The sequence below is a fragment of the Corvus cornix genome, chromosome 13 (assembly GCF_000738735.6).
Source record: "Corvus cornix cornix isolate S_Up_H32 chromosome 13, ASM73873v5, whole genome shotgun sequence".
In the NCBI taxonomy this organism is placed as follows: domain Eukaryota; kingdom Metazoa; phylum Chordata; class Aves; order Passeriformes; family Corvidae; genus Corvus; species Corvus cornix.
The window spans coordinates 1087111-1195793 of NC_046343.1; the positions used below are offsets into that span (position 1 = coordinate 1087111).

Here is a 108683-nt window from a genome sequence, read left to right on the forward strand (position 1 = left end):
CATGGGCACCCCACCCAGGCAAACACACAGAAAAGCCCTGGGCCAGGGCTCTGTGACAGCCTGTGTCCAGGACAGCCGGGCGGGCACAGATCACAGGGGTGATGGCCTGGGCTCTCTCACCAGCAGAGCTGTGCTAGCAGGAGCAGGACTTTTTGGAAATATGGAAGGAGAAATTCACTTTTATTTTCATTGGAATCCTCTAAGTGTCTTTGACAACCATGGCCATAATGTTGTTTGCACAAGCAGAGGTACCAATATACGAGGTATGGAAACATTGCCACAGAATAAACACAGAGCTGGGCTGAGCTGGGATCCTCTCGAGTATCGATGGGATGTTGCCATTCTCCTGACATATGGTAATGTTTTCTCCCAATAATCTCCTGCAGAAGGAGTTCTGGGCCAACCACTCATACATTCAAATTCCATAAAATATATAGCAGAGTTTATAAAGTTATTAGAACAGAAATGGGTTTGGAGCTCTCATTTCATTGTACAATATGCGGCTTCAGCAAAAGAAATCTGTAAACAGATATTTTAGCTGAATACAAAACTCTCTTTAATATTTACTCTGACAATCTTAATGGTGGACCTCAGCCAACGTGTTTATGCAGCTTCATGCCTGAAGGTTTCTCCTTCAGCTTTACAGCTGAATGTTTTCCTGTGTGATGGACGATTATTTCAAACTGTTGCTCGCCCCAGTCCTCAAATCCAAGACAGTTTTTGTTGCAAGCTGTAATTTCGGTAGAGGCAGATTCCACATGGATTTCATGTCAGTGTTTGTACATGAGGAGCAGAGCTCGGAGGTTCCCTCTGCAAAAGTAACAGAAGAACAGAATCAGGTCCTTCAGGGTTCAGTTACAGAGTAATAAATAACATGGATGTGCATCCTCTAAATAATTATGTTTGCTAAAATAACCAAACTGAAACACTATACCAGAAACTTTATGGCAGTTAAAATTCAACATTAAATTGCTTTTTACAGTTGTTGCCTGGACACCCAGCACTGGGATCAAGCCTGGGTAAAAGTCAAATGAAAACAGCTTTGTTTGGCTCTGAGTACTTGTTACTGTCTCCCAAATCCAAGGGATGCTTCAGGAGAGAGACACAAACAATTCACCAGTAACTGGCTCGTCAATGCAGAGCTAATCAATGCAATTAGCTGAGCTTGGTTGAGTGATTAGTCTCGGCTTTGAGCAGACCACTGTCACACGCTGTGTTTGCAACCCTCTGCCATCAGCAAAGTCATAACACCCACAGCTCTTGCCCATCCTTTGATGCCAGTATTGAATTACCTCCTCTTCCATCTGCACAAGCCAGGTGGATATAAAAAGATGTGATAAGTGCGCAAAGAAATAAGTTTTTAAAGGTAATTTAAACAGAGTACCCTGTGAAAGGCCTAAGGAAATGCTACTGAGCAGTGGGGAGCAGTGGTGTGATAATGGAATAGAGGCAAAATTATGGAAATTGCTGTTCATTGAGCATTTATTCTGAATATAACCCAGCACTCTCCCCATCTGCAGGAGGTGTAAAGCAGAGTTCAGAGTGGCTGGGGCACCTGCACTGCTCCAGTTGCTTTAGTGACTGATGGTGAATTTATACTGAGGCTGGAATTTCAGAAGGGGCTCTCTTCCATTTGCTTGTTTACATTTAGTGTAAGTCTAAATAGAGAAGCAATCAAATGATGAGACTAACACAAATTTTGGTGCACTTTTACTCATTGCCACTGTATGACCTTTTAATTTTTCTGTGCCTCCAGCACCTGAAAAATCCGGTGATTGTATTAATGGGGTTTCTTCTCCTTTCAGAACATCATTCTCTGAACTCCTTCTTCTCAGCTTCCTCCCAGTTCTCCAGCCTTTGGTGCTTGGGAGCCTTTGACTGCCTGTGCTCAGTGATAAGAAAGGTGACATGAGTGCCAGGAAGGGCATGGCCTGTGAAGGATGACCCTCAGGGAAGTCACACATCCCTCTGTGCAGAGCCTGCAGAAATCAGAAGGAAATAAAGAACCCCAATTATATCACATATTCTCAGCTCAGCAGCTAAAATGTCAGTAGCTGCAATTTGACTGTAAACATCAAACTGCTCTACATGGAGGTTTTGCCTCCGTCCCATTGTAGATCAGCTGTAATTCTGAGCATTTGGACTTGACAAATGAGCGGCTCAGTTGAGCCGAGGCATGGGGCAGAGGTGGTCCTGGTGCCTGGGCTGGGTGAGGGTGGAGGCACAGAGCTGAGGACTTGGGAAAAGTGTCAGGAAAATGGGACTCCAGGGGTTTCTTCCCTGGCAGGACTGAATACAGTTTATGTTCAGTAAATATCTTCATGTGTTTTATTCCAACCTCTCTAACCAAACCTAAACTAAATCAATATGACCTTGCCCAAGAACATGTATTTTGGTTTGGTTCCTAATTTTAACTTCTAGATAAAACTGAAGAGATTTGGCTTTTACCATCACTCCTCATTCTGAGCTGGCATCTGACCTCCATGAATGAGAGCAGCCTGGCTGCTCTCCAGGAGCTCACGGATCTGGGCCAAGCTGAAACATCTGATTATTATTATGTGGCCTTATTGACATACTGGTTAGAGAGTCCATGAACTGAATTGGAAGAGACAGTTTTAATATCCTCTGCAAGAGAATTTTCCAGGAACAGAGGTGTGTGTTTAGGTACAGTGTGGGCTCTGTACATCATCCTACAGGAGGATCCCAGAGCCCTCCTGCCAGGCGAAGCTGAGGGCGGCAGGGTGGGAAGCCCTTGCTGAGGAGAGGTGCTCCATTACACAGGGCATAACCTTGGAGGAGATGTGGGCTCCTCCCAGGGCTGACAAGGGCAGAACAGCTCCCCTGACCACCACCCCACAGCTCCTACCTGCTTGCCCGCCTGTGTCCCACCTCTGTTCCTCGGGACGGGGCTGGAGGCACCAGCAGCCTGTGTGCAATATGAAACACAGCTCATGGTTCCAGACATCTGAGCTGGAAATGTATTAACTTACGATATTCTGGCTTTCATAAGTCCAAGGGTTTCTGATGTTTTGGGACTGTTGTCATCGTGATTTATTTTCTGGGCTTGAAAGGCTTGAACTTGGATATCCATCTTTAGGTTTGTGCCTGTCTGCTCAGTACTTCCCTGAGTTGCTCTGGTATTTTATCTTCCTAGAAGATTACTCTGCTGGAGTAAATGTAAGGATGGCAAAAGCCTCTGGAGACAGTTTGGGCTGGTTTATTTAGAAAGAAAAATGTGGTAGATTTTCAAAAATGCTGCCGTGGGACATAAGGGAACAGTCTCTCTTTTGGAAATCTCTTGCTCAAGTGATCTGAAGGATGTGATCAATACCCTGTTCCCATGGCGTCCTGCTCCCACTGGAATCTGCACTGCTGACAGTCTGGGATGTGGGAAATCTGGCACTCAAACTGAACTGGTTTTTAAGAGTGTGAAGAGATCCATGCACTCCCATCTGATTTAATCTGGAAACAAGGCCAGCACTGCCGGGAGCGGTGATGCAGCGAGGTGGGCACGGCCCCGCTGTCCCTGCGTGGTTCTGCTCCCCTCGCCCCCTGCCCCACACTGGGGGACAGTCTGCAGCTGGACAGGTCCCTCTCCAGCCTCACTGAGCCCCAGCTCAGCCTGCTTGTGGCAGAGAGAAGGTTCTGGAAGCGCTGGGCCATGGGGGCTGACCCAGCACGGATGGGCTGCGGCTGCCGTCACTTGCAGGGCAAGTTTTAAATACCGAGCTTAGGGCCTGGTTTGAATTTTCTGCAACTGTCAGATTTGTTTTAATCCCCATCTTCTTTGACCAATGAAGACTGCAGAAAAAAATTTATTTCCTTGTCTTTTTTTCTCCCATCTGTTTGATGCTGCTCCAGTACCAAGTGATTCAGACAGCTCAGGCTGAGAAAGGGAAAGAGCCAGATCTCCCTTGTCTTTGCAAAAGCATTTCGGGGTCAGTTCTTCAGCTTTGCAAAAATGCAGCTCAGGAACATTCCTGGGTTTCTCGTGCCAGGAGAGCTTTGTGGCAGTCACTTCAGAGAGCTGAGGGAACTTTGCTCTGAGATAAATCACCACCACCACTTTGACAGCAAATATCCATCTTCAGCCCAGAGCACTTAATGGCCATGAGCTAATCTTCATCATAAATACCCGTTCCAATTTTGCTTCAAACAGGTGGAATGTCAAATGGTGAGTGTTGGCCAGCTGAAATTAGTTTGATCTTGATCAGAACTACAGTGGGAGCTCTGGCTCTGAGGGCAAACACAAAGATTAAGTGTCACTTGCAGAAAAATGATGGATTTGCTGTGGGGGAAGAAAGAAACTGAACTCCTCATTTCCAAGACCCCTCATTGGAATTACTCCAAGTAGACTTTGCCTGCTCTGTGCTCAAAGCACACAGGTTTCCTGAGCATTTGAGGCAGAGATGTGAATTCTAGACAGATGATTCTTCTCCTGACAGAGAGGGACTTGCAGCTCCAGGGAGGGAGATTGGGTGCCCCAGCTCCTCATCCCCAGCCCTTGGTGTCGGCGTTGGCTCTGTGGGCACAGGCCTGGCAGGGACTGTCCGGCACTGCCAGGGTGGTCAGTCCCCACCAACACCCACCTCTGCTCACCACCCCAACAGAAGGGAGACAGAATTCCTGCCCGCCTGCCCCTCAGCCAGTCCCTTGGCTCCTGCCTCCGTTTCCCAGCAGCAGGAGGAGGTTGGGGCAGTTTCGTACAGGTCCGATTCCAGCGCTGCAGGGAGCAGAGGATTCCCCTGCCCACGGTGCTCACGGTGGATCACTGGAGTCTCCAGGGCTCTGCTGGGCACAGGCAGCTCTGCCATGGGCTGTGGGAGCCAGGACGTGGGGACAGCGCTGCTGCTGCTCCGGGGACACAAATTCCCAGTGCCCAGCCCTCCACTTCCCTGCCTGCCTGAGTCACGAGTGTGTCACGCAGCTGGTGAGGTGCTGCGACTCCTCCAGCTCAGCCTCAGCTTTTTGCCATTAGATTTTTTTTATATCCTTTCCCCCAGTTTCCCTGTGAACTCCTCCAGAATTAACCGTCTCTGTGTTTCCTAGCCTTTTACCAACTATTAGAATGGCTTTTTTTGATTACTAAAAAAGACTTCCGAGCTTCCCAAACAGCATCATGCACCAAAAGCATAAAGGAAGGCGCAGGCTGTGCTAGGCGGACTTCACAGGCTGATTTTTTTGTACCAATGAATGGCTTTGAATCGAGCTGTAATTGAGCAGTGACTAATACTGAGTGCAAAGATTTCTTCTCTTATTTAGATCTTGTGCATCACTTTTATAATAATGCTGAATAATATCACCAGTACTGTATTGTGGCTTCTCCAAGGATTTCAATTTGTTTATTAAAATTGCTGCACCAATCCGTACGGGCTCTTAGGAAGGCAGAATGGTTTGGGAGATACAGGATTCAAATCAGGATTAAGTAATGTACGGGAGAGCCGGCGGGACAGAGGGACAGCGAGACAGCGGGACAGCGGGATGCTGCCCGAACAGGCAGCTGTGCCCGTCCCGTGCCTGCTGTGCCCAGGTGTGCACCCCCAGCACCCCGGGCGAGTCCCCCGGGCCCCCGAGAAGGGAAGGGGAGCAGGGAAGGGGACAAAGCCATTCCCCAGGCACGGGCCACTGGCACCCGCTCCGTGCATCACAGCGAGGGTGGGAGGGCAGGGAGGGCAGTGGGCGCTGCTGCTCAGGCTCAGACCTCCCCCAGCAGAGCGAGGGGGCTCTCGGTTCTTGCAGATGTGTTGTTTATAAATACGTGCTGTACTTAGGAGAGTGCCGTTCAATTTACCAATAACGCTGGATTTATTTTTCCCAGTTGTCTCCAGTCGCTAAGTCAGAACTCTGCAGCCGATTGGCTGCCTGCGATGGTTTCTCAGGAAACTGGCAATTAAGGAGCAGGAAAAACGTCTGTGAGTCACAGATACTTACAAACAAGCTGAGGGGATTGATTGGGCTGCAGCAGGAGCCACCGACAGTGCCAGGTCCCCGTCCCCAGCGCTGGCAGCGCCAGGGCAGGGCTCAGGGAATGGCAGCACCGCTGGCTCCACGGCGTGGCTGCTCCACCGGTGCCATTTTGGGGTTAATCAGCTGCATTTGGGTCCGTCCGCAGCCCCGGGGCAGTGACTGTCACCAGCAGCAGCGCTGCCTGTGCCCTGCGGGGCCCGCCTGTGTCCTGCCCCGGCGGCTGCAGGCTGGGAGCAGCTGGCTCCTGCTGCTCCGCACTCGAGCGAGGGAAGAGACGGCCCTGTGCGGTGGCCTTGGCCGCTGTGCTGTGTTTCTGTGAGCAGACAGGGCTCCCTTCGCCCCAGCCCCTGCCGTGGGCTCGGGCAGCCTGCGGGACGAGCGGCGCTGGCCGGAGCTGGGCCGGGCCCTCGGTGCTCCCCGGCCACTGGCACACCGGGTGCAGGAACCCTGGGGAAGGGAGGTGTCCTGAGGAAACCTCGTCTCAACCTCGTCTCCCTCCTCTCCCCCAAGCCCTTGGAGCCCTCGTGGCTCAGCAGTCAGAACTTTGTTTCTCGGGGATGGTCTGAGATCGCTCGGTGCTCGCGCAGCCCCAGCTCTGAAAGCCGTGCCCGTGGTGCCACCGCAGCACAGGGAGCCCTCCCACGAGAGCCCTCCTCTCACCCATCGCAGAGACCAGCCCTTGCTCCAGCCACGCTTTCTCCTCCTCCCACCCGTGCTCCTGCTCTAGTGAGCCCAAGCAAAGCCAGGGGCCTTGCAGAGTCACCCAAACTCACAAGCAAACCAGAAAGGAGAGAGAAAAGATAAATGCAAGACCTGTGCAGAGCCTGCAAGGGGCAGGGGTCCATCCTGGGCAGCCCCACCCACGGGGGTGGCCATCAGCACCTGTCGGAGGTGGCCATTGGCACCCACTGGCTGGGTAGGACCTTTGGCACACATTGGGGGTGGCCACCAGGCCCATCAGGGTGGCCACTGGGACCTCCTGGTGCTGTGCTGGGCCGGTGGGACCCTGCGTGCAGTGAGGCACTGGAGAGGGTGAGACAGGAAACAGCAACGGCTTCTCAACAGCTCTTCTTCTATTTATTCCGTATCCATTGGAAAAGCAATTCTGTCCTGAAATAATTCCCCTGCTGTCATATGGGGAGTTGATGATAGAACCAGAAATAGCTTCCCCCACTGGTAATGCCTCGTGGTGTGCTGCTCTGAGCGGTGCTACAGACACGGACCTGCTCTCTTTTCTCGTCTTTTATCCCCCAGTTCAACAGAAATATTAATAAATTTCAGAAAATTTCTTCTTTTTATTCTGAACTTGTCTCTCGGTGCCGCACAAAACTTAACTCCTGTCAGCGCTCCCATTATCGGGTTCGTACATTCTGCCATACATTAGTCTGGAATATAAAAATCTTATTTCATATTAAAGCTAATCTAGAATTTTGATTTAATAAATTGGATCATGCTCAAGGAAATCAGAGTGAAATATCAGCTTGTTAAGTTTCATATCACCAGCTCTCTGATAGGTATAATACGGTAATTTCTGGTGAATAAATTATAAAAAGTTTTATGTGCTGTGTCTAATCTCAATTTCCATCAGATAGAAATTACCACCTACCTCCCAAAGGATGGATTTTTTCTTATTATTCTTCTGTACAACAGCAAAATTAATTATGCTGTTTGGGGTGGGAGTTTATGAAAAAGACACAGAGGGTGGTTCTTAGGGAATTATCTTATTAATGTTACTTCAGCCGTCCAAATAAACACGGGGGACTCACTTGAGGGGGAGGCAGAGTCATCAAATGCTTTGATTCAGTGGATCAGCTCTGTCCCACTTCAAAGTCTCATCTTCGTTATTGGCACCAGCTCTCAGCTTGATCAGTTTTTTAAATGCCCTCCTCTGCTCAGCACTTTGGCGATATTTTCCTGAGTGGGTTGTTTTTTCCACTGGCCCTTGTTGATCTGCATCATTATTCCACATCTTAATGGCACTCTAATCTTCCTCCTAATTACATGTAATGAGTATTTTGGAGTTGACAGAACTACATCAAGACATAATAATAAAGAAAATTACTAAATTGAGTCTTCCAATTACATTCTATTAGCTCAGATGGTTGGCATCTAGAAGAAATAAAAATAGGCATTATTAAAATCCTTCAATTTTCCCTTGGTATTTTATCCCAACCCCACATGGTGCTTCCACAGTCACATCAACAACAAGTTCTCTGTCCGAGCCAAAGCTTTGCAGAGTCGGAGCAGAGCAGTGCAAGGTCTTGGCTGTGCTGGAGAGGCCAGAACACAACTGGCTGCCCTGGGAGCAGCTTCATCCCTCAGCTGGGAAGCCCCGGATCCATTAAATACCCCATAATGTGTGAAGGTGCTGTAAATGGTGACCCTCGGCACAGGAGGAGTGAGGGCACTCAGTCCTTCTTAGGATAAGCACCAATTTTTTTCCTGTTGGTTATTGAAGGAAGCAAATTTTGTTCATTCTCTGAAGGGTGGAGGCTTTGCTCTTGTTTTGTTACCACATATTGTATTATTTATGGCCTCTTTCCATAGTGCTGATTTTAGTATAAATATAGGAAAGGTCTTAATTATCACAGCTCTTCCATCCACTAAGTCCTTCCAAGTTTTCCCACCTGGAGAAGCAGCCATGAGTCAGTGCAGGGTGAGCACTCCAGTATTGACCACTGGAAACTAGACAAACTCTGCAGGATCTTCATCCCATATCCTTGATCTGATGTCAAGCCCAAGCCACACCATTTGCACCCAGACTCTCTCAGGGCCAGCAGTGTGTGTTGAAGCTCCTCTGGCTTTGGAATCTAAAGGCAAACATGGTTCCTAGGGTTCGTATCACCCACAGGGTTACCTTGTCCTCACCTCTTTCACAGCCTTTTGCTTCTCTTCATGTGCATCCCACTACAGAGGGGTTGAAATGTTGGAAAAGCCCCTCCCAACAGAGAGAGAACAGCTAGAGAAGAAGATTTAAATATTTGATCATGTCCATAGGTCTCTTTGTGTCTTCAAGACAGTCTGAGAGGCTCGTTCCTTCCTTGCCAGGGGAAAGTCCTGCAGCACTGCTTCTCCTGCTCCCCCCCTCAGACTGGCCTCAGCTACGGTTTGGAATGGATTTGTTAAACTCAGAATTAAACACAAGCCAGGATGCAGCTCTCTCCTGTACAGAAAACCACACAGACATGATGAGCTCTGACCCCCTCAGCTGCCTCCACTGCTCCCACCAGGAGCTGGCAGATGAGCAGCTGAGCCCACATTGTTTTCCAGCTGTTTGCTTGCTCTTCCCCACAAAGAGCCATATACTGTGCCTCCATCACTCAGGAGTACCATCCGTGACATTAAGACTCATCCCAGCAACCTTCAGATGTCTGGAAAGTCATTTCCCACACACAAGGCTGAAGGAACACGTTGGATTGGAGGTGCTCCCTCGTGGAGTGCCATTTGGAAGCAGGAGTGTGATCAGACTGAGGGATTGCCCATTAACTGCTTGAGTGGTGGAAATGAAACCTGTGAATAGCTCGGCTGTTCCTCCTGGAGAAACGGCCCCACTGCACCTCAACCCAGCTGATCTTTCCTAAAGACAATTATAAGATGCAAATATTTATAAATCACCCTTTTGTTTTATGCCCGTTAATGTGTTAAACACAACCTCTGTGTTTCCAGTAAGGCCTGAACAAACTCTGCCCCTTCTCCATCGTTCCTGAGCAGAACACAGAGAAAGGATGGTGCTGCCAGGGCCTTGGCTGTGTCCTGGGCTGGCTGGGGCAGCACATCCCCACATCCCCACATCCCCACGTCCCCATCCTGCTCAGGCCCTGGGATAGGGGCTGCAGTCCCCTGCCTTTCAGAGGAGAAGAATGACATCCTCCTAAAAGTTTCTGTGATGCACACTGGGAATATGGAACTGACAAAAAAAGAAAAAAGGCCCCTTCAAAGCTGCAGGTGTTTAAATGCAATGAAATCAAAGTATATTGACAGTTTCCAGTGTCACCAGTGCCATCCTCCCCCTCCCTCTGCCCACCCAGCACTAACACAGCCCCCCAGCCCCGTTTTGCTGCAGTTTCAGGCACCTCTCACCCTGGACTGTGGTGCAGCCTTACGGGATGAGGTGGCTTTGCCTCTCCCACCTCTGCAGGGCAGAAACAGTGAAATGCCACCATTTGTAGTGATTGTCAGGGAAATGGGAGTTGGGTGTGGAACCCAGACCTGCACTGGGTGTGTGTGAATCTTCTGCTGCTGCAGAAACCCACGGCCCCAGCTGAGAGACCCCAAACCCATCTCGTGGCCTTTGGTAATGACTGTCCCCTTCCTTTTCCTCCCCCAGCCCAGGGAATCGCCAGCTCCCAGTGCCTTGGGGCAGGCAGCCAGGCCAGGGCTGGGGCTCAGCACTGCCTCAGACTTGGAGCTGGCCACATCAGACATGCTGTGATTTACACATCCTGTCCGAAGTAATGGTTCCAGCAGAAGAAAAGCACCGATTGAAATTGCTGCTGTCACTTCTGCTTCCTGTTTATGAGGCAGGATTGGGTTACACAGATGTCAGCGGTGGCACCGCGAACGCCGCATCTGCACTGGCTCCAGGTACGGAGAAAATAAGGGAACATGAGCTCTCAAATCACATTTTGGTGCCAATATCTTCCTTAGCAATAAGGGAAAGAAGAAAAACAATTTCAGGAAAAGGCAGTATATAAGGCACGGTCGCTCCTGAAGCAGAACAATTATTGCTGCTATAAAGGAACCTGTGATGCATCATCTGCTCCTTAACAACTCCTGTGAGAGAGGAGGGTTATCGAGGGACTCGGGGGGCGAATCTCTAACCCCAATCTTTAATAAAGAGCTGGAAAGAAATCAGGAAATTATACACTTGTAGGGCTGATCTCAATGGTAAATGCAAGTCTACAGAAATTAATAAAGGATGAGGTCACCCAACAGCTGGAGGAGTTTGCATTGGTTTGAAAAAAATACTCCAGATGGCTTTTCTAATTTATTTTTTAAAGGAATAAGGGCTTACCTGACAAATCTGTAAGAATGTTCTCAGCAGCGGAGAGCGGAAGCAAGGTGAGATGGGCGCTGACAGCACCTGGATGCAAACACAACTCAATATTCCTGCAGGCAAAGGGCAAAGGGCTGAGGGGCATCCCCACGGGACGGGGCACAGCTCAGAGCCACAGCGTGGGGGTGCCCTCCTCGAGCCCTGCCATGGAGACTTAACCACCCAGGGGCCAGTTACACAGCCCTGCTATGGTGATCATAAGAAAAAACCTTCAACTGTACTTTTGGGGAGAAAACCCTGATTCCTCTCCTCATCCCTGCCCTGCTCCTTGTGGCAGCCAGCCCAGGCCGTGGTGGGCATGGAAGAGGGGACCCCACATCCCTCTGCAGAGCTGGCTGGTGTGCCAGAGGCTCATTCTGTTGGACACTTGGGGGAGGTTCATGCAAGGCCAGGGAACATGAGAGTGCTGCATATACATTGGTGAGGAATTCCTGGCTGGCTGTCAGCGAGGGCTGCAGTGGAACCCAGCTGCGCTGGGGGTTTCACAGCCTGTCCTGCATCGCTGGATCCCGACCCAGCACGAGCTCGCCTTTGAGGCTGGAGCCAACTGGTCTGTGCTGCTTTCCACCGGGGCTCGGCCTGGAGCGAGCAGCCAGCCCGGATTACAGAGCATGGCCTGGCTCCAGGAGGCACAAACGGAGAGAAAACATTGCTGGAGCTGAGCTCAACGCTCTGGCCGGGTTTGAGTAGCAGTGAGACCCCGAGTGGGTGTGGGCTGCTCCAGGGGCTCCTGGTCAGCCCTGAGGTGGTGTTTGGGGCACATTAGAGGGGCACAGGGCTGGGCTGGTGTTTGGGATCAGGAATGGAGGGCTTGGGAGAGACAGGAGGCTGCCTGGGACCTGCCTGGAACCCTCAAAGTCACTGCTTGATTCTGAAAACGGAGAGGAGAGAAATTGCTTAAATAGAAGGTGCCTGACCACATGGCTCCATTCCCTGTGATATCCAACGGGATGTTCAACAAGGAAGGAGAACTCTCAGCATGTGCAGGAACTGATCTGCCCCATGGGAGAAGCCACACTGAGAGGAGAACTTTGCCCTGGGGACGTGGGTCTGAATAGGGACATTTCCAGCTGGGAAATGGTTTGTCAGCAAGGTGCACCTCTGTTCTCCAACCTGACACTGACCATGTTGAGCCTGGGGATGGCCAACTTGTGAGATTCTATCAGGAATTTCATGGCAGTGTTTTCCTTAGCCGACAAGACTTTCCTCAGCTCTAGTGCCAAGACTCATACAATACAGGAATTTATTTTGGTTTTACTACAATGTTTCATTTTAACCTATTACTTCAGCCCTTAAATTGCAGTAAAACCCCTGTGACTGGGAAATGCAGCAGAGAAGAACCTGCGGAAAGTTTTCCCAGCTGGGTGGTCTGTCCGTCAGCCCCCGTCAGCCCTGCAGCTCTGGCCTGTAGCTCCCACATTTTCCACAGAGAACTTCTGGTGAACTTTTAGCACTGAGCTAATCCTGAGATGGTGTGGGCAAGCTCTGGGGATGAGAATGAGGTTTTACAAACCAGGGATTCTCTCACAGCACTCTGCTGACCTTTCCCTGCTGGAGGACTATATGACTGTTCAGGGGACAAAAAGTGGGTCAACCTCAGCCTCCTTCTTGCTCAGCTATTGAACAAGATGTGGTAAATAAATAAACATTTCAGCATTCAGTGAACAAGATGTTTCTGTGCTATCGTACCAGCCCTGTGGTAACTGCAGAGGCTGTAATTAGTCAGCAGGAACCACTGGAAACCAGCACCTGACCCTCGGTGTGCAGGCCCTGACACGCTTCTGCCCACCCAACTCTGCTGCTTTCTGAAAAAATGTGTTGTTTTTCAGCTGGTTTCTAATGCTTTATTAACTTCTTCATCACTCTGATGTTTGGGGAATGGACTTTATCTTCTGGTTTTGCTCAGCTGTTTGTCTGACTCTCTGGGTTCGTTCTGAGCCACCAGCCCCATGCACTGACAGATTTCCCAGGCCCTGTACACTAACACATTTACTAATCTATTTACTAATTTATTCCTTAACACATTTACTAATCTATTTACTAATTTATTAACTACATATTACTAAATATTCAGACTGATTAGCTGGGAACTCCTTCTGTTGGGCTCTTTCTCAGTTCCAGAGTGCTCAAGCTGCACATGGGGAACAACCCAAGCTGGGAACCACCAGCCCAGGACCCACCCAGGCCTGGGACACCTTCGGATCTCCTTGTCACCCTTCCTGGACAAGATTTCAGACTGTGTCCCTGTTATGTTTTGTAGTCAAAACCATAATTTTGGTCTTTCTTTTGGTCTTTTGCTCCTAATGCCTGATAATCAGGATACATGGGGGGGAAAAAGGAGAAAACCTCAACATTTGACCAGTCCCAGAGATTTCAAATCAGGACAACTTTGAAGCTTGTACAAAGAAACTTATTTAAGATTTTTATCATTTTCCTTTCCGTTAAAAAGCTGACACACAGGTGCATATCGAAGTCCACCCTCTGTCATCTTTCATGACTTGGCCCATTTTTGATTTGCCTTTTATTTTTACCCTTGCTGTTATTCTTCCTCTCCTTTATAAAACAGTGACAATTCAAACCACCTTTTTTCTTTAACTCGTTGCCAGGTCACTAAATCACAATACACACTTTTTAAAGTTAGGCTGCAATGTGCACGGCCATAAACAGCCAATAAATAAATTTGTTGGCATCTAAAGGTGTCCTCTCCCAACAGACTTTCTTACAGTCATTTCCTAATTTTACTGCTGACTGACTTAACAAAGTCGTTCTTTCTGTCCTTAAGAGAAAAAGAAGAAATACCGAAGAATCATTTATTTCCAGTGGCTTCATCTATTTCTGCTAAATCAGTAGCAGGTCACGTTAGCTCAGGAAGAGCTCTCTTCATCCTTCCAGTCAAAATGAACCTGTGCTATGAAAAGCAGCATCGTTACCGTGTGATTTGGGAATGCTGTTAAAAATAAGTAGGGATGGGGAGAGGCTGGGCCGGAGATGTGGCTCATCCCCCTTCGTGTGGCTGCAAATGCCTTTTTATCCACCATTCTCGAGGAGATGGAACAAGTCAGGAATTATTGCAGTAATGTCCCTGTCACTCTGAATAAAACATGAACAAAATTAGTTACTCTTCCCTCAGATTGAAGCAATTATTTCATGTCTCCTTGCACGAGGCCATGTGTAACCGATTGCCAGGCGCTGCAGACAGGGCCGTAAAGGATGGAGAAATAACAGCTGGGACTAATTGGAATTATGGTCGACTTGATTCGTTCCATTTATTTATTTATTTGTGTGTGTGCAGGGAGGGGAGGGAAGTTTCCCCCAGTATGCAGAATACTTAAAGGGAAAAGATCCGTGGCAAGTCTGCCGGTGAGCTTGGCTGGTTTAATTAAGCTTTCCACACGAAGCCGTTCCATTCCCCAGCTTATCACCTCATTAACACCTCCTCAGTGCCGTATCTGTCCTCCCCACCCTGTAACACCTCGCTGGCACCGCCACGCTTGTCCCCACACCCGCTGAGGTGGGGCACACGGGTCAGCACTGATGCTTCCAGCCTGGCACCCGCTGGGCTGTTCACAGGGAAAACCTGTTCCTGGGGAAATTGAAGCTCCTGCACTCTTTATCCATCTGCATCTAATTATTCCTAGGCATAAGGAGGCAGCTCTGAGAATATTTAGGTAGCTCAGGCTGAAAATCCTGGGTGCCTTGGTGCAGACCAATGCCCAAACAGGGTTTGGCAGAGTCTGGTGGGATCCAGTTCCCAGGGGAGCTCAGGAGAGAGGGCAAATGGCTGAGGAGCTTGTGGGAAACGTCTCTAACCCAGCAGGTTCCTCCAGCCTGTTTGGGTTCTGACCAAGTGGTGTTTTCAGCCCAAACTCTGGTTTTTGTCTGCAGCCCCCAGCCCGTGGCATGTGGGATCCACGAGGGCCACTCTGGGCTCTGCCCGTGCTTTTGCCTTGGGGCCCATCACGGTGGGATCTGGGATGTCTGGGAATCAATCCCCATAGTCTGAAAACACAAAACTGGTACTTGGCAGCACTGGGGGTGTGCAGAGGTTGAATGTTTGCAGGGTGTTTTGGAAATGCTGTAGCCTTCTCACTATAGATAGGTACCAAACCCACCAAGGCCGTTGGGAGTGGAGCACAGGCTCATTTCAGGACACTGTGGGTTAATGTTGTGGTTTTTCTGCCCTACTTTTTTTTTTTCTTAAGATGTGTGCTGAAAATGTGTAACTCAGGGCGCTGGAAAGAATCCTGTGAGTTGCAGTGAATAAATGCAGAGCAGGGAGTATAAAATATATGTGTTTTTTAATATTTATTCGTAGATTAAAAAGTCAATATGGTGGCTGAGATGAATGCTAAAAACTTTAATTAAAACCAAAACAACAATGCTCTCTTTCAGTTGCCGTAGCAGCAGAGAAAATGTAGGTAAACATCCTTCTTCTGAAAAATGATCTTGTTCCTAGCAAAGCCCACCACCTCCCTTTCCCAACAGGAATGTATCATCCTGCTGAAGTGAACCATGAAATGACACCGTGCAAAGTCCTCGGAAGTCAACGTGAGTCTTTTTGCTGATCTTGCTGGATGCTGGAGCAGGAGGTGGAAAATTATCTCATTTCTTTAATTAGTTGGGAGAAAATTAATCATCTTCTGATGCATGAAATGTTTAATGCTGATTTCCCCTCTCCTGGGCAGTCTGTGCCAGGGTCTGGGGAGCCGTGGCTCCTGTAAGGCCACGCTGGGCTCAGCCTTTGCTGGGGGCCGAGGGTTGGGACCCGACCTCGGCCTGCAAAGACCAGAATTTTAATCCTCACCATGTTCCACGAGCCAGGGGAACCAGAGAACACTGAATCCTTCTTACAAAAAACACATTTCACCAAATCCTAACACCATTAATATTAATAACATTGCAAAATGAGAAGCACTGAGCATCGTCTGCTCCTCTGAGTTCCATTGCTGGGGGCTTCTCCCACCCTGGCACTGCCCATGCCCATCTCACACCACAGCACAGGGATCAGGTGCTGGAGTGAGGGGAGGGAGGGAGGGAGGGATGGAGGGGTGGAGAGAGGGATGGATGGATGGATGGAGGATGGAGGGATGGGTGGATGGATGGAGGGAGGGAGGGATGGATGGAGGGACGGAGGGATGGAGGGATGGATGGAGGGATGGATGGACGGATGGATGGACAGACGGACGGATGAATGGATGGATGGAGGGATGGAGGGATGGATGGATGGAGGGATGGATGGATGGATGGATGGAGGGATGGATGGACGGATGGATGGACAGACGGACGGATGAATGGAGGGATGGATGGATGGATGGATGGATGGAGGGATGGATGGATGGATGGATGGATGGATGGATGGATGGATGGAGGGATGGAGAGATGGGTGGGTGGACGGATGGACGGACGGATGGACGGATGGATGGGTGGGTGGATGGATGGATGGATGGACAGATGGATGGATGGGTGGACGGACGGATGGACGGACGGATGGACGGACGGATGGACGGACGGATGGATGGATGGATGGGTGGGTGGATGGATGGGTGGATGGATGGATGGGTGGATGGATGGATGGAGGGATGGATGGAGGGATGGATGGAGGGATGGATGGATGGGTGGATGGACGGATGGATGGATGGGTGGATGGATGGATGGACGGACGGATGCATGGATGGATGGATGGATGGGTGGGTGGATGGATGGATGGAGGGATGGATGCAGGGATGGATGGATGCAGGGATGGATGGATGGTGGATGGATGCATGGATGCAGGGATGGATGGATGGAGGGATGGATGCATGGATGCATGGATGCAGAGATGAAGAGATGGAGCTCTCTGCAGAGCTGACACCCAGCCCAGCAGTTGCTTCTGGCTGCCCCTCTCCCAAATGTCCCCACCCTGGACACTTCCAGGGATGGGGATCCACAGCTTCTCTGGGCAGCCTGTGCCAGTATCCAAAACAGGAACTCCACTAAAACTTTTACCAGCCTGTCTGGTGTCTTCAGGCACAGTGAGCCCTCCCCAGCCGTGAGGGTGCAGAGTGTAACTCACACCTGGATTTAAAGATGCTTTATTAGCTGTGGGGGAGACCTGAGCTCCTGGATGTCAGAATTAGAAACCATTACTGCAGAGTTTGACAAAAATCAACTCAACCTTGACTGTTCATAAACATGGCCTGACATTTCCCTCGCTGCCTGTACACAGTGGGCAGGTTTTTAAAGAGTCCAACCCTATATAAAGGCTCACTGTTATGAAAAATAATTTACATTGGTTCCTTTCCCAAATACATCAATTACAACCTCAATAAGAGCACACGGTGTTTGCATTTCCACTTCCCACCACGTGTTCCTGTGAGAGTGCACTGGAATAGCTGGAGCACTTTATTCCATCCATAGCCCTTGGTATTCCCAGGTCCACTGGGCCATCCGTATGGAAAAATCAGAGTTTCAAAATCAGTTTTCCTTTCCAAGAGGAGAAAATACAAATAAAATAGTCACTCTAATGCCAATGTCACCCAGGATGTTGGAAACCAGAATAAAATAACAGAGTCACAGAATGATTTGGGTGGGGAAGGACCTTAAAGCCCATCCAGTGCCACCCCTCCCATGGCAGGGACACCTCCCACTGTCCCAGGCTGCTCCAGCCCCAATGTCCAGCCTGACCTTGGGCACTGCCAGGGATCCAGGGGCAGCCACAGCTGCTCTGGGTAACATAATGTAATGTCATATCATATCATATCATATATCATATCAATAAAATAAAATAATTAGGCTGTGTTACATATAAGCAGGTGAAATATCTATTTGCTCATTTTACTTTCAAGTCATGAAGAAACAAGCACTTCATTTACTTTCTTCATTTACTTGTCAGTTCTATTCATTATAGATGCACATTTTCTAAGTTAAGTATCCAGATTTCATGTCTATATTATAATTAGGACTGGAAAAACGTAATGGGTACAGGTATCATTTAGCATTCCTATTCAAATTATTCCTATTTTCAGACAGTTGTTCAGGAGGGGCATTTCCAGGAGGATCCAAGTTGCTGCATTTTCCTGCATCCCTTTTAATAATGATAGAAGATCTTTGGCCTTCTGCCTTCCGTGGGCAACAGAAACCTGGCTGGCTAAAGCAAAAACCCCCTTAGGGCTCAGGTTTGTGTCCTGCTCTGTGAGAAACCCAGAATGGTTTGGGTGGGAAGGGACAGTAAAGGTCATTTAGTCCATCCTCTCCCATGGGCAGGGACACCTTCCACTATCCCAGGCTGCTCCAAGCCCCGTCCAACCTGGCCTCGAGCTCTTCCAGGGATGGGGCAGCCACAGCTGCTCTGGGCACAGTACAGGGCACAGCCCAGCCCAGGCATGGGCAGCTGGGTGGATCCAGCCCCAGATTTCAGGACCTCAGGACTCACAGGGAGCAAGGAGCAGCTTCTCCCTGGGTGGTTCCTTCCTTTAGAAATCACGAGCCGGTGAGGTGATGTTCAGGTGAGTGAGGTGGTGTTCAGTTGAGTGAGGTGATGTTCAGAGGAGTGAGGTGGTGTTCAGAGGAGTGAGGTGATGTTCAGAGGAGCGAGGTGGTGTTCAGGTGAGTGAGGTGATGTTCAGAGGAGTGAGGTGGTGTTCAGAGGAGTGAGGTGATGTTCAGAGGAGTGAGGTGGTGTTCAGGTGAGTGAGGTGGTGTTCAGAGGAGTGAGGTGATGTTCAGAGGAGTGAGGTGATGTTCAGAGGAGTGAGGTGGTGTTCAGAGGAGTGAGGTGGCGTTCAGAGGAGTGAGGTGGCGTTCAGAGGAGCGAGGTGGTGTTCAGAGGAGTGAGGTGGTGTTCAGGTGAGTGAGGTGGTGTTCAGAGGAGTGAGGTGGTGTTCAGGTGAGTGAGGTGATGTTCAGAGGAGCGAGGTGGTGTTCAGGTGAGTGAGGTGATGTTCAGAGGAGTGAGGTGGTGTTCAGGTGAGTGAGGTGATGTTCAGAGGAGTGAGGTGATGTTCAGAGGAGTGAGGTGGCGTTCAGGTGAGTGAGGTGATGTTCAGAGGAGTGAGGTGGTGTTCAGGTGAGTGAGGTGATGTTCAGGTGAGTGAGGTGATGTTCAGAGGAGTGAGGTGGTGTTCAGGTGAGTGAGGTGATGTTCAGAGGAGTGAGGTGGTGTTCAGGTGAGTGAGGTGGCGTTCAGGTGAGTGAGGTGATGTTCAGAGGAGCGAGGTGGTGTTCAGAGGAGCGAGGTGGTGTTCAGGTGAGTGAGGTGATGTTCAGAGGAGTGAGGTGGTGTTCAGAGGAGTGAGGTGGTGTTCAGGTGAGTGTTTGGGTGAAGCAGCTTTGCTGATGTTGTTCCGTGGGCTGTCTGAGGAATTGGTTGTACAGCCAGATGTAATGGTTGTATTTGAAGGGAAATGAAAACATTCCTGATCCAGCTCCTGGCTGAAGGATAACTGTGGGGGAGCTGTGTGTGGCACAATGGCCGGGTTTGCTGTCCCTCCTTGCCGAGCAAGCAGCAGCTTTGCTTTGTACTAAGGTCTTGCATACAGCTCAATTACCACAAATGGTGCTGATAAGGAAGAAGGAATATCAAAGGAAAAACAGGATAACAGCCCTAAAATTATGTAAATAACTGATTGAGGACTGTGGTAAAGACAAACTCTTTCCATTTGGATATATTGAGTATTTTATTGTATTTGCGGAATCGCAGCCTCTCCTGGGGCTTTTCTAACGCTGTGGTTTGTATGTGCTACTCTCAAGCCTAACCAGCTGTCTGCATGCCAGGGACATTTTTTTTCCCTTTATAAATGACAAGATTTTGATTTCACACCACAGTTATATCAATATTCCAGTCTCCTGAGAGCCTCTCAATGCGATGACAATCGCAATATTAGTTCAGGCTGTTAATCCCAGGGCTCCTGTATTTCAGCATCTCCCCAATCTCATCAGAATGACATTCTTTCAAGAATATATTGTTGTGTTTATCTTCATATGTATCCCATAAATAATGCTGATGAGCATCCAAGCAATAGTCAGGAGAAGCTTCCAGGGGAGTGTGGGGAGCTGTACCTGGTACATTTGGCATCCTGCATCCATTCAGGACAGGCTGTTTCAGGCCACCCCTGCTCTGTTTCTTCATGTAGATTTCTTTTACTTTTTTTTTTTTTCCCCCCAATTGACATTAGAAGTAAATTCTGATTATAAAAACTTCTTTGCCTAGAAGAAAAAAGTCCCCAGTGCAAGTACAGGTAGCTGCTCCACCGCCAGAGCACATGGGAATTTAATTCCTCTCTGTGAGTAATGCAAGGTAACTGTCCTAGGAAGGGAAAGCAGCTGTAAGGCAGATGTGAAGGTAATCATGGAGTGACCACAGGCCTGGACAGGTCAGCTGATGGAAATTAAGCCTTAAACTTGGGTGGGAAAGGTCTGCAGATGTGGTGGGATGCAGAGGGTGGTGGTGTGCCTCTGTGGAGTGCAGGGTAGGACAGTGGAGAAAAAAGGCTCTGGGATGAATTCAAATACAGGAATGACTTATGGGCAGGGAACTGGAGAGCTGGAGGAAACAGCTGGTTAGGAAAACAAGGTAAAATCTGTGTGTACTTAGCAGGAGAAAGCTCAGCCCCTTGAGTAATTCACGTTTGCTGTAAGAGGGCGTGAGGAGGGGCCCCAGCCCTGCAGGGTCAAACAGCTGTGCAGGGTGGGCACCCAGGCTCTGGGGGAAATCCCCACCCAAAGCCTCCCCGCTCTGCACCCGGGGCTGGGTTAAATGAGAGGAGCAGAGGGAGTGTGGGTGCTCATGGGGACAGGACCCCCCTGCTCTCTCCTCCTGCTGCTAAAACTGGCAAAACCAGGGGCTGAACATGCTGAAACGACAGCAAGAACGTGCTAGGAGGCTGAGAGAAGCCTCTTGTTTAAAATTCTTTGGTTTTGTACACCTGAGACCACTCTGGCACAACCTCCATCGGCTGCACACCTCGGAGAGGGTGGAGAACAAACCTGGGCTTTCACTGACAAATGCCCAAACCCCATTTCCCAGGAGCAAATGCCTTTCTAATGTGTTTTCCCAATGTTTCTCTTTCAGATTTGCAAGATGGGAAGGAAATAAACCTACAGCGAGCACCAGCCCAAGTGTTGTGCTGAGAGCTGCTCCTCTCCAGGTGGAAACCGAGGAGCTGGAACAGGACCCCGCGCAGGTAAGAGACCTTGAAAGGAAAAGTGTTTGTGCGTGAGGGAATCGCTTTGGGGTAATTCCTGTGTAATGCCACTGCTTTGGGCAAGTCTAACACAACACAAAGCTGAGCTGTTGTTGGAGCTCCTGTGGGCTGGAGCAGGCTGCAGGTGCCTGAACATCCCGAGGGAGCCCCAGGCTCGGCTGCAAACAAGAGTCCAGAGGTGATTTTGCCTCCCTTAAGGGCCTCATAGAGAAGAATTGCCTGGTGCTCTTTGCAGTCTCCAAAGGCAGCTTGAGGGGAAAATCCTCACTGTGCTGCAGCCCCTCAGGTGGGAATGGTTTGGATACCTCCCTGAGAATTCCTGGGCAAAGCAAAACCATGCCTCTGGTGTTAGAAAACGTGGGAGTTACTTTGGTGCTGTGCTTGCTGTGGTTTGGGGTTTCTTCCAAAAGAAGTGGTTTCTGTGAATACGTTGTATAAATTTGAGTCTGCTCGAGGTGAATCTGTGCTGGGTGAGGCTGAGCCAGGGAGAGGCTGAGCCCAAGGCTTTCCAGCCTGGAGAAGTGTTTGTGTGTTTCTTTCTCACACAAATGGCTGTGATTTTATCATTAGCCAGATAAAGAGGTGTTGCCTGAAGCTCTATGAATAATCTCACCTACCTTGCAGTGTCTCCTCTTCTGTTATTTAATGAGCCTGATTTTTTTTATGCTTCAGGCAGAGTATAGATCTGGCTGTAACTTTTGGAATCCTGTGTGTAACTCCAGGAATAACACTGCTGACTGTTACGAGATGGTGCTGTGCTACGATTCCTCTGTGCTTCTGGGAATTTCACCTCAACCTCATGAATTAGGCAATAATTGAGGGAGAGCAGAGTAGGTATTGCAGCATGCTGGCAAATCAGAACTGACACAATTGTCAGTTCATGCTGTCTTCATTTTCTGGCTTCAAATAACTTACTTGTTGTTATTTAGCAGAAGTGAGGGAATGTCCCCAGGAGGAGCGGGGTGGGCAGGAGCTGCTACGTGCCCTCTGTGCAGCTTGGGGTCCTCCCAACCCCGGTGGTGGTTCTTGGCTGAGTCACTCCAGGTGTGCTCCTTTCTCTTTCCCACTGGTCATTCAGCGGGCTCTGTCCCCTCCCCACCCCTGCAGCCATGGCTGAAGTCACGCTCTGGCTGCTCCTTTCTCACCCACAGCTCTCTCACACCTTTGCTCATCTCCTCCTGCTCCCCTGCAGTGACCCAGGGAAGCACAAAGCCACTCTCCCGGACAGAACATGCCTCCAAGGACTTCATTATGTCTTTTCCAGAGCAGGAGTGTTCCCTGAAGTGTCTGCTCTTAGTGCTGGTAATGGTCTTGCAGAGCTGAAAACTACTTTATTTTATGTATATATATATATATATATATTTATGCTTAAAGAAGACAGAATAACTTCTCCCGTGCTACTGCCTGGGTCTGGTAACTCAAAATATTAACCATGCTTGGGGCAAGTGGACATGGGGGCCCTGGCAGGCAGGCATTCCCTCTCCTGGGCAGGAATTGCACTGTATTTGGTAAACAGGCTCTGGATGCATGGGCCTGAGCCCATGCGTAGGAAGTGACTCCCATTCCTTGTCTTTGCACAGAATAAAAATTGCAGCCTCCTGCTCAGACTGGAGTCTCCAACACAGAACTTCATCTCCTTCGTTTAGAAAAAGGGATTGTTGTCTCACCAGAATGGTGGTGCCTTTTGTCTGTAGAAAACCCCACAGAAATACTTGCAAAGCTCTTCAGAAATTCTGCAAGTGGTCCAGAGCTTGCTTTGTCAAAGAATTTAAACATGTAGTCTTGACATGTAAATATTTCCAGAAATATTTCCTGAATAAATAAGATTCCCTCCAAGATGACCTCACCCCTTGGCAGCAGGGAGGGTTGTACTGTACATCTTCCAGAAGGATTCATCTGCCGTGCTGCGCCGTGGAGCCCCTGGAGCTCCTGCCAGGAGCTTGGCATCTCTGCTGGGATGGGGCACGGGAGTCTGGAGTGTGTCACCCCTGTCGAGCTCACAGCTCTCGGCTCTAGAGTCTCTTTTTCTCTCCTAATCCCATCCTCCTTGCAGGTCTGCAGCACCTCTGATCCCCACCATGTATAGTCAAATGTGGGGAGGCAGAACCGAGCATCGCTGGGCTTTATGTGCCATAAATCATTGGGGGTTTATGGTTTCTATAACTCCTCTTGCATTCCAGATAACCAAGGCTGGAAGTTGGTTTGCCTCCAGTTTCTGGGGGCTCTGCAGAGTTGCTCCCACTGATCTGACCTTCCAAACCTCATGTGGGCTTTTCTCCATGGTATTTTTGGAGTTTTCCTTCAGGGTGAGCATCTGTCCCTGCAGCCTCTGCCAGCTCCCACCTTGTGTGCTCACAGATCCCTGAGGGACAGGGAAAGCGTTTCCCCCTCCGAACCTGAGGGGGACGGGCCCTCAGGGGGGATGTGGGGACACAGCAGATGCTAAATAAATAAATGTTCCCCACAGGCCTCTCTTGCTGCTTAGAGCTATTTCCCACTTCTGTGTCTGGGAATTTCCCCTGCCCCTTCCTTCTGGCCAGTCCATTTCCTCCCCATACTTTCATTTCCTCACACCCTGGTGCATCATTACCTGTGTGGCTCCACCTCACCTCGCTCCCCTATCACGATATCTGGGACCTGCAGCCAATTTCTTGCTGTGCTGAGCAAAGCACAAACTACTCCTGCCAATTAAATTTTTATCCAATGATCTTCACTTACCCTTCAATTGCCCAGAGAGCTGCAAAGTCTCAGTTCCCCCTCCTGTGAGAAGGTTGGTGAGGGAGCTTTGAGGGGAGTGGCTCTGCCTCCATAAAACACTGGTTTTTCTCTCTGCTTGTCTAAAGTAACAAAAGTGATAAAAAACTCAACTCCTTTCTTCAAGTTCATGGAGAACATAAAGAGTTTCCCAAAGGGTATCTCTTCAGAAAGGGGGATTTTAAAAACAGTTTCATTTCTTAGCCAATTTGTTGCTCAGCCCTCACTGTGTTATCAAAATACTGTATTTTCAGAAGTGAGTAGGGCTGGCTGGAGCACAAGAATGTCATTTTCTGGAAAACTCTAAGACTGAAATTTGTTTGCGATGTACTTTCAATACAACCAAGTGCTTTTTTTTGGGGGGGGGGAAGGAAAATATGAAAACCGTGACTCCTGGCCGGGTACAGTGATCCCAAATAACAGCAGTTTGTGCTGATCTGCCTCGGCCTCCGAGCTGCTGCTGGTGCTGTGTGAGAGCTGCTCGTTCCTTGCCATGGGAAGCCCCAGCCCATGGCCAGGGTGCCTCTGTCGTGTCACAGGGACTGGGTGCAGTTCCACACAGACCCCCTTGGGCAGCTGCTGGTGGAGCCCCTGCAGGGGGGGTGGCACCGTCCGGGCTGGGAGGGGACCCTACCAAGCTCTGAGCACAGTCTGTTCATCCTCAGTGACTACACACATGGACTTAATCATATTTCAGTCCATCCACACGTGAATATTTACTGGAATATATCTTGCTGATCCCTGAAACACTGCCTGGTGCTCCTGCAGAACACGAGCCCTGCTGTCTCCAGCCCCTCCAAGGACAGGGCTGTGACGTTTGTTTTCCACCTATGGCTCTGTAGTTCTTTCCCCTCTTGGCTAATTATTGCAGTTCTTTTTAAATGATGCATTTGGTAGTGTACCAATTGGTATTGGATTTTAAAAAGTTTTTATGCTTGTCTTAGCTGGAAATATGTTCTGGCCTGGCTTGTAATTCCCTCTGCAGCCTTGTTGGAGTCAGGTAATATACCTCAAATATGAAGTCAATAAAATTGTACTGTAAGTCACTGCAGATTTAAAGATTTTTTTTTTTTTAATGAAAAAGAATCCCAGGCAGCCAGAAATAAATTCAAAAAATTCCAAGCCCTAATTAAGGAAATCATTTAACAATATCTTGGGATTTAAAAATACGCCAAGGGCTTTGCCTGCACAGGGCTGTGATGGGCAGGGACCTGAGCACAGCCCCATGAGGGCTCTGGCCCCTCGTCCCCCTGGAGTGTGAGCGGCAGCTCTGGGCAGTGCTGGAGCAGCTCTGGGCAGTGCTGGAGCAGCTCTGGGCAGTGCCCATCGGTGCAGCGGATTTTGCTGCCAGCGGCAGCGCAGCCGGGGAATGTCCAGCGCTGTGCCCGGGGGCTGTCGCGGCTGGAGCCGCGCTCCGGGCTCCCCGCGGCCTCGGGGACCCTGTGCAGGTGTCACAAAATTTGTAGCTAAACCGCAGAAGTGCTGGAGGCAGAACCACGAGTGTGCTCGGATTGCAGCCGGGCTTCCTGCGATGATGAAAGTTCCCGTTTGAGCGCTCCTGTTCTCCCCCCGAGCTGCCAGCAAAGGGCTGCAGCGGACCCGAGCCCCGCGGTGACCTCGGGGAGCTCCTCAGCCCGGACAGGGCAGCGGCTGCGGATGGGCCAGGGCTGGGCTTTAGGGCTGGGATCCTTCCTGCTCCGTGGAAGGATGTTGGGAGAGAAACACAACGGAGCTTTCTGTGCCCCGGGGCGGGAGAGGGCCCAGGGAGCGCCGGGAGCGAGCTCAGAGCTCACCCTCGCATCCAAGGGGATTTCTTCATTTCTTTCCCCAAAATACAGCATGATCCTCAGAGGCTCGGGGAGCAGCTGGGACAGGTTCCCGGTGGGGATCCCACCTGAGCACGTCCTGGGTGGGATGTGGGATAACCCCTCGGGCACAAAGTGAGGATTCCAGCCCATCCAGCCAAGGGCAGCTCCCGCTCGTGGCTGGGCTCAGGTGACCGTGGCTCAGTGACATCTCTAGGGCTCCGCTGCTCTCAGGTTTTACCTCCATCCTTGGCTTGTGCCAGTTTTTCCTGTGTCTCCTGGCTGCAGAATCCTCTTGGATGCAGGTACAGAGAGCAAATTCCCCGGCCCAGAGGGTGCAGCTCCTCCGGGAATACCTCAGCCATTGGCCTCTCGGGTTTAGGGGACTGGAAACAAACCCAGCTCGGGGTGTCCGGGCTTCAGCCACCACCTTTGTGCTGGGGAGGAAACCAGGAGTGTTTCGGGGCTCTGACCCTTCCAAGGGCTTTCCCTCTGGGAATGTACAGCAGGTAACGCCACGGGAGGGTTGTTTGCACTCACATCCAAGTGTGGTTATTCACACAGCCAAAAAACAAATACAGATCTAGACCAGTGTGCACAGATTTGTTTTGTTTTGGGGTTTTTTTCCGTGGCCTTTTTTTGGCTGCTTCTCCCAGCTCAGGGGAAGTGTGAGCTGTGCTGGCACCTGGAAACAGCATTCCTCTAGGGATGCACCTTCCTGAAAAGCCATGGTGGGACACTTTAGAAATGATATTTTTGTTTAATGATTAATTCCACCTAATCCAGAGTTCCACTCACCTCAGGCACAGGTAAAGCCTTCGTAAGGAATGTAAGACATGGCTGTGGTTGGAAACATCTGTTGTGTTATGTTTAACCTGAAAGTATTTCTTTTTGGATATAATTTGAAATAATGTATTTTGCTTTAGAGATAACTTGGAAAGAATAATTCCAATAAAAGGATCTGTGGTAACCAGTTCATCCTAGCATCAGACTTGTTTCTTCAGAGCTCATAACACTGATGGAGTCAAAGCTTATTCAGTCTCATAAAGCAAATGAGTGATTCACAGGCTCCATCTCTGCACAGCGACTCTATTTATATGATACCAGAAATTATATAAATACTGTGTTAATCATACATCTGCATTCGCTTTGATGGCAAGGCAATTATTTCTCCCTAGCACAGTCCCATTCAGCGACTTCCTAATGCTCCAGAGATTAATTATTCCAGAAACAAACGTTAAAATACACTTTAAATGGTCAACACCACATTGCCTGTGCTGTCCCTGTCACCCCCACCCAGGGACAGGGGTGTCCCTGCAGCCGGCACTGCCAGGGGGTGGCAGCTCCATGTTCTGGCGCTGCAGCGGGGTCAGGCCATGGGGGATCTCATGAAATAATCTTTATTTAGAGCAGGAAGGACCCGGGGTGGATTTATGTCATGGAAGGACGCTGTCACCCTCTGCAGAGCGTTGCTGGGAGCGGTACCGGCGGGGAGACCTGAGGGCAGGATGGGCTGTGGGGTCCTGGGGCTCTGCTGTCACCCCCTGAGCTGCCCTGGGCACAGCTCAGCAGAGGGACAGAGCTGGTGAGTGCTCTTGGCACAGGGAGGGAGCCAGGGCTCCCCAGCTGGGCTCGGGGCCATCCCCACTAGAGCCTCTCAGTGCTGTGGAGCCACTGCTCCTGTGTACACGAACATCCAGGGCTGGCACAGAGCAGCCCAGGCTTGGCTCGGGGCCTGGCTGAGCCTGGGGCTGAGCCCCAGAGGTGCTGGGGACATGCACAGACCCGGGGATGGGGGTTGTACCATTCCTTCCAGACCTGTGCCAACTGCTGAGGCACCAGAAGCTGACCCGGGGAGTTCTGCCGGCCTGGGGGAGAGCAGGGTCCAACACTGAGCTCACACAGCCCAGGGCTGGAGCCTGGGCAGGGCAAGGGGCAGCCAGGGCCACACCTGGCTGTATCTGCCCTGGAGGCACCAACCTCTGCGACAGGGGAGGGATGGCATCGGGACAGGGATGGCATCGGGACAGGGATGGCATCCCACAGACGCTCCCCCTCAGGATGCCCAGTGTTGGGAGGACCAGCACAAGGAGCCACCAGCCTGTCTGCAGTCAGTTGTTCTCGGCAACTTCAGAGAGAAGAAAAAAAAAAATCATACCCTTTCGTTTGTATTTTTCTGTTCCAAGGCTGATGCACAAAATGTTCTCCAGGTTATTTGTGAGGTATTTTTGTCACCATCATGTGTGAGAGGCAGCAGGAAATGCGGAGAGCATCGTTCCTGTGGTGCCCCCACCCCGGGCAGAGGCAGGACCTGGTCCCTGGGCAGTGACAGCTCCTGTGTGTGGCTCTGGCTGGGGCTGAGGGGACCCCAGGATGTCCTTCCCCCCCAGTTCTCCCTGTCTCAGCCCTTTGGTTTCTGTTCTCTGCTCTCTAGGGGTTTTGGGGGTTTATTTTTTGGTTGTTTTTTTTTCTAAAGTAGGATTGCAAAAAGGAAAATGAAACCACGTATTTGTGCAGGCTCAGGCAACAAAGTGAGGATTGGTGAGTGGCCTCCAGCACTGATTTTGTTAAAACATCAAAATTACTCTGAACCGAGCACTAAGTTTGCAACATGGAGTCAGGTTTCATTTTAAAATATCTTTTTCAATATCCAAGAATTGCTGTTAGTCTAGGGCCAGTGGCAGATGTTATTTAAAAACACTTGGGTTTGTTTTCTAAAGACAAATTATAGATGCTCAAGGTTTAAAAGCTGTTTTCTCTGAGACAATGCACAGAAATACTAAAGACACGTTCTGGACCAGTATCCTGATTCCTGTAAGTGCAATTTCATAATTACAAGCTAATCTGTAAGTGCAAAAGAAACAAAACACGAAACAGATTCAGCTGTAGCAGCTGAAGGAGACCACGGGGATGGAAGGAAGCACAGAATGCTGTGAATATTAAAAAGTGGAGCGAGGTCTCCAAGAGCTCATGAGGAACCCTGGGGTGGTGCTGCTGCTCTGAGCCCACGGAGGCTCCTCTTGCCCAGGGCTACACGGGGGCAGGTGGTGTCTCTTTGCAGACGCTGCTCTCCTGCAGCTCCCAGCCCACCCTCGGGGTGGGAATCCCTGGCAGACCCTGGGGAACGCTGGGCACTGAGGGCTGGGCAGCAGCTGGACACAACTGCCCCCGTGGGAATTGAGGAGTGCTGAGGCTCCTCCCCGGGGGCTCCAGCTTACCTCAGGTGGTGCTGCAAGCAAAGCCACCTGGCAGCTGTGGACAACTTCCTTGGCTTAACCCCTATGGATGGACTTCCGAGTTTTTGACTTTTTTCAGTGGTTTCTAGACGTGCCCAAGGGAATATTTATGGAGTGGGGTTCACAGCCTCCCCCAAAAGAGCAGTGATCTTCTGCTGGGAGAGCATCCCTCAGAGCCAGGGCACTGCCTCTCCCATGGATGCCCAGGGCTGTGCAGTCGAGCCCCTCTCCCAACAGCAACTTTCTCCCAGGGGTGGACATATACATGGGCAAAGAGTTAATTCTCCTCTGTTCCGGTTTACATGTCATCTGGAACCCCAAACACTGATTTAATGCCCCATTTTCCATCCAGGCAAGGTTCTCATTGCAGTTTGGTCTGGCAAAGCCCTGTACCCCAAGCACCTGAGCACTGAAGCTCTCACTGTGATGCCACTGCTGTGCTGATGTCCCAGCTGCTGTCACTTCCATCCTGAAGCTGCCTCCTGAGCACTGACACCTGTCCCCACCACGTTTAGTCTTCTCACTGCCCAGCAAGGCTGTTTCCAGCCCAGAGCATCCCAGGGTGTGCTCCTGCCTCCCCTCGTGCTGCAGGCAGGTCCCGGTGCTGAGCTGCCTGCACGGCTCCATCACCCCGACACGCAGGCTCTTTTTTCCCTAAAGATGAAAAGAGCAGCTTCTTCAGAAGTTTCTTACTAAATGCATAATCTTGTTGAGCAAAACCATCTTGCTTTTAACTCGTTAGGCCTTTCATCACGCTCTTGTTCATGCTTTATCTACAAAGTGCTTTAACTTCTGCAGAATTCCGTGGGTGTCGAGGGCTGTTTTCTCAGGCTTTTGTCTTGGGGAGATTAGAATGGGAATTATTGCAAAGACAAAGCAAATGTCCCAGTGCCAGGCAGGTTCCTCAGGCGTTTGTGGCCTCAGACTTTGCTGTGTTACCTTCTCACAGTAAATGGGTCGGGGCAGTCCCCAAAACCCAGGGTACAGATGGGGCCCCTCCTGTGCTGGACACTGGGCACAGAGGAGGATTGAGAGTTTCAGGCCTGTGTTTTATTGTAAACTGAAATCTAGGACCTGGAAAATTGCGGATACCAAGCTGTTAGGATTGCTCCTAGCACCCCAATGCCCCATCAGGGAGCACCCCTTCCTCAGGTGAGGGGAAGCTTCATTGTGCTGCTGTCCCTCGGGCTGTCTGCTTTCCAGAACTAATTGCACAGCAATTAAACGTGCCCCGTGGATGAGATGTTTCAGTTGCAGTTCTGTCTCTTCTCGTTCACCGTGCTGGGCTCTCGCCCATTGCCAGACCATCACTGGGATTCATCCCAACTCCATTTCTTGGAAAAGATCTCTGCAGGAGTGGGAGCCGTGCACCAGGCCAGGCTCAGGCTCCCCATCACGGGTGATTTACTGACAACATCCTGGTTTTGCAAAGAGGAATTTCAATTATTGTAGCTCCTTAAAGGAAAAACAGAGCTGACACCTAGATCAAATATCCAGATTCTATCAAATATTAAGGTTGTGCAGGTACTAGTTTAAATTACCTAATCTTTATTTCTTTTTTAGATTTTACCCAGCACTAATTAATATCTCCCTAAACCCTTGGAAATTCATATAATTTCATATCTATTTGACCCAAGCAAGAGCCTTTAAAAATATTCTCCTACTCTTAGAGTTCTTAGAGGAAAAAAGAAAAAAAAAAAAAGAAGAAAAACAATCTACCAAAGGAAGACTGCCAGTAGATTACTTCTGCAGCCAGAGACCATCTTGCTCTTAAAATACATCAAAAGCCCCTCTCAGTGAATTGTGTGCATTCTGTCCCCAAAGATCACAGAGCAGCAGTGACCTCAGAGGGTCTCTGGAAGAGAAGCCCTTTATGTTTGAATGGGTGTCCTGACATGTGATGAAGAGATTGCCATGGCAAATCTGCATTTTTTGCTGTAATCAGAGAAAATAAGTGAATAAACCACATAAGTCTGAGTCACAGTTACTGCTGCTCAAGGCTGTAGTAACCCCTCGCTCCCAATGTGTGGCCAGAGCTTTTCTGATTTAGAAAAATAATAGATTGTTAAATTCAAATAAAGCCATTTAAATCCAGTTGTGCTCCCTTTGCCTTGCAGGTTTAGAAATGTTCAATTACTGCACAAAAGAGCCCAGGAAGCCCAGGAAGCTGCTCCTGCAGCTCGCCAGCACACACGGAGCGGCAGCCCCGACAGGCGCTCGGCGCTGAGCGCTGCTGTCCCAGGGAGGAGCGGTCCCCGCTCCGGGTGCGAGCAGCCGCGCTTTGCGCTTGGCCCTGCTCTCTGATTATCTACACAGAAACCTGCTCAGAGAACTCCACCTCCGCAGCACAGCGCTGGTTTGCAGCAATTTGCCCTCCCTGGGCTGAGCCCCTGCAGAGCTGCTGAAAATTGGTTAACCCTTGGAACCCTGGGGCACCTGGTGGAGAGAATCCTCATCGTTTTATCTAAAATGTTGGGGTTTGTTTCGTTCAAATGGTCCAGTCACAGGAAATGTTACATTTTCAATGCGCTCTGTAAATGGAAGTGAATTTCTGATTCTGCCACCAGGCTGTGACTGTTGCTGTGTGACTCTGGGTTAGCAAAGTCCCAAGTCACTGAGGGGAGGAAAATGATTCCATGATTGTCTTACCAGCAGAGGAACCTGAGACCTGCCTCCACAAGGAGATAAAACAGGATCAGGCCTTAAATCAGTAGATTTTTCAGTCTATAACTGGAAAGTGAGGAGAGCTTTGATGAATAAAACACGCCAAGAAAATACTTTTTTTTTTTTTTTTAATTTTTTTTTTTTAATTTATTTTGTGGAAATTTTTTACTTCTTCTAAACCCCAACATTTCGGGTGGGGATGCATACCCTTGTGACCAGCCCCTTTCAGGGACATTTTTTGTACCTAACTGGGGGGAAATAGGAACTGCCTGAAGGAGAGGCAGGATGCCTGCGGGGTGGGGAGGCCCCGGTGGGGTCTGGCCCCTCCAGGAAGGTGCTGGGTACCTGCGGCCACCCGAGGGTGCAAAGGTCTGAGTGTGCCGCGGCCTTCCCCGTCCTCCTTCCCTAAGCAGTTTACACATTTTCCCAAAGGTCACTCAGGCAATTAAGTTAATAGCCCTCAGAGCCCTCGGCAGCTGTTTAAACGCCGCGCATGCAGAGCGCAGCCCTGCTCCTCCCATCCCCTTCCCCTGCCCTCCCCTGTTAACTCTTTGCTCTGCTCCGTGAGTTCTCCGCCTGCCAAGAAGGCACGCGGTGGGATTTTGGGGTGTTCCTGTGCAGGGCAAGGAGCTGGACTTCGAGGGTCGTTTGGGGCCCTTCCAGCTCAGGATATTCCACGACTCCGTGATTGCAGGTGCTGCACAGCGGGAGAAGGCGCCGCTGTTCACCCCTGAGCTCAGAGCTCTGCAGCCTTGAATTCTGGCTGTCCCGTCCATCCTGGGGCTGCTGGGTGTCCCTGGTTTCCCTTTGCACCGGGATCCTGCAGGATCCAGCTGCGGGATTCCCAGCTTTACCCATCCCCTGTGTGGAAGTGCAGAGTGCTGCCCACAGCCGGGACAGGGACCAAGGGATGGGGGGTGTGGGCAGGGGCCGGGCGAGGTCTGCCTGGTCAGAGGAGGAGTCTGACCCCATTCAGGAGCTCGTCAGGTGGGAACTGGGAATGCCTCAGCTGGTACAAACATTCCCCAGTTAACAGGCAAAATGTCAACCCAGCAGAATTATTGGAAAGACTCTTGGTAGTGGCAGATTGTTTCTGGAAGCGGAGAAGTGGCTGTGTAATGGGAACGGCAGGTTTTCCTGGAATTCTGGATGTTGTACAAAAACAGCTCTTTTCAGACCCAGCAGACAGAAGCAGAATAAAATAGGGGTTTTGAGTGGAAAACTGCCAATTATTCCAGATTGTTGTGATAGTTTAGTGATTCACACAAGACTTTAGTAGACTGTTAGTGAGAACTCCTTCTCCAAATGCTCTTCAGGCTACAGAGCCTGTTTGGGAATAATACACATTTGGAAATAAGTCTTCCAAGAAGGTTTTCTGCTTCCTGAGGACTTCCAGTGTATCAGCAGGCTGGGCAGGGGGTTCCAGCCACCAGGGCCACCAGCTCCTGGGTAAACCCAGGGGACAGGACAACGTCCCTGACAGATGGGTTTGTGGACAACCCAGGTGTGCTACTCACACCCAAGGCAGGGTGGGAGGAGTTTTACCTGCAGCTCTGTGGTTAAATGAAGGTAGTAGGAAAAAAAGAAGCACTACATTGACTCATTTTTACCTTACCTAAACTTCTCACTGAAGTATGTGAGTGATAGAATGTGCATGTGGCATCAATTCTGTTATAAATGCCAAAAAAATTTCTGTGCAGTTTATAGAAACCACGACAGATCTTTAAAACAAATGATTTTGGGGTTTTTTTCTTTACAATTTTGCAGTGTTGGCAGTTTAAGTAGTCTGAAAATTGAATCCATCCATCTGGCACTGGGAAAACAAACAACATATTTGTCTCTGTTCTCTCTTCACTCAAAGCTTGAAGATGCTAAACACAACCAAGTCAATGTGACATGGGAGGGGAAGGGAGGGCTGAAATCACTTACCCCTCAGGCTATTAGCTTGAACAGGTTCTAAGGAGAAGATTTGACTCATTTACCAAAATCCCTCCTTGAAACCGAGAAATTTCAAAAATCACAGAACACCTGAGAAGTGCAGTGTGTGTAAAATCCCAGGAACTGATCCAACGGTGCAGGGGTCGGACCTGTCCCCTCAAATGCAGGGCTGTGTTCCTTGGCACGGAGCCACGGGGACACACGGACCCACCCTCTGGTTTCATGGAGGCTTTTCCAAGCAAGGCTGAGCAGCAGCAGTGCTGCTCCCAGGTGATTATTTGGGACACAATAACCTGGAACTGCTGGCTGGGGTGTCCGTGGATGCTTCACAGTGATGCTCTCACCCTCAGCACTCACCACTCTCCTCCACCACGGCTCCTCAGCCATTTCAGGGGCTGATGGAGAGGTTTTACCATCACTTTTTTCTCCTTTTGGATGTGGGAGGAATGACAGGAGGAGTGATGGTGTCTCACCAGTGAGTCCAACTGGTCCCTCCATGAGTCGTGCTTATCAGGAAAATGCAACAAGCCACAGATTCTCCTCTTCCATTGCAGAATGAAACAGTTCCAGAAGTTCAGTTCCCCCTGAAGTGACAGCTCCCAGATTCCCTCAGGGCTTTGAGCACTTGGCTGTCCCTGCTCCTACAGGTGATTTCTTTAATTTTTCTGTTCTGGGCCCAACAGTTTAAGTCCATCAGGAAAGCTTTGGCTGTGGAGAGCAGGTCCTGGGGCCGTGTGTGCCCTGAGCGTGTGAGCTGGAAACCTCATGGACTGGGCTGGAGATGTAGCATCCTCTCAGAGTGAAGGATAACCCTGATTCTGCTTCCCTCTAGTACGGTATTCTGGCCTTCCACAGAAAGGATCACATCATCCAGACACTGATTACAATCTGAGGAAAGCAGGCGGAAACTGAGGTTGTCAATTTTTATACCTGGGTTCAGGTCAGTCAGGAATGGATCACTGGGCACTTGCTAAATGAGAGACTGCAAAGAGTTAATCTTTATCAGAAAAGCATAAGCACACTTAAGCACACATAATAGCCACATTATTTCCATTAAACTCCCTCCTCCCATCTATAACCTTGGTCACATAATCAGGAATGAAAATCATTATCTATTTCATTCACATCTGTTAGTAATTTTTTTGAAACCTCCTTTTAATCTGATTAGAACTTCTCCTCTAAACCAAACAAATTCTAAACTCAAGGCTAAAATATCAGGTTAGCTTAGCAATACACATAATATTTTCATTTTCTCTTCCTAATTGAATTTGTACATTGATCCATGTTACTGTTCTCCTGACCATTGTTATGAGCTGTTTCCCAAATGCCAAGAGTGTGTGGTGCACTGGGGAGACACAGACAGCACTTTGCTCTTCCAGTTAATGTGTCCCTGTCCCTGCCCAGGCCTGTGTCTGCTCCAGCCCTTCCTCCCCGCTCAGCTCTAATGAGGATTTTTCTCTATAACTTACTGGGAATGTTGTGTCAAATGTGAACTCTTGAGGACTGGCCTGGGTGAGTGCCACGAATGGATACCCCTGGATCCCTGGCAGTGCCCAAGGCTGGGTTGGACAGGGCTTGGAGCAGCCCGGGACAGTGGAAGGTGTCCCTGCCCATGGCAGGGGTGGCACTGGGTGGGCTTTAAGGTCCCTTCCAACCCAAACCATCCTGGGATTCTGGGATTCTAATTTTGAGGGAACATCCTGCCTGGCAGTGGCAATACAGGCAGGAAGATAAGGCAATTTAAAGCATTTCCTTCACCTCCTCCTGAGTGTCCCCATCATTTTCCACGGCCTCCGGCTCAGCAGAGCAGCAGGACACGGTCCAGAAGGAGCAGGCACGGGGGCCGCGCATCCCCTCTGCAGAGCGGAGGTTTCCTGTTTTCTCTGTCAGTTATTTAGAGAGCTCTCTCAATAAAAACAGCCACCAGTCCCTCGGGGAGAGGCTTGGGCGAGCCCGGCAGCCCCGGGAGGGCCGGGCCGGAGCCGGGCCGGAGCCGGGTCAGAGCCGGGCCGGGCGCTCCCCGTGCCCGGGGCTCAGCGGACGGACAAAAATAACCTGTGGAGTTTCACTTTCGCTCTGCTGAGGAGAGCGGATGCTGTCAGGCAGTTTCGATTTGCAGAAATCCCTCAATAAAGCAGCTCCAAAGCCCCGTGTGAGCTGATGCAGCACTTTAGGAGGGGCTGGCCCGGAGGAGCCCGCAGCCCCCGAGCCCCCCCAGCTCCGGGAGCAGCGATGGAATTGGCTCTCATCCGGCCTCCCGTTCTCCTGCCTCTATCTCAGCCCTTCGGGGGCTATAGGAATAGCAGAGTTTTGGCAAGGAGACCACGCTGTAAAGCTTTTATTTGCCTTTTGCAGTTGTTTCAGGTCCTGTTCCTTGTTAAGAAGTAATGGAAGAAGTCAAACACTGACCTTTCGTGTAAGCACAAAAGAGCCTTTTGGGGCACTATAACAACCTCCGAGGACTCCTGTAGTCTGTATAAAAGTTACTGTTCATAATCCGTTTTTTCCTTCCTCTCCGATGATGAGTTATTCTAAATTAGTATTTATTGTTCTATTAGTAAATGTTTCTCAGTCCCATCCGTTCATTGGGAGCATCCTCTTACACTGCTCATTTAAGGTGCAGAGTTGGATCAAAATCATCTATACTGGCCCTCCCAGCCCAAACCTGGGAATCCCAGTCTGGGATTCTCTAATTCTCCAAACATTTCCTTCAGCCTTCCCAAAAAGAAATGCACACTGTGAGCACTCGGAACACCCTGAGGAGGCTGTGCCCGAGGTTGCAGGTCCATGGCAGGGATGCTAACCCACCACAAACCCCCAGGTGATGTCAGACCCTCTCTTGCAGACAAATGATGCAGCAAGGCTCAACATTTGACTGCTCACAGCAGCCAGGGAGCTGCAGCTCCTGAGAGACGTGAGAAACTTTTGTAGTAATTCCTAGTGAGTGCTGAGCCTCGAGTTCTCTTCATCTCTGCTAAGTCCTATAAATCATCACACCTGCAGGACTTCTGCCATCACGTAGCCCCTTCAGCTGTGGCAGCAGAGGTGTGGTTGGCTCCTACCTGCAAATTAACGAGGAGTTCCACACCATACCTGAAAAACCAGAGAAGACTTGTTTCACAGGAGAAACATTTTGTTTTTTAGGAAGTTTTGCATTGATACAGGAGAGTCCAAACCTGCAGCTTCATTAGTGGCTCTAAGCCAATTAACCTCGCTCATGTTCTCCTGGGGAGAAGTTTGTAAACTGAGGAGTTTGAATCCTGCAAGTGAGTTTGTGCTTGGGGAAAAGCCCCGATTCCTCCTCACTGCTGCAGCTGAGGGTTCTGCCACTGTCTGCAGGGTGAGTCAGGCTCCTGTTCTTCTCTGCAGGAGTCTGTGATTTTCTTGTACTGACACCCGCAGCAGAACTGGGTCCGTCATCTGTCTTTGCTGGGGTTTTAATGAAAGGTCAGGCTTGTTCTCTGCTTTCTTGTCCCTTCAAGACAGCTTTCATGTCAGACAAATTGAGCTGCCAGAGAAAGTGAGAGGATCCTTTAAAGGGTCAAAAAGTGGTTAAAATGTGGAAGCAAAAGGTAGCAAGAAATAGATCATTTCACAGCTAAGTGGAGTCCCACAGAGATCTCTGCCATTCCAAATACTCATAAATGACTTGGAAAAGGAGAGGAGGTGGCAGGAAGTGACAAAGTCGGCTGCTGAAAATAAATTATTCAAAGCAATAAACCCAAAATCTGACTGTAAAGAGCTGCAGAAGTACCTGACCAGTGTCTGACCTGGGAGTGAGCAGGTGACCGAATGCGAGGCTGGATTTACTGCCAGAAGATAATAATGCACACAAGGAAAAGCAAGAAAAACGTATGAATGTGTGCCACGACAAGCTGTAAATTAGGTATTACCACTGGACATATGGAGTTCTACTGAAACAAACTCCCTGCTGGCTGTCAGAAAAATCAACTGGAATGTTCAGAATGATGAGGGAAGGGAGAGGGAAGAGCTTTGTGTGACCATGTCTCATGTATTGTGTGTGCTTCTGGTCAACCCTCTCAGCAAGTATATCCTAAATTAAAAGGTGTAGAAAGATCAAGAAATAGGATTAAGGCAAAACAACAGCTTTGGAGAGCACACATTCCTACTTGATGCCTTGGTGCTGGGACAGGGACGAGGTTCCTGTCGCTGTGCACCTGCCTCTGGGGGCTCTGTGACACGTGCTGTGACATGGGACACGTCCGTGCCACTGCTCCCACACCCTGCGGGGACCCTGGAGCCAGCCCCAGCAGGGCCATCCCGCCTGGGCACAGGCTGCAGGGGAAAACAGGAGCTGCAGGGGAAAACAGGAGCTACAGGGGGCTGGGTCCAGGCTATTTCTGAACAAAAAGTGGGAGAGGCCCTGCTCTTTGAAATATTTAAGTGAGGCTGTTTCTGACAGAGCTGCTGCTTATTTACACTGAAGTGTTTCAGAACCACTCACAAGTCTGGGTTTCAATGCTCGTGGCAATGCAGAAACTCTCAGGTGGCACAATAACCACCTGTTCTGGAGAGCTTTGTGTTACCAGATTGTTTAGGCTGTCTCTAAACTCATCTTTAAATAAGATGAGACAATATGATTTTCTTTTTATTTGTTTTCTCTTTTCAGCACCAATTTCTGTGATGTCAGTCTGATGCCAAGCACAATCCCACAGAGGAAATACCTTGGTAAGTCTTCTGGTTTTTTATTAGATCTCCCAACTAAATCACAGAAGAAGCCTGTTTAAAACTGCGATCCTTTAAAAGTTACATCCATGTAAATACTGGTACAACAAAACACAGGGAGTAAATAGGATGGAGCCCAAAGCATAAGGACAATTAAGCACTTTTTCCTTAAGAAATTAAAAGATCAAGACCTTGCATCAAATTAATTCCTACTGTATTCTCTTCTTGTCTCCAGAAAAAGCATTTTAATTTTTATGTCCCAGCTCCTTACCTAACTCCCTTTGAATCCTCCCATTTTGGGTATAGGATATTTAGGAAAAGGTTTAAAAATTCTTTCTTCATATGGAGCTCATACTGCAAGTCCAAGAATTCTTCCCCTTGGCTCCTGGGATTGCCTCAGGCTCTAAATTTAGGATCCATCCAGGGCACTAAACATGGCAGAGTTTGGAATTATGGTTTCAATTGAAGAGGTACCAAAGCTGTTGCTGTAAAGGCAGATGTTTTAAAAGGTATGTGGCATTTCATAAAACATGCTTTTAGTGGTAACATTTTGTTTTGTTCATACCTTTACTTACATATTTTACTCCTGAGTCCGAGCTGAAAACTCTCCCAGTGTCACAGCTGAATTTGTTTCATTAGTGATCCCAGCTGCACATAACTCTGCTTTATTGCTGATAAGCCCTAGATTTATAGAATGTGGTTTGAAATCACCAACATGGGGAAGCAGGACTTGCTTTAGAACAAAATAGGTGTCAGCCTCCTGTGTGGTGCTCCTGCAATGGATCTGCCATGTTGGAGGCACATGGGGATGCAATTGCAGATTCCCTGGGAGCACACAGCTGTGCCCACTCTGGTTCCCAGCACGCTGGTACAGCTGCCTTGGCAGTGAGAGTTAATGTCTCCCTTTGCAGCAGCAGCACCACCACAACATTCCAAAACAAACAAAGGAACTCCGAACACTGTTCGCCATCCTTTCCCCTTGCCCGGCTCCTTACACACGGCAATCCATGGAGCTCTCCCAGGAACTGGTGAGCCAGGTCAGGCCTTCCCTGATTCCCCTGTCCAGGTAACTTCTGCCTGTCCCAAAGGACAGCTGGGCCAAGATGACCCCAGGAGCTCCCAGGCTGCCATCAGGTCTCTGTGACACAGGGAGCCCCTACAACCCTCCTGCCCATGAAGGGGCTGCATTGGCAATGCCACAGAGTCCAGACTCCACTAAAATCTGTGTGCCACTGGCTACTGGATTTCAGCAGGCATTGTGCTGCAGGAAAAAATACGGCTGCAATCAAAGGTGGTTCTCTTCTTGCAGGCATCCTGTAATTAGCTCAAGTTTTCTTTTTTTCATAGAGAGGTCTTGATGCATAAACCAAAAGTTTCCTCTTCCTTGCATGTTGTTGCCAGATGTTTCAGCAAAGCTTCAAAACAACAAAGCTGTTTGTGTACTGGCACGACTTCAACCCATGGCTGTCACAAAGTGCTCCTCCTCCTCATCAATTAACCCAATTAATTCCTCTCCCCTTCCCCCGTCCATTTCTGACCACTGCACTTCACTCTCTGTCTGTCCCAGCACCTTAGAGTTTCAGCCCTTTGCCACAGATCCCACAGGAATGGGATGAGCTTCAAGGTCCCTTCCAACCCAGGCCATTCCATGATCCTTTAGGGGGAAGGAACAAAGGGATTCAAGATGAAGCAGATCAGTACAAGTACAGAGGAAGGAGCTAGGACAGAGAACAGCACAGTGGAGGAACTCCCGAGGGGTTCATGTAGAAGTGAAGGACCTGGTGGGAAATCAAAGCACAAAATAGACCACAACAGACAAGGGCTGCCATGGGAAATACAGGCAAAAACACGGTAAAAACAGAAAAAATACCAGGAATTATTAATGTGAGGAGGAGGTGGGAGGGCATGGCACAGCCCCTCTGTGCCCCTGTCTGTGTCTGACCACAGCTAATGGCAAAAGCATGCTTGGAGTGAGCTCAGACCCAGGAGCCTCCCCTGGCAAACACGTGGAGGATGCTGTGATGTCCTGCTGGTAAAGCAGCAGCTCCTGAGCTGTGGGAGCCACAGCTGGGGAACATCCTTATCCCATTCTGGCTTCCCTGCAAAACTATTGACAGGCTGCAGGCACTGGCTGAGGGACTTTGATGTATATTCAAGAATTAAACAGAATTACTCTCAAGCTGATAGGAAACAAAACTGAGCTCCTTACAAGGCAACCAAGATCTTAAAAGATTTGGCCTTGGGAAGAGCATCAGACACTGGGCATGTCACTGCCCTTTTGGGAGAGACAGCGGATTGCAGAGGGAGGAGCAGTTCTTCCTACAAAACTCTGCTTTACGTGAGCTGGCTGTGGCACAACTACAGACCTGGCATTTCACAGGAAAAGGCAACACAACCCTTACTTCTGGAAGTGCTTCCAAGATGGCTTAAGGACTTTATGAGTAGCTATGTGTGGACAGCCTTTATTCCGTAAGTGCACGCTCTGATCTTTCCCCGTGTGACTCCACACCGAGATGCTTCCTGTGCCCCACGTTCTGCACGCTCCCATCACAGTCAGATGTGACAGGATCTGCTTATCTCCAGGTGCCCCCATTGTCCGTGCTGACCCCAGGCAGATTTATGTCGGCATCTGGCAGCCACAGGAGTTCCCTTCGGTGCTTCAGATGTTCTTTCTGACCTTTGGAATGCTGTGCACAAAGCTCAAAGTGGCTCCTGCTTCCATGAATTTCCCGATCTCCTCTATGAGAGCCATAATTATGTTTTAATGATTTAATAACATTCTCCACTTCTATATTTTAATGTCTATATTTAGTGTTTGTTAAGATCAAGGCTCATTATCTCTGCAGTATTATTACATTGTGGCACAGGAATGTGCAGCCATTTATAGATTTTGGAAATCTGTAGTATGACAATTGGCACTACTCTCCCTGTGGCTCCCCAGAGTTCCTGGGGCGCTGGGCTCCCACCAGACCTGCACTTACTTGAAAAAAAAATCACAGGTTTTTTAAAGCCTAACTTATGTCACGCATTTTTATGAACTAGCAAAGATGCATTGCATTTAACTCTGACCATCATGACATAGCTCGTTTTGTTATGGGTACACGTTAATGTTGTAAAACAGCCAGAACACGCAGCTTATCAAGTTGTGCATTACATTTATTTTTACAGTGTAGGAGTGTCCTAGGGAACACTTCTGTGTGAAGGAGAGTGAGGGGAGGTTTGTTGGGTTGTTCAGCCCCAGAGGACAACTGTGTGAGAAAGGTTTGTGTAGCACCAGGGGAGCCTCAGGCACAGGAGCATCCCTCAGTCACTGCCCCACGGGACGCTCTGGGCTCCTCCTGGCTGAGGAGCACCTGGAGAAGTGAGAATCAGTAACATTCTTTTCCCAGTTTTATAGAGAGAAGCAGAAAACATCTGACATTTTTTATAATAATCCAAAATTGGGTCCTTTTGGATCAAAGATGATATTAAGATACAGAATTATTCATTAGAGAAGGAGGGTCCTACCCATTACTGCACAAAAGCAGCTGTAATTAAGCATCTGAACGGGTATTTATAAACAGATGTTCTCATCTAAATGTCTTAGAAATAAACAGCTTTGTTATTCCAGTTTCCCCAAACTACAGAAGGAGCTACAGCTCTCCTCCACAGGCTGATGTTCTCCCACATGTACCCTAATATTTGAGTTCCCCAAACTGCAGGGGTAGGAGGGGTTCCCAAATGCAAGAAAGTTTCTGCAGCAGAACATTCACAGAGCAATAGTGTAAATTTTCCAGATGTAGTCCCAGGAACACTTTAGGATTTCATGCTTTCAGAGACATCGTTGCCTTTATTGAACAGCCAGGATCTCTGCAACACCCCTGCACTGGTGACAGAGGTTTCACACTCTGACTTCTGCTATTCCGGTTGCCTCGCATGGGAAGAAGCATTTCCTGAGAGCTGTAAATCCATTGCATCATTCAAAACGCACCACAAGAGAGTTTTGAAGGCTGCTTTGAACACATATTTCAAAAATGGGGAAGGGCTACAATTTTTAGAACCATTTTTCGTAACTTGTGGGGGAAAAATAATGTTAAGCTAACATGGTGTGCATGTGCTTTGCATTTTAAAAGTAAAACAGTTTCCAAAAGTCAATGTGGCCTGTAAAAACATGACTTGGGGAAAAAAAAAAAAAACGGGAGAAAAAAAAAAAAAGAGGGCATATAATTGTGCTGTAAAATCTGATCATCTCATCCAACCCCCTGCCAAGGCAGGGTCACCTGGAGCAGGTGACACAGGAACGTGTCCAGGTGGGTTTGGGATGTCTCCAGAGGCAAACTCCATGCCCTCCCTGGGCAGCTGTTCCAGTCTCTGCCACCCTCCATGGAAGGAAGTTCTTCCTCATGTAGAGGTGAAACTCCTTGTGTTTGAGTTTATTGCTCCTCGTCCTGTCACTGGCACCGCTGAACAGAGCTCGCACCGTCCTCTGACAGCCCCTGGAGATGTTTGTATGGATTGGTGGGATCCCCTCTCAGACTTCTCCGGACTAACCCAGCCCAGCTCCCACAGTATCTCCTCCATCAGAAAGATGCTCCAGACCCCTCAACATCTTCGTGGCCTCCGCTGGACCCTCTGCAGTAGCTCCTTGTGTCTCGTGTAGAGCGGAGCCCAGAGCCGGACACGGGCTCCAGCCGTGCCCCGCAGGGCCGAGCGGGAGCATCGCCCCTTGCCCGGCCCTGCCCGCTCGGGGCCGGCTGCACTTTCCCGTCTCGGCCAACAGGTCGCACCGTTCCCCCTCGGCTGGGGCTGCCCCCGGAGCCGGGCGGCGGCGGGGCCAGAGCCGGGCTGGCCACGGCACAGCAGAACCGAGCCGAGCCGGGGCGCGGAGCAGCAGCGGCCGCAGCCACCGCTCGCCGAGCCCGCTGTCTCCACTCCCTCTCCACGTCGGGGAGGCGGAGGGAGGGAGGGAGAGAGGGAGGGGAAGGGGAGGAGGCGGCCGCCGCCGTCCTCCATTTTGTGGTGGGGGCAGAACCGCCGAGCGCGGCGCTGCCCGGCGGAGGGACGGGGCGGGGAGCGCGGGGGGGCGAGGTCCGCGGCGGCAATTAGCGCTAATTAACGGAGGGGGCGCCGCGGTGGCGGGCAGGGACGGGGCAGGGTCTGGGGTCCGCGGGAGGAGCAGCGGCAGCGGCCGGAGCAGCATCAGCGGGGGGAGCGGTGCTGCCGCCGCCGCGGCCCCCGGAGGGGCGGCTGTTGATCCCCCCCAGCCGGCTGCCGCCCCCGCCGCGGGGCGCGATGGCCGTGGGCGGCTGAAGGAGCCCCAGCGCCCTCCCCCGGACGAGGTAAGGGCGGCGAGGGTCCCGCGGGGGGCTGCGCTTCCCCCAGGGAACTTGGCGGGGGGGGTGGGCTGGCGGCGGTGCCCGCAGGAATGCCCGGGGCGGGGGGAGCCGAGCCGAGCCGCCCCCGGAGGAGCCCGGGGCGGGACGGGAGCGGCGGCGGGGCTGCCCCAGCGGGGCCGCGGCGACCCCCGGCCCGGGCCCCCGGGTGGCCGTGTCCCGGGGGAGCGGGGGGCGCGGGCGGGGAGCGCAGCCGAGCCCCGCGCGGGGCTGGTTTTGCAGAAGTGGGTGTGCCAGGAGACGGCTCAACAGGTCCCGACACATTTCTCTGCAAACTGTACTTTGCGAAGGCGATTTTATTGCAATCCGGCGGTTTTAAGTATTTGTAGCGTTTTCCGCCCTTCGGCAGAGTCTTGCAGCTGATTTTTGACACGTTTCCTACGCTGGATGATTCGCTGCCTTGGTTTTTTGGGCGTTGGGGAAATTGTCAAATGAAATAACTACCTTTTCCCTCCCCGTCACGTTAAAAAGGAAAAAGACAGCGCTGGAGGTAGATAGTTGTATTTTTTCCGGTCGCTGTTGCGTGTCCACCTTAAGCAGCGCAGCAGCTCGGGGGTGCCCCGCTCCCGTTCGGGGCCGTGGTCCGGGCTGCCCGGGGTGTGCGGGTCCCTGGACGCGGCCCTGGGGCTCCGTTCCCTCGGGCAGCGCAGGCAGGACCCCCCGGGACCCCCGCTCGGCCGCGGAGGGGCCGCTCGAGGAGCGCCGGGGGCTCCTGGCGCTGAGCCGCTCCCGCCCGGGACGAGCTCCCCAGGCCGGAGCTCGCCGGGGCCACCTTAAGATTTTACACGTGGGGCCTTTTTGTCGCTCGCAGCCTTAACTTTGCACACAGAAATAGCGGCGGGGCCGGGGCTGCCGAGAGCGGCGGCAGAGCCGCGGTGCGACCGGGGCCGTGGGGCTGGGAGCGGTGCCCCTGTGCCCGGCGGGGAAGGGACCGGCTGGGAGCGCCGGGACATTGCCCCCCGGCCGGCCCGGACTGCGGCAGTGCGGGCTGGGCGCTGCCGGGGGAGGCCGGACACCGTGTCGGAAGTTTGTCGAAGAATGTACAGTGTTTCTCCAAATATTTATGCTCTCCGCTGAAAAAAACACGTAGCAAATTCAAACATCGCAAACTTACGAGGTTTGTTTTCAGTGTTGGGTGTGTTTGGAAGAGCAGCCGTGAGCGGGTAGAGTGTTGGACGCTAATAAAAATCCTGCTTTATTTTTAGCTAGTTTTTATTTATAAATTTGAGGTATATTTAAAGAATTGTGCGGCGTTTATTGCAAGATGGATGGGTTTCATTTTAAGACTGAACCCGTGTAATAGTGGCAGGCGCTGTGTTTTGTGGTGGGGAGGTCGACTGGCTCCTGGGGAATGACAAACCACGGAGGTGCCAGCCCTGGGAGCTCCGGACCTGCTCTGGAAGGGGAGAGCTGACTGGGAGAGGTGGCAAATGTGCTCTTCCCCTGTTCAAAGTGTAGTTAAATACCGGGGAAATTTACCTTGCAAAATTTGTAAACCAGGTCCTTTAACAATTCTTACAATTCGTCATTGCGGGGACGGGTGACAAAGCTGGAGAGTGCGTGCAGAGATGTCATGTGCTGTAGCTTGATTCCGAGTTGTGTGCAGGCAGAGTTACCCCTTCATCCACGTTTAGCAAAGCTTTAAAATACGCACTTCCTCCTCACTAGACAGAAAACAAAAACTAAAACCCCCTGAAAACAAACACAGTGTGTTTGAGAGACGTGGCACGTGTCAGCCCAGAGCGTGGTGTGCCGTGCCTTTGCTCTTAGAGCAGCTGAGCCAGGTTTGCCAGGCGAAGGATTTAGACTCTTTATTTTAACGCTGTTATTAACGTGTCCTTGCTGTGCTGACTTTGACCGCTTCTGATCTTTTTCTAGTTAATGGTAAAGTAATGGATTCCAAAGAATTGCTTAACCCGTCGGATCAAGACGAAACCAGGAAAAATGCGCTCATCAGTACCAAAGGAGGGATCGTGATGGACTTCCATCCACCCTTCAGGGGTGGAGCTACTGTCCAAGCCCCTGTGTCTACTTCTCCTCTCCCTGCATCTTCTCAGTCGGATTCCAGTCAGCAACCTGCTTTGGCTGACTTTCCGAAAGGATTAGGAAACAATGTGCCTCAGCCAGACCTTTCCAAGGCAGTGTCGCTCTCGATGGGACTGTACATGGGTGAAACAGACGCAAAAGTGATGGGAAACGACCTTGGATTTTCGCACCAGGGCCAAATCGGCATCTCTTCTGGAGAAACGGACTTCAGGCTCCTGGAGGAAAGTATTGCGAGCTTGAACAAGTCCTCGAGCCTGGCCGAGGACGCGAAGGGAACCGCGTCTTCTGACGTGCCCCTCGAGCCGGATTTCCCAGGCATGGCTGGGCGCAGTGTCCCTGCAGAGTCGGGAGCTGCAGTCCAAAGCCAGGTGGGCTCGAATGGTGGCAACTTGAAGTTGTTCTCTGAAGACCAAAGCACCCTGGATATCCTCCAGGATTTAGAATTGCCGCCGGTCTCGCCGGGGAAGGAGCCCAACGGGAGCCCATGGCGGCTGGACCCGTTGCTCGATGACGGTGGCTTGCTGTCCCCCATATCCGCAGACGACGCCTTTCTCCTGGAAGGAAGTCTTGGCGAAGACTGCAAGCCTCCTCTTTTATCTGACACTAAACCTAAAATTAATGACCGTGGTGACCTTTTACCCAGTTCCAAAATGCCAATGCCTCAAGTGAAAACAGAAAAGGAAGACTTCATTGAACTCTGTACTCCCGGCATCAAGCAGGAAAGCATGGGCCCACTTTACTGCCAGGCCAACTTTTCCAGGTCGAACCTGCTGGGTACGAAAGTCTCGGCCATCTCCATCCACGGTGTCAGCACCTCTGGGGGACAGGTGTACCACTATGATTTAAATACTGCGTCGCTCTCTCAGCAGCAGGATCAGAAACCAATTTTTAATATCATTCCATCTCTTCCTGCCGGGTCAGAAAATTGGAATAGGTGCCAGGGATCGGGGGACGAGGCGTTGGCTCCACTGGGAACGCTCAACCTCTCTGGCAGACCTGCTTTCTCTAATGGCTATTCGAGGTAATTAGTTTTTGTTGCTCTTTATTAAAATGCTACAAGCGTGTTTAGCACAACTCCATGCATGCTGTATGCATGTTGCTTCGTCTTTTTTTGCCTTTTTTTTTCCTTTTCCATTTGGTATGTGTGGCTGATCAGACATCACTGGGGAATATTTATCCCACAGTACAAGAGCAGCTTTAAGCAACTACGCAATTACTGGTATTAAAGGGAAGAAAAGTGGAGGGGAGCTGGCATGCTTTAAAAAGTAAATAAATAAAAACAAAACTTCCAAGATACAGCCTAGAGGGAAAATCGAGTATGTGATAGCAGGATCCATACAACAGGCAGTATGGAAGGAAGTATTTAAGTGTATACAAAAGCTCCTTCGTTCCCAGGGGTTAGAGGATCAATCACTGTGGGCTTTTTTTCCTTCCTAGCATTACTTAAATGTTATGCACAAAAATAACTTGGTTGCTGGGTAAATTTCTAGAATTACATTTAAGCTGAACTCGAGTTTTTGCTGTGCTCGGTATCGCATTTACCTTACATGGACAAGAAGGTTCCGAGTGGGAAATACTCAGCAGCTTGTTCAATAACTGCGTTTAAAGAGATAAGAATATTTGCAGAGAGATTTAAACATACCTGGAATTTAACTCCTGAGCAGAACGGCAGGAAGGCTGCTGGGAGGGGGGTTTGGGGAGCTGGTTCGTACCTATGGCAGTGCCTTGGCAGTGGTGTTTCCTATGAGTATCCAGGGGTGCAGCTATTCCAGGGAAAGGCTCCTGGAGGAGCAGCGTGGCCGGGGCAGCTGTGCTCGGCTGGGAATGGTTCAGTTCCAGCGGAACACCCAGTTGTGTTTCCCTCAGCTGTTCTGTGTTTAACAACTACTTGCACGAGCAGCTTGGGGCCTCCATGGAGGAGGGGGATTTTGTGGAGTCTGTTAGAAAATGCCTCTGCAAGCCCCTATGCAGAAACACGGTATTTGTGGGCTTTTAATGAAGGATCTGGTTTAATATTCTGGGTTTTATTGCCCTGCTGACAATTGATCCCCAGGGTGTTCCCTGCCGGTCCTGGGGCTCTCCGTCTATGATATTTGCTCCATTTTCCCATGGTTGGAATGAACTGTGTGAGGATTTCTTTGTTTGAGGAAGACAACTTCTAGCTTGCTTTCATTCTCAATTTCTTTAATAGGTTTTAATTTCTGTTGTGAATGTGATTCTTTTTCTTTGAAGTGTTTAAAGCAATTTGTAATGTAAGAGATCCAGAAAAGAAAATCAAAATCTCTGGAAAGATTCCACCTTGATACATGAATATTGAGCGTGTCTTACAATTTATTTTGACAAAGTAGAAATGCTTTGTGCTAATCTTTTGCATAATTAGTCCAATTCCTGTTGTGTTCAGTTTGTTTCATGGGGATTTTTTAGGGAGTTCATTTCCTCTGCTCTCACTGTACCTTTTAAGATAATCATAAACTCTGTGTCAAAGCAAGAAGTGTTTCTGTGTTGGGGAGGAAGGTTTCAGGGGCAGTTTTAATAAGCAGATTCCCCAGACATAATGGAAGTGTCACTTTTGAGGATAATCCTGGGGAGGTGCGGTGCTGCCGTGGCGGTGGTGTTGTGCAGGGCTGTGTAGGCAGAGCCCCACGCACTCACGGGGTTAACACGGGGGTGTCTGCCCGGCTCCGGGGAGTTCCAGGCACCGACGTTGTGTCCTGTGCCTGTGATCCGGAGGGATGGAGAGCTCGTCTGGGGGGTGACCGTGGGCAGAGCTGCTCCTGGAGGGAACGGGCGAGCAGGGGCAGATGTTGTGGTGCTGTCTGGAGCAGGCTGGGGACGGCGTTGGGGCACGGAGTGCAGGCAGGGCTGGCAGTGCCCGGGACAGCCCAGGGAATGTCCCGGAGCATCCCAGCACCAGCTGCCTTCTCCACTGCCCAGTGTTATCCACGCTGGGGCTCGAGCGTTGATGTTGTTGTGTCCTGCAAGGTCATCTTACATTTTATTGCTTCCTTTTTGCTGTAACATAATGGATTTTTTTTTTCTTTATGGAATGTGTAAAGAATTTTGAGGTGGCTCCTAGTTGAGCTTTGCATAAAAATACATTATTCACAGCTTTGTGGAAGCTGTTCTTACTTCCCAAGGATTTTTATATACTTAAACTACAAAGTCCAGTTCTAAAAACAGCATTGTTTGGGTTTGCTTTATTATTTTTATTCCATAACATTCAGGCAATTCCATCTTCCTTTTACAGTGTTTGAGATTTTAATGAACCTTGTGTTTTAAGCAGGATTTTTTTTTTTCTTCCTGAACATTGCCAGAAATACTTGGTCTAAACTGGGTTAGTTTAAGGTGATGTATTGTGGATTTGTTTGTTTTTCTTGCAGAAGACTTAACAAAATTGGCATTTGTTTTAGAAACAAAGGAAGGACTCACTTGCCAGATTCCCGTGGTCTGGGGTTTTTTTAGGTACTAAATGTGAGAGGTGGAGGCTGAGGTTTTGAGAAGCTTCAGGTTCCAGGAGGAAATACTTTTTTTGTTGGTAGAATTGTCTGCTAATAACATATTAATTGTAGACTGAACGTAGGGGAAGAAAAGCTGCAGTTCAGCCCTGGTGTTCAGGTTGTATTTAATCTGCCTGTTTAATGGCAGGCCTGGAATGTACCTTTGTATCCACTCAGGCTGGAATTGATGTCATGCCATTTTTGAGTGATTTTGCTCCTCCAGCTGCTGGCTTTAATGAGACAAGTGATAATCAGGCCCAAGAAAACCAATCAATTGCAGTGAACTGCGGGAGGGATCCAGAAGTTAACAAGCAGAATGCAAACTTCAGGAATTTGATTAATGGGAATGAATTGGCAATAATCAATAAACTGTTGCCTGTGGAAGAGTCAGTCAGTGCTTGTGCTGAGCTGCAAATCCTCCTGCAGAAACACTGAGCTGCAGCTCCTCGAACTCCAGATCCTGAGCAGCGGGGAGGCTCCGGCCAGCGGGACGGCTTTGTCTGGGATCGCTCCGGGGTCTCCCATCTGAGTGAGTGGAGTGAATGAAGAAGGTGGATAGAATAAAAGGGGGGAAAAAGTAGGCTAACAGGCAGTTTACCTTAGATTGTCTTTAATGGCAGCTGGAAGAGGAGTAAATCACGCTGAAGTGCTTCACTGAGGAGTTGGAGGGTTTGCTGGCGCCTGTCTCCGATGGGATGTTACTGTGATTTATTACACAAACCCAGGGAAAACTGTTCCATTTCAAGGAAATGGCTTTAGCAACACACACTCGTGGGGCTCTTGCATGGTATATACATTAAATCCTTTGCTCAACTCCTATTGCTCTGACTTCCTGGAGATGTGGCTTGTTGTGGAGGGAGTGAAGGATGCCGAGAAGCAGCCCAGCAATGCAGGGTTTGCTCCTACAGCCAGAAACTGGGCCCCACTGGCAGTGTTACGGCTTCTCTTATTACAGTTGAAATAATTCCTAGTACTTAAGCTTGTGGGGGATAAGGATTATTAAGGAAGTTTAAGAAAGGGCAAGAGCTGAGAGAAGCCATTAAAGAGGAGGAGAGTCTGGAAGGAGGAAAAGTTTTGCTGGTCAGTTGTGATCCAGAGCCTTGCTTCCAAAAGTTGCCTTTCTATCCTTAACTCTTTAACTGGGATTCTTTTTGGACTCAGGTGCTGTGTGAGAAAGAAGGGGGAAAAAAGGGATTGTTTGCCAGCAGTGGTAAAGGTCAGTTGTCCGTTTGTCTTCCCGCTTTGTTTCCCTCGGCTGCTGGCCAAGGCCGGTGGCTTGGCAGGGCTGGATGCAGTGCTTTAAGTGCTGCCTGACTCAGCAGTGTATAATGTATGGGACATCCGGAATTGGGGCTTTTTTAATAATTCTATTTTGATATAAAACCCAGACGTGTTATTTGGAGTGCTCAGGGTTCCAGTAGTCTGTGTTGTGATTTGTCAGCTTAATGTAATACTGTACTCAGGGGGTTGAGTCTGGAAGTACATGGCAAAAAATCCACTTGTTTTGGCAGAAAGGGATGAATCAGGAATGTCCCGCAGAATGTGCGCTAAGGTGCTCTGGAAAGGTAGCTAGATAAATGAGAGGTCATGTAAGACATAGTCCACTTCTCCCAGTTTTGGCTGATCCTTCCATCGAGCTCACAGCCAACTAGGTTGTTTTAAGTCCAGCCCAAATTGCTAACTCCTGCAAATTTATTTCTCTCTACAATAATTTCTATTTTAAACCTAATTCTGGCTTATAAAACAATCTTGTTTCTGTTGTCCATTCAATTTTTCTTTATTTATCTCCATGGTTAAACCCCTTGTACTCCTCTCCTGCTGGCAGGGAAGGCAAAGCTGTGGTTGAACAAGTCCTATTCATGAATCTTCTCAGAAATGTGAAATACAGGTATTATCCTACTCCTACATTGTATATTTACCATGCTAAAGATTACTTTTACAATGAGAGCAATTTATCTTGGGGGAAGCAAATTCCCCTTCTTCCTTGGATTATTGCTGCTCCTTCTGGAGATGAACAAGTGGTGCATATTCTGTGTGTATATGTGTAACTGCAAACTGGAATTATTTCTGCACTTTAAAAGGTTCCCAAGTCCTCCTGTCTTCCTGGGTCCAGTTTTATAGCTGCTGCTGAGTGTGGTGGTAGCGTTCCTCCTCCCACAGCCGTTGCTTTGGGGTAGCATTCATTTTTGGGGTAGTTGAAGCCTGCCCGAGCTGCTGTCCCACCCCGATGTGCCGCTGTAGTGTCGTGTATGCGTTCTGCAAACGGTCCCCACGGCATCAGTCTTGAGGAAGGCAAGATCCCAATAAAATCCTGTTTTCAATCCAAGTTATGAGCAGTGGGAAAAGCTTTGTAGAGCCATAGTTACCATTACTTTGAGTTTATACTAATAAAATAACTGGGAGTGTGTCACCTCTGGTGTAGAGAAGTGAACTTGGAAATGCCTTTGTAAAGCGATCAGCTTGGAACTCAGAAGCACAGAACAAGTGTGTGTGCAACAAGGTGCTTTCTGAGAAGAACACTTCGATGTGCTGAACGCTGTGCACCAGACCCAGGGAGTTTGGGTTAAGCTCTCTTTGATTTCCCAGCCTTTGTCTCCCAGAGTCTCGAGTATACAGATTCTAATCTTATTTACTGAAGAATTAATGTGTGGCACTGTTGCATGTACAGGTTATTGTTCTCATCCCAGGGATTTTCTGGCTGATTTGCTGTAGTATGAGATCCACTGATAACCATTTGTAACAGCCACTGTAATGTGAGATCCACTGATACCCTTTTATAACACAGCCTTTGCTTAAATAGCCAAGGCCCTCGCAGACCAGGAGTTAATCCTGTTCTCAGTGCTGGGTTCTGGAAATACTGGTCAGATGCTGTCAGTGGAGGGCCTCATCCCCCTGGGACAGGAGTGAACCAGTACAGCTGGAATAGATGACACATGCAAAAAAAGAATAATTTCATCTCATTGTCTTGGCTCTGACTCCAGAGCAGCTCGTTTGGGGTATCTGTGGGAAAAAACGAAACACAAACTCTATGGTTTTTTTGCCCATATGTGACAAATTGTGGCCGTGGCATTGCTGGGTCACCTGCAAAGGGATGTCGGCAGAGGGTCACCTGCATGGAGCGAGCTCCATCCATGTGTTGGAGCACTTGGCACCACAGACTGGAGAGGCAGCTGGAAGGCTCTGGACGTGCAGCTCTCGCTGCCTGTGGGCAGGAGAGCCCGCGGGTGCGGGTTGGCCCCGTGTGTCACCAGTCCAGCGCCTGGGTCCGTACTGGGGGGCGAATCGCTGTGTCCCCAGAAGTGCAGGGCTGGGCTGGGAGGACAGTTCAGCACAATTACTGTGTCTCTCCTGGGGGTTTTCCTCCTTACCTGACCTTCACTCCAGGGAAGGTGTTGTGCCTCTGTCTCCCACGTTCTGGTCTGACTCAGCTCCCACCGACCTCTGCCATGACATTTCCTGAAGGGATTCCATCCCTGGGTGAAGCAGTGTCTCCTTGTGCTCAAGCCATGGCTGTATTGCTTGAAATAGAACTATAAAACACCATGACAAAAGATTTTCCTCCCTCTCCCGTGGCCTATCCCGCCGGCTGTGTCACCTCCGTGTCCCAGAGGTGTCTGGCAGAAGCAGGAGGAGCAGCTGCAGCTCCTCTGGCTCAGGGAGCCATAAACCTGGAGCTGGGCTTTGGAATGGAGGAGATGGAGATGAGGTCAGGTTTGCTCGCTGCTCATGTGTGAGGCAAGTTTAGATTCCAGGACACGCTGTTACTTACCCAGGATATCATGTAGAGTTCTATAACCCTGGTGCCTTAAATCGATAATCACCACAATTGTGTGGATTTCTGGAGGAAATTGTGCTCTTCAGAAGTCACCTTGACATCGTGTGTGGAGAATGTTTCTGTACCAGCCCACTGCCTTTTTAATACAGCCAGTGCCAACAGGTCACCATTAAACCTCCAGATTCCAGCTGTACCTGTGGAGCTCCCAGTCCTTGCTAAATCTTCCTAGAAAATTACAATCCTGATGTATTTTGGAAATTAATATCCCACAAACTGCTGATACTTTGCTGTGGGGATGCAGTATCATACACAACTTCCCCTTTTTGGTCAAATACCTGAGTTTTTGTAAGATCGTAGAGGCAAAAGTACTGTCGGGGAAGGAATTCTAAAATAATGATCGTGTCTTTCTCGAATTCAGTTCACTGCTACTGTAATTTAGTAATGAAAACGAGTTTCATATTGGATTTTACAGTAATACATTCTTCATACTATTTGTAATATGTTTGTACAGTTACTGTGTGTCAGAAAACAGCTGGAGATCATCAAATTTCTGCACCATGGTCACACAAGATTTAATATGAAACTTGTGAGCAGCAGGGTGCCATTTACTCTTGTGTTGCTTTATTCAGATACTTCTTATTTCTGTTGCTTTTATTTATGTAACTGAGTTTAAAGTTAGCAAGTATTGCTCAGGATGGGAGTTTTAAAAAAGAAATGAGGGCACAAATGAGTAGTTTGCCTCAAGATACTACTTGGGAAACTCAGAAGTATACTGTAGAGTCAAGGAGGGGCAAATAATGAAGTATCAGTGAAGTCTGTTATCTATTCAAGAAGCAAATAGTGGAAGTGATTTTGCAGCTCCCTGGCTTGGCTTTCTTTTTTCCAGGAAACCTGGGAAGGGTCCTGTCATTGTCCTTACCCAGAGGATCTCTTGTGGTGCACTTCAGGATGCAGCAGGGACTTCAGTCTTTTCTTATTAGAAACTTTGTGGGCAGGGGTGATCTGGGGGTTTCTGTGTGCGTTTCTGTCTGTGAATGTTTGAATCCGTGTTTCTGCTGGCAGTTCTCATGGAGCAGAGGGGCTGGAAGGCAGATGACCTCTTTGCTCACAAGCGGGCAGTAGCTTGGCTGATGAGAGGGATGTGAAAACAGGACGTCTGGGGTTAGAAATTCCATGAAATTTTTAGAAAATGAGGTTTTGGTCTTGGATGAGAATCCTCCAGCCATTACACGGCTCCTTTCCAGCTGTGTGGATTGGGTATGACAGGGGAGGGCTTCCATGGATCTCCTCCTTCCCAGCTGGACATTTGGGAGGGACAGGGCTGCTTATGGTGTGTGTGCACCTGGCTGTGCTTTGAGCTTCAGCCCCTTGAGAGCTCTCCAAAGCCTGTGTGCTGTCTCCTTGCCTTCCCCTGCCCTCACAGCCTGCTTTGAGAACATGACTGTGAAGTTTGGGGGTTCTCGGGGAGTTTTGTTGCCGAGCTCCAGCAGGTCCTCACCGCCCTGAGCAGGGAGTCTGGAATCTGTGACGGAAAAGAGCAGCTGATGTGGTTTATTTTTGCTGTCACGGCTTGGAGAACCTGCTCCAAGGTGTGGTGGTGTGTAGGGATGTAGTAATAGGGTCTGGAAGGGCTCGGTGTGGCCGGGGAGCTGTGCCAGGGCCGCGCTGCTGGAGCGCGTCCGACGCCGCGGTGCCGCCGGGCTCGTGGGGAGCTGCTCGGGGTGCTGGGGTGGGCAGTGGCACCTGGGGGTGCTGGGGTGGGCAGTGGCACCTGGGGGTGCTGGGCTGAGCCTGCTGCTGTGCCAGCTGCCTCTGCCTCATCCCCGACACCTCGGCCAGAGGAGAACTGGCGGTGTGGCCAAGGAGGAGGGCGGTGTTCCGATGGATGCGGTGCCAGGAAAGGGTTGGGGGGTCTCCCCCATCACTTAAAAATGAGGGGGGGTGTGAATACAGCTGTAATGTATTAAACTCTACATTTTATTTATGATTTCAGTAGCTTCTCAGTTGGTCAGTTGGTGTAAATTCACAGTAATGTATTTTATGCCAGCACACCTGTCCACAGGCACGCTGTCCATTGCTGTGTACCCATATATTTTTTTCCTCTTGCTTATTTTGGTTTTTTTTTTTTCCCTAAGCATTTGTTACCTTTCTGAAGCAGTAACTTCCTAAAGCCATCAGCAAAGGTTTTGAATAAACCCCTGCTGAAAACATGCATGTTCTGCATGCACATGTGTGGATTTGTTGTGCAAGAATGCAGTCCTGGCTGGTTAACTTCAAAAACAAAAACCAAAACTAAATAAAGGACAGAACTTGCAGATTTGATAGTTTCATGTTGATTTCAGTTTGCATGTCGATTGCAGTTTCCTATTACCCGGCTGTTGTTTTCTCTCTTGTATTTTTTTTGTGGTTTACTTTTGCTACCAAGGCCTTCGATGGTTTGTTTTGCTTGTTGAATTTCTGTTAATCTTGTGTTCCGTATGAATTGCTCCCAAATTAATTGTGCTGTCCCCATACGAGGGTTACGTAGATATAATTAGACTTTTTTTTATAAAGGACTCTGCATCTTGGTTCTCCTAAAACATGGAGTAGATTAGAATATAAGCCAATATGAGAAAAAGTCTTATCTGAAAACAGACTTCTAAAACAGCTTTAAAAATCAGAAATCTTAAACTTCGTATCCAGAATAGTTTTTGGATGCTGAAGATCTGTGGAGTTTAATTTCACTTCACACCTTGATTTTGGTAAGATGATACATGTTTATGACGTTTGTTGAAACAATAGCGTACTGGGGGATGTATTGGCTGTTGGTGAGGATTGGCAGTGGTCCAAATGATGGCACTGGAGTTGCCTTTGGGGTTCCCCAGACCTGGCTTTTGTTAAAATGTCACTTCCGAACAGAATCATTTAGGTTGGAAAAGATCTCCCAGCCCATTGAGTCCAAGCTGTGCCCGATCCCCACCTTGTCACCGGCCCAAAGTGCTGAGTGCCATGTCCAAGTTGTTTTCAGTACCTTGCTGGGATTGCCAAACATGAATTAAAATTAGTTTGTAGAGAATGATCTTACATCTTTGCCTTTTGATTAATAAATGATGTAATCCTTTTTGGGGCAAAGGGGAGACTTACAGTGCTTTTGGGGTTATTTGCTTTGACCAAACAATCCTTTAAAAGAAAACTGAAGATTAAATTTATGCTGTTATTTGAAGCAGCACGAAGTGTAGAAGTGATCCTGGATTACAGATAGGCTCTCCCAGCTGGAATAGCACTACTGCTTTAATCCATATTTCAGCAGAGGCTTTTTCTCTGACCTACTTTGTCCCAGCCCAGCCCAGGCTTTCGAGAGGTCCCTTGGCCACCCTGACTGTGGGGGAAGTTCTCTGGTGTAGGGTGTGAGTCCTGCTCTGGTGTGAGGTCCATTGGTTTCATTTTCGTGCTGCTTTATGAATTCTGTCCTTCCTGGACACGTGTTTCTGCTAAGCCCCACACATCTGCCATTTTCTGAACTGAAAAGGAAGCTTCTCTGACACCTTCTTTTTTTAACAAAACCCATCTAACAAGTTCTGTGTTGAATTAGTTTCCATAGCTGGAGAAGACAAGTCTGTTCTCATGCAGTGCCAGGTGATTTGCAAGTTCCGTGCATGATTTGATAAAAAATTTAGTTCTGAAACTCCCTCATCTAAAATGTAAGTGTTGTAAGAACCTGAGTGCTTGGAATTCTGTATTATGAGTAGCAGAGCATTCCTTTTTCAGCTCTTGTTGAAGGGAGCAGTTAATATTAGGATGCCTGCACTGACAACATCCTGAGTCATCAAGATACTTCACAGCTACTTTCCAACCAGAGCGACTGGTTTGACAAATGAGCTTGGACTTATTTTATCACTTTAAAGATAAATCTTTAAAGACTCTTTTAACGCGTTAAAGGTTGGGACATCTGATATTTTATTAAATAACAATCTGGAGGTTTCTAAGTCCACTTATTTTTGTGCCTCAGCTTGTTCCGTGTTGCAGATCAAAGCCCCAGCTGAGTTGCACGGCATACCAGTGGGGAGGAGGAAGTGACTGGGTTTCTATTCCTGGCTGACCCCAGCCTCGGAACCAAGGAAGAGCTTTAAAGGAAATGCAGCATTCAGCTCTCTGAATCTTTCCAAGTATTCATAAGTGCTACCAGCACTGGCTTCCTGCGTGCAGTGTTTCAAGGTGTGGACATCTTAAAACTGTCCTAATTTCAAAATGAAACAGGGGTAACAAGGGAAACCCTAAACTTTGTGGAAATAGCAAAACTTGAAATTCCAGATTTTATCAAAAACATCCAAAACATCCTGTTTTTACCTGGCAGGCAGCTCTGCAAGCCCAGCCAGGGTGGGAGGTGGTGGGAGGAGGTGGGTGGGAAGGGGTGGCTGGAGCCCAGTGGGGCTGCTGGCACATGGTCTGGGCCCCTTCAGCGTGGGCAGGGAGAGCTCCATGGCATCAGTGCAGAGCCTGTGGTCCCCTGGGTGAGGATAGCTTCGCCCAGCAGACCTGGAGGAGCTGCCAGCCCTCAAAGATGTTGTCTTCAATGAACCAGCCACCGTGACGGGACACAGGACATCGGGCACTGTGGCTTGGGAGCCCAGCTCTGGCCCTTGGCAGAGGGGTTGGCTGTAAACCTGTAAGGTCACTGAGCACGTGGAGGCTCTTGCGAAAGAGCTTGTCCTTGCTCCTGGAAGGAAAACATCCCTTCATCTTGTGTCCTGGATTTCTCTGAGGTTGTCAGTGAGCTGTGAATCCCATCGACCTGAATAGATTGGAATAGTTTTTTTCTCTTTCCTTTAAGACTTCGACAGGCTTCCTTGCCAGAGGCCTTTTCAAAAGAAAGAACCGAACGACCCCCCCCCCCAGGCTGTCCTGGAACTGGCAGAGCAGTTCTTTCGTGGGCTGGAGAGCTGGGCAGCCTGGGCAGGATTTGGTGGTGGCTGTCGAGGCCGAGGAGTCGCCCGCTGGTCCCTGCGGGTCAGCGCTGGGGTAGAGAGGGAGTGTGCACACAGGTTTCTGGGTTAGCTGATACTGAGCTATTTCGGGTGCTGAGTGCCAGGCTGGAAAGCTCTGCGAGCACAGAGCTGTGTGGAGAGGGAGCTCCAGCTGGAAAATGTAAGGCTGTGAGCCTCGGGAATATTATCCATGCATCGCTTGCGCAGGATGGAACTCGGAGCTGGCAGCTGGGACTCGGGAAGGGGTTCTGGGTTGTCACTGATCATCTTGGGACACCCTTAGCTCAGTGTGAGCAGCCCAAAAGGTGGATGGGAGCGTTTGTCACCTGGAAGGATGGAGGAGGACCTGTGGCTGTGCTCAGTGAGCCTTGGCGTGCTTCCATCCCAGCACTGCCCCTTCCATACTGGTTGCTCCTGAGTGGGGTTGATGAGCTCCTAACTGGCTACCAGAACACTTCTGTGCATGGGTTTGTCTCCAGTGCTTGAGAAATTGTCCCCAAATGCCACCGAGATAAACAGCCAGAATGGAGGGGGGAGAACGACAAATTCAGGCTGGTTGTGGTGATGTCTTCCTGCATAACATTTTTTCCTTTCCTCATTTTCATTACTGGGATATTCACGTGTGTGTGTGTTCCCCCCACCCCATGTGGTAAATTCCATCCTTCATTTTGTCTTCAAAATTTCAAGTAAGTCAAGGTGATTATAGGAAACAGGCTCTTCCAGCTGCTGCCTGGGGAAATTCCTAGGGGCTTGAAAGCCATCCTTCACTTCTTTCGTGCTGCAGTCATCATTCCAGAGACACCTAGGAAATTAAAATCTTCTATTATGAAGATGGGTTGCTCTGTCACACATGTTATCATCAGTAATTTGCCTGGCTGTCCCTGTCGTCCCCCCATGCTTTGGATTGCTGTACCAGCACTGAGGAATGTTCTTCTCCCTCCTATGCTGCTGCCCCAGATGTGCCACCAAAAGCAGCCAGACCCTAGTTCAGCAAAAATCAGAATTTTTCTCCAGTTTAACTGCAAGGAATTTGTAGTAAATAGAATAAATATCAATTTAATAGAATTAATACAAATTTTTAACTGAACTATAATCTTTCAAAGTATTTTCTACAAACACAGCATATATTGTTCAAGAAAAATGAGAACTTGATCGTGTTCTAGCCATTCCAGTAGTTTATTTTTCTTTTCCAGCTGCCAAGGATAGAACTTGGTACTCTCCTCTCTCTAATCATTCTTTCCCAGGGAAGGTGATTATGTTTGTTGTTCCTGTGTTAACAATGTGCTGTGGTACTTCAGACTCCTTGTTTTGAAGGTGCATTAAATCCGAGTGGTTTCCAAGGTGAGAAATTGGGCTGCTTGGAAGGAGCTGGCTCTGGTTTTGGGTGTTTGGAACAGGTTGTGGTTGGGGTGCGGAGGGGCAGAGCTGCGGGGCAGGTCCGTGGGCTCCCAGGGCCGATCCGAGGGAGCAGATCCCTCCTCAGACGTTCTCGTGTGTGCAGTACATTGTGTTACTGCTGTACATTTCCCAGGATGGTGGTGAATCTCTAACAGTTTTCCCAGAATTGTAGTTTTAGTGAATAAAGCTGTTCTCGATGCTGAAGTGGGGAATGGAGTTGGGAATCCTTTGCGTATTTGTGCCCGGAGGGAGTTTCTAATTCTTTCCAATAGAAAGTCATCGCGCAGATACTGCGGAGCATTAATTGCTTGGTCTTAGCCTCGCACAACATGTGAAAATTAACAGTAATACAAACAAGCTGATGATGAGACACTGCACTGGGAGACATTGTGTTAAAATGAGAATTATTGGCTTCTCCAGCCTGCATTTTGAAGACCTTTTCGTGCCCATAAGTGAGACCAGGCTGGGAGCAGCTGATGGCTCCATCCTCCCTGGCTGCTGCTCTGCTCCAGGGCATGTTGCTTTGCTCTTATTTCTGCAGCTCAGTCAGGCAGGGCTTTCAGATAACGTCAAAAGCAGTATTTTTCCGGTTTAAGTCAGTCTTCGGGCAGTGATGTCCTTGCTGTAAGATGCCACAATTTGTTCACAGCAGTGGAAGAGCAGAGCTGTGTGACCGCAGAGCAGTTTCTGTGGCTGGAGCAGGTTCTCAAGGAAGTGCTGTTCCCCTGTTCTCACTGCCCTGGACTACCTGAGATGCTCCTTCTCACAGCCCTGTCGCTTGGCCTGAGCACTTGAATTTCTTTGGACTCTTCAGAAGTAGCTGTTCAAACCAAACCTGTTTGTTGCTTTTACTTTCTGTTCATGGAAGAACTGCAGAACATTATTACTTTCCTCTTTCTGCAGGTGCCTCAGTTGTCACCTGCCTTTATTAATGCCTTTGCAGCATCACGCTCACCAAGCTGCTGCTGTTTGGGGAGGGGCTGTGTCTGTTACCATCCTTCATCTCAAAAAGTGTAGTCAAATGTTCCATTATAATTTTGTAGCACTCCAGCAGTGACACATTCACCTTTTATTTTGGATCTCTGAGTAGGTGAAGTCTCTACTTTCTTTTTTTATTATCACTGGTACAGTGAAGACGGGATCATAGAATGTCTTGGGTTGGAAAGGACCTCAAAGCTCATCCAGTGCCACCCCCTGCCATGGGCAGGGACACTTTCCACTGTCCCAGACTGCTCCGAGCCCCATCCAGCCTGGCCTTGGCCACTGCCAGGCATGGGGCAGCCACAGCTGCTCTGTGCCATGGCCTCACCCAAAATCCCATCTAACCTTTCCCTCTGTCAGTTTAAAGCTTTCCCCAGGCCCATGCAAAAAAGGAAAGTGCCTTTTCTCTCCTTCTAAGTAACCTTTTGCCAGTCCGAGTTTCAGTTTTCAGGCCAGTCTGGATTGTGCAATTGCCTTTGATAAATAAGCAGTGTCTGGGTTTGCATTTGACAGGACAGGCATGTTGGAATTCACTTGGTGAAGCCTTTTGGCTTCTTCATCCCAGTGATGCTTTTTTCTGTTAAATCACCAGCTGTGATTATATCACTTACTGTATGCAAGTCCATTTTAAGTTTTCTGTTATGAAGCTTGGATTAGAAGGCACAAATAGAATGTCCATATTTGATGTTTAATACTTTCACAGAAGTAACATGCCAGTTTTATCTCAGGGTAGACATGCAAATGTGAGACAAACATTTTGAGTCACAGGTTTGAAGGCTGTTGGTCAGTCCCAGCCTGTGGGACAAGATTAGAGTGTCTGGTTATGAGAGATGGTTGAGGATCGAGTCTTTTTCTTGACAAACCACGGGTGTTGTAACTGTCCATGGAAATGCGGAGGAGATCTCGGCTGCTATCACCTGCCAGCTCCTTATCAGCTCTCCTGCAGCCTGTGCCGCTGTAATCACGGAGCAGGATTAGCATGGGCTGGTGGGCATCATGTGCAGCTGCAAATCCAGCCCAGCAGCACCTGCTGCTCCGGGCGTGAGGGATCAAACACCTTCTCGCTGTCTCCGCACACCCACGGTGCCTTTCAGGCTGCCTAGCACAGGATCTGTGTGCTGGCAGGGGTTCCTGGAACCTGGGGTGGGTTTATGCAGTAAGTTTATGTTTGGCTCAGGCTGCTGGGATGGGAGTGCTGGTGACAGAGCCCGTGCTGTCCATGGAGCTCCCAGGGCTGCTCCTCCCAGAGCAGCCCTCCGGGTGTGCTTGGCAGCAGCCGCTCCCGCAGTGCTCGGGGTCAGCGAGGGGCTCAGGCCCAAAGCTTCATCCTTTATATGACTACAGGGGAGGAGAAGCTGCTTGGAAAAGCCGCTGCTCCCTGTTTGTGAGGGTCAGAGACACTTCCCAAAGCCATGCCGAGGCTTCAGCTCCTACTGGCACATGGCTGGTGAAGCCAGGACCTGGACACCAGGATTGTGACTCCCAAATGTTGTGTGCGGTGAAGGTGCCGTGACAATGTTCTGTGTGCAGTACAGGACTTGGCTTTCAGCTTTTGGAATATTTACCAGCCCCCATCAGCAGGGCTTTTTCTCTTGAATCACAAGGTTAAGCTTAGTCTTAAATAACTGAGAGCTCTTGGAAGGAAGCAAACATCTATGCTGTGCGTCTGCTTCAGCTTTGCATGAGCTCGGTACTTGTGCTTGCTTGAGGAGCACAGAATCCCGAGAGCTGGACTTTTACATGAGGGGCATGTACATAGCAGCATTATTTCTCTATAATAATACAATTCCTGCTTCTGTCTAAATGCTCTTGGCTGTTTGATAGGTAAGTGTTTTAATTTGATGCTGGATTCTTTAATCATGGTATCTGCTCAGAAGTGAGTGTAGTAGCCATCAGCGGTGAATATTTTTATCGTTGTCTGCTTTGTTCTTCCTTCCTCTCTGAACAGAAAACTTGGTTCTTTTTTGGATTCATGGATGCACTCCGGAGTTATCAGTGGTTAGACAACAAGTAAACACGTACTGTACATGGGCTGCTGGCCAGCTGGCCCTGGCAGCCGGCAGCTCGGGACTTGCTTTCAGCCCCAGAAGAATGCCTGTTTGCTTGGTCATTTCCTTTCCTTTCAAATACAAAAAATAAAACTTTCTTCCCTCCAATTAAATTGCTTTCCTGGCCTAAATATTAAAATCAGGGAAAGAGCTCCTCAGATACTGGGACTCAGGCAATTTGGGAGGATGCTTTTAAGTCTCTATAGAAGCCCTCAAGAAGCAGTCATGCAGATGCCGGGCTGGGAAGTGACCAGGCTTGGAATTCATCTTTTATTTTTTGCCTTTTCGTTTTGTGGGAGTTTAACACTGATTTTTCTCTCCCTGGCTGAGGCCTGCATTGTTTGTGGCAGCTGTGCCTGTGCTGAGGGAGGTGTTGGGGCACACAGAGCCCTCAAGGCCAGTGTCCTGACCACAGGCTGTGTCTCTGAGGCTGAGTTTCCTCTGCTTGGAAAATCCCCTTTCACAAGGGTGTTTTGTGCATGTTTTGAACTCAGAGATGGGGAAGGTGACTCAGAACATCACCTGAAGCACCCTGGGAAGCACCTGGCCGCAGTACCCTGGCGTTTTGCGCCACTGTGACCAGTTTTGTTCCAATATTTGAGTGATCAAATTTCTGTACTGTGGAGTTAAAAATGTCTATGCTGTAGGCTGGAGAATAATTAGACTGAATGCGTGCCTATAATTGATCTTTTTCTGGTTATTATACTAAAGATCTGCCAGGAAACTTGCTTCCTTTCCTGCATCCCTTTCCTTCTCCCATCAAAGCATGCTCACAAACTCCAGAACAAAATCCTTCTGCTGGGACAGCCTCAGCAGATGAACCGAGGCTCGTGGTTGTGGCTCCCTTCTTTGACCAGAGGAGGGTTTTTCCGGGGGCACCAACACAATGTGTGTATTATTCCTGCCAGCTCATGGGTTCTTCAGCCTGGGCTCTGATGGATGGGCAGGTTTGGCAGGGGCTGCCCAGGGAGGTTTGGAGTGCCCATCCCTGGAGGTGTCCAAGGAATTCCTGGACGTGGCACTCAGAGCTCTGGGCTGGGGACAAGGTGGGCATTGGCCACAGCTTGGACTTGATGACCTTGGAGATCTCCAGTTTAAATGATTCAGCGATTTTGATGGCATCCTTTCACCCAGTGTTCCATATACCAAGGAATTATCACTGGATGTTAGAGTAAATCTGCTTTTGCAGTGAGCTTTACAGTAATCATTTCTTACACAGCAGTCTTAGATATCATCTCTCTTCTTGGCCTCTAGTCTGAGGTCAAAAAGAAATCAGAGGATACCTTGGCAATGGGATTGAAACAGCAGCACAGGTGATCTTGGGGTTAATTTACTTAATCTACAGAACCCTATTTCCAACTTAATTTTATCTCTTCCTCTGATCTGTTGGCTCTGTCCACATAATGCTGTTTTGCAATAGCAGTTGCATTTCTGGCAACTTCTGGGCTGGTTTTCCCTCCTTGGGGTGACAGAGCTGCCTCCGCACACCCGCAGTCGCCCCCGCTCGTGGTACAGTGGTGAGGGGGAAAGTCTGGGTTGGAACATATGGATGTGTCTTGTGAGCTTCTTGAGAGGCTGGAGCAAGTCTAAGGAGAGATCCAACATTCTCTATCTTGGGAAATCAGAATAGCGGAGGTTTTCAGAAGAGTGAAGACTGATGATAGGAGCCACCTTCTTTTCCAGCTGCCTCCAGTAAGTGTCAAGTAAAATGCTTATTTTTATTTCCCACAGCAAGGGTGTGAGGGAGCTTGCCTTTAAAAAGTGTGTGAAAACTTTCTTTTCATATTGTAATTCAGGATTGAATTTAAAGGCTGGTTTTGAAAGCAGTAATACTTAGTGGAAACTGGTTTTGAGTGTTTTGAATGGTTGACTTCATTATTAATTTTCCATTTGAATACTTTGAAGCCTATCAAGTCCGTTTCCCATCTCCACAATCACATTGAGATTACTTGGTGGTTTCTCTGATCTTCTCAAGGCCTTGCTTTCTGTAAATGACAGTCCCTGTGATATTTATAAAACTGTTTTTTACTTGGTGGTGTTATTAAAAAATGTCAAGCAGAAAAAGTCAGTCTGGGAGGAACGAATTTGGTTATTTCTGACTTTGCAGCACTCTCGGGTGGCTCTGACTGGGATAAGGAAGAGGCTGGTACTGCAGCAAGAGAGCAGTAACCATGGGTTTATGCCGTGTCTTGGGAGTTTTGGGGGGAAGAAAGTGTATTACTGGCTGCAGTTAAGGCTGTAATGAGTCCTCTGCCAGGCTGCCATGTGCAATCCCTGCAGGGCTGCAGGCATCTGAATACATTACATTCCCATAATACACTGAATGTGGAAAAGACCTGGCCGTACGTGCGAGGCGTGTGCAGGTGAACACAGCCACAGGTGCTCCCTCAGGGCTGCTCCTTAGATCCCTGCAGCCCAGGAACAGTGGGCTCCATCGTGGAGCTGGGATTTATCACCTGGTGTTAGCATTGAGCCGTGGAATTTGTCCCTTCATCAAAGTCCATGAAATATTTCAAGTTTTTCTTACAAAAAAACACTACCAGATCATGGTTTGAGGCTCAGTCTAATAATGAGATTTAGTTGGTAGTTTCCTTCCAAATACTAAAAATAAAACTCTTTTCCTCCAATTAAATTGCTTTCTTGGCCTAAATATTAAAATTAGGGAAAGAGCTCCTCAGATATTGGAGCTTGGGCAATTTGGAAAGCAGCTTTTGAAGTCTTTGAGAAAAAGTCGTGCAGATCACAGAATCCCAGAATCACTGAGGTTAGAAAAGATTTCCCAAACCAGGGAGTCCAAGCTGTGCCTGATCCCCACCCTGCCCAGAGCCCTGAGTGCCACGTCCAGCCCTTCCTTGGGTGCCTCCAGGGTCGGGCACTCCAAACCTCCCTGGGCAGCCCCTTCCAAACCTGCCCATCCATTATCCCAGGGTGAAGAACCCATGAGCTGGCAGGAATATTGTTTTCTTTTTCTTTTCTTTGTGGAGCAGTTAAGGCCCATTTTCTCTCCCTAGCTGAAATCAGAAGTGCTGCTTTGTTCTTTAGCTCTTCTGCACATACATTTCTCAGCCCAGAACAGATTTTCTGAGAAAAGACAGAGTCTCTCAATTGTCAGCCCTTAAGTGAAGCTGAAGGAGAAGTGCCAGATGCTGCAGGATTCGTGATTAAAGTTGCAAGAATAAGCAATCCAGGGAAACACTTAATCATTGTCTCCTTGGAAAGGCCGACCTGCTTATCTCCAGCACCGGCTCCAGCTGAGGTGAGGAGCTGCAGCCCTTTGCCTTGTTCTGGTATTTCCTTATGGATTGATGCAGGGGGAAAAGGGGTTAAGTTGTGATTTTCCCAAGCTTTTTGAAGCACCACAGCTTCCAAAGTACCGAGCAATAGCAGCAATAATGAAGTTGGTGGGTCTGTTCTTGTCATGTTATCAGTTACTGTATTTCTCTCATGGTGCTTCCTGGGTTTTTCTTCCAGAATCAGGTACAGGTTCCACATACAGAATAGGGGTGAAAGGAAGATCTGTATTACAGGTAGGAGAAGCTGTAGATAATGATGACGTGTTCAGCATCACGAATAAGAAAATACAAAACTTAAGACATTCTTTCCTGTCAATTTGATGATAATTTATATTCAGGCGTTGGTTAATCTCATCTAAATTCAGGTGTGCTGAGGACTCAAATTTAAGAGCATAATTATCCATAGTTCAGTTTTCTCCATGAGGCAGTGGGGAGGAGAAACAGGCTTGGATTATTCTTTGCTGTTCAGTGATTCTCTGTATTGCCAGGTAAGGGTTCATTATCATGATACTTCTAAAATTAGTACTTCTTTTGGTTCCTGAAGTGAGATGAAATTAATTTGGGGGGCAAAACTGACCCTAAATATTTTTTTCAGTATATTACTCTTAGGATGTGTTAGTTATTTTTCATTTTCTGTGGTGGTAATTTATTTGTTGATAGTCTCAGTTATACTTTACAGATTGGTCGTTTGAGACACTGAAACATTACGATTGTGTCCATCTTGCATGATCCATATATTGTCTTAACTTTTAACCTGGTTTGTCTCTCAGACAAATCCTTTATTATGTTGCCACGAGTAGATTGGATGGTGGAAACTTGCCCAGGCAAGGTGAAAGGGAAAAGCCCTGTGTGTGGTGGGATGACTCCATAAAAACAGAGGGCTCCTATTCTCCTGGGAAAGCAGTGGGATGACTCCATAAAAACGGAGGGCTCCTCCTCTCCCAGGAAGGGCCAGCGCAGCAGATTCCTGTCTGACACCCCGCTGGGTACCGCTGGCAGCCCTTGCATGCAGCCACAAACCTGTGCCAGGTGAATCCCTTTCCAAACATGGCTTTATCTGCAGGTTTAAGCAGGGCCCTCCCCACACAAAAGAGTTAAGTGTGCAGTCAGAGCTGGGTTTGTTCCTGTTGCAAATGTGTTTGTCAGCGTGACCTTTGTTTGATGTTTCTCAGGCAGAACATGTAAGTGACATAAGAGCAGTGAAGACATTGTCAGACAGATTTTAATGTAGCCTGGAAATACAGCGAGGCTTTGGTCATACGGGTATTTATTGCACCTTAAAAATACTCCTGGGGTAGCTGCACCTTGTGGGGGCTGTTCAGAACCTGGGGGGGAGCGCTGTGCTGGGGGAGCCAGGCTGCTCCCAGCCCTGTGCTTTCGGAGTCCTAGTTGAGTTGATGTGTCTGGACTCTCCCGTGCTGCTTTGCTCTGAACCACTGTTAAAGAGAAGGAAAGATTAACCTCTTTCCTGTGTCCTAAAGATATTTTGTTTTGGTGTTAATTTCTCTAAAGCCCCACGAATCTGAGAGAAGCTTTCCAAGGGTAGAAAAGCTTTTGTCTGAGGGAGCCTCATCCCAGCGTTGGGGTTTGCTGAGCCATTGGATCAGTGTCTCTCAAAGACACAGTAGCAGTTGAAGTTATTGCACTGTTAAAGCAATGCAGAAATGCTTGTTTAAACCAGGATATTGTGTTTTAGATAAAAGCACCTCCATGTGCTTTTCGTTTGAAAACTGAAGGCTTTCTGAATGTCAGCATCTCCAGTTATTTGGAGTTAAAAGCTTGTTCAGCGTGTGTGATTGCAGCTGTATGGGGTCTGCACCCTGGGAGTTTCAGTGCTGCCTTGGTTTGTTTCTCTGGTACTTGCTGCTGAAAAAGCTGATTATAAAGCTGAGACTGAGGTTAAATGAAGTTGTACCCCAGTGAGGTCTTCTCAGTAATGTCTGATTGAAATGGATCTTTTTTTTCTCCTTTGCTTTATGTTAATATTTTTAAAAGGTAGGATTGTTGGATTGACTGATCATCTGATGGGTTGAAGGAACTGCCTGATAAACTGCCATTTTTTTCCCACCCTGTCCTGCATCTAGCTTTGTCAGATTTTTGTCTGATACTCTCTTTTCAGGTTCCCGCAGCTTTGAAACCCTTCCTAGCTGCAGCTCAAAAAGCATTTTTTGGTATTTTTATATTGTTTGATTTCATCAATAATAGGGGAAACTGATGCCATACCTGTTCTCCTGTGTAATTATGCTTATGTAAGGAGATAAGGACTCAATACATAGTCTTAAAAACTGAATTAAACACCTGTTTTCTTCAGGTGCTGAGTAGAGTGAGCTCACCTTCCAACCCCAGCATGCAGTGCGTTCTACCTTTCCCATATTTCAGTAGTAAACATCCAGTAATTTTTCCATAAGGAATACTGCATTCAGCTCTCTTACTGGAACAGTCTTTAGATGACTTCAATATATTATTCTTAGCATGTGTTAGTTACTTTTCATTTTACATCATGCAGCTGTGAATGCAATATATACTCCATTGAGTTAATCTTGAGTAATGACCATAGTTAAAATGTTTGATCTGAGCTGTTGTGACATGTTCTAATTCAGGAAAAGAAAAGTTTCCCAGCAGGAAAGTTTTTAATACTTCTCTGAAAGAATGTTGGGATTCCCACTGCTGGACACTTGAATAAGTTCAGCCCCGAAGACAGGGGAGAAGAGGGATCGTGTGGAGGACTCGGGGTCTGTCTGTCCCTGTCGTGGTGGTTGTGTGAGAGAGTAAACAGCCCATTAATGAAGTTTACAGATGGAGTTTTAATTGGGAGGGGTTCCCAGTGCTGCTCAGGAAGAGAAAATACACAAAGAGGCAGAGATGAACAATGTGGCCAGGAAACAGTGCGAGGTTCAGCAAGGAAGGAATAGAGCTTCCTTCAGCTGACAGGGAGGGGAGAGGACAGAGGGAAGTGGGCAAAATAATACGAGAAACCCAGTAGAGAGAAAGAAGGCAGGAGCTAAAAGTATTATGGGGGGAAAAAAGCAAACCACAAAGAAGCCCAAACCCCCAGGGTGAGAATTGCCTGTAAAGGCTGGGTGTGGGCATCAGGAGGGATGTGGTGAAACATCTTTATAGCCTTGAATATGTGACATGGTTGCCAAGTGGAAATAAAAGCAGGTAATAACCTACTGTATGTGCATGTTATAGCAGAAATTGTATCTGTAATTGCTTAACAGTGTTGACAAAAGTAATTATAGCACTCTACTGGATAATTCAATAAAGTTGACTTAAAAGTGCCATGGAAATTACATACAATATACACATCATACAGGTCTGGGGTGCTACTCCTTGCTTGGCCTTCTGAGAATATGACACAAGTTTCTGTGGCTGATTTTGTGTCAACAAACAAACTTACAATGTGCTTTTCTTCCTGTTCATGCAGGGAAGAGTGGTTTCTTATTTGTTCTTTGTATTCACTGTGTCAGAGGCCAGGTAAAATGAACTGAAACCATGTTCCAAAGGGTGGTAAAAGCGCTTGTAAGAGTTTGGGAAATGCTTTTTAAACAGGTTTGCTCAGTTTTAAGCTCTGTTATATAGACACCCAGATCTGGATATGAAAGATAAAATGCACCAAAAACTAAATGCAAAACAGAAAAGAAAAGCTTTTGGTAGGGTTTGGGGGGAGGCCTCAGCCTCTCCCTCAGGCCCCTAAACCATCACTGTGCTCGTCCGTAAGCAACTCTCTGATTTTTAAGTCACCAGGAATTTTGAGTTTGCTCCTTATCTTTCCTGCAAGAATTCCTGTTCCCTCTGCAAGATGGTAAAAAAGAATCTTTACCCTTTCAAGTGACGTTAGTGCTCATGACTAAATGGGGAACACAATCCACACGAGCTGGCGCCGCACCTCAGCTCGGGCCCGTGGCGCTGACAACAGCTTGCAGTCGTCATTCTTGTGACTAAGATCTCAAAATCATCACAAGTATTTTTGTCTTCCAGCAAGGTACCCAGGATATGATGTTTTTATTGGGTTTTGTTTGTTTTTCATGCTCTTGGAAGCCGTCACAAAAGCCGATTCCATCCTGGCATGTTTATTGTAGCAGAGCCCAGGCTCCCTTCCCACTGCACTTCTCATTAAAGCCAGCTCAGGCTCCTCCTCGGCTCATTTCTTTAGCTGCTGATGGAAATAAGTGGATGTAACAATGAATTTCCCTCTCAGGGGATCAAAACGTACTGAATACATACCTGGAACTGGAGTGGAAACACAGTGAGTTGAGTAAACAGTTTGAAAACAACAGGAATGAACCTTCAGTACGAATTCCTGTTGGTAAATGCAGATTGTCTGTGTAGCGAGTTCATTTCATATCACATCCCTGTGGAAACAAACCAGTACAGTTTATGGGCATCTCTTCTGCCAAATACAAGTGTGTCTTCAGTACTGAAGCAGTAACTTCTGGGGGTTAAATATTTTGGTTTTTAGCTGTAGGTTGAGCATTGGCAGAAGCAAATGACTAGTGTGCCCACTGACCATCTAAAATTTCAGGAATATGTTAGTTACTGTTAGAAATACAGTTCTCATTCACCAGTTTATTTATTTTGGGGGAAAAAGGTTTGCTTCTCCTTCCTACAGATATTGGGAATATAACAGACATGTTTTAAACCATGAGGTAGATTTTGATTTTTTAGCAGGTTCTGCTGAAAGCAAATGTCACTGAAGGAGAGTATTTTTCTTGCTTACGTGCCTTGTTTAAACTCTGTTTGGGCTGCTTTCTTTTTGGTCCACTGGTGTTTTTTGAGCTTCTGGACTCCTGTTCAAAGTTTAAAGAACAATAACCAGTCAAATGTAAAATAATGTCAATTGAACCGACCGATGACTCAACAGTCAACCAAGTCATCCTGGCCCCGCACCAAATGGACCGAGGCCAAAACCTAAAGTTGGCACCAGTCCCCATCCCTCTTCTCCATAGATTTGCACTGAAGCAGAGCCCAGAGTGCAACATGTTGGTTAATATTCCGTAATAAAGTGCTGCACGTGTAAATGCGTGCTTCCCATTGACACAGCCCGTGCTGGGGGAGGACACGTCGTGCAGGGCTGCCTCCAGAAGGACGGGGAAACAGGGAATCAGGGTTTGTGCACTGAGGAATTCAGCAGCCTCAGGTGCTCCAGTGTCAGCTCCCCTCTGAACAGAGCTTCCTGGAAGGACTGGAGAAGGAATGAAGGAACTGCTTCTCTTGCCCTCTCTTCATCTTTCCCTTCTCCTCTTCTTCTTCCTGCTCAGAGTTAAGGTTTTATTTCTACTCTTTTATTTATGTTTGAGTTACATTACTTTTAGTTTCTTTCTTTATATTTCTTCTGATTTTTGTTGTTGCTGTAAAGCAGGAATTAGCTCTGCAGTGCTGCTAAAAGCACGAACTGGTGAATGAATCCCTGTGTCCACATTGATACAACCCCAGGTCCAGATCACTTAGATGTTCCACTGGCAGCAGGAGAGTCTTGATTTTGTTGTGTTTTTTCAGAATAGAAGAAATGAGCTTCCTAATTACAAGTCTAAATTTATTTATAGCTTGATGATGGTTTGACTATGGAAGGACTATACTGTAGCTTTGGGGCTTTTCAGCCTGGAGAAGGGAAGGCTCCAAGGGACCTTGAAACCCCTTCCAGTGCCTAAAGGGGCTCCAAAAGAGCTGGAGAGGGACTTTGGACAAGCAGTGACAGGACAAGGGGAATGTCTTCCCACTGCCAGAGGGCCGGGTTAGCTGGGATATTGAGAGTGGGGAGACCCTGGCACAGGTGCCCAGAGAAGCTGTGGCTGCCCCATCCCTGGCAGTGTCCAAGGCCAGGCTGGACAGGGCTTGGAGTGCTCTGGGATGGTGGAAGGTGTCCCTGCCCTTGGCAGGGGGTCTTCAAGATCCCTTCCAATACAGACCATTGTGGCATTCTATGATTCTACTGCAGTTTAATCTTTTACTGCCTTCCTTTCTGTACCATTAATATTTTTCCATGTATGTTAGAATCAGCTTTCCAGATGTCTCTCTCCTTTCCTAGCAGCATCATTTTGGCAGCCTGCACACCGTCCTGTGATTGACATGAGCACTGGACACAGCTCACGCTGAGGTCATTAATGGAACAAGTCCTGTTTAATATTTTCAGTTCCTCTGGTACAACATTAATGTGTGCTGGAATAAGGGGTCAGATCTGATATATGCTGACTGTGTAGGAAGAGCCAAAATGCTGTGGCTGCTCTGAGCTCATAGATCTCTTGTGATCACCGCAGAATGTCTCAGCACAGTTCTACTGCTGTTGAATTCTGAGTGCTGGCCCATGGAACTGGTGTGTTAAAGGGTCAGTGTTAAGACAATGCATTTTTGGGCGGTATCTTGGCTCGTGGTTAGTTTGCAAGGTTCAGAAAACTAAAAAACTGCCTCCAAGACAGTTAAAGCACCTCTGAGGTTGCTGAGATCTGAAACAGAACCCCAGAATCACTGAGGTTGGAAAAGACTTTTAATGTTATCTAGTCCAAGCTGTGCCCCATCCCCACCTTGTCCCCAGCCCAGAGCACTGAGTGCCACCTCCAGCCCTTCCTTGGGCACCTCCAGGGATGGGCACTCCAAACCTCCCTGCGTAGCCCCTGCCAAGGCCTGAGCACCCTTTCCATGGGGAAATTCCTGCTGCTGTCCACCCTGAGCCTGCCCTGGCCCAGCCTGAGGCCGTTCCCTCTCCTCCTGTCCCTGTTCCCTGCCAGCAGAGCCCGAGCCCCCGGCTGCCCCCTCCTGTCAGGGACTTGTGCAGAGCTACAAGGTCCCCCCTGAGCCTCCTTTCCTCCAGGCTGAGACATTTCTTGGGATGAACTGAAAATAAAAGTAAAAAATCTAATTCTGCTCAGACTTTTGCACTTTATTGTGCAGTGCATTGTTCTTGCAGCTGTCCTGGTCCTGCACCTCCGTCTGTGAGCACCGAGTATGTCCCTGTGCCAGCAGAGTGCGATGTGTCCGTGAGACAGAGTCTGTGAAAGGCAGGTTTGAGATGAACCACAGTCTGTGAATCGTGTAGATCAAATGGCTATTTTGTCATCCAGAAAGGTGTAAACAATTTGTATGGCCCAGGATAATTTGATTCCATGTTTTCATGTAAAGTTTGTATTTAAGTCTAAAGGTACTGGCCTTTGTCTGGCTCTCTTTTTTTGCTGCCTCTTTATTTAAGGAAACAAGGGTGCACAATGAAATTAAAAAAGCAACACAAAGCTTTGGAAAAATACACTTAAATTGATTCATATAGAAATGAATTCTAACTTTGAAGGTAGGACTTTCTGGCTACTTTAATGGAGCACTGTAATAAATACAAAAGTTTAGAACATATAATTTAATTATCATATTCTGACCATAAATGCTTTAGGTCTGTAGTACATTTAAAATCCCAAGAACTCTGGCTGAGGTTGCAGCTGCAACATCAATTACCATTTATCCATTCCAAGAAAGCTTTGCCTGTGCCCTTGAAACCTTTGTGTCCTGGAGAGGCTCCAGCGGGAGCGCGCGACCGCTCCGCTCCGTGCGCGGCTGCTCCGGTGTCGCTCCGAGGGGTGCCAAGATGGGAGCGGGCGCCATTTCACCACAGGACGAGGGCCGGCCTTGGGGCCAGTGCCTCAGGAGCTGCCAGCAGCTCCTCAGTGCTTCCAGAGAGCTCGGAGTCACCTTGGCAGGATGTTCCTCCAAGATTGGGGAAGAGACGTCGTGCAGGCTTGCAGAGGGATGGAAGCGCCGCTGGCCGTGGGGAGCCGGCGCTGTCACACAGTGGGTTTGCTCCGTGTGTCGTGCTGGGAACCTGCACATTCCTGTTCTGTTCCTGTGCTGTTGGTATTTGCCAGCAGTATTTGTTTGACTGTACAAACCCACAAATCCTGCAGCCGGCTTCGGTTGTATGAAGGGATGGTAAAAGGTGTGTTCTGCAGGCGGAGGGCGATTCCAAGGCTTTGCTACTTTGGGTATGTCTCATATTTTAAATTTTTCTCTGAGTTAGAACCCCAGTAGTCCCCTGACAATAGCATTTATGGGGTCAGGAGGAGGGACAGTTCCTGCCCCCCTGACTGCACACCAGAGTTTCTCTGCCATGAGTTTCTGGCTCCGGCAGTGAAGGAAATTTGGCTGTGGCCTTCCGGAGTGACAAGTCCCTCATGGTGGCATTATCTTGGCCGTGTCATAGACATGTTGCACGAAATGAGACCGTTAGTTCAAAATCTGATTTCCTGGCTTATCAGTGGTTTTTTAATACAGTGTTTATCTGGGTGTGTGATAAAGGAAACCGTGTTAATCGTCCTGGTTCTCAGAGCAGCTGGAAACCAGAAATGCTGGGGGCTTTTACTCACAGGCTTTGCTTAAATACTCATAAGTATTTTTCATTTGTTACGGCACCGCTGAGGACATGCTTGTCGTCAAGACCAGCACTCCTACCAAAACCATCCAGGTCTCCATTTTAAACAGAAAATAGGGAAGAGGACTGAAAAATAGGTGGGTCTGTAAGAAAGTTATGTGGAGGGAGGATTTGTGGCTTTGTGAGCAGTCAACACCCAGGACACCTTGGCTTGGGGTCTGTCACCGTGTGGTTTGTGCCTCTGGCAGTCGCTCCGTGCCCCCTCTGTGGCACCCAGCCAGCCCAGGGCTGGCTCTATGTCTGCAGAGTTCAGGCAGCCTGGGAGGAAAACCTGGGTTCTTACCAATTTTCAGTCTGTTCAAAATGAAGTGAAAACGTTTCAAGAGACAGAGGAAACCAGTGGTTCAGGTTCTCAGCAAAATGCCTTTCTGGAATTATTTCCAATTGGCAAACACGCTTCTGTGACAAGTCTAGTGTCAACAGCCTTGGATTAAAATTTGTTCCTGCTTGAATTGAAAACTACTTCCCTGCCTAAGAGGATATAAAAATAATTAATAGTTTCTCTAGTTAATGAAGAAATAATTAAACAATTCAAAAAATGTAGTCAGTCGGTATCCACAGCCTAATGTTTACATTGTTCTCATTGCTGGAAGATAAGGAGGAGGCCCAGATGGCAATGACATTGAAAATGGTTTCTTTACTCTTAGTTCGGTGATACCACTTACACCAGTACGTAACTTGCTTTTAGGAGTACGTTCCCAGTAGTTGGTTCAGTTGTGCTGCAGAGCCAGGATGTGTGGTTGGCCATGTTTTGGTGTCTGGGTGGGTCAGGAGTGAACTCCTGTTCGGAGAGAATGTGATGTAGGCTGACCATCCCTTTCGTGCACCGGTGGTAAAAAGAGGTGCGGGCTGTAGGCTGGAAATGATCAGTAATTTTGGTTTCTGAAAGTGTTCCCCTTGTCATTGTCTCACTAGAGTTGTTTTTCATAGGATCAGAGAATCATGCAATGGTTTGGGTTTGAAGCAACCTTAAAGCCCACCCCTGCCATGGCAGGGACACCTTCCACTATCCCAGGCTGCTCCAAGCCCCAATGTCCAGCCTGGCCTTGGGCACTGCCAGGGATCCAGGGGCAGCCCCAGCTGCTCTGGGCACCCTGTGCCAGGGCCTGCCCACCCTCACGGGGAAGAATTTCTCTACAGTATCTAATCTAAACCTACACTTGAAAGTTCAATAGTTTTGTGATTTTCATTTAATAATGAAAAGTAACAGGAGGGTGGTATATTTTTTAAATTATATTTCAGTGTTAGTAGCTTCAGCACATGGCGCTGTGCCCATTCTGTGTGTTGGGGAGGTTTTATGTTCTTCACAGTAAAAAGAAGAGAGACAAGCAAATGTTCTCCTCAGCAGTGCCCACCTGCACTGGGGGGTTATTTCTTCACAGAGTGAATCCCTCCTCCACTGCATCTGCTCCATGTCCATGGCTGGTGGCAGGGTTAGAGCCCGGTGGTCCCTGTCTGTGTGTCCCTGCTGTCCAGGGCTGTGACTGTGACCATCCCCTGGCAGGACCTCAGACAGGAACCCTCCCCAGAGCCATTACCACACCCGGCTGTGGTGCAGGTGACCCTTGAGCCGGGGTTGAAGTCTCTGGTGAATGATTAACCCTGAAATGGCTTCAGTTAAACAGGTTGATTTCTGCAGAGCTCGTTACCAGGTGGCATCTTCCTTAAGCCTTCCCATTTCACCCCCTTCATTAAAGCTTCCCATTTTGCCCCCATGTGTCCCCTTGACTGGAAACCATAAACACATCTATACAAATAAATAAAATCGTATTGTATTTGAATAGTTTCTGAAAAATACTTGGGAATGTACTAAGTTTAGTACCCCATACCAATACCTTGCCTCCCAAAATTAAATTGAATCAAAGTTTTTACAGATTTGGAACCCTGAAAATTGGGAGGTTTTTTCCTCTCTCATCTATGCTGCTTGACTTTTTCTTTTATCTAGATAAGATTCATAGTTTATTAGGGTTCTGCTGAGTTGAAAACAATTTCTGTAAATACTGAAAGATATTCTATTATTATATTATCTCAGAGTGTAATTTCCCTGCCTTACCTCTTCCTTAGGAAGTGGTCATTTGCCTTTTACTGTGTATAACTTTATAGGTGAGAGATTTATATTAAATGTCAGCCTGGTTAGCTGTGGCTCCTGCAGGAGCCCTGCTGCCCTGCAATCCCTCCTGGTGGTGTTTTACAAGTGGGGCTGTCTGGCAGCTCTCCACACGGTTAGTAAATATTGCCCTTATCTGATACAGCCAGGCTGGGAAGATATGCCAGGAGCCCGGATTAGATTGCTGGCTACTGCTTTATTAATCAATGTAATCATTTATTTTTAGTTTTCTAAGTCATATCATCTGTTTTCTTTCTCATATTACATTTTCTGGGGTGCTGGTACAGAAAATGAGCCCTGTTTAAAAATTAACGGTGATTGAAAAGTTTCAGTGGAATATGTTTGGCACTGTCACGGTTTCCCTGACAGCTGATGAATGTTTCCTTAAAAATGCTTTTGTCAGAAATTTGAGAGGTATAAAGAGCTTTATTTTTGTATCTAAATTAGCTGTCTTCAAAACTATACATAGAAAGATGTTTCCATCTTTTTCTGGTTTTAATAATTTTATAGAAGCGAAGTTCTCAAGTTATATATTCCTTATTTAAACTCATAGCTCCCAGCCTGTACTTCAATGTTTAATCTGAGATATTTAGTCTTAGAAAAGGAGCTACTGGGCCTAAACCTTTAGAGAAAATAAGGCATCTTAGAGTAGCTGTTGACCAGACAGTGATTGCTGCTTGTAGAAGGGGTATTGCTTGGTTTTAAGGCAAGTGTTGGGTTTTTTAATTGGTTTTTTTAGCCTATGACACTAAAAGTAGAGAAACAATTTCATTTCTTTTTCCAAATGTATCAGTAATCTGGGGAGAGAAGAAAAAAAAAAAACCAAACAAGAAAGTAATATGTGTATCACATGAAAGGAAGCAAAGCTTTGAGGTCAAAATTATTTGTCTGATTAAACAGGAAAGCTGTGAGAGAGCAAAGAACCAAGGATGGCTCTCAAGCCTGAGGTTCTCCTCTCGTCTCTGAGTTCCTTCTGATATCTCCATGGACCAGCAGACCTGCCCAGAGCCAGCACAGCAGAAATAGGTGTGAATCCTCAGCTTCCTTACCCGTGAGGTCTCTGTTCTGCAGCCCCACAGCTCCAGGCAGTTCCCTGCTCAGAGGGGCTGTGCAAAGCCCCTCCATGCTTGTAGTGCTGTTCCTAGAGGTCCGTGCACTTGAGGAAGGCAGGCACGCTGTCAGTGAGGATGCATGTTTGTATGGACATCAGATAGATGGAACTGGCTTGAATTACATTCTACCACGGCTTGGATGCTGAGGGCTGGGTTGTGCAACCAGAGGGGTTTATTAAAGCTCACTGCTCTTTAGAAGAAGGCAAATTAATTGGAAAACCCAGAAAAGCCATGCCATGGCTCATGAGCAGGGCGCAGTCTGCTGGTGAGCCCCGCTCCAGCTGACAGACACGCTCGTGGGGCTTGGCAGCCTCGTGGCAGAGTCGTGCAGGAGACGTGCTGCAGCATTCCACAGATATTTTCTGAATGCAGAGGAGCGATGTGACAGATTTGAGTTCTTTTCCAAGTTCTGGAAAGAAGCGTTCTTCCCTTTGGGAAAAAAGGGGCCTTTTTCTTCCCTTCTTCCTCAGATTTGACTCATTCTCCTCCATTCTTGCTGCCAGCCTTTCCTACTGAGGGCTTTGCACCACCCTTGTTCTGGTCTTACTCTCCTCTCTTCTTCCCACTGCCCTTCCAGCATGTTGGAGCTGTTGCTGTGTTCCTGTCTGGTGTTTTCTCTTCTGCTCAGCCCTCTCTGCTCTGAGACACAGCTCAGCTCCTCCCCAGCTCAGACACTGGTTTTACAGGATCTACACATCCCTTAGGTCTTTGCTTGCCTGTGCTGTCTCATTTTTCCCCCCCTAACGCAAGTAATTTTCATTTCTCTCTGCCTTCTGGTTCCATTTTTGTCTAAGTGAGAACTTCATTGACACATTTATTCTGGTTTGACTTTGATCCCTCTGTATTTGAGTGGGAGGATCCTGCTCCTTGTCTTTTGATTGCCTCAATCCCTATAGGAAAGATCAAACACAAAGGCAAAGTCCTTTGAATCACTGGATGGGCCATTTCTCAGGTGCTCTCTGGGGATGGGACATATGGATCTGTGCAAAAGCAGAGCTCCCAGGTGTTGGAATGTTTTAATTTGGGATGGAATTTTAAGGTTTGTGTGAGCGTGTTAGAACTGTGGGTTTTTTTAAATGTGTGACCAAATCTGGTCAGACTTCCTTGAGGAGAGGAAAAGGAATTTTCCATGCAAAAGCCATCCCACATACAAATGTTAAGCCCACATCAGGGAACGTGGATGGTCTGGAGAGTTTCCAAGGAAAGGCACCAAAGTCTTAAATAAAAGTGTCATTTTTCTAGCTTCATCTGGAGAGTGGCTGGAACCCTGGTGAACAGGATTTTCTGTGAAAATCAGTTTCAAGTAAAGCAGACTATACAGAAATCATATTTTAGGAGTTCCAAACTTAGTTGGAAATCACAGAATGGTTGGGTTTGGAAGGGACCTCTGGAGATCATCCAGTTCAACCCCCTGCCAAGGCAGGGTCACCTGGAGCAGGTGACACAGGAACGTGTCCAGGTGGGTTTGGGATGTCTCCAGAGAGGGAGATTCCAGCCCTCCCTGGGCAGCTGTTCCAGTCTCTGACCCTGCATGGAAGGAAGTTCTTCCTCATGTGGAGGTGGATGAACTCCACAAGCCGGGCCTTTCCAGCGGTGTGGGGCAGTGCCATGGTTGGGACTGCAGCTCTGTAGGATCAGCCCCTGAGCTCTGGCCCAGTGCTGCTGGGTCACCCCTGAGGATTAGGAGCAGCTCCAAGGTGATTATGATGGATTGTTTGTTGTTCTAAGAGGGATTTATTTCTTTTCTTAACAAACCAACCCTTTGTTTGTAGCTAGGCTGGGTGTTTACGTCCAGATCCTGAAATGAGGAGTATTCCTCTCTTCCCGTAAACTGCTGGGGTGAAATGATCACTTGTTACTGTGAATATTTGTTAGTATATGGCCCAGTTTGCACAGCTTCTTGCATAACAGTATCCCAGTAGAAAACCCAGTGGTGGTGCTGGAAAGGGAGCCCTTGTGCAGACTGCAGGGAATGCGGCAGTAATGGAAACAATATGGAGTAAGAACATGTTTTAAGAGTCAATTTTAAAGGCTGGGATAATTGTGCAAGAAACTTGGCTTCAGAAATGTGTAAGGGAAGGAATCTTGATCCAGCCAAATAGGCCGTGAAGAATCCATGCAGCTTAACTTGGGTTTTACAGAAGTCCCTGTTTAACTGTTTCTGTGCGCTCTGTGTGCAGGTCTGTCCCACAGAGGGTGGGGACAAGCCATTCCTGGCAGGTACCAACCCTGGATTTGCCTCTATTCCACGGATCTCAATTAAAGGCATTTTTCTGCTTTGTTTCAGCCCTGGAATGAGGTCAGATGTAAGCTCTTCTCCATCCACAACCTCAACAAGTACGGGACCACCTCCCAAGCTCTGCCTGGTGTGCTCCGACGAGGCCTCCGGGTGCCACTACGGTGTCCTGACGTGTGGCAGCTGCAAAGTGTTCTTCAAAAGGGCAGTGGAAGGTAGGAGCTGCTTGGATGAGTTTGCTGCTTAAAAATATCAAGTCCCCACACATACCCATTTTCAAACCCAGCATCCATGGTTTTGCTAGAATCCTACTGAACATCCCATCCATTAGATCACTGATCTTGCCATGGTAAATCACATTGATAATGGTGCATTATCCAAAGCATGGATTCCATTCACATTGATAAAATGCTCCCATTCACTCTGTGTAAAAGAATTTATTGTTGTCTTGGCTTTTGTCTCTTTCATTTTCTTTCACTGTTGTTTCTGTTTATTTGTCCCATTTTTATACAGATATTTGTCTGCGTGCAATAGATTTGTAAAGTTTGTGATTTTTCAATTTAAGGGTGGTTGGTTTATCTGTTGTGTGTGAGGTTATTGTAGTTTTACAGTTTTTCCTGTAAACAGTGTTGGTTGAATTGCATCCATGTCCCTGGGTGTTATTTGCAGGGACACTGGGTACCAGGGACGTGGGATTGGATCACTGAGATTTCTCTCTAGTTGTGATTAGAGAAAATCATTCTTTAAATCAGAGATGATGGAAAACTAAATGTGAATAAGGACTGTGTGATTTTGGGGTGCATCAGAAGCCATTTTGTAAGGGACTAGGCTGCACCTCAAGATCTGACTCTGCTTCAGGATCAGATGCAGAAAAGCTGGAGCATATTCCCAGTGTTTCTGGGAATGTGGTGATTCCTCAGGTCTGAAGAACATTGTTCTTAGCTCTGGCCCGTGGGGTTTCCTGTCGTGTGCCTTCCTCCTGCAGCCCTCACTGAACCAGGCTCTTTCTGCTGACGTTTGTGCAAGCTGGGGTCACTGCAGGAGAGGGAGGGCTGTTTGACAAAGACAAGCCACCATTCAGTCCTCACAAGCAGCACTTCCCCCATTCCTGGCTCACCGGGTGCCACGGGGAGCTCCGTGGAAGTGCAGAGCCTCTTGGAGGGATCGGGAAAGCCAAGTTCATGTCGTGGTTTCTGCTTGTCATGCAGGGGTGTTGGCTTTGTGGGAGCTGAGGTGTAACAAGGCAGTATGAGCTCAAGTGCAAAGCAAATAATCATCTATACCTTTGGTTAAAACATGGTCACCAGAGATCCCTCAGAAGACAGTTTACATGGCAGCTGGACATGTGCCATAGCCATGGGTTTGCCTGTTCTCAAGCTTAAATAAATCACAAAAGTATTGATACAGGAAGGAATCAGCCCAGTGAGTCCTTTTGGTCAGTGATATGATTTGACACATCATAAATCGACTGTCATGATACTGAAAATGTCAGCAGGCTTATGGCAATCAGTTCCTCAAGGCTCACCTCTGCTTCCATTTTGATTGTTCCAAAAATAATCCCACTTTTCACAGAATCCCAGAATCATTTAGGTTGGAAAAGACCTCCAAGATCATCAAGTCCAGCCATTGTCCGATGACCACCATGTCAGCTGGGCCATGGCACCATGGATTGAGCACCCTTAATCCTCCTGTTAGATGTCATGGATGTTTTCAGGACTGCTTCCAGGATCTGTTAGTCCCAGTCTTCACTTTAAGGAACAAATAATTTGGTTTTGTCTTTTATAGGCATTTTTCTTATTAGGAACACATGTAAAAAGAATTTATTTCTGCAATATCCTTTTTATTAGTGGCTGCCAGGCACCTGTTAGTGTTCAGATGAAGCTGACTCTGCACACTCGTTATCCAGCCTTTAGCCAAAGCCTTTTTTTCCACCTTTGTCTCCAGGCCTGTGTACTGTGGCAGAAACAGTCACAGAAACTGGAAGTGTCAGTGTCTAGGAAGTCAATATAAAGTGCATTTCTTTCAGCAAAGAGCAGAAGCAGAGGAGAGGAGGAAGGGCAAAGGGGGGACAGCAGCTGTAGGTTTATGTGCAGTTTTTCGTGCAGCCAGGCCTTTCTTGAGCAGCCCAGGCTGGCCAGAAATACCTTTTCCTGGTTCTGACTTCATGGTGTTTCAGAGCCCTCGTGATTGCGTTTCTCCAGCCTCAGAGCCAGCCCTGTTCACCTCCCAGCACTTCACCCAATGTACCAGCCTGGGTCTTCACCGCTCCTCCCCACCTCCGCTGCCGCACCCCGCAGCAGCTCCTCACACCTCCCTCCCCTGCAGATTCCCCAACACCTCTCTCTCCTGCTCGGCTCCAAATTGGCCTTGTTCGTCAGCAGTTTTAATTCCATCCTCCAAAGTCTTTTGTCTGCAGTTCCCAACCTTTTTCTAGGCTGGTGTGCTCAGATGGGCACAGAGATGTCGGTGCCACAGGGCACAGAGCCCCGGCACCAGCGGGGGCTGCGGGCAGCATGGCGATGGGGATTGGCCAGCCTCTGAAAAATGCCCCTGTGTGCCCCAGATCCCCCTGGAAACACCTCCATTGGCTCCCTCCTGGTTTTTACCAGAGTATTTGTGGTGTATCTTTGGGTTTGAGCAGCAGAGAGAACAGAAGCGCGTTCCTTTGGCTGCGGGCACATCCCTGGGCAGCAGTCGGACATGGAGCACCACCTTCCCTTCATTTTCCCCCAAAATGGTCGTGTGACAAGAGGGCTTTGATATAATGTAGTACAAAGAGGTAGTGTAGCTTGGTCCTAGAAGAGGCAAGAATAGGTGAGCAGTAAATACAGGAAATCAGACATCCGTGGAGAGGAAGCTCGTTTTTAGGAATGAAATGGAGCAGCTCAGGAGAATCCTCAGCTGAAGTGTCTGTACTGATGTGTGAAGCTGTGGTCTCATCAAACAGCTTGGAGGGACATGGAGCTGTTGTCTCTGCTCCACTGCAGGGCTGGCAAATGGGCATCAGTTCATGTTTCATGTGTGTTTCCATGTACTAGGATGCTAATGGCAGCCAGAATGGTGAGTCGAGGATCTGCTGTGGGAATTAATTAAACACAAAGCTGGCACAAGAGTCAGGAAGGCTCCTCTTTCCCAAATGGAAGAGGTGGGGGTGTCATTCAGAAAAACATTCCTTGGAATATCAACTTGAGACACTTCACAGGAGAAGTTTGGCCAAAGCCATAGGAATGGACTCTGCATGCCCATAATTTTCACAGCTGACTTGTAAAAAATTCCTTCCCCAAGCTGTTTTCCTGTGAGAAGACTCTTGGACTCGGTTGTTAAAAACTCAGTCTTTAGAAAATATGTTTGTTTCTCACAATATTGTACTGTCAGGACTTTGCAATACAGTGTAAAAGCCGAGGCTGCAGCTTTCTGCCCTCTGGAAAAACATGCTCCTTGATCCTTATCTGGGAGAAGGATCTATTCTTTGGTAATATCTTTCCCTAAATAAGTTACGTTCAGACATTCATTCATATAATTCAGATAATTAAGAATAGATCCTTCTGTTGCCCTGCTCTAAACAGCTAAGAAATACAGTTATTTTAGTTTATGTACTTCAACTTGTCTTGTTTTTAGGGTCAGTTTTGCTCAGAATCTGCAAATCCATAAAAATGTCAGAGAGCATGGTTTGTCCAAGTCAGGCTGTAAGTCGCATGAAGGTTCCATGGCTTTCCAGCTGATGAAGCTGTCTCTGTGCTCTGTAGAGATGTTTACAAGTGTTTTCTCAGAATGTGTTTGTGCACGTTATTTATGTCCCTTGGCAAACTCTTCAGAAAAATGGGAAACCTGCTGTAGAAGGCAGCTTTGGTAAATGCAGGGGGAAATAGTTTTAAAAATAGAAGTTGCCTGGTGTTAACAGATAGAAAATAGGATTTCTACCTAAATGTATTGGCCTTGAGGTCTGAACACGAGAATTGGGTTTGGATATGTGAAATCAGGTGGATACTGATGTTCTTGCAAGACAGGCAGTGCAGCAGGTAAAGGTTTTATATGGTCCTTGATGTCACTGAAGGAATGGCTGGCTGGAGTCTCTGCCGTGCTGGGAGCTGACGTTTGTTTGTGTTTGTTTGTGCCCAGGGCAGCACAATTACCTGTGTGCCGGGAGGAACGACTGCATCATCGACAAGATCCGCAGGAAGAACTGCCCCGCGTGCCGCTACCGCAAGTGTCTGCAGGCGGGCATGAACCTGGAAGGTAACACAGGCAGCCCTCAGCTCGTGCCCCAGCCAGGGGAGGCCCTGCCGCTGGGGGCAGCGCTTCGGGCACCACTGGGATCTGTTCAAAGCAAGTGCTGCGTTTTATGAGCGTTGTAGTGAGAGACAGGAGGGTTTGTGCTGCAATTTCTCCTGTCTGTGCTCAGTTGGTGTCTCTGTACGTTCAGTAGAAGTGAGTCACGCACACAAACCAGGGCTGTTTTCCGTTCCTGTCAGCACATACATCTCATGGCTTTTTCATGGAATGTGAGACAGCAGAGCTCTCGGAGAACACCTGGAGGGAGGTGTAACACCTGCGGGAGGGTGTGCTGTCTGAGTGACCTGACACTGAGACCACGGAGGACAGGGATGGGAGTTGGGATTACATCTTCCAGCTGAAGAAAATGGAAGTATTTTTGTTCGTGCTGTGGATACTTCTTAAATAGCTGTCAAAATTTCTCCAGAACTAAAGGTTGGTTAAATTTAACATATCAGCACGTAGTTGTTCTCTGCTGAGTCCTGAATGGCTTGTGAGAATCTGAAGGCCACATCAACCAGAGATTTAGCAGCAGTTGTAAAGTGGCATAAAACACTTTTATTAGTGTCAGCTTCATTTTATGTTTGCTGGTTTTCCCTGAGCAGCAGAGATTAACGCAGCACTTACTAGTGCAGTTATCCTGGTGGTATCTGTATAATCAAAATTGTCAGATAAAATAAAAACTTCAAAGATGTATTTGTCAGCTCCAAGGATGAATGGAATTTCATTTCAGTCGGTGATACTATCCTTGGTGAGATGCAAGTCATGAGTTAAGTTTAAGAGATCAGTGAAGCACAGGCTGGAGGCTGTGTTAGCACATCCTTCCTTCCTCTTCTGCTCCCAGCTCCCTCAGGAGGTCACAGCACCACTTTCCTGGGCTTCAGGGGACTGTACCTGCCCTTCCAGGCACATCCCCTCCTTCAGGGCGGACATTTGCCAGAGGATGGGATGGTGCTGCTCCATTTGTTGAGCTGTTGTCATGATCTGTGCACAGGAGAGAAGGGTACAGCCAGAATCTATAGTAGTGGGTTCTGAAATAAGTCCCTAAAGGACATCAGGTGCTCTGTGAGTGTCTCCCAGGATCTGGATTCAGGTTTTGGACACTCCCAGTGGGCTAGACCTCATCCTTCAGAGGTTAGAGCAGGACAGGCATCTTGCCGGCTTCTGGTGTCCATTGGGGGCAGGTCACTGCCCTGCCAGTGTGGATGGGAACAAGGACAGGTAACACCAGAGCCTAAAGGCAGCTTAAAGAATGCCAAACCCCACAGGTTTGGTTTTGAGGTGGAAAAGAATGCATTTTGGTTAAGGTTTATTTCTATTTTTTTCTCTTCATAGTTGTTTTCAAAATACACTTGTGATATTCATATATTTATCTGTGTGAAAAATTACTCTCACAGTAAGGAATAGTTCTCTAACAGTAAGGTTTAGCACTCCCATTGTATGCTTTTCCCTTCCTGCATCACTTTCAGTAGACACCAGTATTGCAGTGTCAGGCTGTAGGACATGGAATCAGAGAATCATGGAGTGCTTTGGGCTGGGAAGGTCCTCAGAGCTCAGCCAGTTCCACCCTCCACTAGCCCAGGTTGCTCCACGCCCTGTCCAGCCTGGCCCTGACACGCTGAGCTGCCTTTCTGCAGCACAGAAATGCAGTGGGATGACGTCAGGTTCTTGTCACTTCTCCACGTGCAGGTTGGAGCCCTTCCCAGGGCGGTTTGTCTGAATTTTGGCACAGAGGATCCTAGAGAACAGTGAGGTTTTGGAGGATGGATTTTGTTATGTAAGTAGTTGGAGAAGGTGGGAATAGGGAAGCTTTTATGGCTGAGAGGGAAAAGGAATCTAGGAACTCAGCAGCACAAAATGGAAGAACCCAGAGTAGTGTGAAAGGGTGAAAAACACCTGAAAACAAGAGAAAACGGGGTAGATCTGAACAGCTGGAGAATTGGTGTGCAGAAAAGCAAACTGGGAGGCAGCATAAAGTGCAGAAGAGACTAAAATCCAGTTTCTTTTATCTTGTCTATTTTAGGGTCACAGTTCAGGAATGACTGTTGTTTAAAAGATAATTAAATTTGCATGTTTTTTAGACAGTAATTTCTTTTTGAAAAGTCCCCAGCTGCATCCTCAGTGCAAAAACAATGGTTATAGCAAACCAGTGAACGATCAAAAGAGATCCCAGTGTTCAGCCCATCAGTCCTTGGGCCCCTTGCACTCACCTGACTTCCTGCTGGACTTTTTCCAGCAACCTGCCCTGTTTTGGGTATCTCTCGGTTTCTCATAACCTACAGTGGATTTCACTGTTAGATATTGGGTAGAAAACTAACTTATTTTTAAATTAATGAATTCATTCATTCATTCATTCATTCTATCGTGCAGTATTTTAATTGGCCTGTTCTTGTCCTGAGTTAAAAGTGGCCCTTTCCAGTCACTTGATAATTTTCTATTAGGTTTTTTTTTGCCATAAAATTATTAATGTTGGAAAGGACCTCAAGTCCATCAGTCAAACCTTTGGTCCTGCTTATCATCCTTTTCTGGAACTTTCTTTTTTCTACTGCATGTTTTTTTGGGCATAGGGGACTGGAAAAACATCAAACTATCAAGCTGCAGGTACCAGAGATTTATGCAGCCCAATAATGATATTTTGTACTCCAGCCTTTATTTCCTTGAGTTCTCATTTCCGCTCCCACCGTTAATTGGTGTTCCTTGGCACCCTTTCTCTTTGTGATGTGCTGGAAGAAAAGATTTATTGTTAGGTTTTATGCCTGAAAAAAATGGTCTCATAATTTTTTTGGCTTTTCATGCCACATTTTACAGTTAAACTTGGCAATTAAGGAGTTTTTTTCTGCAGTCTTCACTTGGAATTTATTTCAGTTTTTTGAGGAATCTTTTGTTCTTTCAAATTCCTCGCCCTGCTTTGCCTGCAGTGGGCTGGTTCTGGTTCCCAGTTTAGAAGGACAGTGCCTGGTGCCCGTGGCTGCCAGGGGGTGGTGGCAGGTGCCTCGCCCACCTGGCTCAGGTGCTTGGGCCATCTGCCACCAGGCAGGGAGGAGGAAGCCTCTGCAGCCTGGTGGATGCCAGACTGCAGGAGGTTGGGGCTTGGAGGGGTTTTGTTTGTTTTGAACAGAAAATCTTGGATGCTCTTCTCTCCGTGCTGAGTTTATCTGTGGGGGTTATCTCCTGTAACGTGCCCTAAGGAGCTGGCTTTAAATTAGTGGTCTTTTTATTATTTGAAAATTAATTGCAAAGAAATGCATTATCTCAACCTTCTTTGTTTTTTTGGTGAGGTACAACTATTTATCTAAGTCAGGACTGGTAACAGCCTAATAAAAATTCTTGCATAATAATTTGTCTTATCAGATCTGTTTATTTTGATTATCATTTTATCAGGCTTTCTGGGCTGGAAATACTCCATCCAGGTGTCTGCAGGAAGCTGAAGGCATGTGCTTCTAAATTTAAGTCAAAGCAGTTCATTCGCTCTTCAGAACACGGATAATGGGGCAAAAAATGCCAGAATATGAAAGGATTTTGAAGCAGCTGTTTCAAAATTGAGACGAGAATAAAAAGAAGCTCTTTGCTCCAAGGGAACAACTGTTGCTATTCCCCCATTGCAGGCTTGGCACATGTGGCCAGTCTACAAAACTTTGGGAAAACACAATTTATACAAGGTCTGTAGAGGATTCCTTGTCTTTGGCAGTTGTTTTCCGAAGGCTCCGTGGTAGCCAGAGGGAGGAGCGGGTCCAGGAAGGGGTTCTGTGTGCTGGCACTGCGGTGTTGGTGCATTTTGGGTGCTCAGGGATTCTGAACAGGTCAGAAGGAGCTTGGAATGCACAACCACATTACGTGATGCTTTTATGGGCTACGGATTTATCTTGGAAGTTCCAGAGCAGAAATCAATTAATTAACGGAGGCACCCAGGGAAGGAGCTGGGCTCGTTTGGGCTCCGTTAAACAGCGAGTTCCGTGTGGCCGCCTGCATCCAGGAGAGCCAGAGCCAAGCAGGAGACTCCATTAGGGGCAAGATGCTAATAAAATTGTTGCTCCAGCTTTTTGTAGTTTACAGTTAACATCTCTGTGTGATGTTTTATTTATTTGGCGAATGAGTTTTATGGTTTAATTACGCAGCAGTGATTTATATGCAAGAGAGCTGGCAAGAGAAAAAGCTCCTCCTGCCCAGCATTTAAAAAAAAAAAAACCCTGTTTTCCCTGGCTCGAGAGATCCAGTAACTTCTTACCCATTAAATATCTTTTTTTTCCTTTCTTTTGCCTAGTTTCTATGCTTAGTATTTAAAGGAACTTTTAAAGTGTGCAGTCCTGCAGATATTTCTAATGGTGGGATTGGGCCTTGTATTTTAGAGTCAGCCTTGTAAAGGACCTGCAGACATTACTGAACATTTTGAAGCACTGGCGTAAATGTGACTTTATTAAAATATGAAGTATTATTTTCACTGGAAGTTGACTTGGAATGAGTGCGAAGTTGCTGACTTCACAAACAAATGCCGCAGGTTTCACTGCCCCATCCCAGCTGTGGGGAGAGGAAAGCGGCGTTTCCTCTGCTGTGTTTATCTCTGTGTGGTCATTTCCATGCCCTCACCTGCGGTTTCCCCACCCTTTCCAGCTCGGAAGACAAAGAAGAAGATCAAGGGGCTGCAGCAGGGCGGTGCGGCGGGGGCGCGGGAGGCTCCGGAGGCGGCGGGGAGCAAGAGCATCGTCCCCGCGTCGCTGCCGCAGCTGACGCCCACCCTGGTGTCCCTGCTCGAGGTCATCGAGCCCGAGGTGCTGTACTCGGGCTACGACAGCTCCCTGCCCGACTCCAGCTGGAGGATCCTCTCCACACTCAACATGCTGGGGGGCCGCCAGGTGGTCGCTGCAGTCAAGTGGGCAAAGGCAATCCCAGGTAATGCACAAACACGGGGAAGGCTGCCTGCAGGCTTCCTATTGAACCTGAATCCTTCTTTGTTTTCCCTCAAAGCTGTACAGATGAAGTGTTGGTAGTATCGGGGCTTGTTTATGTCTCAGGTACTTCCAAAGCAGAAAAGCAGAAAAAATTGCAGATGTGAACATTTATTTGCTTCAAATTAGGTAATTTTACTTGAACACTTTGACCATTGACTACTAAAATTCCTATTAAAATGGATATTTGTTGTAAAAGTATTACTGAGAGCTATTTGTATTAGCTCTGTCTCCACCTCAGATTCACGGGCTCCCAGGATGGTTTTGGTTGGAAGGGATCCTAAAACCCATCCAGTGCCACCCCTGGCATGGCCAGGGACACCTTCCACTACCCCAGGGTGCTCCCAGTCCTGTCTGGCCTGGCCTTGGGCACTGCCAGGGATCCAGGGGCAGCCACAGCTGCTCTGGGCAGTAAAGAATTATTTCTTGACTGTTTTTAGCAGTGAGGTTCTCTTGACTTCTGCAGACCAACATCACTGTGCTGGCTCATCTGGGCCTGCGTTCGTGGATGGTTCTTTTCTGACTCCCCCTCACTGTCCAGCTCCAGGGTGGAAGTCAAGGCGTTATTTTCTCTCCAGCTCTGTTCAAACTGACTCTGACCTGGGCAAAGAGGGAGGTTTGCTGCTATTTTGGCTCCCATCTAAAAACACAGTGAGACACGGAAGAAGTGATGTCAGATCTCAGCCTTGGACACAACACATGGCATCTGTGTTGGAGAGGCCAAGGCTAAGGGGAGCTGAAGATGTTTGTTCCTACAAAACAAAGCCCAGCGTTTATCTCCCTCTCACCCCTGTCAGTGCTGTTCACTACCTGTTCTCAAAAACCCTGGCAAAAACACCTCCATGACGCATAGGTTGCCCAAAAATAACATCACAGAACAGGTCTGCCAAAAAAAAAAAAAAAGAAAAAAGCCTGATAATGAGATTTATGAGTCATAACTGTGTCTCTTTGAGCAGGGGAAATAAATTAACAGTGGGAAAGAAAGGCTGGAAAACTCCAATGCATCTATGTCCAGCAGAGATGTGACTGGAGAGATTTGTGTGGGGTCTGGTTGACAAGGGTGGGGCAGGTTGGACAGGCTGGACTCTGGTCTTGGGGACTTTCCCAACCTCGGTGATTCTGGGATTCTGTGTCAGGGCTGTGTGCACTGGGCAGTTGTGCTGAATTAGCTCAGTCTGCTCTAGGAGAGGTTCACACATTTCCTTCTGGGACAGGTTTTTGGGAGACCATCTGGTATTCCCAGATCCAGATTTAGATTCCATTTTATAAAACACTTCTGTGTTCATCATCTCTGCTGCACAGTTTTTGTAATTAGCCAAACCCTTCAGGTTAGAGCTTATGCTCTCAATGAAAATGCCAATCTTCTCTTTAATAACTACATTAATAGCAACTATTCTTACAATTTTTATCTCCTTTCTTTTGTTTGCTTAGGTGGTTCCTCATGAGTGTTTAATTTGTATATCCTGCTGCTGGTTGTAGCCCATCAGCCATGCTGACAGCATGCCAGCATTCCTTGCCAAACCCTTTAGTTGGGATTTCAAAATAACCTTTTCCTGGGGAGGGTTTGAGCACAGATTTCAAGGTTTGACCCAGCAAGATTGGAATCACTTTGAAACCCTTTCTTTGTATTTTGGAGGCGGTACCTGGTCATTCCTGGTGCCTCCAAAGCCAGGGGCTGTGTTCAGACCCACCAGGTTTGTTAAACGTTCATCCACTGGCTCTGTCTGTTGGCACAGCTTCAGGAAGCAGCTCTTTAGATGTTATGAGCTCTTTAGATGTCAGATGCTTAATAAAAATAGATAAAATCAACTTGTATTCAGGCTCTAATAATGGCTCCGTATGGCATGATAGTTTCTTGGTAAGTGTAGGCTGGATCTGATAGGAACTGATGCAGCAAATCCAAAGCTGGTGGCATTTTCAGACTCTTTGAGGGACCAATTGTCAGGTTTTACTCATTTCCTCCTTGTTCAGCTGGCTCTGTTCATGCTACACAGGAGATGAGAAGCAGTAAATGCTGGTAACTAATGCAGTACTTGTAGGTTCAGTGTGCAATTGTTGTTGAATAGGCACAAAATCTGATATTAGATCATTTATTGTCTAGCAGACTGGTCTCGTGAAAAGTAGCAAAGCCTGTTATTTTTGGAGGGCAGCCCAGTGCATTACAGTGTGTGTGAACTATAATTGTTGCCTGACCGTCACTGCCAGATAACCACGCACATATATGCTGTGATTTTTAATATTGCATCCCTTTTACTCCCTGTAGTACCTACACACTGATAACACAGCAGTTGTGCTGCTCATAACCCTGCTCCTTTTCCAAGTCACACAAGTTTTTTGTCCTTTGTTGCTTTTTTGCAGCTGACACCATCCCCCCCCTCAATTTTTATTTCTCCAGGTTTCCGAAATTTGCACCTGGATGACCAAATGACCCTCCTGCAGTACTCCTGGATGTTCCTGATGGCTTTTGCTTTAGGCTGGAGATCCTACAAGCAGTCCAATGGCAACCTGCTGTGCTTTGCTCCAGACCTGATCATTAACGAGTGAGTAGGACCTGCCAGTGCTGGGCTCTGCCTCGGGGGTGAATCACAGGGTGCTGAACCCTCCCAGAGATCCCACACCAGCCTCTCCTTTCCCACTTGTTTTTTAGCAGCAGCTTGCTTGGCATTTTTCGCTAAGTCAAACGGAAGGTAATTGAGATATTAAGTGTATTTATATCCAGAAGTTGTTGTGGGAGGTGTTTGTGCTTTAACATTCCATATTGTGACGGTTCCTGCACCATTCACTAGAATCATTCATTTCATCAGAGCCAACACAGTCAGAGCTAAAAATACACCTGGGATGGAGAGAAGGGTTTGGCAAATTGCATGATGTTCTGTCTGTTCAGTGTATCAAAGTGGCAGTATGGCCCTACCAGTGCCAGAGTGAAACATTTCTATCTGGTCTGATGAAATTAGGGCTGAAAAGACCAGGTTAAAGATGGAAGAACCTGCCTGATTTATATTTTCTTGTTGAACTTGTTGTCAACTTTCAAGCAAAGTTGAATTTGGTGGAATGTTTGAACATACTTTTTCTTGCACCACACATTGTTTTCCTTGTATTTTTCCAGATTTGTGCTGTGCAGTAATTCCATGCTGTAGAGGAGGGAAAGAGGGAATTTGGGATTGCTGAGGTGATTGTATCCTATTCATGTCTCTGTTTTCTGGTTTTGATATGGAGGCAATACCATTGGCCTGATTTTGGCACAGTTTAATATCTTTGGTTTTATTTCACTTCAAAATCCTATCTCCCAAATATTTTCTGTGTTTTAAAAAAATATAATAGTTGTTACATTTTCTGTGGATCAGCCATTTCTATATTTCATGTTTATTTATTCCCTTGCCTTTTTTTTTTTTTTTTCCATTGTAAATGTTTATCCAGGCTTTTGTAAACTGTAATCATTGCCTTACAATAATCATTTTTTAAAAAGGCTGAGGAGGAGATGGCAGGTGATGGCCCATTTGTGTACTTGTGTTTATTAAAGTGCTTAGAATGTGTCCCTGGAGCAGAATGGTCTCTGCGTGGTGGAATTGTGGTAATTGATGTTGTCACTAAGTGCAGTAACAGCTGATTTGCTGTAAGTCAGAGGTCTCCTGCTGTTCTATCAGTGGGTCAGAACCACAGAGCTTCACTGCTAGGTGTTGGTACTCTTGAAAACCCCCAGAAATGCAAGGGTAATGCTGTTAACAGTAATTCCCAAATTCCTTCCAGCTACGGTTTGGTAAATCGTAGATCAGAGTGACATTTGTTTTCAATGAAACACGGAGCTGACTGAGAGAACTGCAGTTCCTTCTCCAGTGGGCTGCAGGTTCTCCAAAACTCTCTGGTCATAACTTCTTATGTGCCATCCCTCAATAAAACAGAGCCACCTCGGGGTAAAACCTGACAAACACTGAGTGAGCCGTGAGAGCTCTGCACAGGCAGAGCTGGGGGGCAGCTGGGCCAAAAATACACTTGGGTTTGGGTGATGAGATGTGTCCACGTGGGATAGCTGAGGTGAGAGCTGGGGAGTGGTGCTGAGCTGGGGCTGCACAGCTGCTGCCAGTGGGGCAGGGGCAAAACCCACACCCGAGCGCAGAGCCACTGCCTTGGCCACAGAGAAGGGCAGCTGCTTCTGGTTTAATTCTCTTTGGGTTTTATATGGGGTTTAGAAAACTATTGGTTTAGTTTCTGAGCTTTCAAGACTTACCCTCATGTTTGGTACAGTTCAGTGTCTTCAGCTTCAGGAAGGGAAACTCCATCTTTGAGGCGTCTCCAAGACTTGGTGGTTCCATTGGGCATAACTGCAGTTATTGACTGATTTCTTTATGGGATTAACTAGACTTTCTTTAGCTTCATGTATCTGCTCAAGCATCTGAGCAACATCATTTATCCTTGTGCCAGCCCTGTCCAGTGTGTTCCTGTGTAGTTACTGTTACCTACATGGAGTAGCAACATCCAGTAGCTCACAGTGTGTGGTGGAGGAGAAGATTAAATTCTCTTCTTAAATCTGAAAGTGGCAGATTAGTAATTTGCTCAGTCTTCTCCTAAAAATTGAATATTTATTGAATATTCCACTTTTATGTCTGTACTCCTGTAATTTATTTATTTTTTATGGAGGTATGTCTATACTAGCTGACAATTTTATATATATTATACGTGTTTTTATACAGGCACACATGAAACTTGAATCAAGCTGTTGAAAAGTTTGGCAGCTGAATAAATCTTAGGCTTTAGGCCATTATTTAGTACTTGGAAAGGGTTTAAACCTGTGATTTTTCAGTATTGTATAACTGTTTCCCCAGTCTGTGATTCAAAACATGCCCTGCTGGAACTGGCACTGGTTCTGTCTCAGCTTTCGTCCTCTGGGTATGTCACAGTGTGCCCGAAATTACAGTGAGCACAGTGACAGTGCACAGTTGTGTTCATCGAGCAGCAGATGCCATTTAATTGCTGTCCAGCTAGAGATAGAAGTTCTTGCAAGTCCTGGGCCTCAGGATTTTGACTCTGGTTCCATGCTTGTCACTGTAGCTCCTTGCTGGGGAGATGTGAGATCACTCATTTGTCCTTCTGATCTCATGTGCCATGCAGGGTAGCTGTACTGGTGGGTTTCAATAGGAAGACAACAAGTGATATCAGTTTTATAAGCAATGTTTTGTCAATTGCCTTGTTCCTTGAATTTTTCCCCCAACATTCTTTTGTAACACCTTGTGTGGAGTCGGTGTCATCTGGTTTTCAGAACAGCAGCATCTTGTTTACTGGGGTTTGGTGTTGTACAGCTCTGCAGAAGGAGTGACTCAGAGCAGTGTGAGAGCCCTGCCGTGCTTGCCTCAGCCACGTGCACGTCCCTGTGCTCCGGGCCTGGGCTGAGGCACGGGGGGCGGATATTGGGGGACAAGGACGAGGTCAGGGAGCCCAGCCTGGTTCTGTGGTGGTTCCAGCTGAGAAGGCAGGTGTGTGGTGTCCTCACCAAGCACTGTGTCTGTTCCAATGAGGTGAGTGTAGCACCCCTGAAGTGTTACGCTGGTTTGCGTGTGGGCGAGTGAATCCGTGGGGTTGGTGAGTGCCCTGTGCAGGGAGGGGAGCTGGGATCCTGAGCAAGCTGAGCCCTGAGCCCTGCCCTTGTCCTGGTCTGTCTCCGTGACCCCGCGGGCATGTCCCCAGGACAGCTCCCTGTGCCAGCTGAGATCATCTGATGTGCCCTGGCCAGGATGGGACTGGCTGGGAGCTCTTGCCAGCGCGTGTGGCAGCGCTGGGACGAGGCGGTGAATCAGCCTCCCGTGCTCTGACACCGGGCACGGGGCAGAGCCGCCCTGTGCCCAGACCTCGCTGAACACAGGGGCTGTGGCTGCTGTAGTTTAGGAACTACAGCTTGTGTAGCCTTGGCACTGCCCAAAATCTCTGTGTCTTCCGCTGGATCCTCAACCTCGTGGATGGAGTTGCATTCCCAGCAGGCAGAAACAAACCACAGGCTGACCCCTGTCATAATGTTTATTTTAACCTTCTGCCCAGAAATGGGCACAGTTTTACATGAGGAAAACTGCTGAGTCCTGGAAGAGAATGGCTTTAAATTACTCAATTTGAAGTGAGATGCCCTTTGATACGGCCCAGAGGGGCCAGGACGGCATTTGCCACCCGGCCAAGTGGTGCCTTTGTGTCAAGTGCCCTGAGAAACATCCCACAGCCAGCGTTGCACTCACTCCTGTTTCACACAGCGGTACTTCCTGTGCACTTTGTGTTCCTGCTGGTGCTCCCTGATGCTGGAATCCCGAGGTAAAGCCAGGGTGTCTGGGTTGCTGTGAGTGCCCACACACTGTGTCCGTAGAATTGGGCTGTGCCACACATGCTCAAGTTCCACATGGAAGGAATTGTCCAACAGCTGTGTTTGCAAATGCTGGGGTTTTACACTTGCGCTTGGTCTGCTTTAATACAGTTTCAATAGAGTTGGTATTTCTGTCTTCCAAAAGCCATCAGAATTCCCCGTGGTGAAAGGGCTGTTCCTTGTTTCCACTCCGGGTTTCCCAGAATGATCGTGAGGGTACCTTGTATAATCCTCCCTAAGGGCTAAGGAAGAGAGAATGTAAAAGTGATCAGCTTTGGAGGGATTGTAGTTTCATAACCAAATCTTACTCGTAACTCCCACAGGGATCCCATTTTGTGTCTGTGTAGATTATAATGCTGCATAGGTGACACCAAGGAAAGGTGCCGCATCATTAACAAAAATGAAGTGCTGGCGTCACTGCAGAGAGATTGTGTACTCATTGCATGGGGTTATTTTGCTTGTCTTTTTCTCTACAAAAGAAAACCCATGGAAAAGCATAAATCTGTCTTACACTCTTCAGAATTAGTCTGTTCTTCATTTCCCACTCAAAACTAATTCACAGTAACCAGCTGTACGAGCACACATAAGCAGGATTGCTGTGTCAGATGAGGTATTAAATAAAAGGAGTTCCTGTCTTGATGCAAGGCTTCACTGAAATAGGAAAAAAAAGAATATGTAAAAACATAATGTTTGTTATTCTGATTCCAAGATTTGCCTTTTGTTGTCAACATGACTTTCCATTTATGGTTAGAAACATGTTTATTACAGTACAAAGATAATGAAGTTTAATTGCAGTGCTGGTCATTGCTTCAGGAAAATAGGCACAAGTATAAAGTCACTTAGAAAACTGAGAAGTTACAGGAAGATACTGGTAAATATATAAATCTGCATTAAATTAGGTGCACTTCTCAAAAGTATTGAAAGAATGAGAGAAATCCCAGTTTTAATGTGGCACTCCATCAGGTTTCCTTAGGAAGATGAGATACTCTGGGACCGCCAGGCTTGGGGAACTCAGACTGAACTTGATTTCTGTGTCACGTTGGTGCTGACAGCTGCTGATAGCAGAGCTTGCTGCTGAGTCCTTGGTGCAGACAGGCTCCCTTTGTAAAGGCACTGGGACTCAGGACGTCACCGTGCTCGTCCCACGCTCGGGGCCAGTGTTCATCTGTGTCACCGAGGCAGTCACCTCAGGGGCTCACTGGGAAACGAGTGTCCTTTGCTGTGCGGTGGCTCACGTACAGCTCCTCATCTGCAGCGTGGAAAAACAGATCCAGAACGTGCAGCTAGCCAGACATTTCACTGATTCCTGTGCTTTTATTCCTCAGGCAGAGGATGAATCTCCCATGTATGTATGAACAATGCAAACACATGCTCATGGTGGCCCGAGAGCTCTCCCGGCTCCAAGTCTCCTACGAGGAGTATCTCTGCATGAAGACGTTGCTTCTCCTCTCTACAAGTAGGTGAACAGCTCAGTACCAAGCTTTTTGCATTTGCGTGTACAGAAGTATGTGGTGGATTTGCAATAGATATTGTGAGATAGATTTATACAATATGCTACGTGCTGGTTCTTATCTTTAGGTAGGATATGCTGCAGTTAAGTCACAGCTTAGTAAATTCTGTCTGTACTGCATGAAAGTTCAAAGTGCAGAGTCAGAAATAGTCCTTTTAGAATATACAGAAATAAACTAACCTGAGACAACATAACTAATATAAGTGAGTATGTGTAAGCACCTTTTACAGTGTTATTTTTCCTCTCTGTTGATATCACTGGTATCCAGTGACTTTGTTCTCCCTGTGCTTCGTGGGGCTGGAGCTCCCTGAGGATCTGGGCTCAGCCCAGGCTTGACTGCAATGCAGGGATTCACTCAGCAAAGAGACTGTGAGTGTGAGTGTGTGCTCGGGCGGGTGTGAGCCGGGCATCTCGTGCCAGGACAGCCTCTGTGTCCTGGGAAATCCCATCCCTTCCCATCCCACGGTCACAGGATCCCGAGGGAGCTGCCTCAGGCAGGGACTGACGTGTTCCTACTCCTGCCTGGCACGAGGGGTCTGGTTCAGAGCAGTGACAGAGGTGCCAGCATGTTTGAAAGGTAGCAAGAGCAGCAGAGCAAGTGAAGATTTGTCACCGTACCTCAGTACTTCTGCATCATCCTCGTCAGGTGGTTTGGCTTGGAAGGGACCTGAAATGTGATGAAAAGTAAATATTACTAAGTTTATTACACTGAGGGTGTAAACATTCCTTATCTTTAATGTTTCCAGTAATAGCATTGATTCGTATACAGAAATGAGAATTTGTTCACCTTGGGCTTTTTCCGGATAGGAGCAGGAGGAATGGGAGCCCCAGCACTGCTCACGTGTCAGGGCAGGGGGTGATGGCTGTGGGCAGGGCGGTGGGAGGGTGCCATGGCCAGTTCCCCCAGTGCCCGGTGCCCCACCAGCCTGGCCGTGCCCAGCACTGCCTCGCTGCCAAGCCCAGAACTGGGACAAGGGCTCTTTTCAGAGGGAACTTTCTGACTCTCATGGCCGTGGGCTTTGTAGGAACTTAAAACTTCCCTGAAACTGCAGATTTCAAACAGTTCCTGTTTGATTCTGAAATTTCTCCCAAAAATTCCTCAAGTGTTTCGGGTGTGGTTTAGGGCAACTTTCCTTACAGGAGCTGGAAATTTCCATGGTGAAATTTCCGTGGCAGAAGTGGTGAGGAGGCAGCACTGGCAGAATTCAGCCCCTCCAGCAGCGGGGCTGGGCAGGAGCTGGCAGTGCCCAGAGAGGCCTCTCTGCTCGATTTCCAGTGGGAGACAATTTATCTTCATTTCATTAAGGACATACATTGTGTGAGTGGTACATCATGGAACTTCTGCAATTGAATGGCTGAAATTTCTATAGCTCTTTAATCCACGACTTGACAATTTGAGCTTGTTGATTGTGTTTCTGTGTTAAGTTTTCCAAGAGAAGAGGAGGAGGAGTAAAACAGGAATCCCACACAGGTCTAGACTTGTAGCTCACACACAGACGTAGCTCAGAGACCTTTTCCATGTGAAGTATTGAAACAGTTGACAAGTTTCATCTCCTGTGTAGGCAAGGCAGGCAAGAGACTTCATTCCAGAGCCTCTCAGAGGCTGACAGTGTGGGGAAGGTTGGGTTTCCTAAGGAAGGGAATGTGCTTTAATGGCCTCTGTCCTCTTCTCGTGCTTTTGGTCACCTTTGTCTCAGCTCTTTCTCTTCTCTGTCTTCAGCTCTTTCACTTCCCTGAGGTGATCAGAGGCTTCAAAGGAGGCACCTTACGGACCTCTGGAGTCCCCGTGCTCCATTTGTCCAGGGTGGTCCTTGGCCTTTGGAAGAACCATCCCCATAGGAGGATGTAGGCACAGGGACTGCAGCTGGATTTGAATCCCCAGGCCTCGGGTTCCTGTCCCCAGCTCCTCCTCTGGCCAGCACTGTCTCAGTGTCCCATCCCTGTCCCAGACTGTCCATGCCCAGATTCCCCATGGCTCGGGCAGTCCGTTTGTTGTCCAGCCTGTCCCTGCCCTGCCTGGTCCCGTTACGTGATCCATGTCAGGAGGCTCAGAACCAGATGATCTTCCAAGATCCTTTCCAAGCCAAGCCTTCCTGTGATCCTGCCCTTGCTCTTCCCTGGGCACACAGCATTTTTATGGAACCTTCCTAATACCACATTTCCCAGGACCTGGAGAATACAGGAGCCCCTGGTGGTTCTGCATCAAGGTGCTTCCAGGGCTGCGTGTTGTTGCCTCCATGGTCCAGTTCCCTTCCCACTGTTTTTTGGTGGGATACCTTTGGAGGTTTGTTTTTTTTTATTTTGCAGCAGGCCTGTGCTTTGTGTTCAGCTGGTCCTTGTCCCATCCTGCTCTCTCCTTGTCTCTCTGCTGTCATTTCAGTCGATCCAAGTCCTTTTTCTTTTGCTCATTTTCATAGAATGGTTTGGGTTGGAAGTGAATGGTTTGGGTTGGAAGGGACCTTAAAGCTCATCTCATTCCAACCTAAACACTTCCCAGGATGGGGCAGCCACAGCTTCTCTGGACAGCCTGTGCCAGGACTTCCCCACCCTCACACAGAAGAATTCCATATTTTAACCTGCATTTCCCCTCTTGCTCCTTGTCCTGTCACCACAGCTCCTGATGAAGATTCCCTCTCCACGTAAGCAATGTAAGAGAACTGAAATAATGACGTGTTTCAGTTTTAGTGTTTTAAAGGCTGGTGTCCATGTTGCAGTTCCCAAGGAAGGCCTGAAGAGCCAGTCCCTGTTTGAGGAGATCCGCATGACGTACATCAAGGAGCTGGGCAAGGCCATCGTCAAGAGGGAAGGGAACTCCAGCCAGAACTGGCAGCGATTTTATCAACTGACTAAACTGCTGGACTCTATGCATGATGTAAGTCCTGACAGGAATGCTGCAGGCATTCCAGAGAAATACGTTTGGGGCGGGGACAGTGGTCTCCTCCAGCTCTTTTTATTTAAAGGGACAAATATCAGGGAAGAGGAGGAGGGGGAGGAGAAGGAGGAGGAGGAGGAGGAGGTCGTGCTCCTCTGCTGTCTCACTAAAGGCAAATTGACAGCCTTGAACATGCTCGTCTCAGGCTGCCTCTGCAGTGCAATCCACAGCAATTAATTGTATAATTAAGCTCATTTTCAGTCTCTTCAGTTTTTAAAAATTCTATGGCTTTAAAAAGGAGGGACTCAGGAACTGTAACTGATTTTGCAGTAGAAGCAGAGATGTGACTTTTAAAAGCAGTGTTATCTCAGAGCCCAGTGAGTACAGAATTTATGGAATAGTTTGAAATTCCATTAAAACAATGCCTCAGCACTATGTGTAGTGTTAGCAGTGATCTAATTTTGAAGGAATTTCCAATTCAGACTGTCTCCTTTGGCAGTTTAATTACTCATGTAGCACAAAGCAGTGTTTAAGACAAGGGTAACTTTGAGACCTCAGAATTACTGGGTTTTTTCTTGTTACTGTACCAAGCACCTGGAAGGATCTCATTTAGCTTATCCGTGTGTGTGTTATTTATCTGCTGGAGTGGGAATTGGTACCAAATCTCCTCAGTGTTTGTAAAGCCTTGCACAATCTTTGTTTGGTTTATACCAGAGTGCCATGGACAATAATTATTAATGAACTAATGAGGATTCCTGTGCACGTCTTGCCTGAGCCCCATCCTGTGGGCAGGAGTTGGGGAGGAGGAAGGTGAATGTTCTCTGAACGTCTTCGTGTGCAAGTAATTCTTTGTCTTGTCACTCGTAGGTGGTTGAAAATCTTCTGAGCTTTTGCTTCCAGACATTTTTGGATAAATCCATGAGTATTGAGTTCCCAGAAATGCTGGCAGAAATCATCAGCAATCAGATACCAAAATATTCCAATGGAAATATCAAGAAGCTCTTGTTTCATCAGAAGTGACTGCCTTAACACAAAGGGTTGCCTTAAGAAACCATCACACGATAGCTTTGTTTTGTAAAGAGAAAACCTACAGACCTTGTTCCTTTTGTCCTCGCAGGTGTTTCTTTTGTAATTATGCACTACATGTGGTTTACAGAGGGCCAAGAGTTAGGCTGGAGAAGCAGTGGAGATTTCTCACGTTTGGGAAAGAATTGGGGAGAAAGGAAAGGAAAAGAAATCGGTTTTGGCAGAAATTTTCTCTCTCCCTTCGTGCACCATCCCTGGATGTATCGAACCACCAGTGACAAGCTCTGAGGCTGTTACGAACATTCTGCTAATTAATTAATTAATTGCTGCAGTTGGCCGGAGACAATTTTTTAGGCTTTTTTTTTTTTAATTTAGTAAAGTGTTTTGGATTTTTTTTTTTTTAAAGTTAAGGTAGTATTTTGGTTTATGCATGTAACCTGAAGAAAGTTTACAAGTGTATATCAGAAAAGGGAAGTTGTGCCTTTTATAGCTATTACTGTCTGGTTTTAGCAATTTCCTTTAACTTTATATACCGTGAACTCGGCTTGTTCATTTTTTCTTACATAATTTTTTTGTAATACTTCAAGATGCCTATTGTACAGCTGGTTTTTTAAGGTGGGGCAGCTCGTAGCTTTCCTAAACAACCTCTAGACAGTAAATACTCGAGTAGATTCACGTGAAACTGGGTTGGGCTTTTCTAACCTAACGCTTTCAACTGCGTTGAAAGCTGCTTTCAAAGCAGCCATGAAAATTGGGCTTTTTCTAAGGGCCAGGGTGGGTGGGAGAACACTCTCAAATCTCATTTCAGTAGACCCAGATGAAACAAATCCTTTTGGTACATTGCAAAAGTGTTGGATATGCAGATTCATAGCAAATTAACCCAGTCCTAACTGGATGTAAATGAGCAGGTTATTTTATATATTGAAAAAAAACAAAGAAGCCTGATTTTTGCATATGATGCAACAGCCATAACGCAAAGAGTCACGGGCTGCATTGATGCCAAGAAGATCAGTCCTGACTGCCCATCAGGAAATTTTCAGGAAAATATGCATAGCTTCAGAAAAGTTTACTTCTGTGTGGAGATACTCAGTTTTCTATACACTTAAAGCTGTCATCACACAAGTATTTCTGGAGACCCCACGGACAGGGGAGGACGTGTGAGTGCACCCAGCAGCTGGGTTTGTTCTCCTGTAGGATTCTGGAATCCTCCTCTCTGGGGACTTGTTCACGCAGCTGGGACTGGATCTCCCAGCTCCAAACTCGCCTGGTTAGAGACCCAATTCCACATCTCCACCCTTCACTGACTGCTCCATCCTCTTTCCTGGAGAGCAGGAGAGCTCCGCTACTGAGTTCGTGGTCTTAGAGTTGTCTGTCAAACTTTCTGTCTTTGTAAGGCTGCAGCCCTTCACATTGAATTCCTGGCGTGCCATAAATTCCCATAGGCCTTGTGGATTTCTCCTTGTTGCCATTGATGAGGATATTTTCGACATTTAGAAGCTGTAGTAGCCTTTTCTACGTGCACCTTAACAATTTTCTGTATTTCAAAACTGAAATATTTACTAAGCCACTCTAAAATTTGATTTTTACTCAAAGTGGCCAGATTGTTTGTGTAATAGAAATGAGAAAGATCATCTGAGAAAATACAAAACCTAATATATTTTTATATTTAGTTATAGTTTCAAATATGTATAATCAGTATATTTGCTGATCCAAGAAAAGAAGGGAAGGGCTACTGCAGCTTTAAAAGCAATTTATTAAATGATTGTAAAATAGCTTGTATAGTGTATAATAAGGATGATTTTTAGATGACAGATTGCTTTATCATGATACATGTAATTATATTTTTTGTAGGGGTCACAAATATGCTGAGTGGAACCGTTCCATGTGGTTTGGCCGGAGGCAGCACCGGGGCTGTCGGTGTTGGTATCCAAAGAAGTGCTCTGTTCAGAGGGGAAAACCTGTGCTCCAAGGGTGCTTGTAGGGTTTGCTGGGCTTGTGTTTATCGAATCACTGTGTACAAATTCCCGTTGGCTTTGGGTGGGATACTCCTATCTGTATGGTCGGGAGCCGCTCCCGAGGCACGGCTGAGCCAGACCCCACTGCAAAAACTGTCAGTCACGGCTCTGACCCGGGGGCTCAGACACAGCCTCACTCCCCCAGCAAAAACAGCTTTGAAATTGGGCAATAATCCACATCCAGGTGCCAGCAATATGTAAATACAGAGTGTGGGGTGTTCACAGCACATTTCTACAGTGAGCAGACCTTGGTTTCCAGCTGAAATAGGAAACTCAATTCTCATCCTTTCTTAAAGCTCTTTTTGAATGTTATAGCTATTAAAAAAGATCCTATATTCAGTACTTTGGAGTAAAATAGCATCTTTAATAAAAGAAAATAATCACTCTCTTCTTTGATCTGTAAGGAATTACATTTTGTAATGGGTAAAGGTCAGGATTTTAATTACAACTTGCAGCCCAAGTCATTGGGAATCCTCCCACGCCCGTTTGCGATACAGATAGGAGTGTGTACTGGTGGGGTTTGGGGTCAGGGGAAACCTGCTCTTAATTTGGAGAATGTTTTATAAACTTGCATCCCCAGAGCCCTTGGTCGGAGCCTGGGGACAGTGTGTGTGGGTCGGGGTGCCGGGATCCCAAATTGTCACTTTTGCCAGCAAAAGCAACTGCAGTGAACTCCAACAGCTGATGGAGTCAGGGGTTGGAACTGGATGAGCTTTAAGATCCCTTCCAACCCAAATTCTGGGGTTCTGTGATCCCCTCGTGAGAGAACCGGTCACATAGGAGGAGAGGCTCTCTGCCCCTTGTGTCTGTTTGCCTGTATATTCATTTTTAGTCTCTGGATTTAAGGAAAAACAAAGGAAACTGTGATGTTAGAGGAAAAATCGTCCTGTACGTGCTGTTCAGTTTAAACTTCACCAGTGAGACTCCGTAGTGCTGTAGCCAGCAGTGAGAAGTCCGTGTCCTGTTATCCGTAGTCCGTGTAGCAGTGGGGAGTCCCTGCACTCTGGATAAAGCAGGGAGAATTCCGGCCTTGGCCCTTCAGTGCCTTATCACAAAGTGCACGGATCCGCCCGGGACGGCGGGGGCAGCTCAGGACTCGCAATGGCCTTAGGGGGACACCGGGACAGGGGTGCGGGGGCACGAGGGGAGGGCAGGGAGGGGGGGGCTGGGGACTGGTGCCAATCGATGCTGAAAAATGACCTCGCCGTTTCCACAGGAAAAGGTAGGAAAGGAGGAAGTGCCTGGATGAACGTGGGCTGTGGGAAACACCCCGCAGCCAAACTTTAGAGAGGGAGGACTTCAGGGACATGACTTAGAGTGAGATTTTATAAAGATTGTATTATTATATCCCTGGAAGAGTTCAAGGCCAGGTTGGATGGGGCTTGGAGCAGCGTGGGATAGTGGAAGGTGTCCCTGCCCGTAGCAGGGGGGAACAGATGAGCTTTAGGGTCCCTTCCAACCCAGTCCAGTCTGGGATTCCATGGTCACAGACCAGTCACGCTCTACCCTTATCCCAGTCTGCAGCCAGGGCTTGCTGAGCCATCGACGTCTCATAGGAACCAAATTTCCCGTGACGGTCGAGGGCCTCTCCATGCGGAGGCCTCGTGTCCGAGGGAAGGCTGTGAGTGTGTGGGAACACCCCACCTCCACCCCCCTGCCCAACAGCAGAGGCAGCGATGGGTCATTATTCTATTTTGTATATTAAACAAAAAGATATATACTGGGGACAAATCCTATATCATACCAGTGTATGGCATTATTAAAAAATCATTATTTTTATCACAGCAATTTTAAACAGCATTAAAAAAAAAAAAAGAAATTAAACCAGTGACTCCTGTTTAAAAATAAAAGTTGTAGTTTTTTATTCATGCTGAATAATTCTGTAGTAACAAGTCTGTAGTTTTCACCTACTCAGTGAAATGTTGGACTGTAAAAGCTTGTGTGGAATTGTTGAACATTTATTTTTTCATTTAAATTTGCTGTTCTGGTAATACAAAGCCACACATCTGTACAGAAGTTGCAGTAAATGTGAGCCATTTACAGCAATGCCGAATAATGGACAGAAACCATATAATAAAATTCTGCTTTTTTCATTAAATGGCTCCAAAATGCTTTTGTGGAGTTTTTACTGTGGTCCTGGAGAGGGTTGGGTCCGACATGGTAGGGGAAGGACTGGATGAGTTTAAGGGTCGCTGGGTCCCTTCCAACCCAAATCCCTCTTTGATTCCATGATCTTGAATGTGTTTTGTCACTGCAGTGGTTCCCAAGTGTCTGATACTCACCCAGATGTGATAAAAGCTCCCTCCCAAGGTGGTGCCAGCTGCCAAACATGAGTGATAGAGGGGAGTGTACTGAAAAACCTTGGGGCTCCCCAGGTGGGGGCTGGGACAGGAGTCCCAGGCAGGGGACCGGTGGTGGGAACCCAGCCCAGCCCTGTGCAGAGACAGAATTTAACCCAGGAAAAAGGGTCAAGGACTTGGTAAATCAGCAGTGCTGAAGGAGCCTCTCTCTGGCTGTGAAGATGCTGCACTTGGGTTCAGAAAGTCTCAGCTCTGGAACAGAAGATGCTGCCATGAAGCTCCTTCCCTGCCATGTGGCCGTTGGAGTTTTCGACGTTTCCAACCCCTCAGTCCCCGAACAGCACAGCTCAGCCTTCCCCCCGAGCCACAGAGCGAGTCGTGCTGTAATAAAATCTCATTTAACTGCAGCAGAAAAGGCCGAGTTCCCAGCAGGGAATGATTTCTTTGAATTGTTTGCAATTAAAACAAAGCTTACATAAATTTCCCTTCGGTAATTCCCAGGCTGGATGACTGGAGATGGGGGTCAGGGGCAAGACAAGAACGGGATTTACGATAACCGCGTTTATCTGTGCAACAATTATGGAAAGATGCTTTAAGGAGAGCCATCAGACACTGAGATAAATAACTGCTCAGTGGCTCATGGGCTCTGGCCCCATGGTAAGTGCAGCAAGTCCTCAGTGTGGTCACATTCCACCCGAAATCCCCCTTGTCCCATCCCATTTACAGAAGCATTGATAGCAGAAGCATCTGTGGCCCACGAGGCGATTCCTTGCAGGATTTTTGCCGCTTCCCTCTGCACCCTCCTGTGCTCCACGGCCCTGGGCATGGGCTGGGACACGGGCTGTAGCTCTCCCTCACCTGCCACCTTGTTTTGCTGCTATTTGCTTTCTTGGGCTCTACCCTCAGCTTCCAAGAAATTTGGAGGAAGCCCAGCATGTGATTGCAATTCGTGGTTTCTGCTGTGTTCACATTATCCCAGTAAAATGATGGCCTTTCAGACTGGTTTGGAAAAGAGGCCATTTTTACAGTTTTGACATTTAAGATTTGAGCTTTTGAGTTCGTGTTTGCCCCTGGGATGGTCCCCAATGGGCTGGTTTGTCCCTGGCTGCATCCCCTCTGCAGCATGAGCTCATGTCGAGCTCTGGGCACACGGCGCTGTGCTGTGTCAGACACAAATTCTGGGGTTTTACAGACTAAAAGACTCTTTGGCTGTACATTACTGGTTATCCCAAAGGGGCTCCCAGATTTTCTCAGTGCTCTTGCCAGGCTCCTGCCAGGGACCAGCAAGTTTGGTGCATTTCCTTACCAGGGTTACTGATAATTTTAATTATTGGTAAGCCTGAAGATACATTATGTAAATATTTTATATATAGAACATGAACATTTCAAAATAAAAAAGTGTAAATATTGAACTTATCACAGTCTGGCTGGAGGAGCAGCACGGAGAGGAACCATCAGAAAGGAGTTCATTGATGTCCAGTGCCTGAGCCCATGGATCAGCTGATAAAATCCAACCTAGAGTAGGGGTGGTGGCAGTAAATACCCTTATCCAATCTATCACAGGCCTGGCACAGCTCCAGAGCATAATTAAGAATATTCTCTGAGGTCACAACAGGGAACCTTAGGTTAAAAAAAATAACAAGTAAGTGGAATCGTTCTAATTATGGGATCTCTTGATATGAGATCAAACCACATAAAAAGGTTGGGGCAAAATTGCCGAGGCAGCACCAAATGTGGGCACTAATTGTGCTGCTAATGAAGGAGGACGGGGTGACACTTCCTGCTGAGAAAAGTGACCTGGTGTGCCCAGGGCCGGGCAGGGGGCACAGGGGTTGTGTCCCCAGGGAGCAGAGCATGGAGGGGAAATCACCTCCAGGGTCTGGACACGGGGAGCTGCATCCCTGAGGAGCTGAGAGGGGAAATGGGGGGACAGGCAGTGACCCAGGTCCCCCCGGGCTCCTGCCTTGGCCCCAGCACTCCCCTATCTGGGCTCCTGCAAGAACAAATCCAAAATTAAAACCCAGCGGTTTTAATTCCTCATTTCTCTCCTACCCTTTGTTTTTTTACCCTTTTTGGCTGGCAGGCAGAATTTCTCCAGCTGGGCTGCAGCCGAGCTGCACGTGTTCCTACCCCAAACAAACACAGGACCGGCCTGCAAGCCTCGAACAGAGCAATTACTAAAAATAATTTTTAAAAATCCACCCAGCCCAACCCAACCCTTGGCAAGTCAAAGGGAACCCGAGGGATGTGGCTCTCACACCCTCCCGTCCCGCAGCCCCTGCCCGGGGCAAGGACAGCTCGGGGGTCCCCCTGGGGTCCCGGGGGGCTCCTGCTGCCGCTGCCCCTCGGCCACCGCTCGCTGCCCCGGGCTGCTGGATTTGCTGAGCATAATGGGGCTGAAACAGCTCAAAGCTGTCGGGCTAAATATATCCCCGTTGCTGGGGAAATAAATAATAAACAGCAGCGCGATGGGGACGGCGGGGAGTCATTGGTTCTGCTCGGGGCCGGAGCTGCAGCGCTCCCGGTACCACCCCGGGCAACAAAAACTGAACCAAAACCCAACAGCGGGGACTGAACAAAAACCCAGCCAAACCCAAACTTAGCGAAAAATAAGCAGCAGTAAAACAGAGGCAGAAGCAGCACGTGCAGCTCCCAGACTCGGCAATATTTATGATAGGTAATGGCTGCAGCAAAATTAATGAGCTTTGAAAAGGAACAAACCGTCTCCAGGATCCCTGGGAGTGGGAGAGGGAGGCAGCTCCATCCCTGTCCTCGGCGTGGGCCCATCCATGGCTCCCCACGGAGGTGGCGGTGGCACCGTGCTGTCCCCGTGCTGTCCCCGTGCTCTCACCGAGGTGTCACCGTGCTGCCAGGCCCGGCTGCAGCTGGCTGAGGTAACTGGCTCAGAACGAGAGCTGGTTTTCCCAAGCTGGCAGCCTTGGGAAAAGCCCCTTGCTGGCTGCCAGGACAGCGGGGACACGGTGCCATCAGCTGGAAATGAGCACTGAACTTTGTGTGATAGTGGAGAGGGGCTTTGGACAAGGGCAAGGACAGGACACAGGGAATGGCTTCCCACTGACCGAGGGCAGGGTTAGATACTGGGAAGGAATTCTTGGCTATGGAGGTGGTAGAGGCCCTGGCACAGGGTGCCCAGAGCAGCTGGGGCTGCCCCTGGATCCCTGGGAATGTCCGAGGCCAGGCTGGATGGGGCTGGGAGCAGCCTGGGACAGTGGAAGGTGTCCCTGCCCATGCCTGGGGTGGGATGAGATGAGCTTTAAGCCCTTTCCAGCCCCCTGTGCCAGGGAAATGCTCACCCCGGTGGTACCTTCACTGCCAGCCACACTCCAGCCTTTCTGGGGCTCATCCCTGGAGCCTCTCCCATCACCCATCTCTCCTGCTCTGCTCCTCACTCCCAGGTGGCTGTGAATTAAAGCTCTGAGCAATCTGCAGGTATTTAATGAGCTGATTGTCCGGGGTAACAGCTCAGTCCTGGGGCAGGGCAGGCCTGGGGGAGCAGCCAATGGAAGCGACAGGGGTTGTGGGGGGCTCCCAAAGAGATGGGGACACAGCAGGGACACAGAAATCTCCCTGGGGAGATGGGTTTGCTCAAACTCCCCCACACTCCAGCTCCAGACCCCGCTCTGCCATCCCTGCCTAATCCGAGCCAGGCTGGTCTCCGGGGCACCCGGCTGCTGCAGACTTTTTCCCCTTCCTGCCTGCGTCAGTGAGTTTAGAGCCCAGGTGTGATTTTCTAGACCCTTTTGTCTGAGGTTTAGAAGCAGAACAAGCTTCATTAGCAGAAGGGAGGATTTACAATAAGTAATAAGTAGGTGCTACCTCGTGAGCCGTCAGCATCGTGCTAAATTACCAGCTGAGCCCATCTGC

General features: G+C 48.1%; 1 protein-coding gene and 1 long non-coding RNA gene across 4 annotated transcripts; one reads left to right on the forward strand and one right to left on the reverse strand.

The window, feature by feature from the left end:
• Window positions 1–43371: 43371 nt before the first annotated feature.
• Window positions 43372–102889, forward strand: NR3C1 (nuclear receptor subfamily 3 group C member 1). 3 transcript variants are annotated; one of them, XM_039559405.1, is made up of 9 exons: window positions 43372–43605; window positions 45538–46726; window positions 79575–79738; window positions 83643–83759; window positions 88404–88682; window positions 91134–91278; window positions 96401–96531; window positions 99300–99457; window positions 100325–102889. In XM_039559405.1, exons 2-9 carry the CDS (start codon window positions 45552–45554, stop codon window positions 100475–100477), a joined length of 2322 nt encoding a protein of 773 aa, XP_039415339.1. In that variant the 5' UTR covers window positions 43372–43605; window positions 45538–45551; the 3' UTR covers window positions 100478–102889. The 3 variants fall into 3 exon arrangements, with proteins under 3 accessions (XP_039415339.1, XP_010397892.1, XP_019141587.1); XM_010399590.3 differs by lacking the exon at window positions 43372–43605 and adding an exon at window positions 44581–44776; XM_019286042.2 differs by lacking the exons at window positions 43372–43605; window positions 45538–46726 and adding an exon at window positions 63919–64060.
• A 1446-nt stretch (window positions 102890–104335) lies between these two features.
• Window positions 104336–107920, reverse strand: LOC120410715. The gene is made up of 2 exons (XR_005603036.1): window positions 107520–107920; window positions 104336–106313 (listed from the first exon to the last, which is right to left on the reverse strand). It is a non-coding gene; the product is annotated as an uncharacterized LOC120410715 (long non-coding RNA).
• Window positions 107921–108683: the final 763 nt, after the last annotated feature.

What these genes read in the sequence shown, in the direction of transcription:
- NR3C1 (XM_039559405.1), top strand. Translation starts at nt 45,552, where the DNA reads ATGGATTCCAAAGAATTGCTTAACCCGTCGGATCAAGACGAAACCAGG. An exon ending in CTTCAAAAGGGCAGTGGAAG is followed by an intron (nt 79,739 to 83,642) that starts GTAGGAGCTGCT and finishes GTTTGTGCCCAG; the next exon opens with GGCAGCACAATTACCTGTGT. An exon ending in GGCGGGCATGAACCTGGAAG is followed by an intron (nt 83,760 to 88,403) that starts GTAACACAGGCA and finishes CACCCTTTCCAG; the next exon opens with CTCGGAAGACAAAGAAGAAG.